The sequence below is a fragment of the Ascaphus truei genome, chromosome 16 (assembly GCF_040206685.1).
Source record: "Ascaphus truei isolate aAscTru1 chromosome 16, aAscTru1.hap1, whole genome shotgun sequence".
NCBI lineage: Eukaryota > Metazoa > Chordata > Amphibia > Anura > Ascaphidae > Ascaphus > Ascaphus truei.
The window spans coordinates 47,521,786-47,624,285 of NC_134498.1; the positions used below are offsets into that span (position 1 = coordinate 47,521,786).

Here is a 102,500-nt window from a genome sequence, read left to right on the forward strand (position 1 = left end):
AAAGGAGTGCTAGCGTTCAGGACAGTCGCTGCCCATGGGAAGTAGGGATGCAGCCTCTGGTGGATGGTTGAGGTTTATCCCATGTGCACGGGCCAACTTTCCTTATTTGTCTGTGAGATGCCCCTAATACTGATCTGCAAGATGGGGCCATGTTCTGCTTTCTCACTGCGAAACATTCCTTCATCCCAATGGAAAGCAATGGAAGATCACGTTATTTACACCCACATCAAATGAGTTTGTAGCCCACAATGTTGATGTGGTTACAGTTTTACAAGAACTTATAAAATAGCTCACGCAGCTTCTGTTAGACAGGGACCACCAAGACACGTCAACATTTTTTTCCATGATTCTTGGTTGTCCCGAACCATCTGGGATGTGCAGAATGATTCACATGTCTAGAAATGAGCCATGTTCCTTGGTCGGATCAGCTGGCTCTGAATTAGCTGACCACACCTCATCCCAACATCTGTATTATGGTGTGTAAACATGGGAAGGGGGATGTGGGAACAGCGTGGGAAACACTGTCCCATGGGTGAGAATTTCGTTTTGGAGTCTTCTTCTCTATCTTTGTATCACCGATGTATGTGCACTTCCAAGTAGAAACATGCAGACAATTCACAATACAGGGAGCTATGTATGCAATAAGATTGGGGGGCTCAACTCCAGTCCTCAAGCCCCCTCCTCCCCCCAACCGGCCAGGTTTTCAGAATATTCCTGCTTCCGTACAGGTGGCTCAATCAGATTGACCACCTGTGCTGAAGCTGGGATATCTTGAAAATCTGACCTGTTAGGGGAGGGGGCTTGAGAACTGGAGTTGAGCTACCCAGCGATAAGAGCACTAAACATAAACACACTGTCCCAAAGAGCTTACAATCTAATGGTATGATTGGAGGCAAATGTATTTATTAGTATCATGTCCATACTACGGAAATGCCTCAATCAAAGTTAGATTTACAACTGGGTCAAAGTTAGGAGGAGAGGGAATTTGAGGAATACATACAATATATAAGAGTCACATATAACATCTTATTATCGCTGTAATAAAACTCCCCATTTCAAAGGGGTAAAAAGTCTTACAGTTCACAAGCACACGTACAGTATCCGGAACGCTATTGCACAAATATGAAATGAAAGATTCACTGTGCGAAGCATGGAAAAGTTGGGCATATAAACCCCCAAAAATTACTCAATTAGTCATCTCCCATTCCGGTGATTGTTGTTATACAAAAAACACTCAGAACCAAAGTCCTGGCCGAAAAGAATCCCAAACGTTGCACTCTGTGGGGGGCAAAATTGGGTCGGACAATGTATAATCCGAAGTAATAACCTAATAAATGTCAATCAACTTGCCTACTACTAGCTAATATTCAGGTACACTGCAGCACATCAAGGTATTGGCTGATACATATGTAACACTTCTCTTTGTATCTGCAATTGGATATCTTGTATCTGTATTCCTCCCTGTGGCAGCCTGGGTTTACCCTTGTTAACAGGTTGCTGACTGTGTGAATAGGGAAATACTGTTATTTCACGGATAAGCTAGCAGGAGTATATTTCGAGTTGCCCGACATATGTGTGTAGACATATTGTACGTTATATGACTTATATCCAGGGGTCCTTTTCCCCATTTGTTCACAGGTTACTTAGCATAGGCTTAGGGGGAGCCTTATACCTCCATTATACAGCATCTCCACCACCAAGATTTTAACACACGTGTGTGTGTGTGTGTGTATGTATGTATGTATATATATATACACCCTACACCTTTTGTTGTATTTCTATTAATATTATGTTGAATAAAATTGTATTATTTTCATCGATTGACATTTATTAGGTTATTACTTCGGATTATACATTGTCCGACCCAATTTTGCCCCCACAGAGTGCAACGTTTGGGATTCTTTTCGGCCAGGACTTTGGTTCTGACCGTTTTTTTTGTCTCACAGTATACTTTATTCCCTTATGCACCATGGGAGATTATATTTCTCCATCTGTCATTGGAGAGCGATAGGCATTCTTTGTGTATATCGGTGATTGTTGTACCAGATGTTTGAGATATTAATAATCCATATTTCTTCCTCAAATATTTTTTATCTGGCTTGAGAATCTGTCAACAAGACCACATGCTTTTTGTTTTTGGGTAAAAAAAGAAAACTATGGTAAAAAAAAGTATATGAAGTACCTTCCTGTGTCCTGCGATTCTGTGTGGTGAGCAGTGTCAATCAATTCTGGTGTCTTACAGTACGTGGCACCTTATAATTAAAATTATTGTCACTTGTCAGTCACTGATAATTAGATTATGTAAATCGAATCAAGTGATCTTTACCAATCTAATAGTTTAATATCTAATTATATAAGTAAAGAGCACAACAATTAGAGTTTTCTCAACACAATATATTGATGAATAGAAATTTTGTGTTATTGCATTTATTCTGTTATTTGTTAGAGAGATATAATTGATATACTAGCATGCAGCAGCAGCAGCAAAAAAAAAAACACAATAGGGCTATAGCCAGTGGGGGACATTTACAAAAATCTCTAGGGTGCAAAACTGGAACATAAAAAGGACAAATGTATTAAAATTTCCATTGAAACCAGTGGCGTTTTCACGTTACATAAACATGGCACAGTATTTTTGCACCATTATTGTCCTGCTTTTGCAGCTGGCAGATTTTAATAAATTAATGTATCAATTTCCTGGATAGAAAACTGGGGCAAACATATTTATTGCATTTATGAGTACTTCAGTATTAGGGGGTACCTTTTGTTATTTGGGCTAACGCACGATATTATAGGACAAGCTTTCCAGAGTTCTGTCTCTTCCTCCGGACAAGATATGAATATACAGAGATTTACAGAGATTTACAGAGATTCTGGCAGTTTAACACAGAAGTAAAATCCAAGGCCACAATGCAAGGCAGATGAGATGGGGAAGGAATTGCAGAGGGAGGGAGCAGTGAATAAACAGACAGGGCAATAAATGGATGAAAGGGATAGTGAGAAATAGGACCAAGTCTCCGTCAGTAGCAAATGTATCAAAGGAAACTCAAAGCAAGGAAATAGTTTCATGAGTTTACCTTATTTCATTCTAGTCCTTCCTTAAAACACATTCCTGTCCCGACTGCCAGAGTCCCCACATTTCCATTTCTCTTAAACCTCCTAGAAATCTCGCTGCCTGCCATTGATTAAATGCTTTGTTTTCTGCAGTCTCCTGGCTGCAAAAATAGCTCCCCAGTTATTACGGAAGATTAATCTCCTAGGAAGCGTTTGGAATTGTTCCTCTGGTAAATCTGGTGCCGTTATTTTGCACTCATTTCACCCCCAATTGTGTATCAAAGTATCAAACTTTCCTGGCTGCAACACCAGAGAAACAGTGAAGCAAATAATTGCGTTACCGACTACGGATTCCTTTAGTAAATCAGTTCTCATGGTTTTGCTCTAATTCTGCAGCTTGGAGACTTTGATACATCTCAGCCTTCTACACCCCCCTCCCCCCCCCCCCCAAATAACTCATGTCTAGAAGTCCCTTCTCTCTCGGATGCACCTGCCCTACTGACTGACTTAGGCCTGTAACATAGTACGCATGCGTGCGCGCGTCAATTATAATTGGCTGTATTAGCCAGACGGTTATATACTAGGGACGCGCGCGCACGGCAGTGAGCGTTGAGCCGGCAGATCGGAGGAAAGACTTGAAAATGTATCTTTTCGCGCTGCTGCCGTTACACGTCGCGCTCTATTATCCAATCAGAGTGAGGCTGCAATTACTTTGTATTTAAAAAAGAGAGAACGCTGTTGGATTTATTGCTTTTAATCTTTATTGCTATAATGCCTGTGTGTGTGTGTTTGTGTGTGTGTGTTTGTGTGTGTGTGAGTGAGAGTGTGTGTGAGAGAGTGTGTGTGAGAGAGTGTGTGTGAGAGAGTGTGTGTGAGAGAGTGTGTGTGAGAGAGTGTGTGTGAGAGAGTGTGTGTGAGAGAGTGTGTGTGAGAGAGTGTGTGTGAGAGAGTGTGTGTGAGAGTGTGTGAGTGAGTGTGTGTGAATGAGTGTGAGTGTGTGAGTGAGTGTGTGAGTGTGTGTGTTTTATGTGTCACTGTAAATGAGGCCTGCACAACACGCGGCCCGACGGCACTCACTGTGCAGCCCGCGGCGGCGGCTGCTTTCCCCCCCTCCTCCCGAGCCCCCTCTCCCTCCCCCCGCGAGCCGAGCCCGCTCTCCCTCCCCCCGCGAGCCGAGCCCACTCTCCCCTTCCTCCCCGGGGGAGCAGATCCCGCTCTCAAGTGCGAGCGCGCGCAGTCCCGCCGTGATCGGAGGTGAAGGGGAGGTTAGGAGGTGATGTGAGGTGCAGGGGGATATGTGCAAGGGGGGGATATGTGCAAGGGGGGGGATATGTGCAGGGGGGGGTGAGGTGCAGGGGGGGGAGGTGATGTGAGGTGTAGGGGGGGTGAGGTGCAGGGGGGTGATGTGCAGGGGGGGGTGATGTGCAGGAGGGGTGATGTGAGGTGCAGGGGGTGAGGTGCAGGGGGTGAGGTGCAGGGGGGTGATGTGTGGTGCAGAGGGTGAGGTGCAGGGGGGTTGATTGGAGGTGCAGGGGGGTTGATTGGAGGTGCAGGGGGGTTGATTGGAGGTGCAGGGGGTCATTGGAGGTGCAGGGGGGGTCATTGGAGGTGCAGTGGAGGTCATTGGAGGTGCAAGGGGGGAGAATGATGTGAGGTGCAAGGGGGGAGAGTGATGTCAGGTGCAAGGGGGGAGAGTGATGTCAGGTGCAAGGGGGAGAGTGATGTGAGGTGCACGGGGGGAGAATGATGTGAGGTGTAAGGGGGGTGAATGATGTGAGGTACAGGGGGGGGGAGAATGATGTGAGGTGCACGGGGGAAGAATGATGTGAGGTGCACGGGGGAAGAAGGATGTGAGGTGCAGGGAGGGTGGGATGTGTGTGGTGTGCAGGGGGGTATTGTGTGTTTGATGTGGAGGGGGAGTATTATGTGTTTGGGTGAGGGGGAGAGATGGGGGTATGATAGATAGATGGGGAGTATCGCAAAGGTTGATAGTGAGGGTTTCTGGGGGAGATATGAGGATGATGATGAGGGGTGCTGGGGGAGATATCAGGATGATGAGGATAAGAGGTGCTAGAGGAGAGATGAGGATGATGATGATGATGATTTTACCCGTGCAGCCCAATTTTTTTTTCCTTGGAGCAGTTCGGCCCTTCTCGCTTTACGAGTTGTGCAGGCCTGCTGTAAATTATGGAATCCAATTCCTTCCTTTCAGCACAGGTAACAATGATCACGCTGCGCTGTGTCCCGACTATAGTATAAGTTCCAGAATATTATTTGCACAACCCGCCGCTTTCTGTACAGCTGTAATCATTTAATGACTGAAATATACATTAGCTGGTGTGAGTCTCAGCACTGTTTTTTTACGGGAGTCGGGTGTGACATCATAGCCACGCCCACCTGTCGCTCACAGCACGGACTGTACACACAAAAAGTGTGATTCTCGTGCACGAACATTCGCACACGCGCGAGCGCGCCACCTATCAAACAAGCCTTACACCTGGCCGCTTCCATTCCACTCTGCGCGGCGGCGCGCTGCTGTAGCACAGGGACTCGTCTGATGCTGGGAACTCCGGATCGTCAAACAGTTTCCCATTTTTGATGCAATCTTCTCTCAGCGCGTGGAAGTTCTGACTCCTCAAAGCTCTCGCCGCAGAATTCATGTTCTCTCCTTCTCCCCTGAAAACCCAAATACAGCTCAGTTCATTCAGTCCCATTGAGCAACATTTATCATGAGCTGGGAGGCATATGAAAGCACTCGGTCATGTAACGTCTTTTCATCGACGTTTAGCGTTGGTTTTGTTGTAATTCAACATATGCGGAATTATTAGTCAAACCAAAGTGTGAAAAGCAAACCCCAAATGACGTGAAGCATCGGACAAGGAGTACAAATTGTGGCTCCCTTCTTGGTGCTGATCCGGTTACCTGCAGCATGCAAAACTGTTATAGTTTGGATGTAGAATGTATTAAAATAAATTCCCCTTTCCCTGCAGATATATTCCCTCTGTGACGGATGTAGGACTTTCACTTCTATGTAAGGCAGGGTTTAAGGTATTTCCACTCAAACTGTTTACAAAGCTGGATTTATTGCGAAATAGCTGAGCACAGCCGCAAAGCAAACACCAAAAAACCGAACCCCTGTAAATACCTTGAATAAACTGTCTGTTATCAGTAACACGTTCCTGTATTATACGCTCAGTCGCTGCCTGTGGATTATTCAGTGGCAGAGACACCAGAGAACATTGCAGATTTGAGAGGGTGCATGTAGAAATCCCAAAGCCAAAATAGGGTCATTCTGTTTGGCATAAACCACTTTCTTTTACTGACTGCAGCCTGCCCTCTGATAGCACAAAGCATGATGTGTCCTCGAATTAATGGCAAACCCCTTAAATTGCACTCACTGACTTATTGCATTAGTACACAGTGAGGCTTTGTGCTCCTAGTACTTGGTAGAGGCCTGACTAATCAGAGGGTCTAGGGCTCAAGTGCTCATATACCCACAAAGTATATACTGTATCATGTATTCCTCTTTATCTGTCACACGCTTTCCCAGGCTGCTACCTTAGAGGTTCAGTCCCAATTAGGATTTGCCTAAAACCTAATGCTACCCTCTCTTCCTGCTGCAGAGGTTACAGGCAGCTGGACTCATTCTGACTACAATCACAGACAGAAGCGCCTGCTCACAGCCGGAGATGGCAGCTGCTGGGGCTGCTGTGATCAGCACTTCCCCACTGTGCTGATAGTCCTGGGTTTAATGCTCACAACTTGGAATCAAAAAGATATCTTTTTATGTTTCTCTACAGGTGGTAAAATGCCGCTGAAAAATCAGGGAAGGAAGCAAAATGTACATCTGGGTTTGATCAAAAAAGTTGTGGTAAACTGACCGACAGTTGTAAGGAGGGGCAGAGGAGGGTATAGTGAGAGATTAGGGTGAGAGGTAAGGAGGGGCAGAGGAGGGTATAGTGAGAGATTAGGGTGAGAGGTAAGGAGGGGCAGAGGAGGGTATAGTGAGATATTAGGGTGAGAGGTAAGGAGGGGCAGAGGAGGGTATAGTGAGAGATTAGGGTGAGAGGTAAGGAGGGGCAGAGGAGGGTATAGTGAGATATTAGGGTGAGATGTAAGGAGAGGCAGAGGAGGGTATAGTGAGATATTAGGGTGAGAGGTAAGGAGGGGCAGAGAGGGGAATAGTGAGATATTAGGGTGAGAGGTAAGGAGAGGCAGAGGAGGGTATAGTGAGATATTAGGGTGAGAGGTAAGGAGGGGCAGAGGAGGGTATAGTGAGATATTAGGGTGAGAGGTAAGGAGGGGCAGAGAGGGGAATAGTGAGATATTAGGGTGAGAGGTAAGGAGGGGCAGAGAGGGGAATAGTGAGATATTAGGGTGAGAGGTAAGGAGGGGCAGAGAGGGGAATAGTGAGATATTAGGGTGAGAGGTAAGGAGGGGCAGAGAGGGGAATAGTGAGATATTAAGGTGAGATGTAAGGAGGGGCAGAGGCGGGTATAGTGAGATATTAGGGTGAGATGTAAGGAGGGGCAGAGGAGTATATAGTGAGATATTAGGGTGAGATGTAAGGAGGGGCAGAGGCGGGTATAGTGAGATATTAGGGTGAGATGTAAGGAGGGGCAGATGTAAGGAGGGGCAGAGGAGTGTATAGTGAGATATTAGGGTGAGATGTAAGGAGGGTATAGCCTTAAAAGAAAGGAGGAGAATTTTGTGTGTAATACAGGATTTGATAGGAAGCCGGGAGAGGGATTTCAGCAGGAGAGATATATTCATATACAGGTGTTTTTGTGTGTATATAAAATTGGTGGATCTCAGTGTATAGCACAAGGAGTAAATAACAAGTCTGTATGGAGATAGGAGGGGATTTATCTACCGTAGGTTTTGCGGCTGCAAAACTGCCCCAAAAACAGCGCTGGATTTATTAGGGAAAACAAATCCCATTAAAAGTCAATGAAATTGTTTTCTTTGGCAAATCTGGTGCTGTTTGCCACGGATTTGCAGCCAGGAGGCCCCAGTTTCATCCAAACCATAAACACAGGTTTTTTCATTGAGCCTTGGAGTTGGGGGCCTGACACATTCATTGGTAGTACTCGAGTAAGGGGCTGGGAGTAACAGGATTATTACCATAGTAAAGAGATCTCAGGGGCTGTATTTTAATTCTGTACTAACGGATCCGCTCCTCCCATGTTCCTTCCTAGGGGAATATAGCGCTTTATTTTTTTCAATTACACATATTGTTCATCAGAATAGAATTATTACCTAAATTGAAATGTAATGAGTCTCTAAAACATCAAAGAATTAATTAAAATAGAGCTCCGGAGTTGATACACAGCAATAAACGTTAAAATAAAACCAAATTCTTTGAATGCACAAAACTGCATTGCCCCCGAGGAGAAATTACTGTCAGAGCTGAGCTGTGACAATCACCTGTTCCTAATGAGCAGAGCAGTTATTCTCCAGAACGAATCCAGATCAGAGGGATCTTAATATGCACGAACTGCGATGCGCTTACTCTGCAGAATTGCAATAATATCCGCATTATTGCACATTCACTGTTAGAGGTGCAGTCCCAGCTTCTGTTCTATACAAACTGCTTTTACTTCCCCTTTGCCATCCTGATCACATATCTGATTGGGAAATCCAGCAAAATATTTACCTATAGTCGGGGATTCCACCGACACTGAGAGGGTTAAAACTGACCGCTTTTGGGATTGTTATAAAACTGATCTAGAAGTAATTTATGGGATTGGAATAACTGCTGCATTTCAGACTCACTTAGATATGAGCAGATAAATGAGCACGTTTAGAGACAGTCACACAGCTCGAGTTACTAATGTTCATTGCAAATCCCAAAACAGGGAAATAGCAGGTCACAGTGGATATATGGATATTTTGCATCTTTCGCCAGAATTTTGTGGTTAATGGCAATATACACACACTATACATATATATATATACATATATACATATATACACACACACACACACACACACACACACACACACACACACACACACACACACACACACACACACACACACACAGCTCAACCCCCGTTATAACGTGATCCGTTACAACGCGAATCCGCTTATAACGCGATGCAAGGATGGCTCCCAATTTTCGTATTTATGAATACTTTACAACACGATTATTGGTATTTTAAATACTTTATTGTACAATGCAAACAATTGTACATTATTTCTAACGCGATCCGCTTATAACGCGGTGTGATTCTTTGGACCCCAAGCACCGCGTTATAAGGGGGGTTGAGCTGTATATTGTCATTTACCACAAAATTCTGGTGAAAATGTTCCACTTCTGAGCATTACAAAAACGCTAAATACAGATGAAAAGCACAACACATATCTTAGAAAACATGTTAAATGGCTGAGCGTTTAAACTTTACTGCACAAAACCCCCCAAAATACGCTGCTACATGAATTTGCGCCCGTAACCACTGCGGTTCTGCAGAATGTTCGAGCGATTCACACCCCAGAGATTTTCGGAACCTGCCGAGATTTGCTTCTCCCCATTTTCGAGTGAACTTTTCAAAAGTTCACCAACCCATCGATAAACTTCGCTCGACCTTTTTGCCGCCAAAAGTTGCAGCGAAATGGCCCAAATTGTTACAAATTTTCTATTCCCCCACCCCCCCCCCCCTTTTTTTTAAGTGACGGAATAGTAACCCTGGATGCTAATCTTTCTCTTTTTTTCTTTTTAAATGTAATCAAATTTCCAAAGAATAAGTAATAAAATGAATATAATATAACGTGCTTATTGACCTTTACAGTTAAGTGAAATTTTTTTGACTGAGCCACCTGTGCTGAAGCAGGGATATCCTTCAAGCCTGATCTGTTGGGAGGGGGGAGGGGTTTCTGCCCCCAAATTCGATTCCCTGCGAAACGTTTCGCTGAGCCTGGAAGAGTTAATAATGTCGCCAAATCAGTCAGTTTTCTGCCAAATATTGTCAGACAGCGAGGATAACATTATGTGTGCGCCCCACAAATAGTCTCAGCATTGAGCGGATCTCGCGATTTTAGAGAATTTCGCCAATTAGAATATTAACTGCGATTGCAATGCGCGCTGAATGAATGCGCGCTGAATGAATGCGCGCTGAATCGCTCGTCAACTTTGACTCGGGCACATCAAAAAGGGCACAATTTGCACGGTACGTGACCGCTGGAACTCTATTTTTATCACGTACTACGACGTGTCGCAACAGTTACGCACTTTTACGTTGCTGTAAATAAAATTGCTTCGATGCTGAAATAAAATCACTACGAGCCTCTTCTTTATCCATTTAAAACTGGAAGTTACCGTTACACTATTAACCACGGTGACATTTTTTGTAATAAGACACATTTCCTTTTCTCTTTTTATATACATTTAATGTAAAGCTAAATCTCTCACCAACAACACAAGGAACTCCAATCTTTGGGCCATATGCATAAAGGCAAAAAATACTCAAAAAACAATACAGTATGAATGGCCAAATGGATTTTTCATTGAAGCGTTTCTATTTTGCCATGAATATTGCAGCCTTTCTATCTGAAGGGGGTGGCGACTCCCTTGAATGAAATGGAAAAATCCAATTAAAAGTAATATATATATATATTATAAATATATATTAAAATCTGGGTGCCATTTGATTTCTCCTGAAATGCAGCACGTTTTCCCCTATATATATATATCCCTTCTTGTCTGTTTTCCACATGTAGAAAGGTTAGCCTGAGATATCCATAGGTGACAGAGCACCCATGCTTATGAAACATTAGGATAAATTGTTACTGTTAATACTGAGACTGCCTTGCAGGCTACTATTAATGAACATCATGGATTCCACACCAGCAGTGGCTGCATTATTGGAAGATTAAGTAGCGTATTGAAGCACTTAACCTCTTATTACAAAAACGGGCTATTGAGAAAACAACAAAAAATCAAAGCATCCTTAAACATAGTCAATGGCCTGTTCACCTTGTCACAGGGCTTCTTAATGTATACAGGATATCACGTAATATGCTTTTAATCAAGACATCAAGACCATGACTTATTGTTTCTATAACACTAACTTTATACGCAGCACTCCACAAAGTGGACATTATAATACAGAGCATCGTAGCACAAAAGACACAACAAACAAAACAGGTCGCAATAGGAAAAGGAATTCCTGATCTGAAGAGCTTACACTCTAACTGGCAAAAAGTAGGAGTCATTTACTAAAATCTTCCAGGGGGGAAATAACTGCACCCGGTTTATTAAAGGAAAAACTCCAGTTGCTTTTAAGGAGATTTCTTACCTTTGATAAATCTGGTGTTGTTTAAAAAAATAAAGGGGTTTTGACCCAGTTTTTCAGTTGAGTGACCTCGTTTTAGTATTCTCTAGTTCAGGGGTGACCAACTCCAGTCCTGAAAGGCCACCACCATGTCAGGTTTTCAGGATATCCCTGCTTCAGCACAGGTGGCTCAATCAGTGGCTCAGTTGAAAACTTCAAATGTGCCGCTTAAGAAACAAACAGAAACGGCAAAGAGACAAAACACAAGCAGCTATCTCTCAGCAGTGTGCAAAAAGGACAGAATCTCCGCGGAAAGCATGAAATGTGTGTGTGTGTGTGTGTGTGTGTGTGTGTGTGTGTGTGTGTGTGTGTGTGTGTGTGTGTGTGTGTGTGTGTGTGTGTGTGTGTGTGTGTGTGTGTGTGTGTGTGTGTGTGTGTGTGTGTGTGTGTGTGTGTGTGTGTGTGTGTGTGTGTGTGTGTGTACACCGTGTTAGCCGAGCTTTAATAATCAAGAATGAATAGATGATACCGTTCTGTGGCTAACGAAATGCTTTTATTTGTGCGAGCTTTCGAGATACATGATACTTGATGTAAATATATATATTTAAGTGTATCGCAGAAATAATAATAATAATAATAAAAGGTTCTTGTAGATTAGCACGCGCGGAATTCGCTGCTAGCTCTCGGCATGCTCTTACCTCTGCTTCGCACACACTGCCCCGACTGTCAAACAGTCCCATGGAACGCAATACCCCTAACTCATCCCAGCTGCTTAACCGGGAGACGGCGGCGGGCTGTACCACGAGGCTCCGGAGGGGGGAGTCCGGCAGGAAGATTGGGAATTCTTCCAGATCCAGCAGCTGATTGCCGGATTACAGAGCGATGCTGGGAGGGTGCGGGGCGTGGAGGGAAGGTGGGGAGATGTCCTGGGAAATGGGGGGTGTCTGGGGAACCTGTCTCAGGTGTGGCTCATGCAGGATGTAACCAGGACCCTGCTCTGTGCTGCCGGCTGGTGGCATTGACCTTTGGGGGGAGATATTGCCAGTGAACTGAGCACTTTGCACGTCCTCCCTGCTTTTCCAGATGGCAGAGGCTTAGCACCCACGTGTTAAAACCCAAGGGGCTGACCCCCCTCCCCCCAGGGTACCCTCACCCCCTCCCCCCAGGGTACCCTCACCCCCTCCCCCCATGGTACCCTCACTCACCCTACTTCCAGCCTCTATGAAAGTGAGTTAATGTACATAACAAAGACATGATATTTTAACCCATTGCTTTGTCATGCGCTGCAGGCTCCCCTGGCAGTGCAGGGGTTAATGGCAGCAGCTAATCTGCCTGTGCAATGGATTGTGTGAGGGAAACACTGACTCTGTGCTGTGCGTTTGTGTGATGTATGGTACTATGTGTGTGTGACGCTCCTGTGCTGTGTGTGTGTGTGTGTGACGCTCCTGTGCTGTGTGTTTGTGTGACGTATGGTACTGTGTGTGTGTGACGCTCCTGTGCTGTGTGTGTGTGACGCTCATGTGCTGTGTGTGTGTGTGACGCTCCTGCGCTGTGTGTGTGTGTGATGCTTCTGTGCTGTGTGTGTGTGTGATGCTTCTGTGCTGTGTGTCTGTGTGTGTGATGCTCCTGTGCTGTGTGTGTGTGTGACGCTCCTGTGCTGTGTGTGTGTGACGCTCCTGTGCTGTGTGTGTGACGCTCATGTGCTGTGTGTGTGTGTGAAGCTCATGTGCTGTAAGTGTGTGTGTGACGCTCGATGCTGTGTGTGTGTGTCTGGGTGACACTCGACGCTGTGTGTCAGTCTGTGTGATGCTCGATGCTGTGCGTGTGACGTTCAATGCTCTGTGTTAAAGACGCTCAATGCTGTGTGTGTGTGTGAGAGAGAGAGACGCTCGATGCTGTGTGTGTGATGCTCGAGGCTGTGTGTGTGTCGGCATGACGCTCGATGTTTTGTGTGTGTTTGCGTGATGCTTAATGCTGAATGTGTGTCTCTCGATGCTGTGTGTGTGTGTGTGATGCTCAATGCTGTATGTGTGATGCTCGATGCTGTCTGTGTGACGCTCGATGCTGTATGTGTGATGCTTGATGCTATGTGTGTGTGTGTGACGCTCGATGCTGTGTGTATCTGTGTGACGTTCCATGCTGTGTGTGTGTGATGCTCGATGCTATGTGTGTGTGTGTGTGACGCTCGATGCTGTGTGTGTCTGTGTGACGCTCCATGCTGTGTGTGTGTGATGCTCGATGCTGTGTGTGTGTGACGCTTGATGCTTTGTGTTTGTCTGTGTGACACTGGATGCTGTGTGTCTGTGTGATGCTCGATGCTGTGTGTGTCCATGTGACGCTCGATGCTGTGTGTGTGACGCTCGATGCTGTGTGTGTCCGTGTGACGCTCGATGCTGTGCGTGTGTGTGACGCTCGATGCTGTGTGTCTGTGTGACGCTCGATGCTGTATGTGTGCTGCTCGATGCTATTTGTGTGTGTGTGTGTGATGCTCAATGCTGTGTGTGTGTGACGCTCGATGCTTTGTGTGTGTCTGTGTTGACACTGGATGCTGTGTGTCTGTGTGATGCTCGATGCTGTGTGTGTCCATGTGACGCTCGATGCTGTGTGTGTGACGCTCGATGCTGCGTGTGTCCGTGTGACGCTCGATGCTGTGCGTGTGTGTGATGCTCGATGCTGTGTGTCTGTGTGACGCTCGATGCTGTATGTGTGCTGCTCGATGCTATTTGTGTGTGTGTGTGTGATGCTCAATGCTGTGTGTGTGTGACGCTCAATGCTGTGTGTGTGTCTGTGTGACGCTCGATGCGTTGTGTGACGCTCGATGCTGTGTGTGTCTGTGTGATGCTCGATGCTGTGTGTGTCTGTGTGACGCTTGATGCTGTGTGTGTCTGTGTGACTGTAGGCGGACGCTCACAGAGGTATGCAAGGGAGACTGATTATGGTGAAATTAAATAAGCCTTTTTATTGCGCCTTTTCCTTAACATCAGGAAACCATCCAAACAAGGGGTAAACAAAGCTTCTATTCACTTGGGAGTATTTCTAGTGAAATACTATGCAGTTCACAACTCCCTTAGATAAGCATGTCTCCCAGCCCCAAACATATAGCATGAAATGAACAGATATAAAAAGTCTTGTAAATAAAAGTCTTATCTGTTCCTTGTGGTTTGGAGGGAAAATCTTCTCTGTCCCTGGTTCAGCTCCCTTTTCCTCAGGGTGTGTCGGCATTCAGGTTTAGAAGTTTCCCTGTGTCTTGAAAGCAGCTCTGCTGTGTCTTATGGCAGAGCTCAAGACTGTTTATCTCCAAGGTCAGCTCAGGTGTGAGTAAGGAGTCTCACTTCCTGTCTCAAAAGACATACTTTTCTAAGCCATCTAATCAGGCAGGTGGTGTTTGTTAATTGACTACCAGCAGTTAACCACCACACTGCTGTATTAGAGGTACATTACCTAAACAGGGATAACTCCCCTGTTACAGTGACGCTCGATGCTGTGTGTGTCTGTGTGACGCTCGATGCTGTGTGTGTCTGTGTCGCTCGATGCTGTGTGTGTCCGTGTGACGCTTGATGCTGTGTGTGTGTGTGATGCTCGATGCTGTGTGTGTGTTTGTGTGATGCTCGATGCTGTGTGTCTGTGTGACGCTCGATGCTGTGTGTGTCTGTGTGACACTCGATGCTGTGTGTGTGTGTATGTGACGCTCGATGCTGTGTGTGTCTGTGTGACGCTCGATGCTGTGTGTGTGTGTGTGACGCTTGATGCTGTGTGTGTGTGATGCTCGATGCTGTGTGTGTCTGTGTGACGCTCGATGCTGTGTGTGTCTGTGTGACGCTCGATGCTGTGTGTGTGTGTATGTGACGCTCGACGCTGTGTGTGTCTGTGTGACGCTCAATGCTGTGTGTGTCTGTATGATGCTCGATGCTGTGTGTGTGTGAGTGACGCTCGATGCTGTGTGTGTCTGTGTGACGCTGGATGCTTTGTGTGTCTGTGTGACGCTGGATGCTTTGTGTGTCTGTGTGACGCTCGAGGCTGTGTGTCTGTGTGACGCTCGATGCTGTGTGTGTCTGTGTGACGCTCGAGGCTGTGTGTCTGTGTGACGCTCGATGCTTTGTGTCTGTGTGACACTCAATGCTGTGTGTCTGTGTGATGCTCGATGCTGTGGGTGTCCGTGTGACGCTTGATACTGTGTGTGTGTGTGTGACGCTCGATGCTGTGGGTGTGACTGTGTGACGCTCGATGCTGTGTGTGTCTGTGTGACGCTCGATACTGTGTGTGTCTGTGTGACGCTTGATGCTGTGTGTGTGTGATGCTCGATGCTGTGTGTGTCTGTGTGACGCTCGATGCTGTGTGTGTCTGTGTGACGCTCGATGCTGTGTGTGTGTGTATGTGACGCTCGACGCTGTGTGTGTCTGTGTGACGCTCAATGCTGTGTGTGTCTGTATGATGCTCGATGCTGTGTGTGTGTGAGTGACGCTCAATGCTGTGTGTGTCTGTGTGACGCTCGATGCTTTGTGTGTCTGTGTGACGCTAGATGCTTTGTGTGTCTGTGTGACGCTCGAGGCTGTGTGTCTGTGTGACGCTCGAGGCTGTGTGTCTGTGTGACGCTCGAGGCTGTGTGTCTGTGTGATGCTCGATGCTGTGTGTGTCTGTGTGTCGCCCAATGTTGTGTGTGTCTGTGTGACGCTCGAGGCTGTGTGTGTCTGTTTGTCGCTCAATGCTGTGTGTGTCTGTGTGACGCTCAATGTTGTGTGTGTCTGTGTGACGCTCAATGTTGTGTGTGTCTGGGGATTTTTGAAATACCTTCCCCATGTAACAGATTAGATGGCGATGTTTCATAACAGTCTGTTTTTTTAACCCTTTGAGTGCCATAGGTGTCAGACCCCATAAAGTAATTAGTAATAGCTACATCTAACGGCCCCCAAAATGTTAGAGGTGAGTAAAAACGTCTGTTTATATAACCTTGTGTTGTGTTCTTCAAGAAATTGGACATGCGATGGGAAGTTCAGAATCTCCAGATCCGCCCCTCCCCCAGGCAAACCCCCCGACAACAAAGTGGGGGAAACGGTCCCAGCTTCGAATAAAGATTAAATAACAGATTGAAACCCAAACCTTAACCACCACACCGCAATCAGATTGCCCCCTATCAGTCTCACCGAATAACACTTTTACTGAACATCAACCAACAACAATCACCTTAGCAGTGTGGCCTCCACGTACAGCCAATGAGAGGCGACGTCGCAGAGGGCCCGGCGACTGAGGCTGCCGCCTTGGCCAAACCTCCCCAAAGCCACCAGCGGGCCCATGCAACCATCAACCATTGCTCAGCCATTCTGATTGAGCCACCTGTGCTGAAGCAGGGATATCCCTAATACCTAGCCTGTTGGTGGCCCTTGAGGACTGCAGTTAGCCGGCCCTGTTCTACACAGTTGTTTTGATTGATCCACCTGTGCTGAAGCAGGGATAATCTTAATAACTTTCCTGTTGGTGGCCCTTGAGGACTGGAGTTGGCCACCCCTGGTTATGTAATGACTTAATCGTTCTTTTTGTGGGGGGATAGTGGGGGGGGGGGTTGCTGCTTTGAGTTGGAGTGTGTAAAACGTGTGATAATAAATAAATACATTCCAACATGTTATCACTAACATACAAAGCCCGCACAATGCTAAAATATTACAAATATTAATGCAACTGAGCAGAGATTAACTGTGCGAGCCAAGTATCCAAAACAAGCAGCTTCCAGCTCATGCGTTACTAGGAAATGTTTCAATATCAAAAATGTTTCTCTCTCCAAGACTCCTTCTGAGAGTTTACTTTGGATCACAGTTTTATTTGGCGAGAGTCACTTATCTAACCGAGAGAGACCTCATATATAGCTTAACATACGTTCTCTGGAATGCTGATAACCCTTAAAGGGGCAGCCCATCGTAGCAGGCCACAAATATTTCCATAAACAACTTACAGTATTAGTGTCATTAACTTCCTTAGTAAAAGGCAATCTCCCTGTTTCACTTATGGAGCCCCCTTTGGGGATTACTAGTCAGTTTAAAGGGTTAACAGCCTTAATGGGTTAAATATGTGGGATCAGGTTAATCCCCCCCCCCCCCATGTGATGGAGGGTGACTATGCAGAAAGGGATTGCTCCTTATTTGTATGTCTTGTGACTGGTGATGTCACTATAGTGAGATAGAAGGGTATATATAGCTCTACCCAATGTTCTGGAAGCAGGTTCCTTGCAGTTCTGGAAAGGGCCTCATTGTGAGTGCTGCATATAGTTATGTGTATTAAGGATGTCCTGTCACCGTTTATTGTTTTGAGAAGATGACAGGGGAACATATATGGGGGATTAAATAAAGAGAATTACATGTGAGAGAAGAGAAGAGGGAAAAAGACACAAGGGGGAAATAAGATAAAAATATGAGGGGAGAACAGAGAGAGAATGAGATGAGCAGTGTAAGAAGAGAAAGACATGGTGGGGGTGCGCAAGTAATGCTAGGGGAGAGGGGGAGACAGGGGGGGAGAGGGGGAGAGAGGGGGGGAGAGGGAGGGAGAGAGAGAGAGAGAGAGAGAGAGAGAGAGAGAGAGAGAGAGGACGAGAGGACATGTACATGCATATACATGCTGGGGGGGTAGAGGAGAGAGAGAGAAACATGATGTAGGGGGAGGAGAGAGAAAGACATGGGGGAGGGGAGAGGAGAGAAAAATGTGAGGGGGAGGAGGGGGACGATGATAATAAGGGGGAGGGATAAGGAGGGTTGATGAGAGAGAGGACCATGGAGAGAATGGGGAGGGAGAAAAAATAGCTGTCAGAATTAATATTAATGGGGTCCTGAAATGTTTTTGCCCGGGGGCCGTGCATGTCTTGCTACGCCCCTGGGGTTGCATTTTATGCAGAAACACGGGATTCCAGCATATCAGCTGCCTGCTTATATCTGTCTGACTAATGATGGCTTCTTAATAATTGTGCAAAAAAAAAGAAAGACAGCAAAGCTGGCGGTTTACCTGGAGCTTTGAGGACTGACTAAGGGCCTTATGCAGAGAGCATCGTTATTTCGAAATTCGCCATTTTTTGTACAATTTCGCGCAGAAACCGGCAGAAAATGGCGAGTTCCGAAAAACGCGCCATTTTGTTTTTTCAATTGCTAAAACTCGCCTCGCGGCTGGCGAGAACCTCCATCTCGCCATTTTTAAAACTCTCCGAATGCAGAGAGGTGCGAACGGCATAAAGCGGCTGTTCGCGCCAAAAAATGCCGCGATTCTCGCATTTTTGCCGCGCCAGGAAAAGATGGCAAGATGGCGCTCGCCGCCTATAGTAAAGGGGAAAAAAAGGCGCAAATTTGTTTTTACACGTTTCTGAAGCGCGCATCTCGCCAATTTAAACTCGCCACACGCATCCATGTTAAACATAGCAGAATTCGCACTTTTCTGCATATGGAGAATAAAACTCTCCAAAAAAGCTACTTTTTATGAAATTCGACAATTTTAAAATTCTATACTCTCTGCATAAGGCCCAAAGTCTTATATCTAAAAGGCATCCGATAATGATTGCCAAAATCTTCCAACGCTTTTGTTTAATGGGGAAATGTTACGTTTAAAAATAATCATTATTTTTTTTTTTTTTTAAAGTGTCAATCACCTGCATTTAACCTATTAACATGCCACTCAGTTCAAAAACATAGTTCTTTAGGAAACTGTCTTTTATTATTATTTTTTGTCCAAATCCCACTCCTTTCCCTTCCTCCAGTGGTTTTGAATTTCAGATGTCAAATCATTTTTGTGGTGTCTCTTAAATATGGCTGCTGTTGTGAGTCCACTAACACAGGGGTGGGTGCTCAACGGATGCCTCCAACAGGTCAGGTTTTCGGGATATCCCTGCTTCAGCATTTGACTGAGCCGCTGCTTGAGCCACCTGTGCTGAAGCTGGGCTATCATAAAAACCTGACCTGTTAGGAGGGCTTGAGGACTGGAGTTAAACACCACTGCATTTAGGGGCATCGGGTGGCTTCTCCAAAAATACTGGACTCAATGGTGAAAGGTGCGTCAGGTCACTATGTCCAGGGAGGTAATACCGGACACACACATGTCCAGTATTACAGTACCTCTCATTTTTTTACTGGACAGAGTGTCCAAATACTGGACAGTCCGGTTCAATACCGGACACCTGGCAAACCCTAACTGCATTAACAAATAGTCTCTGCCTCTCTGCAAACACTGGGTGGCAGTCTTGTTTAAGAGAACCCTTCAGAACCTCTGACGCGATGTCTCCACCCCACCAAATATTTGTCTTTTTTTGCTCCAGTCGATGACACTGTGGAATGCTATATATATATATATATATATACACACTGTACCCACATTCACTTTCCTCCCAAGTCTCCTCCAGTCAAGCTTATTATTTGCTGGCTAACCCAACTACAAGACCACAAACGGTGGCAGGCGTCGGTGGGATTAAGATGTTACGTGGAACCCACAATAACTCACAGTCTGATTTTGCTGCACTTATTGTATTATTATAATTCCCCGTACTGTATTCTTTGTGAAGCGCTGAGTACACGTTTGGCGCTATATAAATAAAGACATAAAATACAATCTCTCATACTGTTCTACTGAGTTCATTCATTCACTATTTATTTTTACCAAATCCTCTCCTCTTGTGACCTTAACTCCTTGGATGCCCCATGACGTAGTGGTTGCGTTATGGGGTTTTCCGCTGCTTTTGTAGGGTGAGAGGGCATTCTGTGCAGCCCGGGAAGAGGACGGCTCGTTTTCCGTTTCCGTACTCGGTGATTCGTCGGTCACTCTCCGGAGCGGTCACCTGCTGGCGATGTGCTGGAGGGGCTGGCGTTCAAACGGTCACACAAGTCACTATCTCCGTGCATCGAGCACCACATGATTACGATTGTACGGTCTTCGGGGGAAGGGATTCGCTGCCTGTAATATTTTGTGTACAGCACTGCGTACACTGCCAGCACTACATGGGGGGAGGGGGGATATTATTATTATGTGAAAATGACGTTTAGGTGTTTACTAAACAAGAGAATTGCAGCGAACGCAATGAAATCAGAGCGCTGGATATGTGTGGGGTTTTCCTTTATCTCATGTTATGTGCCACATTATAACAGTGTTAGCAGAGACTTCACACTCAGCATTATATCCCCTTGTAAGAGGACTCTCCTAATGACATTATAAGGATGAGTGGAGGGAAGCGTACCATATGCCCTCAGAGCTACACAAGTGGCCAGACACCCAGCGCCCTAAAGCGATAGTGGAGATACTGTTAGCCAAGATAATGATGCTATTGATTCCCCTGATCTGGCTCTGGCAGAGCTGCAAGAGCACAACAGGCCAGCAGCTCCGCTTGGATAGAGACTGAAGCTGACACCATTTTGTAAGCTCAGGATGTAATGTTTGTAGCAGGACAGAAAAACACCTTCCAATGCTCGCCATTTTCTGCAGCGTTACAATGTATTGGCTCAGGTCCATTTTGGGTTCTGATACCTTTTAATAGACCAACATCAGAGTTCTTTGTAGATAAAATTATACTGTACAGTGCTGTCCAAACACTGCAGTTTTTGAGGACTAGTGTCAGATTTTGGAACAGTCACCGCGAATATTCCCCAATTTTCACAATTTCAAGTATTCAAAAAAAAAATCTAACCCAGGGGCGGCTTTTTTTTTTTAACTAGCAAATATTCCAAAATGCAATTTTGACCACAATTGTTCCCATTTCTATTTGGGGACTGGTACGAGTTTAAAATATTTAAATGACTTCGCGGTTTCAATTTCAAGTCCTATAGCGTGAAGGAGCGTGGCTACTGCCATCTCCGATGGGTGTCCCCGCTTATTTTAAGAAGTGTTTCCACATTTGTTTCAGGGAGCATGTGTTAATCACAGCTGCTAGGGAGCATATTTATATCGTTTTCTCCCAACAACTGGGTCTGCGGGAAGTCTCAGATGGTAATGTACGTGACTTATGGAGGAGGCGGCAGTGTCAAACATTTTAGCAAGACACTTACTCCACTTGTCTCCCAAAAACTGACAGGTACGATGGTACGGACGTCCCAAATTAACCTAGAACAGGGGCGGCCAACTTCAGTCCTCAAGGGCCACCAAGAGGTCAGATTTGCAGGATATCCCTGCGTCAGCACAGTCAAAGACCGAGCCACTGATTAAGCCACCTGTGCTGAAGCAGGGATATCCTGAAACCTGACCTGTTGGTGGCCCTTGAGGACTGCAGTTGGGCGCACCTAGAAGATTGGAATGCTTGCGATGTGTGCATACCGTAGCATGCGTATACACTGTATCAGTGTCTTTATTAATCCCCATGCTATTGGTGGGGCTTTGCATACATTGCTTTGCCATACTCCCATCTGATCAGATTAACAGCCTGACAGGGCAATAAAACACATACTTTCTCACCCCGCATCAAGGCCCCGTTAGTACGCTGGTATTCCATACCTGGTTTGGGGATTATGTGGTCATCTTGTAAAATCGGGCAAATCCCAGTGAAATTCCAACGTTACCCAATGATATAGAGGATATTTAGCGCTGCGACACATTTGTTGGGCTTTCCTTCACCTCTTCTGTCCCAGAAAGTCTTCACGCACGGCTTGGCACTCTTCCCGTTCACCCCTTCACTGCCAGAGGTGCTTAGAACACGTTAAAGCACACAGGAACAGATTCACTAAGCTCCGTTTCCAGTTAGAGTACCCGATCCGGCATTCAAGTCCATGGCAGTGAACGCTGGATCGGGAGCAGTACCCCGCAACGGAGCTTAGTGACTCTCCCCCATGTAGCTTTAATGACTTCAAATGTCATATGGAACATGCGTCTTGTGTCCATTGGGGACATTGCTGCCAAACCTTGTTCAATGAGCAACACATGTATGTATGTATGTATGTATGTGTGTATGTGTGTATGTATGTGTGTATGTGTGTATGTGTGTATGTATGTATGTATGTGTGTATGTATGTGTGTATGTATGTGTGTATGTATGTATGTATGTGTGTATGTATGTGTGTATGTATGTGTGTATGTGTGTATGTATGTATGTATGTGTGTATGTATGTGTGTATGTATGTGTGTATGTGTGTATGTATGTATGTGTGTATGTATGTGTGTATGTATGTATGAATGTATTTATGTATGTATGTGTGTGTGTGTGTATGTATGTATGTGTGTATGTATGTGTGTATGTATGAATGAATGTATTTGTGTGTATGTATGAATGTATTTATGTATGTATGTATGTATGTATGTATGTATGTATGTATGTATGTGTGTATGTGTGTATGTATGTATGTGTGTATGTGTGTGTGTGTATATGTATGTATGTATGTATGAATGTATGTGTGTATGTATGTATGTATGTATGTATGTATGTATGTATGTATGTATGAATGAATGTATTTATGTATGTATGTATGTATGTATGTATGTGTGTATGTATGTATGTATGTGTGTATGTGTGTGTGTGTATATGTATGTATGTGTGTATGTATGTATGTGTGTATGTATGTGTGTATGTATGTATGTGTGTATATGTATGTATGTATGTATGTATGTATGTGTGTATGTATGTATGTATGTGTGTATGTGTGTGTGTGTATATGTATGTATGAATGTATGTATGTATGTATGTGTGTATACTCCCAGACTGTCACTTTTGTCTAGACCTTTTTTTGGCATTAAAGTTCCAGTGAACGTTTTGTGAATGTTCGAAGGAAACATTGGTAAGCCGAAATTTGGGCAAATTCCATGTATTCAAACAAAAAAACAAGCAAGAGGAAATGCTGGTTTACTGAAGTTTTAATTGGGCATGTACCAGAGATGTAAGCTTTCTAAATGAATTGCCGTTAAACTGCAATAGGAACGTCAGTTTAAACGCTAAACCAGTTGTGTCAAACTCAGTTCTCAAGGGCCATCAACAGGCCAGGTTTTATGGATACCCCTGCTTCAGCACAGGTGGCTCAGTCAATAACTGAGCACCCTGTGCTGAAGCAGGGATAACCATAAAACCTGGCCTGTTCATGGCCCTTGAGGACGGAGTTTGAGACCCCTGTGCTAAACTGTAGTGAACAACAGAAAAGGAATGTTTAATATATAAAACCCCATATGCCTGGGGGTTCTGAAATCCAATCCTCAAGAGCCCCCAACAGGCCTGGTTTTAAGGATATCTTTGCTTCTGCACAGGTGGCTCAGTGAGCCACCTCCACTGAAGCAGGGACTGATAGAGCCACCACTTGAGGGGGGTCTTGCGGACTGGGGTTCAGAACCCCTGACCTATGCCGCTCTTCATAGTGGACAAAAAGAAATGTGAGGAGCCAAGAGCTATTTAAACAAAGTTTTATTGTTTTTTTTGTGTAAATGAGATCACACACGTTTTGCAAATGTACATGGTGATGAGACAAAAATCCATAGAAAAAAACTATAAAAGGAGAAAATGACCTGCAGAGCCGCGCTGAGCGGCAAGAAATGTTTGATCAGAGGGCAGCAAGCGAACCACAATGGTGCATTGGTTAAAGGGCGGGTTTTAGCTGTAAGCAAAGCGCATGAAACACCATGAGCAGGAAAAATGGCCCTCAGGGGTTTTTCATCTAAGTCGCCCAGCTGAAAAAAACAGGCAATACTGCACAAGAGAACTACACCAGATTTACCAAGGGGGGGTGGGGGGGGGAACCTCTTTCAATCATTTTTTGCACCAGTTTTGCTGCAGGGATACATAACTCCCCAGGTGTTTCTAGAAAAACAATATTTCAACCAGGTTCCAGGTTAGTATATTAATCTCCTCAGGGGCTCTGGAATGCCATGCCTACCCCACAGGAGGAGATGTACACAGGGTCGCCCCAATTTCAATCCTTAATCACAACCCGTGCTGAAGCAGGGTGTCTTAGCTCCGGGGTTAATTGAAAAGCCTGACCTACTCGGTGCTCTCGAGGACTAGACTTTGGGAGACCTGGAACGCGGTAGGACAGGGGCGGCCAGCTCCAGTCCTCAAGGGCCACCAACAGGGCAGGTTTTCAGGATATCCCTGCTTCAGCACAGGTGGCTCAATCAGTTGGTCAGTCGTTGACTGGCCAACTCCAGTCCTCAGGGTTTACAGATATCCCTGCTTCAGCACAGGTGGCTCAATCAGTGGATCGGTCTTCGACTGAGCTACTGATTGAGCCACCTGTGCTGAAGCAGGGTGGCCCTTGAGGACTGCAGTTGGCCCCCCTTGCTTTAGTAGTTTTGAAGCAACCTTTGGGCCCAAACAAATGATTATTTTTTAACTGGTGTAACTCCTGGACAATTTGTTTTCATGAATTTGGGATTCTTCTGAAACAAGATGATCCCCCCACCTGCTTACTGAGACAATTCCCTACACCTGTGTCTGTAACCCCTTTGATGTTTGTAGTGTTAAATTAACTTTAAAAGTGAATACTGATTTAATATCATTAAAGATAAAGGGACCTGCTCACTAAATAGCCACCGGCATTATCACTGAATGTCTAATAACAATTACTAATAGACACCACACATTAGTGAGCAGCATCTGTGCTACATCTGCCCTTGTCATCCTATTGCAGATACAAAGATAACTGCAGTTCAAATAACAAAGTGTCAATTTCATCTTCATATTTGTCTAAATCATTTTAGTACCAGTATCATTTTATGTACCAGTCCCCTAGATATATCCCATCACTCCCATTGGTAGAATTGCCCCTTTCACAGGATCCCAAAGCATTTGCCCTAGCCGCACTAAAGGGACAAGGAACCCAAGCTTACTTGAAGCCCAATCCTTTCATGACAATCTTGGAGGAGAAATGAAACCCCTACCTGTTTTCAGTAGTAAAATACTTAGAAATGCCCTGCACATTTCCATGCATGCTCCCAAAAGTCTTGTTAAGAAACAAGCTAAATCTTCTAAACTTACAACCACTATTCCACAAAGTACTTGAATCCTAACTACAGCTATGAACCCTAACACCTTTTCCTTTAAACATCAATAAAAAGCTTTTCTGTACAGTTCGGATGGCACAAAAGTTGTTTAACCGCTTTGCAGACAGGGGGACCTTCTGGAATTTCGTTGAAGCCCCCCCATAACTCCAAAGGGGTTAAAAAAAAATGCTAAGGAACTCACCACAAATGAGGCATATTTATCAGACCATGCATATGCTGTATACAGTAATGCAAGAAATCATTGGCTTCAAGCTGCGATATATTACAAGATGATACCGTGAAGATATTTTGGCTCTAACCCTTCTGGCATTCACTATCTGTTCAAATATTCAGTCAGTACCATTAAAGGGTTAACAGATCGTGAAACCCCAATTGGTTCAGTAAGAAATATAACAATATACAATCAAGGAGAAAGAGAAGAATGGATAGGGGGGGGAGGGGAGCGGGGAGGGGCATATACAAACCCTAAAAAGTGCAAAGAAATGCCAAAATAGCTGGCACTGTATCCCCTCATTTTGTACATGGTTTCTGTTCTGTCCTTTGTGCCAAAATCTTCCGAAAAGAGGAGGTCATGGGTTTATGCCGATGTGGAAATCATATCCCAAATGGGTCAATTAAGAACAATTCGTAGTACAAAATATGGGGCAATTGTTTTGCCCAAGATAGGAATTTGGATACTTTTTAGCGCTAGATTTGAGCTGTTCTAAAACGCAGCAAAGACGTCTGATGGGGATTTAATTTATCATCAGGAAGGAGGAACAATTTAAAACAGGAAAAAAAACAATGAAGGAAGAAGGGGGAAAAGGATTTCATACTAGGCTCACTTATTCTGCCATGAAGCAAAGTTTCCGTACGCAGCCAAATAGTTATGCCAGCCGGTCATTGCTTTACCAAAAGTAAAAGTCGGATGTTACAGATTACAATATAAAAGTGTTTCTGTTAAAAACGGTCTTTACATATATGTAAAAAAGAGACCCCCTGCTTCAGCACCCAGTATTAATGGCGACTCCCCCTTTCCACGCGTCAATCCCATAGTGCATTTAACGCCTCGCGCTACAAGCCGATCTGGCAGCAAAAGTGGCATTTAAAAGATGCTCTTCCATTTAATTGGCAAATTATCTTAATTGTGGAGTTAAGTGGGGCAACATTTTGTGATTACAATTGATTTCATGCATTACAGGCAGTCCTCGGTTATCCAACGGAACTCGTTCTGGAAGTAGCGCTGGATAGTGAAACCGTTGTAAAGTGAGTCCCATGTTAATCAGTGGCGGTGAGCGTCGGATAACGCATTCTGGCGTCGGATAACGCATTCAGGCGTCGGATAACGCATTCCGGCATCGGATAACGCATTCAGGCGTCGGATAACGCATTCAGGCATCGGATAACGCATTCAGGCGTCGGATAACGCATTCTGGCATTGAAAAACAACCCACAGGGTTGCATTGTAAAGCGTTGGATATGCCATTCGTTGTAAAGTGAAACGTTGGATAGCGAGGACTACCTGTACCTGTCCACCAATCTCAACATGACCCGGGGTGTGACTCGAATTCTGCCGAGCCTGCGTTCTGTTTCAGTTTTGACTCCCTGGGTAAGGGTCCATATCAAACTGGTTCTATGCTTCTGTTACCACAGCAGGTTTTCCGTAGATGTAAAGCAGCAGACACAGCTGTCTTTATTAAAACCAGGGATTCCTCTGGAGCAGAAGCGTGTTGTTTTAAGCTGCAGGGGACACCTGGGCTTTCCGAGATCATTACAGGGGGAAGTTACCAAAATGCCTGTACCCTCCAGGAGAAACAAAATGGCCTTTTAAATCTCGCCTGTCCCGCAGGCCAATAGGAAGCTGCAACTTCATCCATTCTGGCTTCCTATTTGACGACCATTTAAATCCCCCCCGGAGAAGCCTGGAAATAATGCAGGTAACTTCACCAGTATCTCGGAAGCCAGGGGTCCCTGGAGCTGAATAAAAATAGGGTTCAGATCTGGAAGACCTCCCTGATTCATATACTGTCAAAATCAGTATTATATTTTGGAGGGATTGCTGCTTTAAACTTCTTGAGATTAGACATGTCTGGGACCCTGTAGGGCCCTATATGCACCAAGGGATGTATGTGCTCTTTGCAGGTAAATGAACATAACATGGTTATGGGAGAAAGTTTACCAGTGGAAATGTCCCCGTTATACAACATTTGTAGCCACAGAAGAATACTGATATTTTCCTAAACTCAAACTCTCACAGCTGCAAAAACTGCACCCGATTCATCAGAAAGGTAAAAGCATTGGGGGTAATGTTTGTGTCAACGAAAATCGCTTCTCAACCTCTCCTGGATGCAAAGCAGGGAAAAACCTGAGCGCAAACAGCCAAGTCAAACAAGAAAAGCCCATGGGCTGATATAGGAATGTTTTTCCTTGCTAAATCTGGGGCTGTTTTTTCTCCGCACTGTGGCAGGTGGGAACCTTTCATACACCGTTTCCATTTCTCAAAACTGGTGCAATTCTGCAGGCAAAAAACTGATGTATTGAAAAAATACAATTCAAAGCAAAGGATTTTTTTTCTTTGAAACATCTGGTGCATTTATTTGCTCCAGAATTGCACCAGTTTTGCCTTGGTCAACACCTCCCGTCCCTACTCAAGTGGCGAATCTTCTCAAGGTCACAATAGTAACAATATGTTAACTTCCTTCCGCCAAATAAATAGGGAAATGGGGCCAGATTTGAAACTTTAAAAGAGCATTCAGAGCTATGTGTTTTAATTAGCTCGGTATGAAGCAGGGGGTCAGCAGTAGAAGACTGAGTCACTGGTTGAGCCACCTGTGCTGAAGCAGGGATATCCTGAAAACCTGACCTGTTGGTGGCCCTTGAGGACTGGAGTTGGCCACCTCTGATGTATGACAAAATTAAAAACCAATCTGTAACAAAGGACAATAATGTTATTCAGAGTGACAATCTGTATAGAGCCCAAACAAACAAACCCCGACATCATTCCTGTTCCTGCACAACCACCAACATCTACCTGTCCATTAAACCAGAAGAGAAGCCGCGTAATAACATCCTGTAGCTGCAAGTGACACAGGGAGCAACCCGCGCGTATACAGCAGCTGTCCTTCACAACACGGGCAGCAGGCAGATAATTAGATCACTAGATCAGACATTCATTAATCAATCAACACACGCACCGCTGGGGGGACATGCTGCTGAATTGCTCTTTGCTGACAGCTATGCATAACCCCCTCTGGCAGCAAAGGGGTTAAAAAGAAAGATTAGAATCCTTTGGAATCCTCCAATCACACCGCGTGTTCAATAATCCCAAACGTAGTACCGAAAAGCATAAGAAAGAGTACTCACTGTCATACACAAGCCGTCCATCCATGTAACCACCATCCAACAACTATGTAACTCAGTAACGTGTTCTCTAACACACGCGCGTTCGGTGCATCAAGGCAAGTCTGGAGCAAAACTGATGCAGAGAGGCGTCTTCATCTTGCATCAATGTATCAAGGCACTTTGCTCCACTATTCCCCGGCATGTCGGTGTGATTTGGGAATTGTGAGTAGGAAGAGTTCCGGAGGAATAACATCCCACACACACTAAGGGGAAGCTATCCCAATCTGAGCCTCTTTCTGCTGCTATGTTTACCCCTTTAAACAATCTGTAAGTCTCTTCCAAGCAGAACATTCAGCAATGCAAAGTTTGCACTGGGAAGCAGATCCACACATCCGGATAACATCGGAATATACTGGGAAATATTGGTAATGCTGGTGTTCTATATTGAGCAGAACACATACACACTGATACACACCGATACACACCCATACACACACATACACACTGATACACACTGATACACACCCATACACACTGAAACACACCCATACACACCCATACACACTGAAACACACCCATACACACCCATACACACTGATACACACCCATACACACCCATACACACCGATACACACCCATACACACTGATACACACCCATACACACTGATACACACCCATACACACTGATACACACCCATACACCCTGATACACCCTGATACACCCTGATACACACTGATACACACTCATACAGACTGATACACACCCATACACACTGATACACACTAATACACACCCATACACACTGATACACACACATACACACCGATACACACCGATACACACCCATACACACTGATACACACCCATACACACTGATACACACCCATACACACCCATACACACTGATACACACCCATACACACCCATACACACTGATAAACACCCATACACACCCATACACACTGATACACACCCATACACACTGATACACACCGATACACACCCATACACACCCATACACACCCATACACACCCATACACACCCATACACACCCATACACACTGATACACACCCATACGCTTGTTAGGAAATGTAAGAATGCCGCAAGTAATTGGTTACACCCAGACTGACTAAAGCAGGGGTAGCCAGCACCAGCACTCAAGGGCCACTAACCGTGGCTTCGACTGAGTCGCTGATTGAGCTACCTGCGCTGAAGCACGGATATCCTGAAAACCTGAGCTATTGGTGGCCTTCGAGGATGCGTTGTAGAAAAGGTGTTTGTGACGTGAGAGCCAAAGCTAAGCGGTGTCTCGTAGCTTTATAATAATAGGTCACAAATTGAAATGGGTAGAGAAAGTACAAATAAATTATTCTAATATCTAAATCAGAAATATAACATTACAAAAAAAATATAGAAAACCTAAAAATAAAAAAAAATTCTCAGCCTTGGTCTGTGTTTGTGTGAATGTTTTTTTTCTGTTGTTTTTTCTGTTAGTAAAAGGTGTAAAAAGTTTTTTGTTTTTTCCCCCCCAAAAAAAACATTTTACAGTTTCTGAACATGCTTTTTTTAACAATTGAAAACAACCAGTTCATAAAAAAAGTACGTTCTTGAATATCTACTGTGAAAAACAGACAAAGGATTATAAAAAAAAAACCTGATCCTGGTATCTTAATATAAAATGCTGTGAAAGCTGAAAACAGCGTGTTTTCAGGACTGGCTTTTACAAGGCAAGTAGAACTGACTGCAGAAGGAAAAGATAGACAGGGGTAGCCAACTCTAGTCCTCAAGGGCCACCAACAGGTCTGGTTTTAAGGATATCCCTACTTCGACTGAGACTCTGATTGAGCCACCTGTGCTGAAGCAGGGATATCCTTAAAACTGGACCTCTTGGTGGCCTTTGAGGACTGGAATTGGCCACCCCTGAGATAGACAGATACTATATAACACAGTAAAGGCTTGGGCCTAAATGTTAACATCCCCTTCATTCCCTTAGGGAGGTCAGAGGTATTATTTAACCGTGATTTCAGGTGTTAATCCATTGTTTTTATGCTGCAACATTACACTTCACTAATGGGGCAATAAGGCACTCGGGGCCACACCCACTACACCCGCCATTGCTTCTAGCACTCAGTCTGCGGGTTTTGTGAGTAATACTCGGGCGTCTTGTTACAGCTATTTGCTATCAGACCGAGGCAGTGGTTTCCTGGTGATATTATTTCATGGTAACCCAGCTGCCTTCTCCGCTAATCTCGCGATACAGAATGGAGAGAGTGTATTTGACAAAGAAGAGGATTTTCAGAAAAGCGTCTGATTGAAAGAATACGCTCCTTACACCCCAATATTCAGTGTCCCGATACTGGGGGATACTACTTTTCATTTACAACCCCAGGGTACCACTATTTTGTCTTTTTTTTTTTTTTTATTGAGAAACGTATAGGTTTCTCTTTTTATTTACAGAACACATGATTTATTTGAATTAACATGTAACCCTTTGTTTTTCCAAGTAAAAATATGTTATGGTCAAATTAGAGTTTCCTCCCTGCTTAATAAATGTATAATCGTTTGGAGGCTATTCATTAATCTGCGATAGTGACAATCGGAAGCATCGTATGGTGATAATGCCCCCATCGGCACTATCGCAGTTTAATGAATACTACACTTTGACCACGGTTTACACATACGTGTTAAAGCTTAGTTACTGTATCTGATAAAACTAGGATTACCATCAAATATTACCACTTCAGCTGCAAGATATCTGGTATTATCTTCAAATATTTGATAAGCCCACAGACAAAGTACAAACGATATCACAAACTTGGCTTGAGAGTAGGAAGGGATTAATACTCTGGCTGCAGCACCTCCTCATAAAATACCCCAGCATATAAATCACCATCAATGTCTGTAAATACAAGAGTTGATTAATAACCCTCCGTTTTGTTTCAAATGACACAAACATGTTGGCCATCTGCTGTTAAAATGGGGTGTCATTATTCGCTTTGCATCATGATTAGTGCGAGAGTGAAATCAGACCAGCGACAAGCAGGACTGGGGCAGGAGTATCGGAGGGAGGAGACTTAAATTGTCGAGAGAATACGGTAGCCATTTGGCTCCACATCATCTGAATGGGCTCAGCCAGTCCTGGTTTGGCAAGATTTATAAACCTGGAATTTACAAGGGTTTCCTTTTATCTATGTAAAAATTCCTCCCAAAACAAATGTATTGATTTGCTAAGTATCTCTTTCTAATGTTAACAGCGGGGTGCCTGGATGTAATCACAGGAATACAAATTTTAAATGTTTTTTTTTTATATAAAGATTGCCCAGCTGCAGCCATTCTGCAAATTAGAATTAATAATGCATTGTAGTCGCCTTTCAACGGCACCGGTTTTAGTCCAGTTTTGGAGCTGAGCATTGGCTAGAACGGCCATCTTTAAATTGCCCCCCGTCTTGATGATTCAAGATAATAGAGCGTCCTGATCTCTCCTTCCAGTTGTAGCTAGAAGTAGAAACCCACAATCAACACAGCTTCATTGTGACCAGTTTACAATGTCCTTGATTAGTATCATCTCTGGCACCCCCAGAAGCACAGGGGTAGTTGTGAGAAGCGTAATCAAAAACAATCCCCCACTGCAGTTATTTGTTTGGCTGTGTATTTGACTGTTAAGTTACTTTTAAAATAATACCATGCACGCAAATGGCTATTGATGACTGTCAATTATCTGGTTTGTTTTATTGGCACCATCAACAGCCGATCAAAACTCCAGGTTGTGTATCAGAAACAACTCAGAAATCACACACTCGCATAACATAATTTTGAAGCCTGCTTCATTACCCCCCTATAAAACAGTATCAGTCTACCCCCCGTCAGGTCGGTACACGTGGATTCATGGCACAAACGATAAATCACAGAAATAAAAAAAGGTGACGGCTGTAAGTGTGTCCTTGGTTAAGAGAGCACCAGTGTGTCAGGTCTGCTTCTTTCTGCTGTGTGATCCGGGGACACACTATTTACAATGGAACTCTTTACATCGACTCGCCCAGGGAATCGGAGTCATCCAGAGACAGGGGCAGGTACAGATCCTATGTAAAGGAAAATGAAAGAGCAACGTGTTAACTCCAGGGAACACAATACATACAATGTACATATATGTTTCAGATTTCACAGTCTTTATTCACGCGGGGTTTACTTCAGTTCCATAGTGTTCTGCAACCACTAACTTTGGGAGAACGATGACGAGACACAGAGCTTGATACATCCTGTGCTAATAGTGTAAGTTCTCCTCTAACTCCTGCCATTGTTCTATATAACAACGTATAACAATCGCTCACTAATACAATGTAACAAGGTACTCTGTATTGTGTAAATCCTTTAGCATCAAGAGCAAGACTTCCATTAGAAAAGCTGGGTTCAGAGCCCCAAATAATTAGTATGCACCTTTACTAATGAAGTAATTAAGGAGTGGGTGGTGGATGGTTGGGGGCGTCTGAGGTGGATTGACTATCATCACCACCTCTGCCGAAGAATCCCAGGGAACCCTGGGTTGTGGGTCGTTGCACTTTAAAGCAGCAGGCTAAGCTGCAGTTTAAAAATAAATAAATGTTCTCTTTACATTTGGCTAGGGGGTTCACTAAATGGCTGTCAGTGCAGCAGAAGTGGACCAAAGATGCAACGTTCTGTGGGGAAGATCATGTGACCAGGCAGCCACTAGATACAATTGGTGCACTGCTAGAGAGAGGGCAGGGCTCCAACAGAGGTGTGCCAGAGCCTGTTTCAGAAGAGGAAAGGGTGTGACTTTGTAAATGGTTGCTATGGAAACAAGAAATGCTTGTTACATTACAATACAATAAAAAGGTTAATTGGAGTTGGTTTTAAAAAAAATGCTACAAGTATTTTCTCATAGTACTAAACTGATTTATTAAAAATAAAATACACATGTAGCATATTGCCGGGTCTGCCGCTTTAAAGGCTGCGCCATATACTTAAGTTTGCTTAAAGTAAGAAGCACTTCATACCAATTCAACACGCTGATAAAAGTGCCGGGCTTTCTTGCTTATTTAGGTATGGGTAGTTCTGCAATATTTTCCCACTACCTACAAACCATGGGGGTCTGCGGGACGTATATCATCCAACTAACTATTACAATTTTTTCACCACTGTCCTGCTGGTCAGATTCGCATGACTAATATGTACACTGTGTCAAGTTCTAACACCAATCTCATGTTAAAATCATCTGCTAATCAAAATGCTTATTGATCTCTATATATTGAACCATCCACATTTGTGGTCAGCTTTTATATGACCGTATGTACAAGACTCGCTGCTGATTCCCTTTTACTTGTTCTGGGGCCCGACTGCATTTTGGGGGGGTGGGGCGGGGGCGTGGTTACTCAGACCAATGTACTTTGAGTTTGCATCAATATATCATCATCATCACGCTTTGTGTCACTTGCGATGATTGTGACTGGGGGGTGATTGTAGGAGCAGTTAGAGGAGGTGTTAAAGTTTTCTGGGCGCACTCGCGCGTCCTGTCGTGTCTCGTTCAGTAGTCACAGAAAATTCACAATGCGATCGCCGCACCAGGGAAACGCAACCACATAGCCCCCCCTCTCCCCACCCGCCCCCCCTGCTTCTGCACCAACATACAAGACTCGGAAGCAAAATACAATCGCCACAGGGCCCCTTCTATTCTTCTTTTTGTGCAAAATTTCCGGCTAGACGAAATGTTGCTGTCCAATTCTGCGGAACATATATATGCTGCTGTTCTGCACGCTGCCTGGCGATATTTACTCATTTGTCGACATTATTAGTGCTTTAGGGCTTGGCGAAATGTTTTGTGAGGGTGCAGAATTTCTGCTGGCTCTTCTCTTACAGGTTAGAGAATGTTAAAACCGATGTGAATATGACATTGAGGCCGGAGCAGACACACGTGAAGAGCAGAGGTAAAAAGGCATGAAGGAAGACCATGTTTAAACGCCTTCTAAATATCCCTTCATTACCCAACTGAGTAAGAAAAAGGCACCTTCAAAAGCACAGACGGGTTTGTTTGGTGAAATACAGCTTGACGTTTTACAATAAACCCTGAGGGATCATTATTGCCAGATAACTAAGAAATAATGTTTGATATTAATATTGTGCCTATTTCTGTCTTCCTTTCTCCGAAGCCTCAGTTTTATTTACATGACATTGTAGGATGTATCGCTAGTTTTGTTCCTACCATTGATTAGGAGTTAACCGGACCCCACATAGAAGTTTGGTAGTAATAATAACATAATTTCATATATCGCTTTTCTCCCAATGGGACGCAAAGCGCGTCACAATGACAGTATAGCGCGCAGTACGCAACACATAGGATTGTTACAGACACAGATGAGCTTACAATCTGTTTTTTTTGGGGGGGGGGAGAGTCTGAGGCACAGGGAGATAAAGTGACTTGCCCAAGGTCACAAGGAGCCGACACCGGGAATTGTACCAGGATCCCATGAATCAAACTAAGTGCTATTGTTATCAGTCAGTGTCGTTACTCACTGAGCTGCTCCTTCACTGAGTCACTTTACTCACTGAGCCACGAGCCACTTTACACACTGAGCCACTTGACTCACTGAGCTGCTCCTTGTTGTGCACGGCAAACGTATACCAAGAAACCAGGTGTTTGAAGCCAAGAGTAAGGATAAGAAACATAATACCTTGTGCTTGCGGAGGCTCCCAGGGCTGGTCGGGGTGGAGATTGGAGATTGCTTGGATTTGGGTGTGGATAGCTGACTGCTGGATGTTCCATTAGCTGCCATACAACAGAAGGACACAAGATATTAATACACGAGCTTCTATTTAAAACCCATTCCTTTTAGGGGGGATTTCAATTAATTGCATGAACACTGGTGCTTTTCTAGTGCTTTCCCCTCGGGCACATAGGGACATGTGTTCTGTACAGTTCTACTCCCCAAGACTCCTTCAACTGCTGAAAGTGATTGAAGTGCATGGTCCAGAAGGTGTCTTCTGGAGTAGCACAGCTTAGAAAACATGGCCCATATTTGACTCTGATTGCTAGGGACAGAAGTAGCTTTTATATTCTATTGCAGACTCTCTATCCATGATGTTGTGAAGCTGCTTCCCTGTGCTTGAGAAGATGTAAGACCCCTTTGAGTAGAGCTGAACTCTCCTCCAGCGCTGGAAAGATGTCTTCACAACCTACTGAATAAGGGCCATAGACATGGTGCACATTCCCTCTACGTATGGGGACATATTTACTACGCAGCGCTAGTCCATAAAACGCCTCCCATGCTTAGGGTGACCATATCTGCCCCGGCAAAAAACAGGACAAATGTCACACATACGTGAACGGCGTTTGCCGGTCACACATGTGCGATCGGAGCATGCGCACGAGCAGCTGGCAAGTGTCAACAGCGCGTACCTGGTCGGCAAGTGCCGATGGCGCCTGGTCACCCTACCCATGCTGGAAGACCCCTTCCTGCCCATTCACTTGAACAGGCTTTATAGGGCCATATATACCAAGCCATGCAGGAAGGTGCCTTAGGGATTAGCGCTGCTTACTAAATAGTAACAGCCCAACCTCACGTGGGATAGGGTGTCAAAAACAGAACAAGCAACTAGCCACCCCAGGTCACCGCTAGTTTCTAGATAACTGCAACGTCACAGTTTGCATTGCGACTGCCCTGCCATTTATTTACTGCTGGGAGGTGAGAATGTTCCTTGAACGACTCAGAAGCTGGACACTGGAGTAAAATCTGGTGTAGTGGGTTTGTTTTAACTCGTGCTACAGTACCTTGGGACTCCTGGCAGGAGTTAAAGAGACGTCTGCCCCTTTGGCGTTTGTCACAACACATATTTCAGATGTTTAGGTTTTTGTGCTTCTGTAGTCTGCAATGCTTCAGCTTTCACAGCACGTTAAATCCCACGACAACGCCGAAATCTCTGACATTTCTTGGTATTTACATTGTGAGCTCTCCATGCACGGGGCTGCTGGGGGCCAGACTTAGGCAAGCTGGCGTTACAATGCCACGGACATGTACACAAATGGACAGGGCGAGAGACCTACAGAGCACCGCACATACATGGAATCTCTCCGTTAAATGCACCGCAGCTGCGGCATGATTACGGGGGAAGATTGTGACATTTAAGTAAAAGATCAGCGTAAAAAACACACACAGAAAAGAAGAGCAAAACTTTGGCCGCTCTAAAGGTTGAATACCCGCGCTCGTCATTTTAATCATCAGCCCACATTGTGCCTATTAACCATTATTAGCGTCATTTTGTATTTCTCCGTTCAGATTTTGGCCAAACAATGATATTAATAGTATAATAAATAATAATATTTTGTCTTGACTCCGATGCCAAACGAAACATTACTAAGCATTTTGCCAGACTATGATTAGAATTAAAAAAACAAACAGGTGTCTTCAACAAACAAAAGCAGTTAACCGTCTGCAGATAACGCTTGTGTGGCTCGCATCTGCCCATTCTCCCTTTGGACATTTTTTGGTACTTCAAACCTTGTGTCTATCCCAAACATTATTCCATTCTTTCAATGTATTTGCTCCCACCACCTCTGCTGGGAGCTCTTTCCACGTACCTACTACACCTTCGGTAAAGAACTTCCTCCCGTTTCCCTGCCATTGCCACACACCGGATTGGAGATATGACTCCTATCCCTGACATTTCATTCTTTCCGTAGCTTATTGATGCATTTCAGTTGTTTTTGGAGATCCTGATAGAGCCTCAGAAACTCTACCAGCCCCTCCTGTATACGGCGTTACAAGGAGACCCAGCACCATCTTTCCTTTTACCCTAATCCAGAGGTACTCAAGACCCCCCCCCCCCCCTCCCGAAAGGTCAGGTTTTAAAGTCAGATTGAGCCCCCTGTGCTGATGCAGGGGTTGATCGAGCCACCTATGCTGAAGCAGGGATATCCTGAAAACCTGACATATGTGGGGGGGCGGGGGGAGGACAGACTGGAGTGGAGCACCCCTGCACCTAATCAGAGCCCTGCAATGCTCCACATACAGCAATGAAATGAATGGTCATTATTCTGTCACTGGTGACCCTGAACCATCTGGTCACTGTACATCTTGGAGTGGTCAGCTGACAGCTCCTCTCTCCCTGTGACTGTTAATGAGCTTTCTGCAGCTCTTCTGGGAAAACAATTACTCGTGTGGCTGTAGGTCACTCATCACTGCTGATGATAAATGTGGCTTTTTGTCCTTTGGAGCGTCTGTTTTCATTAACCTCTCTGCTGCCAGAGCCGCTTGCAGTACTGTGCAGTGTAATGTTTTGCAGGGCCCTCTGGCTGTGACGGAGTTAAAACAGCCCAGACCCTTTATTTTGGAACAAGCACCATATTTGCAACATGTAAAAGGAACATCTTGTCCTGCGGCTTTAGTCGCTTCATGAGCAATGCAACATAGAACGAGATTAACCCCCTCCTAGCCAGAGCGCCCTGCAGAGCAATACACTGCAGTGAAGAGGTTAAACACCCACAGAACCCCCACTTTCCATTGTAAAAAAGGAAGACGAGAATGAGGCTACAAAACAAATGGCGTGTGTCTGGCGAGTGTGTAACCCCGCAAGTGCTGGACGAATAACCAACGCACTGCCTTCCCCCTCCAGCACTGGTAGGGTTAATGGCACACCATGGATATTATTGGTAGCGGATCACAAAGACGCAGCAGCATCTGCTGCCTCACAAGCACATCCATCTTTAAAACCCCCTGGGAGTGGAATCTGAGGTTGGGATTGGCATTCTGTATCGGCTTTGGATAATTGCCGCGGCCTTCGTGGAAATACTTTTGTCTCCTCCATTAAGGAGGCATGAAATTACAACCCCCGAAAAAACATCTCGCACTGATTACATCGTCTTGTTTCTGAGATTCATTTGTAACCCCTTCAGTGCTGGGAAGGGGGTGGGAGGGGATCCTGCCATGCTTCGGCTGGCCGTGTAACACAAGAATAAAAAGGGTTGCCATCGTTACACCGAGGCGTGATAAATAAATGCCAGGCCAGCGCCTATTTAAATCAGCCCCAGGAACCCCAGAGATAAAGAAGCGTTTCATTCATGGAATGAGAATGAGGTCGATGTGCTCTGTCTCATGTCTTCTGCCTTCTTCATGTAGGGTGGGGTTAGTGAAATGGAGAAAGGTTGAATTTATCCATGTCAGATCCCAACTCTCCCTAACAACCAACCTATCTATACCAGTTGTAGGCACGGAGCCCGTAGAACGGGCTGCGCATGACAGGTGCAGCGAGGCGTGCGGTCTCCGGAGTGTCACGCTGTGGGGGGTCCCTGCTTCCAGGCCCCCTGCAGCGCTAATCCTCCGGGACCGCCGTGGTCGCGTGACTGCAGCTCGCCCCGGAGCCACAAACAGCAAGTCTGACTACATCTGTACAGATAGATAGAGTCACCCGCCTCCTGCTCTCACCCCCTCCTGCTCTCGCCCCCTCCCTCTCTCGTCCCTCTCCTGGTCTCGCCCCTCACCCCCTCCTGCTCTCATCCCCTCCCTCTCTCGTCCCTCTCCTGGTCTCGCCCCTCACCCCCTCCTGCTCTCACACCCTCCCGCTCTCACCCCCCCGCTCTCGCCCCCTCCCTCTCTCGTTCCTCTCCTTGTCTCGCCCCTCACCCCCTCCTGCTCTCACCCCCTCCTACTCTCACCCCCTCCTGCTCTCGTCCCTCTCCGGCTCTCGCACCTCACCCCCTCCTGCTCTCGCCCCCTCCTGCTCTCGCCCCCTCCCTCTCTCGCCCCCTCCCTCGCTCGCTCGCCCCCTCCCTCGCTCGCCCCCTCCCTCGCTCGCCCCCTCCCTCTCTCGCCCCTCTCCTGCTCTCACCCGCCTCCTGCTCTCACCCCCTCCTGCTCTCACCTTCCTCCCTCTCTCGCCCCATCCTGCTCTCACCCCCTCTTTCTCTCACCTGCCTCCTGCTCTCACCCCCCTCCCGCTCTCACCCTCCTCCCGCTCTCACCCTCACTTACTTGGCTTCAGTGGAGCAGAGAAACAGAAGAGGAGGGCTGAAGACCACGGGAGCAGAGTGGCACAAGAGGAAGATAGCTGGCAGCGGGAGAAGAGGGCAGAGAACTGCCATGTCAGAAGAGCAGGGCAGCAGAGGCGTTAGACAGCGGGCAGCGGCTGGAGAAGGGCATTGACACAATGTGAGCGGCACAGGAGAATAGCCGCGGAGGAGCGCCCCCCAGTGGTCCGACCCGGAAGTCTTTACTGACTTCCGGTGTCTGCTGCTGCTACAGCGCAGCTCCTCCCCGGCTATTCTCCTGCCGCTGCCCAACGCCCCTGCTGCCCCGCTCCGCTGACATGGTGGCCCTCGGTCCTCTTCTCCTGCCGCCAGCTTTCTTTCTCCTGTACCGCTCCTGTGGTCTTCAGTTCTCCTCTTCTGCCACCGGCCGCCCTACTCGCCAGCTGCCAAAATAAAATCGCCACGGGCAATCAGGCGAGTGTATTTGTCGAGCTATATATTATATACTGAAAAGCTGTTTAATACGGCAGGCATATGCTTACATGGGAGTCCATATTAAAATGGATTTGAAGCAAAAGGTTAAATGGGTGCTCATTTGTTTGTCATTTCCCAGAATCCCTAACTGCAGAGGAAGCACTGTATGCTGGGAGATAATGGTGGAGAGCAGGGGTGCAGACCTGTCTGAGACATGTGAATGTGCTCACAAGTGGTATTTTTTTTTACTATATAAAAACACACACGTACATATATACTGTATACATACCGGCCCCATGAGTGGCCCCATATATTGCACAGCATGCACCTCTGGCCGCAGGTAGGTAAATGAGAACGTGCAGGGTGCCCCCCCCCCCCATGGTCATTATTTACCTGAATCAGCGGGAGACTTGCTGCGGCGCATTGGCGCGGGGCTCTTGGCCGAACTCTTCAGAGCGCTGGGGGTGGGCTTGGCGGTGGGGGCGGGACTGCCTTTCATTACACGGCACTCTGGGAAGAGAACACAAAGGACAGCGGAGTCAGAGCGGAGCGCCGCGGTCTGCAACCTTCTACCACAGTACGCCTTGCTGCGCTGGTGTAACTACGCCCCCCAGGTTAACGTGGCAGCATCGCGTTGTCATGGCAATGCATCGCCATGCCGACGCAGTGTCACATGACGCCTCGATGTCGATGAAGGGGGGCTGCACTGTTACTGCGGCCCCGCTCTCTGACGGCAATCAGTTTCATTGTTGTGGTGAAGAGCGCGGGGGCCTCTGTAACCGCTTGGGGGAGGTGCATCGAGTCTGGAGGGAGGGTCTTGACTCACTTCGGACCACCTCCCCCAAGCTGGGGCCCCATGCTCGAGCATCCCACTGCCTTCCAGCGCTGGGAGAGTACCCACTACAGTTTACTGGCTTGAAAGGGCTGCAAGGTGTATTCCAGGACCTGGAGCTGCTTTCGGGCAGAACACTGCTTAATTAACATGGGCCACAATATCCTTCTTGTAGTAAAACTGATGCTAAGAGACTGATTCTGAAAAACGCATCTCATAGTTAATGGGATCTTTAGGGCTAAGTTCCTAAAGTCTCCCACGGTGTAACTGGGGCAAAACCAGTGCAAAACCAGTGCAAATCTAGTGCAAAAGGTGCACCACATTTATCCAATGAAAAACTCTCTGCTTTCAATTTGATTCTTTGATAAATCAGGTGCTGTTTTCCTGCACTAGTGTTGCCAAAGATGTGCAGACTTAGATAAACAGCCCATTTAGAAAAGGGAGGAAAAAAAGCTTTGTGACTCACATGAAAACCAAAAGCAGAGTAAAAAGTGCACAGCAATCGGGCATCTGGTCAACTGAAAGTAAGCTGTCTGACCCAAATCTGCGAGTCATGTTTTACCATCAGACTGTGCATAAAAATGTAATTTCTCTGCTCTCCCCGCTGGCCTGAAATCTGCCAGGCAGCAGAATGGGCTGTGCTCTCACATTTCCTGGGGTGGAGTTGGTTGTGAGGTCAGGCAGAGTTTAGAATTATCCGCACAATGCCAGGTTCTCACACTGAACCTCAGGAAAGCTGCTTCTAGATAAGAGGTTTCCAACCTTTTTTGGTTAATGAACCCTATAATTATATTGTGAGATCCTATGGGACCCCGACCCTTCTATAATAGCGTGTCTGAGATCAGATGCATTGTAAGGATCCCCAACCCTCTCTAATATCGCGCGTCTGAGATCAGATGCATTGTAAGGAACCCCAACCCTCTCTAATAGCGTGTCTGAGATCAGATGCATTGTAAGGAACCCCAACCCTCTCTAATAGCGCGGCAGAGATCAGATGCATTGTAAGGAACCCCAACCCTCTCTAATAGCGTGTCTGAGATCAGATGCATTGTAAGGAACCTCAACCCTCTCTAATATCGTGTCTGAGATCAGATGCATTGTAAGGAACCCCAACCCTCTCTAATATCGCGCGTCTGAGATCAGATGCATTGTAAGGAACCCCAACTCTCTCTAATATCGTGTCTGAGATCAGATGCATTGTAAGGAACCCCAACCCTCTCTAATAGCGTGTCTGAGATCAGATGCATTGTAAGGAACCCCAACCCTCTCTAATAGCGTGTCTGAGATCAGATGCATTGTAACAAACCCCAACCCTCTCTAATAGCGTGTCTGACATCAGATGCATTGTAAGGAACCCCAACCCTCTCTAATAGCGTGTCTGACATCAGTTGCATTGTAAATTCTTCTGTATTTGATACCATTTTCAAATGACCTGAGAATTGCAGGGAACCCTTCTTGGGATGCCGTGGGAACCCATTCGTAGGAACCCCAGTTGAAAAACACTGTTCTAGTTTAAGGAATTTAGCAATATGACAATTTTCTCCACAATACTGTTCTGTATGTTTTGCTGCACACCTGTATGGTAACATACAGACAAACTAAAATAACCACCTTGCTACCAGATGGGGTTTTCAAAAGAGCTGGGAGGCAGAAGAGATTCATATTATACTCATTGCTGGACATTTGCTAAGACAAGTTACCGAATGAGTACATTCTACTGATATAAATGACCCTTCTGCAAAGTCCTTAATGTTTTGAGATAGAATTAAAAAACCCTCAAATTAGGCTCTTCCCATCAATCCAGTTGGGCCTGGGTAATTTCCGGGTAGCTGAAAAAGTGCCGGTAAAGCCGGGTACCGGGTAATTAATTACCCGGTGCTCGGTAAATCACTACCGTAAACCCTAATCTATTGGTGGCCTTTGAGGACTGGAGTTGGCCTGTCAAAGACTGACCAACTGATTGAGCCACTTGTGCTGAAGCAGGGATATCTATAAACCCTGGCCTGTTGGGGCACCTGGAGGACTGGAGTTTGCATCTGCATCCTAATGCAGTAATCTTGATATTTCATCCAAAAACACTTGAGACAACTGCAAAACAGCCTATAGCTGTATACTCCATACACCTATCTCCTTGGTTATTAGACCATTTTCAAGGAGCAGTTATAGAAAGAGTAAGAGGGGGAAGTTATTGGAGATGGTTAAAAGAGAAGTATGTATGTATGTATGTATGTATGTCTTTAGTTACATAGCGCCATTAATGTACATAGCGCTTCACAACAGTAATACACGTGACAATCATATAAATAACAAATAATACAAATAACACATAAATGTAAGAAGTGCTTCAGACATAAAAGTAACATTTAGGAAAAGGAGTCCCTGCTCCGAAGAGCTTACAATCTAATTGAAGTTAGGAAGGAGTTAAGGGAATGGTCATAGAATCAGTAAGCGGTGAAGTTGCTCAGGTGTCTAAACGTTTGTCTGAAACTGCTGCTGTTTTCCTTACTCTTTGGGGTAATTAAATCTGTGGGGTTGAAGTCGGAGAGGACCTGATTGCTCGAGGCTTCTGCACCAGATCTAAGAAACTTCCGCACCACGTTCCCTGCGTTTGCTGGTTCTCCACGTTGACACAAAACCCCATCTTTTCCCTTGGGATATATCTCACCTATGGACTTACCGTTTACATCCAGTGAAAAGTCGTCCTGCGCATAGCGGAATTTCTCTGGTCCACAGGCGATAAACACGTCATCCTCCCCGAAGAAATCATGCAAGCAAGCCACCTGCAGAATGAACAGAAACAGGTCACCTTCCGCTTCGCACACGTGGATGTTACACAGGACGAGCAGGAGGCGCCACGTCACGCAGCCTCGTATCTTGGTAATTGGAAGACTTATTCACGACTAATCGAGTCCTAAGGAAACAAGCCCTTTCGTGCCTTTAAACTAGAAGGTGGCAGACTCAGGTGGAAAACGTTTTCCAGAGTAGCAGATACATGGAACGGCCGTCCAGCAAAAGAGGTGGTTGAAATACAGTCAGGTGATTTATAAAGGCTTGAAACAGACACAAGGAAACTACAGTACAGAATAAAGGTCACATATCTGGGACAAATGTAGGATTTTACAATCCATACTGTAGCGAAATAGGATAACAGGGTCCATATTTCCCTTTCTATGTTTCATTGTTGCAAGGACAATGTACAGACATTAAGATGAGTATAAGAGTATTTTGGGGTCGTTGGGCTGAGACAATGCTTTTAACCTCTTCTGTACCATTTTACTGTGAAGCAGCACAATAACATGATAAAGATCTTTAAAACGCATCTAATATTCGAATTATTATTATTATTTTATAACTACATCGCTTCCCCCCCCCCCCCCCATGGGGAGATATGAGCACTTAAAACAGCAATACGGGTTAACTTACAAAAAAATATTTATTTTTATTACAGGATTGAAGATGGGGTTTCCGGAGCTGAACCCCGTTAATTTAAGCTCTGGGGGCACCCTGCTTGGAGAGTTATTTTCCTCCGTACTGTAGCTGTGCCGGTATCTGCAGGAAGAGAAGCGGCGTTCCTTATGCTAATGGCGGTTTAAATGTCCCGCGTCACACTGGCCAATAGGAAGCCGTGACGCCCTCCGGTGCGACGTCCTATTGGCCCACGTGACCCAGACCTTTAAACTCTGCAGGGATACCGGCACCACCTACAGAGGTGTCTCTGGAAGCAGGGGGGGCCCCGGAACTAAAATGAATGGGGTTCGGCTCCGGAGACCCCCTGCTTCAAACCTGTAATAAAAAATAAAGATATATTTTTGTTTTTTGACTCATATTGCGGCGTTAAGAAGAACACGCTGCATGCTGCATATTGGGCAGTATTTGTCCTTACAAAGAAATTAATCCTATCTTCAGAATGCCTGCATACCAACGTCAAGGTGTTAACCTATGTCTCTTTGGAGGCTGTGGCACCTCCCCCCAGAGCTCACTCCTCCTCCTTCACCCTTTTAACTTGGAAGGTCATTTCACTTGCTGCAGGAACAAGACCCATTATGGTTTTTTCCCCTCTCACAGAGGTAAAGGGAAGGGTTCACAGTGTAGTGTAGGACCTGCATTATTTTGGTTATACCTTGACGTTGGTATGCAGGCTTATGACGCCTTTGGCCAAAGGGTTAACTAAATAACCAATTATTATTATTGAAGTATTTTACTTAATATGTTTTGTCAATTGGATGCAGCATTGGGCACCCCCTGTCTCTTGTTATATGGAATTGCCACGCTCAGTAGCTCTCTGGTTGACATAAATATATATTCACTTTGTGGTGGGTGTGGGAGTTTGAGCTTGCTGGGTATCTGTGTTAACCTATATCTTCAGAATGTCAGTTCTCCGCGGTTCCTGGAGACGGGGTTTTGACACCTTGTGACACCTTCTCGTGGGCCAACAAGAGAGAGAATATTGTGCACAAGGCTCTCCTTACAGCGCGGTGTATTTACTAATGACAAAGAAGAGAAGAAGCTGCACGGTTACATTTGCTTTCGCTGCTGCTTGCCTGGATAATTAACCCTCCGGGTGCTGGAGAGCCGCATTTGCTTTGCACCCTCTCTAATCTGTTTCAACAATAAAAGTCTGTTTCCTGGTTGAGTTTTGTGACTGAGGCACAGGGAGATAGAGGCACCCACCCAGAGTCACAAAGCACTCGCAGAGGGAATCGAACTAGGGTCCCCTAGGCCCCTAGGCCTCAAACTCACAGCCTGTACTCACTGAGCCACTCTGTCAGCCACTGGTTCGTCTCTGTTTCGTCTCTGTTTCGTCTCTGTTTCGTCTCTGTTTCGTCTCTGTTTCGTCTCTGTTTCTGGCATTAAATCCCCAAGAACATCTGCATAAATATTCCCGGGAGAATCAGAGCAATTTTAACCCATTTAATACACGAGGGGGGGGGGGGGGGCTGCAAAATACATTTCCCTGCGCACTCTGGCACTGAAGGAGTTAATCGTCTTAAATGCTTCCTCGAGCTGCCATCTACACATGGCTGGAGGCGCAGGGACCAGAGCGGGTTATTACAGGGGGGAGCAAGCTGCTGATTTGATTCATATCTCGTCAGCTCATTATACTGTGTATTTATAGAAACGTCTCCTGGAGGCAAAAGGAAGATGGGAAATGAATCGCACATTTTGTCTGAGTTAGGAAAACAAAGACGGGATATTAGGGACCTCCCATCACAGCAGCCCTGTCACTAACAATGGCAGAGCAGTTATTAAGTGCCACGCTGCCACGCCCCCCCCATTGTGGCTCACGCCTCCCCCTCTACACTAGGAGCTGCCAGCGACCATGGGGAAGGTATAGGAACTAGAGCCCAGTGGCTACTAAGCTTTATTGGGTGGCTGTTTGAAAAGCCTGAGGATATTATCCGGTGCTGAGTACCACTTAATTTTTGTACACGTATATGTTCCCTTTCTTTAAAGAAAAGGTGATATATTGCGGTAACGGTTATCTGAGTGTAACTACGTTCCAGGTTCATCATCAAAAGGTTTGTATACTGTACAACGTGTAATAATAATCATGCATATAATTATAGTATTAATTATTATACATGATACTATCTTCTATATTCTCTGATGTGTTATTTTCTCACACCATGATTATCATGTTATAATGGATATGGTAGTACTGTAGTATTGTATTGTATGTCTTTATTTATATAGCGCCATTAATGTACATAGCGCTTCACAGCAGTAATACGCGACAATCATATAAATAACAAATAATATAAATAACAGGTCGTAGGAATAAGTGCTTCAGACATAAAAGTAACATTTAGGAAGAGGAGTCCCTGCTCCGAGGAGCTTACAGTCTAATTGGTAATTCTCAAGACACAGAGCCCCTGATTCAAGGACCTTACAGGTGACGTTTTAGTACTTATAGGGAGGTGAACAGCTGGCCCGGAGTCTGCAGAAGGATCTCCAGCCTCGGAGGCCAGTGCCCGGAATAAAGCCTTGCAGGTTTCGGATTTGCTACCAGTGTCATCCTTATCTGTTGCAGAATTACTAATTATACCCGCTGCTGCCCATCCTGCTGTCGGTAATTACCGGCTGCCAGCGAAACTGTCTGGGGAGGCTGATGTCACTGTTGGCGCTTTTGGCAGACCAATTTAACCCTTGCTTGGCAATATGTCGCTGGCTTCGTTCAAACAAATAACGCAGAACTTAGGCTGGGACTTCCAAGGTCGCGATGCACGTATTGCGACCACAAGATAACTATCCAGGTGGGGACCGAAATGCCGGTCCTGTTTTTGAATAAACACTGATGTGTGAGAGGATCACTTCTGTATTGCTTCTATATATACTGTATATCCAGATATATTTTATACACACACATACATGCGTGCATACATAGATAGAACACAGATTTAAGCAGCTGCCCTACATACAGTACACATCGATTAATTGAAAATGATTACACTCTTGGTATTTCGACCCCTGACAATTCCTGCCTAATTTATATTGTCTCCTTTTAATGCAATACAAACTTGGCACGCTAGATAATGGAAGGTCTGCACCTGCTCGTATGCAGTGGGAACAGTGTCAGAGTTATATGAACATCTCCAAATTCGGTTTCCCGAATGGTGTTTTGGGAAATATTTCTATGATTAATTTAATACAAATGGCAATCTCTCTCTGGGCCTCCACACAATGGTAAACAAAACAACAACTCAAATATATGGTGATGGTGAACATTGGTGGGTACTGATGGTGGTACGCCATGGGCAAGATGGCACAGGTAGCACTCAGTCAATCAGTAGCTGAGCTTGTAAGTCCCAGGTCCCCTCACTTCTCCTTCACTAGACCATGCTGCTGTAACCCACTAATCCAGCACCCGCATGGCTCAAGCCTGAAACAGGCTTGGTGGGAAAATATGCCCTACTGGGTATTTCCCAGCGAGCTTCAGGGCATCGGAGTCCTCTACAAAAGCTGAATAGCAAAATGTTGAGTGCAAGCATGTTGGCCAATTTGCCATTCATCATATAGACCTCATCGTGTGAGCGGCGGATCGTGTGCACCCTATGAAAAGCTCTGTGGGTTGGTGTAGAGCAGGGGTGGCCAACTCCAGTCCTCAGGGGCCACCAATTAGTCAGGTTTTAAGGATATCCCTGCTTCAGCACAGGTGGTTCAATCAGTGGTTCAGTCAGAATGAGTGGCCTGTTGGTGGCCCTTGAGGACTGTTGTTGGCCACAAGTTCAACCAACGACTGCGCCACTGATTGAGCCACCTTTGATGAAGCAGTGATATCCTTAAAACCTGACCTGTTGGACACCCTTGAAGACTGGAATTGGCCACTCCTGGTGTAGAGGATTAGACATAATTGGTCCATGTTTTTGTCTTGTACCAGAGGGCCCCTTTTCCTCATGCTGCTCACTACTCATCAGTTCTACAGCCTCACCATCATCATCATCATCATCACCACCACCACCACCACCACCACCATCATCATCATCACCACCACCACCACCACCATCATCATCATCATCATCATCATCATCACCAGTGTTCGACAAACCTATACATTTGCTCGCCCCGGGCGAGTGGATTTAACCCCCGGGTGAGTAAATATTGGCCCAAGCAGCACACGTTTGGTACTAGGTGGCGAGTAGATTTTTTTGTGTGGCGAGTAGATTTCTTGGTGATTTGTCAACCACTGATCATCACTATTACTACAAAGTACATCCATCATCCATACATCATCAATACATTATCAAGATGAGCTCCACCACCAAAGCCATATGTCACCTGACCAATACCTGCCATCCCTCCTCACAACAGTGCCCTTCTCACAGTTTATACGTCTTTGCCATATATTGAGGTCCATGTTCTGGGAGGTACCCAGATTAGTCACTGCTTCCCCCCACTCCCCACAATGGTACAACACAAACAACTGCACCATTACTTTCAGGGTGAGAGAATGGTGGATCTAAGTAACGCTGAGACTGGTATTGATGACGATGATGCCATGTTGATGTTGATAGTTCTCTTAGGACTGCTGGTAAGGCAGAAGTACACCTGTTGATTTGTTTCTAGTAGCAATATGGTTTCCTAGTATTTTCTCTCGCGTCCCACACCATATGACTGCTTTTCCTGCCCTGGTCACGGCCTTACCACTTCCCCCTCCCCCCGCCCTTTCTTTGCCAGGATCGCTGAACATATTTTTAATTTCACCGTCTACTGTGCGTGTGTGTCTGTGTATTACCAGTCCCAACGAATGGTGTGTGCGCCCGATCCTACTTATAGTATCTGCAGTAAGGTACAATAGAGGGAAATTTAAGAGAAACTGGAGAAATTTAGTGAGATTCTGATTCATTTGCAATGCACATAGACTTTTTATTCCTTGGCGAAATCTGATGTTTTGGAGAAACAATCGAAGACTGAGCCACTGATTGAGCCACCTGTGCTGAAGCAGGGATATGCTGAAAGTCTGACCTGTTGGGGGTCTTGAGGAGTGGAGTTGAGCTTCCCTGCTGTACACCATGCTTAGTGAGATTGCTGCTTGCTGTATGTGTCTCGGTAAAAATCAAAACCTTCTCTTCCATCAGATAAATTACCTGTACATGGTGAAGTGGCAACATTGTATCGACATGACAATGTGTTATCCGATGCTACAATAATTATATCAGCACAAGAGGAATGTTCAGTGTCCCTTCCCAAAAATGGAAATCTGTCCTTTCTTTTGTGTGTGAAAATGTCTGTTTTTTTTGTCGTTCTTTCTATCTGCCGCAACACCAAAGCCAGCACAGTGCACAATACAAGGCGAGCTTGTTCCATTTGCATTGAGTCTATCAGTATGCAGTATCCGGGTGCAGTCAGAGTGCGATGTGTAATGTGTAAAATGGCAAGCTGCATAATTGACTGCAGTGAATTAAAGCTCTTATGCTGTGAAAAATAGGGGATGTTGGCAGTCGCCTCACGTTCGCTGCCTGTTGTGCAGTAGGCTGATTTCATTTGGACAGGATCCCGTGCTCAGTAAAGCTACTCCGGGGATTTCTGTAAGCTCATCCACCTTATGATGGAGAAACACAGGGAATGTGGGAGTGAGAATCAGTGTTCAGCACAATACATTACAATACAACACATACTTTCCATTAAACCCCTTGGCTGTGACGATGGCCTGTCATGAATTGCAAGACCTCTGTCAGCATAGAGGATAGCCATACAGCAGCGGTTCTGAACCTGGGGGACCACGGACCCCCAGGGTGTATGTGAAACCTCCTCTGGCGGTACATGATATGAAAACGCGGGGAGGGGATTCCCATTCTAACCCAGCGAACTTATCAAGTTCTGGTCCCGTTTGTCACAACCTAGAACACGACGTGCGTGTGGAACATGATGTGTGCGTGGTAAACATGACGTGTGCATGTGGAACATGACGTGTGCGTGTGAAACTTTACGTGTGCATGGGAAACATGACGTGTGCATGTGGAACATGAAGTGTGAGCGTGGAACATGACGTGTGCATGTGGAACATGAAGTGTGAGCGTGGAACATGACGTGTGCGCGGGGAACACGACGTGCGCGTGGAACATGACGTGTAAATGTGTAACATGACGTGCGCGCAGGGAACATGACGTGCGCGTGGAACATGACGTGTGCGCGGGGAACATGATGTGTGCATGGGAAACATGACGTGCGCGTGTGGAACATGACGTGTGCGTGAGAAACATTACGTGTGCGTGGAAAACATGACGTGTGCGTGTGAAACATTACGTGTGCGTTTGGGACATGACGTGTGCGCGTGGAACATGGCGTATGCACGTAGAACATGACGTGTGTGTGTGTGGAACATGACGTGTGCGTGTGGATCATGACGTGTGCGTGTGGAACATTACGTGTGGCTCTCTTCGCACTGAGACACGTTTTGGCATTATGAGCTGTGCACCTGTTTCTGTGATGGACGTTTGTATCAAATGATCAATAAATCAATCTTTGTTTAGATTCTCAATAAAGGTTTTTGATTTGTTGAATCTCGTCTTTGTGATGAGACGCGTAGGAAACAAATAAAAATGTCAGTCACCATTGAGAGGGGGTACGTGGCTTCTCACACACAGAGGGGGTATGTGGCATCTCACATAGAGGGGGTACATGTCGTCTCACACATAGGGGGTCAGTGGCATCTCACATAGAGGGGTACATGCGTCTCACACAGAGGGGGTACGTGGCGTCTCACACAGAGGTGGTACGTGGCATCTCACACAGAGGGGGTACGTGGCATCTCACACAGAGGGGGTACGTGGCATCTCACACACAGAGGGGGTACGTGGCATCTCACACTGAGAGGGTACATGGTGTCTCACACATAGGGGGTACGTGGCATCTCACACAGAGGGGGTACGTGGTGTCTCACACAGAGGGGGTATATGTGGCGTCACACAGAGGGGGTACGTGGCGTCTCACACAAGAGGGGGTATTGTGTTGATTATCCATACACAATTTTGTGCGTCTGATTTGAAGCTGTCTCTTACAATACGAACATTAGTCGATCTGTTCTGCTTGTTGCTTTCATTAAGTATTATTTTGTGGTCTGTAAAATACATGTTCTATTAAACAGCTTTTGTAACACTTTGAAGCCTGTCACTAGTATTACTTTCTAATTCTGCATGTACTATCTCCCCATCCCCCCCCCCCCTTGCTTTAGTGTTATAAGGCACTCTGGAAGTGGGTTACCATCCAGTAAGTAAAAAACCCAGGTCCAAGTGTTTGGTAAAGCCGTACGCCCGATAAAATAACCATTTCAGAGATCACCACACAGGTGGAAGAAATAGAAGTGTAATTTTGTATTGTGAAACGAAGGATTGCTGAATTACATCGCTAGTCTCTGCTCTACTGCGTACATCGCCCAAACTATAATTACATACATGCATCAAATGCAGATCATTCCCTGTCTTCCAGGAATCTTCTCCTCTCCACGGAAATGGCAGAGATAAGAAAAAGCCAAACCGTGAAAAAATGACAAAACAAAATTAACCAGATAAAAACGTAACATCAGCCAGCAACACAAGAGGTCAAAACATAGAGACTTTCTCCTTCCTAATCATCCTAAATAGTGTCCCAATTCTCATCTTTATTGCATGTCTTGCTTGGCGGATGTCTTGACAAGTAAGGCTGTGTCCATAGAACCTCAGGCCGCGCTCCTCCGCGCTGACGCGGAGGCTCGCCTGCCCGGTCAGCAGCGATCCCATGGACTGGCAGACGAGCCAGCGTGCGCGATCGGGAGGCAGGGGGAGGTGGGGCAGTGACGTCGCTGGGCCAATAGCCTCTGACGCACCAACGTCAATGTCACGGCGCCAACGTCATGGCGCCGCGACGTTGACGCTGTTTTGCTGTGATTGGAGGTTTTCAGCTGACAGCGCGCTGAAAAACAGCATTGGCTGTCGGCTGAAAAACCCAACTCCTCAGCACGCCTGCGGACGCTCGCGTGAGCCCCCTCTCAAGACATCCTCATTGAGGATGCCGGGGCTCAGCGCGGAGCGTCCACGCGGCTCAGCGCTGCCTGTCCTTCCATGGAAACAGACAGGCGCTGTAAAAATTTCCATTTCAAAGCCCTGTTAAAGGCAGAATTTATCCTGGGATTAATATTTTAGCCACTTGGAAACAAACGTGCTGGATAGTACATTTATGCTGAGTATCTGAATACTCCCACCTTCTAATACCCCTTATCTTTAGAGAACAAAATGCAAAGCTACCCCCTACACCTTGCCATGTTTGGTAGCTTGCTGCTGGGGATGTTCAGCTCACAGAACTGCCTTTCTGAAGGCAAGTGGAATTTACCAACAAGGAGATATGGATCAAACCCGTCTGGATGCAAAAGTGGAGCAGATCTATCAAAGGAAGAAAAAATACAGAGGTTGATGTAACAGGGCAAGTCTGGGGTAACCGTGATGGATATAGTGCATTCTCATCTTCGGTCTCGGTGCATCAATGTACTCCACGTTTTGCTCTGTGTGTAAGTCTGCAATGTATGGCATGACAACAGCAGGAGTTCGGGAAGAGTTACACGAAGAACACATTATAATTAGATTGTGTTTTGTTGCAGTGGTAGAAGCAACATGATGCATTTCAACCCGCAAAAAAGAGCCGCACGTTACCCATACAAATATGGTGCACCGTGCATACTGTCCCACTCATCTTCTTACACAGGGAACTAGTGACTGGCACAGGGGAGGAGCGGGGAACTAGTGACTGGCGCAGGGGAGGAGCAGGGAACTAGTGACTCTCAAAGAGAAGGAGCGGGGAACTAGTGACTGGCACAGGGGAGGAGCGTGGAACTAGTGACTGGGGCAGGGGAGGGGCAGGGAACTAGTGACTGGCACAGGGGAGGAGCGGGAACTAGTGACTGGCACAGAGGAGGAGCGGGGAACTAATGACTGACACAGGGGAGGAGCGGGGAACTAGTGACTGGCGCAGGGGAGGGGCGGGGAACTAGTGACTAGTGCAGGGGAGGAGCGGGGAACTAGTGACTAGTGCAGGGGAGGAGCGGGGAACTAGTGACTGGCACAGGGGAGGAGCGGGGAACTAGTGACTGGCGCAGGGGAGGGGCGGGGAACTAGTGACTGGCGCAGGGGAGGAGCGGGGAACTAGTGACTAGTGCAGGGGAGGAGCGGGGAACTAGTGACTAGCGCAGGGGAGGAGCGGGGAACTAGTGACTGGCGCAGGGGAGGGGCGGGGAACTAGTGACTGGCGCAGGGGACGAGCGGGGAACTAGTGACTAGTGCAGGGGAGGAGCGGGGACTAGTGACTAGCGCAGGGGAGGAGCGGGGAACTAGTGACTGGCGCAGGGGAGGAGCGAGGAACTAGTGACTAGCGCGGGGAACTAGTGACTAGCGCAGGGGAGGAGCGGTGAACTAGTGACTAGCACAGGGGAGGAGCGGAGAACTAGTGACTAGCGCAGGGGAGGAGCAGGGAACTAGTGATTAGCGCAGGGAAGGAGCGGTGAACTAGTGACTAGCACAGGGGAGGAGCAGGGAACTAGTGACTAGCACAGAGGAGGAGCGGGGACTAGTGACTAGCGCAGGGGAGGAGCAGGGAACTAGTGACTAGCACAGGGGAGGAGCAGGGAACTAGTGACTAGCACAGAGGAGGAGCAGTGAACTAGTGACTAGCGCAGGGGAGGAGCAGGGAACTAGTGGGATGACGTCATAGCGACGCCGGCTGTACTGTAGCAGTGTCAAACTCATAGGAGTTTGTTCACGTCCTGTAGATTAGCTTTAAACTTTGATGTGGGCCACAGATGTGGATCCCACTAGCTAGACGCTAGGCATATGAGAGTCTCTGCTGGCACTGGCTAGCTCTAAAGCATACATACACAGTAGGGGTGTGATAACATCTCTCCCCCCCCTCTGGAAGGAGCTGACAAAGCGTGAGTCCTGGCTATCAGTCTGGAGTACTCTCACGAGGCTAATAACGGGGTATACTCACCTGCACCCACCTCCTAGCAAGGCTCCCATTGATTTGTCACCAGGGGGGTCTTTTCCCTATCTGGGTCTGCATTTGGCTCCCTGTGTATGCAGCAGTGTTATGCACCTCATTGCAGCCTTGATACACAGAGCTGCACCACCTATGCATTACTAATGCTCCCAGTGCCTGTGTATTACAACACCTGTGTAGAGTGCACATCAGTTGTTTCCCCCACAGGGTCATATACACTGTGCATCCACTAAATTTATACACTAGTGTTGTTAGAATCTACAGCCTCTTGCATCTACTGTGCATCACACGAGTTATGACACTATCTGGTCATTCAGAGTGAATGCACATTAGAACTGCACAGTACACTTGTTAGGTTTTAATATATTTGTTATGTTTGCATTTTTCAATAAATAAATAAAAGTTTATTATTTTTATTAGTAGGGCTGAGTGCATCACATAGGGTTCTTTCTCTCTCCTCCTATACGCCAAGTTTCACCCTGATAGCACCTCCCTAGAAAGTCTATTTTGAGCTGAGCAGGATTCTTCCCCCCCCCCCTTTTCCCCCACTGACCTCAACTAGTGACTAGCACAGAGGAGGAGCGGGGACTAGTGACTAGCGCAGGGGAGGAGCGGGGAACTAGTGACTGGCGCAGGGGAGGAGCGGGGAACTAGTGACTGGCGCAGGGGAGGAACGGGGAACTAGTGACTAGCGCGGGGAACTAGTGACTAGCGCAGGGGAGGAGCGGGGAACTAGTGATTAGTGCAGGAAGGAGCGGTGAACTAGTGACTAGTGCAGGGGAGGAGCGGTGAACTAGTGACTAGCACAGGGGAGGAGCGGAGAACTAGTGATTATTGTAGGGAAGGAGCGGTGAACTAGTGACTAGCGCAGGGGAGGAGCGGGGAACTAGTGATTAGCACAGGGGTGGAGCGGAGAACTAGTGACTAGCGCAGGGAAGGAGCGGGGAACTAGTGACTAGCACAGGGGAGGAGCGGAGAACTAGTTATTAGCGCAGAGGAGGAATGGTGAACTAGTGACTAGTGCAGGGGAGGATTGGAGAACTAGTGATTAGCACGGGGGAGGAGCGGTGAACTAGTGACTAGTGCAGGGAAGAAACGGGGAACTAGTGATTAGCGCAGGGGAGGAACGGTGAACTAGTGATTAGTGCAGGGGGGAGCGGTGAACTAGTGACTAGTGCAGGGGAGGAGCGGTGAACTAGTGATTAGCACAGGGGAGGAGCGGGGAACTAGTGACTGGCGCAGGGGAGGAGCGGGGAACTAGTGATTAGCGCAGGGGAGGAACGGGCAACTAGTGACTGGCACAGGGGAGGGGCGGGGAACTAGTGACTAGCACAGGGGAGGAGCGGGGAACTAGTGATTAGCGCAGGGGAGGAGCGGGGAACTAGTGACTAGTGCAGGGGAGGAGCGGGGAACTTGTGACTAGCGCAGGGGAGGAGCAGTGAACTAGTGACTAGTGCAGGGGAGGAGCGGGGAACTAGTGACTAGCGCAGGGGAGGAGCGGGAACTAGTGATTAGCACAGGGGAGGAGCGGGGAACTAGTGATTAGCACAGGGGAGGAGTGGGGAACTAGTGACTAGTGCAGGGGAGGAGCGGGGAACTAGTGACTAGCGCAGGGGAGGAGCGGGGAACTAGTGACTAGTGCAGGGGAGGAGCGGGGAACTAGTGATTAGCGCAGGGGAGGAGCGGTGAACTAGTGACTAGTGCAGGGGAGGAGCGGGGAACTAGTGATTAGCGCAGGGGAGGAGCGGTGAACTAGTGACTAGTGCAGGGGAGGAGCGGGGAACTAGTGACTAGCGCAGGGGAGGAGCGGGGAACTAGTGATTAGCGCAGGGGAGGAGCGGGAAACTAGTGACTAGCGCAGGGGAGGAGCGGGGAACTAGTGACTAGTGCAGGGGAGGAGCGGGGAACTAGTGACTAGCGCAGGGGAGGAGCGGGGAACTAGTGATTAGCACAGGGGAGGAGCGGGGAACTAGTGATTAGCGCAGGGGAGGCGCGGGGAACTAGTGACTAGTGCAGGGGAGGAGCAGGGAACTAGTGACTAGCGCAGGGGAGGAGCCGTGAACTAGTGATTAGTGCAGGGGGGAGCGGGGAACTAGTGACTAGCGCAGGGGAGGAGCGGGGAACTAGTGACTAGTGCAGGGAGGAGCGGTGAACTAGTGACTAGTGCAGGGGAGGAGCGGGGAACTAGTGACTAGCGCAGGGGAGGAGCGGTGAACTAGTGACTAGCGCAGAGGAGGAGCGGGGAACTAGTGACTAGCGCAGGGGAGGAGCGGGGAACTAGTGACTAGTGCAGGGAGGAGCGGTGAACTAGTGACTAGTGCAGGGGAGGAGCGGGGAACTAGTGACTAGCGCAGGGGAGGAGCGGTGAACTAGTGACTAGCGCAGAGGAGGAGCGGGGAATTAGTGATTAGCGCAGGGGAGGAGCGGGGAACTAGTGACTAGCGCAGGGGAGGAGCGGGGAACTAGTGACTAGTGCAGGGAGGAGCGGTGAACTAGTGACTAGTGCAGGGGAGGAGCGGGGAACTAGTGACTAGCGCAGGGGAGGAGCGGGGAACTAGTGACTAGTGCAGGGAGGAGCGGTGAACTAGTGACTAGTGCAGGGGAGGAGCGGGGAACTAGTGACTAGCGCAGGGAGGAGCGGTGAACTAGTGACTAGTGCAGGGGAGGAGCGGGGAACTAGTGACTAGTGCAGGGAGGAGCGGTGAACTAGTGACTAGTGCAGAGGAGGAGCGGGGAACTAGTGACTAGCGCAGGGGAGGAGCGGGGAACTAGTGACTAGTGCAGGGGAGGAGCGGGGAACTAGTGATTAGCGCAGGGGAGGAGCGGTGAACTAGTGACTAGTGCAGGGGAGGAGCGGGGAACTAGTGATTAGCGCAGGGGAGGAGCGGTGAACTAGTGACTAGTGCAGGGGAGGAGCGGGGAACTAGTGACTAGCGCAGGGGAGGAGCGGGGAACTAGTGATTAGCGCAGGGGAGGAGCGGGAAACTAGTGACTAGCGCAGGGGAGGAGCGGTGAACTAGTTATTAGTGCAGGGGAGGAGCGGGGAACTAGTTATTAGTGCAGGGGGGAGCGGGGAACTAGTTATTAGTGCAGGGGAGGAGCGGGGAACTAGTTGTTAGTGCAGGGGGGAGCGGGGAACTAGTGATTAGTGCAAGGGAGGAGCAGGGAACTAGTGATTAGAACAGGGGAGGAGCGAGACACTTGTGATTAGCGCAGGGGAGGAGCGGGGAACTAGTGACTAGTGCAGGGGAGGAGCGGGGAACTAGTGATTAGCACAGGGGAGGAGCGGGGAACTAGTGACTGGCGCAGGGGAGGAGCGGGGAACTAGTGACTAGCACAGGGGAGGAGCGGTGAACTAGTGACTAGTGCAGGGGAGGAGCGGGGAACTAGTGATTAGCGCAGGGGAGGAGCGGGGAACTAGTGATTAGCGCAGGGGAGGAGCGGGGAACTAGTGACTGGCGCAGGGGAGGAGCGGGGAACTAGTGATTAGCGCAGGGGAGGAGCGGGGAACTAGTGACTAGTGCAGGGGAGGAGCGGGGAACTAGTGACTAGTGCAGGGGAGGAACGGTGAACTAGTGATTAGCACAGGGGAGGAGTGGGGAACTAGTGACTAGTGCAGGGGAGGAGCGGTGAACTAGTGACTGGCGCAGGGGAGGAGCGGGGAACTAGTGACTGGCGCAGGGGAGGAGCGGGGAACTAGTGACTAGTGCAGGGGAGGAGCGGGGAACTAGTGACTAGTGCAGGGGAGGAGCGGGGAACTAGTGATTAGCACAGGGGAGGAACGGTGAACTAGTGACTAGCGCAGGGGAGGAGTGGGGAACTAGTGATTAGCACAGGGGAGGAGCAGGGACACTAGTGACTAGTGCAGGGGACGAGCGGGGAACTAGTGATTAGCGCAGGGGAGGAGTGGTGAACTAGTGATTAGCGCAGGGGAGGAGCAGTGAACTAGTGACTAGTGCAGGGGAGGTGCGGGGAACTAGTGACTAGCGCATAGGAGGAGCGGGGAACTAGTGATTAGCGCAGGGGAGGAGCGGGGAACTAGTGACTGGCACAGGGGAGGAGCGGGGAACTAGTGATTAGCGCAGGGGAGGAACGGGGAACTAGTGATTAGTGCAGGGGAGGGGCGAGACACTTGTGATTAGCGCAGAGGATAATAATAATAAAAATATTATTATAATATTATGCAATAATGATTGTGCTGCCTTATGATTAAATGGTTGTCATGGTTTTTATAAGGAGACTCTAATACAAGGGTAGCCAACTCCAGTCCTCAAGAGCTACCAACAGGTCAGGTTTTTAGGATATCGCTGCTGAAGCAGGGATATCCTGAAAATCTGTCCTGTTAGTGGCTCTTGAGGACTGGAGTTGGCTACCCTGCTGTAATACAACATGAACAGAATATTGGGGTATTTAAGTAATGTGCACTCATTTATTTTGCATCTGTAAGAGTCCTCTAAGAAGATTAGTTGTGCAATTATGCACCAATTTACATGTAGCCATTGTGCTGGAAATAACCTGGATGCTTTAATTACTTCTTTAAATGGACATAAATGCCACATACAAAGAAAAAACAGCTTCACGTTGGCCCTAATGAGTCTGTATAAAAGTGACGTTACAGCGCAGTTAACCCCACATTCAAGTGAATGGAAGTTGCTGCGCTGTTAACAGCACATTACCTGGATTCTCGGCATATGAAATAGGATAACTCTGATGTTAAAATCTGCTAACAAAGGAGGATGTCCCAGAGAGACAGCTTCCTCCGTGCAGAATGTTCATGGATTTTGACATATGGTGACACAGGAGTTCTTTCAACTTCTGGCACTTAATTTTCATAATCAGTGCTTTAAATCCATGAGATTTGAAGTACTGGCCATGCCGAGTGAAGCTTATCACAACAACTTCTGGGTCTACTGCTCTGAGCACTCGGATTATTCTGCAGCAGTTGTAGAATAAAGAGATGGGAACCAGTACTGATTCCTTGTACTGCACATTAAGAGGCACCGTTATGATCTTTGCAATTGCAGTGCATGCAGTAGCTCGACTCCTCTCTCACATCCGCCCCTCACATTCAAAACATTTCTAAAACCTGTCGCTTTTTCCTCCGCAATATAACAAAGATACGCCTTTTCCTCTGTTGCTTGACTGCTAAAACTCTGACTCAGGCCCTCATTCTCTCCCGTCTTGACTACTGTAAACTCCTGCTGTCCGGCCTTCCTGCCTCCCACCTGTCTCCTCTACAATCTATCCTAAACGCTGCTGCCAGAGTCACGCTACTCTTTCCTAGATCTGTCTCAGCATCTCCCCTCATGAAATCCCTCTCCTGGCTTCCGATCAAATCCCGCATCTCACACTCCATTCTTCTCCTCACTTTTAAAGCTTTACACTCTTCTGCCCCTCCTTACATCTCAGCCCTAATTTCTCGTTATGCACCATCCAGACTCTTGCGTTCTTCTCAAGGATGTCTTCTTTCTACCCCCTTTGTATCTAAAGCCCTCTCCCACCTTAAACCTATTTCACTGACTGCCCCACACCTCTGGAATGCCCTTCCCCTCAGTACCCAACTAGCACCCTCTCTTTCCACCTTTAAGACCCAACTTAAAACACACTTGCTTAAAGAAGCATATGAATAGCACTGTGGATATTCTGAACACAGGATACATAAAGCTTGGCCCCCTGCAGACACACTTACCAGAACTCCCTCCTACTGTCTCTGTACGTTCTCCCTACCTACCAATTAGATTGTGAGCTCCTCGGGGCAGGGACACCTCTTCCTTAATGTTAATTTTATGTCTAAAGCACTTATTCCCATGATCTGTTATTTATATTATCTGTTATTTATTTGATTACCACGTGTATTACTACTGTGAAGCGCTATGTACATTAATGGCACTATATCAATAAAGACATACAATACAATACAATACAATACTGTACCACATATAGCAGCAAACAGGGGTGTGAGTTAAAAGGCTCATTGCTGCTAAGAAAATGACACTGAAAATCTCTTTGCGTTTCCACTTACCAAACAGAGTTGTGCCAAATCTCCCCAAATTGTATGGGGGAGTTTTTTCACAAAATGTTCGAAAAAATCTGTTCACCAGATCACAGTGAAAGGTATTTTGCGAAAATGGCAATATATAGGGGACCATATGACCTGGTGCTTTTTGCTTCTGTGTTGGAATTTACATTGGCTTTTATTGTAAGGCGATTGTCCACTGCCAAAAGCTCCAATCTGCAGACCATCATAATGCGTGAAATGTGGCCAGATGTTTACAGGAGAAGATTCCCACATAGTCACTGATTAAAAGGACTTAAAGGGTAGTAAATGGGGCCCAGCAGTTATATCTTTTGTGACCCCAATAATAATTTAAAGTGGTCCATCATATGCAATATTCACTTATATTTGTCTTTATTTTCAGATGGTTACGATTTTACCATTTCTTACACGGGCTTCTGTGCATATTATTAGTTATTTGTAATATTTTTAGCATGTCTGTAGAAAGATACCACTTTTGCAATATGATAAGACATCTCCTATCATCATTTTGCTTGGCAGCTGTTGCTGTAGCACCTTTTTGTAACATTAAAGGAATTGAACTCTTTATTCGCCAGGGCTGTATTGCTGCATTTTGAGTTTATGAAAAGTTTAAGCAAAATAGGGTACATAAATAGTATCTATCTGTATATGACAAGAGTGTATTGTATTCTCAGGCAAACATACAACAGCATGATTGCAAAATACTACAGAACAGATTATGAATCCCAAATCCCAGCAGAATATATGGTGTTGAATAGCAAGTAAATCGCAAGTGTGAAAATCACATTAAATCACCCTTAGTAAGATGCTATTCTTAATGAAGATTAACTGAAATTAAGTACTTTTAATTACAATTGATACAGCCTTTGGCTACTGTGCGGACAGTGTTCTCTATTTACTGCGGTTCCGCTCCATCCCAAATCTGATTTATACGCCACTGTAGCAAATCTGTCTGTAATTATCTGCCTGCTGACGCTATAAAGGACCCACCAGTACAGCAAGTAACTGAGTTTAATAGAGAGTATTATCACATGTATTATTATTACTAGTATTTATAAGGTGCCAACATCTTTTGACAGCACAGGATAATGGGTGAGAAGGATCAGGATCGGCTTGATAGCGATTCCATTGATGCAGTCGCACCGAGCCCTGCGCTTACAGAGACCCCCGCGCTTACAGAGACCCCCGCTCTTACAGAGACCCCCGCGCTTATAGAGGCCCCACGCTTACAGAGACCCCCGCGCTTACAGAGACCCCCGCGCTTACAGAGACCCCGCGCTTACAGAGACCCCCGCGCTTACAGAGGCCCCGCGCTTACAGAGACCCCCGCGCTTATAGAGGCCCCGCGCTTACAGAGGCCCCACGCTTACAGAGACCCCCCGCGCTTACAGAGACCCCCGCGCTTACAGAGACCCCCGCGCTTACAGAGACCCCCCGCGCTTACAGAGGCCCCGCGCTTACAGAGACCCCCGCGCTTATAGAGGCCCCACGCTTACAGAGACCCCCCGCGCTTACAGAGACCCCGCGCTTACAGAGGCCCCCCGCGCTTACAGAGGCCCCGCGCTTACAGAGACCCCCCGCGCTTACAGAGGCCCCGCGCTTACAGAGGCCCCCCGCGCTTACAGAGGCCCCGCGCTTACAGAGGCCCCACGCTTACAGAGACCCCCCGCGCTTACAGAGATCCCCGCCCTCTTCCCCACAACATTTAAACTGATTGCCGGGGCAGAGCGCGGGGCCTCTGTAACTCTCTTAGGCTGCGCTTATGGTGACGGCAACAGCGCCGCAACGTCGCATCAAAACAAATGCACTGCAGCCATGGCGTGCGCTTATAGTAAGCACGACACAATGCCGTGATTGAGCGGCATCTTGGTCGCGATCGCTGGAAGTCATCTCTATTTGATTTTTTTCAGCGACCGCAGCCTGACGTCGCCGTCGCGTCGCCGGCACTATAAGCGCAGCCTTACCTTCTCCGGCAGCATCTCCTCCTGCATTTTCTGATTGCCATGACGTGCCGCCATGACAATGCGACCCCATGACGTCACGACGACGCAGAGATGAGGAGCAGGAGGTGATGCCGGAGAGAAAGAAAGAGGCCCTCTACCCCCGCCAAATTACAAGCCGGCCCTGAGAAGGATAAAATAGCAATATAACATACCCAAATATTTCACTGACATTAACAACGGCTTGTACAATATGTAGAGACGTCCCAACTGCAAAGAGTAGAAACATAAGGTACACTGCCGACATTGATGTTCTGCGGATGTTCAGCGTGAGACTTATATTTGACATGCTCTTCTTTAAGGCGTTAAGTGATGGTGGAGACTGGGGAAGGAGGTGTGATGACGATTGGGAAGATTTGGGGAAAAAAACAAATGAAAAAAGTCAGATGTTAAGGAACTTTTTAATAGAGTGAGGGAGAGTCTGGTGTAGCAGAGCAGGTAGGTCAGGAGCATCCCAGAAAAGGTCCTGGAGGTGGGAGAGGCAGTTTGGAGAGGGATCTGGATGGGATCATGGGGAGAGGAGGGAGGGCATAGCTGCATATCCATGCTCTGCACCTACATGAAATACTATTTCACATATATGCTATAAATCAATGCAGAAGCAGTGTGCAGAGCAAAGCCTATCTAAGCATCTCAATTATACCAGAGGCTTATACTGTATGTGGATTTTCTCACCCTACACAATTCCAGCTGCCCCAATGTATCTTCCAACAATAAATAGCACTGCACACCCTAATGACCTTAAACCCAACAACCGATAATGAAATCATCAGGTGAAAGGTGTGTGGGCCCAGTTTGTGTTAAATGTAAAGTGAAGGTTTTAACCAAGATACCAATAAAATCACAAAAAAATCTCTCTCATAATTATTCAACATTCTGTTTTTGTATTTCTTTTGAGAACACATTTAATCAAAACGCTTTATACAAACTACTTAAAAGAAAACAAAACAATACAGATATATTTTATAGACAATTAAAAATTACCGTTATAGGCAATTACGTGTACCTTGGTTTAATGTATTGTCTAAGGATAAAGCCAGGAAGGAGGCTGGAATTTTTTCTGCCCCACAACATGCTGCTTTTAGGCTAATAAAATGTATTATTATAATCTGAGATCAGATACACTAGTATTACCGCTAGACTGGAACATGGCATTTGCATTACTTAACCGCAGACATCTTGGCTGCTTTTCATGTCACTTTCACTCAGAATAAATTATATGAGTTGAAATAGATATTTAACATTACAGGCACATGATGAATTCATACCAGCTAGAATGCTCAATAAATATATATTTAAAAAAAGGTATTGTAGTGCATCAGAATCCTACAGATTTAAATCAGCAGCAAGAGCAAAATAAACCACACAACTTAAACCGATGTACTGTACAAGCGTGTGGGAAAAGCAGCTTTTATGTACCCCAATGTATATATTTAAATATAGGCAAGCATGAACAAAGTGGTATATTGAATTATCATACAAACATTGGTAGTATAATACAATATTGGAATTTGCTCATCAACCATAAAACACTCCTTCCCCAAAGAGCTTACAATCTTATTGACACATTGAAACTTAAAGCACAGAACTATGGGGTGTAATTGAACACTGCAGCATGTTTACTTTTACAAGGGTGGAGGAGGTTTTGCATTTTAAACTTCTGATCTTCCCAAAAGCATAAAATAATGCCTGTGCATTTCCTGTGAATCAACATATGTAATTGGTATCCACAGCCACACAGTACATCAGGGGGGCTCAACTCCAACCCCCCCAAGAGGTCAGGTCTTCAGGTTATCCCAGGTCCAGCACAGGCGGCTCAATCAGTCCCTGCTTCAGCACAGATGGCTCAATCAGTCCCTGCTTCAGCACAGGTGGCTCAATCAGAGGCTTTCATTGTGCCTCTGATTGAGGGACCTGTGCTGAAGCTGGGATATCCTGAAAACCCTGACCTGTTGGGTGTTGGTGGGGGCTTGAGGACAGGAGTTGAGCCCCCCTGCTGTACATTGACACTAATTCCATAAAATAACAAACACAGAGAGACTGCCAAGACACATCCTCAGTGCAATGGTCGCCCTAGCAAGATGACATAACAACCAAGAAAGCCTTCAAACCACACTGGGAAAAGCACAAATAGAACCTGTCTCATTCAATTTGCTTTCTTAATTGGTTCTCTGCTAATCCCAGTCATTGAGGTCAGAGACACAAACCTTTCAGGACCCTGGCCAGCTCCTCACACATGAGATCTTTACAAGGGACACGAATGTCTGTATGATTCCACTTCCTCTGTGCTAGAGAAGACTCATCCCATTCATTTAAATGGAGTTTATCTCTTCCCCCGCACTGGGAGGAGAGCTTCACAGCATATTAAATAGGAGGTCTAGGCTGAATATGATTTCCTACCTTTGATTTGTAAGGATAAGCCAGTCACGTCAGAAGTGTCTTTTGGCGTTAAAATAAAAGATTTAACCATCCAAATGATATGATGAAACGAGGATTTATTTTTTATTGTAAACAATTCCCTGCAATCATATATATAATATATAACCTCTGTTTATTTAATGTCACCGTGTATTGGCATCATAACTCTATGTCCAAGACACGCGTGAAAACGAGAGGTAACTCTCAGAGTATTACTCCCTGGTACAACATTTTATAAATAAATAGCAACACTGAAGGGTTACCAGAACCCAGCACTCAATATTGTAAAGTCTCCAAATGGTGTCATTCAATAAAAAATGCCTGGATCAAACAAATAGATACATCTTACTCAAAACATATTAAACTGATAACGGTCCCTTGTCAGACGGGCTGATAATGATACCAATTACTGCTTTCAATTGCTCTAAAAAATTGACGATCTTTCCTCTCAGTGTCATTCTGATCAGTGACTCATCTGCTGTGAGATTTCACTGGTGCGTCTGTCACCTCCCAGCGCCTGCCTGTCTCTTCCTTTGCAGATTTTGGTGGATTTTTGCACAGTTTCCAGCTGCATTACCATTATTGTCCCAACACTGTAAACCCCTTTGTTGCCATGGAGACTACTATATCTCTTGCAAAGCAGCAGCAAGGTTACTCAAATGAAAACCAGTTTGAGTTGTCTTTCAATATTTTTTTTGTTAATGTATCCCTTTTACAGCACAGGAACTCATTTGCAGCTGAAAAGCTAAACGTGTATGTCACAATGTATTATGACATAAACCCTGCAGTTATTTTTTTCTGCATTTCAAATGTCCACCGTTTCTTACACACAGATTTCCTGTCTGTGTTTGTTACAACCTTTCCAACCTCTCGGGGTGGGGGTAGGACCTGATGAAGGATCCTGAGAGGTTGGAAAGCTTGTAACGTATCATCTACTTGTTGGCCCAATAAACGGTATCACACCCCTTACTCCCTCCTCTGTTACCATGTGGAAGAAAGGACGAGCATGGTGACCCACCTTTCTTTCCTGTCCGTGTTTGGCATGCAAATCGCTGGTTACAATCTTCCGAACCCTGTTTTCTGGACCGCTGTGCAGAGTTTGATTCCTCACAGTAAGAACTTGTCCCTAAGTGTATTCTGAAGAAAATTGTTGTCTTACACTAAAAGTCAGTTCTTATTTTTTTTTAACTGAATGTAACCTAATATAGATAGGAGTCTGCTAGGAGATGTAAAGTGATATATATATACATATACATATATATATATATATATATATACATATATATATATATATCCCCTGCAGAATGTTTCCTCAGACTGAATATGTCCAACCCAAAGTGATATATTTACTGCAGGCACAGAAAAGCTGCCATATTCCTAGATTCTATTTTAGTCCATGATTAAAAACATGCATTCGACGATTTCCTTCGGCATAGCGGGAACGGGGAGGTGGGGAAAATGCTGCCCAGCTGTTTTGGGGCTGACAGATCTGACCCCCCCCCCCCCCAGCTGAGAGCCCTTTGTGCTGCTGAGGTTGTTTCCTAGCAACCAGAATTTGCAGCTGCTCGGGTACAAAAAGCGAAACCATGATGACTTCTAGGAAGAAAGCCACATGTGAGGCGTAGGAACTGCACCAAGGAAGCTTTGTGTGAAGGATATGCCCACGGAAAGGCATCAGGTCAGAGGTAGCCAACTCCAGTCCTCAAGGGCCACCAGCAAGTCAGGTGTTTAGGATATCCCTGGTTCAGCACAGGTGGCTTAATCAGTAGATCAGTCGTTGACTGTCCAACTCCAGTCCTCAAGGGCCACCAATAGATCAGTGTTGATGGTTGTCCCTGCTTCAACACAAGTGACTCAATCAGTGGCTCAGTCTTTGACTGTCTTCGACTGAGCTACTGATTGAGCCACCTGTGCTGAAGCAGGAATATCCTGAAAACCTGACCTGAGGACTTGAGTTGGCCACCCCTGCATTAGGTTGATTGCCACTCCTAGTGTGAAGTACCAAGAACCTCTTCTCCATTAGCATCATGATGCAGTCCGGAGGACCAAACAAGTGGGACAAAAGGAGTTGCCTGATACAATAAAATGCAATAGATTACATTCATAACATTGATAATGTAAAGTTTGGGAAGGCCAAGGTATAGAACAGATGATGTATTATCAGAATATCTTCTGATGTATCCAGGCACAGGATACAATACACACAATGGGGAGGGTGACGGGAGGTGTATCAACGTACACACAAGTGTGTTTTGACACACTTGCACCATCTGTGCTCAAAGCTGCATCATACAGGTATATAAAATGGTTGTTCATGGATCTGACATATAATGCAGTATTTTAAACTAGGCGATCTGTACCATTTGAGAACTGGTGCATTTGTGACACAGGTTGATACATCTCATTATAATCTGTATATCACATCACTCCTCCCTAACGCTTCAAACTAATACTCTTCAGATAGAACAAAGACCTGCCTCTCACCTGTGTCCCCTACAATCTATCCTAAACACTGCTACCAGAATCACTCTACTCTTTCCTAAATCTGTCTCAGCGTCTCCCCTGCTGAAATCCCTCTCCTGGCTTCCTATCAAATCTCGCATCTCGCACTCAATTCTCCTCCTCACTTTTAAAGCTTTACACTCTTCTGCCCCTCCTTACATCTCAGCCCTAATTTCTCGTTATGCACCATCCAGACTCTTGCGTTCTTCTCAAGGATGACTTCTTTCTAACCCCTTTGTATCTAAAGCCCTCACCCGTCTTAAACCTTTTTCACTGACTGCCCCACACCTCTGGAATGCCTTTCCCCTCAATACCCAACTAACACCCTCTCTATCCACCTTTAAGACCCACCTTAAGACACACTTGCTTAAAGAAGCATATGAGTAGCACCTTGGCTAATACTATACACATGATACATAAAGCTTAGCCCGCTGCAGACGCACTTAACAGAACTCCCTCCTACTGTATCTGTACGTTCTTCCACCTATCAATTAGATTGTAAGACTCCTCTTCCACAATGTTACATTTATGTCTGAAGCGCTTATTCCCATTATCTGTTATTTGTATTATTTCTTATTTATATGATTGTCACGTGTAGTACTGCTGTGAAGCGCAATGTACATTAATGGCGCTATATAAATAAAGACATACATACATACAAGACCTTCATACATTGATCAATTATGCACCAAAATTGCCTTAGGACATCGAGCCCAATATCTCAAGAATGTCTGTATATCGCAGGTGTCGCCTGGGATGTTTGCGGGGCTCGGTGCAGGGACATGTCGGGTCTAACCTTCTCCGGTGGCATATTCCGGCAGCATCTCCTCCTCCCGGCATCTGCCCCTGCATAGTCCATTATGTCAAATGGTGCTGCGTTGTCATGACAAAGGGATGTCACGGCGCCATGAGGTGTCACGTTGTCAGGGCAATGCAGCACCATTGGACATCGCAGAGCCATGATGATGGGCAATGCAGGAGGAGATGCCGCCGGAGAAGATAAGAGAGTTACAGAGGCCTGCGCTCTCTCCCAGGCAATCAGTTTCATTGTCGTCGGCGAGAGTGCGGGGGGCCTCTGTAACCGCATGGCTCGGTGCAGTGGCACCGACGGCACCGCCATCACGCCGGCCATGTAAACATATAGCATCCAGAGTGTACTCAGCGCTTTACAACCGAGACAGTACAGGTAATTATAATACAATTACTGCAACAAACAAAATCAGACAGTGGTAAAGGAAATCCCTGCCCCAGAGAGCTTACACTCAAAATAGAAATGAGTACATGGATTCGCAATGCTCTGTAAAACTTAAATACAGTTCACTTTTATCTAAGAGGAACTGTAAGAGCCTGGACATGTCGAGAGATAATCAGTATCCTTATACAGTATGTGCCATGTTCATTTCTGTCAAGGGCTGGAATGTTCCACTCAAACCATGCTGCACGGACTCCCATGATGCAGAGATCAATGCTTTTACAACAGTATTGATCCAAAACAATTTATTTTTCGTAAATAAAAAAACAAAAAAACACTACACCAATGGTGAGAAGCAATCACCAGAACTCATTAATAAATAAACTTCAATAAAGAAAGGAAAAAAGGTGAACTTCCCATGTCATATGATGTCACGGACATAACGTCATCTATACAAATCTGAATGCACACGTCTAGTCAATCATTTGCTAACAGAAAAGGAGCGATTACCCATGAAAGCTCCCTCTTCTCTCTCTCTGCCAGGCACAAACTTTCATTGCAAACCTGGCAGCAGAACCACCGGACACTACCACCAGAAAGCCATCAGTTTGATATGTGGTTACTCAGCACTTGACCATTCAGCAAATGTTATTTTTGTTCATTTTCTTGACCGAGCCAGTGGTCTCCTGATTCCTCCAATCACACAGACACTCCCACTTAAGTCAATTGAAGTGAATCGGGGTTGCTGTGGGATGGTTCTCCAATCTGCACTGTCACCGTTTAATGAATACCTCCCTATAACCTGCATCCTTTATTGACCGCACACATTTATTTACAGCCGAGACAATAAGCAAACCATGACGCGCCATCTTTGTGCTCCCAGTATTTACATTGACATTTATTATTCATCCAGCCGCCAGCAGATGCTGAGCACTCGCTCAAGCCTTAAACGGTGACCTTTGACATGCCATAAATCAATTTCCCCCAATGCTTCTCATCCTGGTTTAGTCTAACATGTACACAGCGTATTTTTATTGCATTTGCTAAATTCAGGTGCCCCTTCCTTCACTTTGCCCACAACTCTTGCATCACCAATATACCTGTATGTGGCACCTGGCACGGTCCTATGTTACATAGTCTCTTGTGCACTACCTTATTTTAAATAAGTATTATAATTAAAGAATATTTGTAATTTATCACATTACATATCATACAGTATGTTATTGAGTGCTAACTAGCTGAGTTCTTTCTCTCTTGGGAATGTAGGTTCTTGTTTCTAGCACACTGTGATGGGTGTCTCATTGGGCTAAGGTGCTATGCATAGATCCAATGTTTGCGGCCCCATAAAAGCCTTTTCTATGTCTAATTTACATGTAATCCTGCTGCCTGCCAGACATTGATAAGCCCCTAGATATGTGGAAATTCATGTGAAGGGGAGTTAATACAAAGCTTATTCTCGGTGTTTCGTTAACTCAGCTCCTTCAGGAAAGACTGATCATATTTAATCTTTTTAAACAAGTTTTTTCCGTTTCATGTGAGTATATGTCAGCTGTCACTGTCAATTTTCTATGGCTGACAAACCAACATCTTGCACATTGTGAACAGTCCTATAAACATCTTTCTTGGGTTTTGCCGTAAAAGTGGTGATTTCAACTTATTTGCCGTGGATTTTTAAAACCTTAATGGAGAGATTCCTAATTATTTTTCAAGTGTAAAACTTTCTTCTTCTAATTACCTTTCACGTGCATTTCTTCTTCTCAATATTATAAAGCAGCAATCCGTCCCGATATTATACTAATAATAATAACTTTATTTCATACACACTGTATAGCGCTTTTCCATAAAATGTATCTTTTATTGACCAACATTAGGTTGCTTCATACTGCAGATTAAATAATAGTCACATGAGCTCTCATAGGGTTCTTCTTCAAGTGAAGTCTAATGTTACACCCCTAAACAATATCACAACTTACAACGAATCTACAGATCCACCCTACAGGACATTACTAACATGGGAACAGTAGCAGGCTAATGACCGTTAGGCCTGTGCAAGCTAGAATGTCTAAAGCACAAGAATGCCACATATAATGCGGCTTCAGGGCAAAGCTTACCCAGCTGCCATATTGTGAGAGAGTTATTGGTGTCTCCAAAACGAGGGGGTTCTGGGGGTTTGGGCCACACGGTTCGACTCAGAGGAACCCCGAGTTCAGATCATAAGCAGTGGGGACTGATGTATTAAAGCAGTATGATATGATATGATCTGTAGGCTATGCTTTCCACCTAAAAAGTACTATGTTACAATGCACAATGTTATTGAGCGTGACCCCGCAGCGTCATTTGAAGCCGAAGACAAAGTAAGGCTGGGGCCATAGAGGGGTTAGCAGGGCTGAGGCTCGCCTGCTGAAATCTGGCGATTTCATGCCCATGCAGGCGAGCCAGCGGGCGCGATCAGGAGGCGGGGGGAGACTGAGGGAGGGGGGGCAGCGACGTCGCTGGGCCAATCGCCCACAACGCACCAACGTCACGGCGCCGACGTCACGGCGCCGTGACGTTGACGCTGCTCCGCGCTGATTGGATGTTTTCAGCTGACAGCACTCTGAAAAACAGTTTGGCTGTCGGCTGAAAAATCCAGCGCCTCAGCACGCCTGCGGACGCTCGCGTGAGCCCCCTCTAAAGACATCCTCATGGAGGATGCAGGGGCTCAGCGCGGAGCGTCCGCACGGCTCAGCACGGACGTGCCTTCTATGGACTCAGCCTAAGGAGGGGGGCGTGAGCAGGGGAGAGAGCAGGCAGTGGGGGGGGGGGGGTATATGCCCTCACGGCTGTATAGCCAGCAGTGATAATCACGGTCAGCTTCTCCAAGCTGGTTCTTAGCAGGATTAGGGAGAAACAGAGATTTTACATACTGTATAGGACACAATCCAGGTCGTTATCCTTAGTCGGAAACGGGAACCTGAGGTTTATAGAGATATACAATGCGTGGGCGTAATGCTCATCGTTAGCAAAAAGACATCTACAAATAAAAATGATGTTTAACGCATTCATCGATGCAAATACATCTATTTCCGTTACCTCGGGCAATGGAAGGGCTCGCACCTCCCCGACTCCGCGGACATCTTATATTAAATCTTCATTGCAGCGGCTGGTTTCACGTTGTGTTAGGATCCTCTGGCGCGTGACGGCATTAGAGGGAAATAACGGCAAGATCCCCTTGATTGATGAGGTCCTTCCAGTGGCCTCCCTAAATACATTACACACCCCCATCTCATCCATTCTCCTATTACAGGATGTCTGCTAGTCATCACAACGCTAATGTCACCATTTTTCCTGGTTGCACTATATTTAGCCCCTTCCTCACCGGTATAGACTACATTTGTGTGTATGTAGGTATCGAGTTTATGAATTTAGAACTACGGCTTTACTACCCTGATGTAGAAGGTTTACAGCAGAGAGTAAGAGGCCCAAGATGGTTACAACCTCAAACTCGTCTCACAAGGAGTGCCCAGCAACAGTGGTTCTCAACTCCAGTCCTCATGACACCCCCCCCCCCCAACAGGTCAGATTTTGAGGATATCCCTGCTTCAGCACAGATGGCTCAATCGTCGTTGACTGGCCAACTCCAGTCCTCAAGGGCCACCAACAGAACAGATTTCCCTGCTTTAGCACAGGTGGCTCAATCAGTGGCTCAGTCTTTGAGTGAGCTACCTGTGCTGAAGCAGGAATATCCGTAAACCCTGATCTGTTGGTGGCCCTTGAGGACTGGAGTTGAGCACCTTTGCCCAGGGAAAAACCCCTGTGAAGAAAATCTGAGCTGAATCGTGGCTGCAGTCCTGCCCTTCCTTCAGGCATTCTAAAGGATGTAATGTCCTGATTAGGGGACAGGAATTTAAGATGCCCAAAAGGACTGTGTTTCCCGGACGACCAAAAAGTGCTGATCGAGCAATGACGCGAGACGCCGAGAGACGCCGAAAGGCAGCGGAGGCGGCGAGATCACGGCGTGGCTGTCATTTAGGAGATTTTCTCCGCAATGTTTTTAAGGTTCTTTCTATGTTTATTCGCAGACCACATACCATGTGTGACGATATTGGGCCACTGGTTTTCCTGTTTTCTTCTCTCCCACATATCGGACGTCCACTCCTCCCCTTAAACGTTCAGATTCTACGTGTGTTTGGGACCACGCAGACGGTTCCTTTTTTGGGCTTGAGTCAGGGATTTTTTTGTCTGTTCACAGCGACCTATTACACTCCATTTGTCACTGCTTATATTTATTTATTGACTGTTTATTAGTGTGTTTGCACATTTATTTTCATGTGTTATATATATATATATATATAAAATTATTATTACAGTTATACTTATTTATGTCACTATACAATATAATCCCTTTAGTACTGTCACTGTAATATAATTATTATTGAAGCACTGGGAAGCGCCAACTGAGAGTCTTTTTTAGACCACATGAGAGCAAAGCTGGGCCGCCCAGGGGCGGAGGGGACAGGCTAGGCCAAGCATACCAGGGAGGGGAGAGGATGGCCAGGGGCTGCCCAGGGGAGTCGAGGAAGGGAGGAACTGGGAACCAAGCAACGTCTGGCAGCGCGGGAGAGGGCAGCTGAACCCAGTGAGCGGACGGCAAGACAGTCAGGTAAAGCTGCGTCCAAACCACGCCTGGGGAGAGAAGGCATAAGGGACCCGAGCTGAGCCCGGGATAAGTGCCGGGTGGCATTCTGAGGACCCGAGCTGAGCCCGGGATAAGTGCAGGGTGGCATTCTGAGGACCCGAGCTGAGCCCGGGATAAGTGCAAGGTGGCATTCTGAGGACCCGAGCTGAGCCCGGGATAAGTGCCGGGTGGCATTCTGAGGACCCGAGCTGAGCCCGGGATAAGTGCAGGGTGGCATTCTGAGGACCCGAGCTGAGCCCGGGATAAGTGCAGGGTGGCATTCTGAGGACCCGGAGCTGAGCCCGGGATAAGTGCCGGGTGGCATTCTGAGGACCCGAGCTGAGCCCGGGATAAGTGCCGGGTGGCATTCTGAGGACCCGAGCTGAGCCCGGGATAAGTGCCGGTGGCATTCTGAGGACCCGAGCTGAGCCCGGGATAAGTGCAGGGTGGCATTCTGAGGACCCGAGCTGAGCCCGGGATAAGTGCCGGGTGGCATTCTGTTGACCCGAGCTGAGCCCGGGATAAGTGCCGGTGGCATTCTGAGGACCCGAGCTGAGCCCGGGATAAGTGCCGGTGGCATTCTGAGGACCCGAGCTGAGCCCGGGATAAGTGCCGGGTGGCATTCTGAGGACCCGAGCTGAGCCCGGGATAAGTGCCGGGTGGCATTCTGAGGACCCGAGCTGAGCCCGGGATAAGTGCCGGGTGGCATTCTGAGGACCCGAGCTGAGCCCGGGATAAGTGCCGGGTGGCATTCTGAGGACCCGGAGCTGAGCCCGGGATAAGTGCCGGGTGGCATTCTGAGGACCCGAGCTGAGCCCGGGATAAGTGCAGGGTGGCATTCTGAGGACCCGAGCTGAGCCCGGGATAAGTGCCGGGTGGCATTCTGAGGACCCGAGCTGAGCCCGGGATAAGTGCAGGGTGGCATTCTGAGGACCCGAGCTGAGCCCGGGATAAGTGCCGGGTGGCATTCTGTTGACCCGAGCTGAGCCCGGGATAAGTGCCGGTGGCATTCTGAGGACCCGAGCTGAGCCCGGGATAAGTGCCGGGTGGCATTCTGAGGACCCGAGCTGAGCCCGGGATAAGTGCCGGGTGGCATTCTGAGGACCCGAGCTGAGCCCGGGATAAGTGCCGGTGGCATTCTGAGGACCCGAGCTGAGCCCGGGATAAGTGCCGGGTGGCATTCTGAGGACCCGAGCTGAGCCCGGGATAAGTGCCGGGTGGCATTCTGAGGACCCGAGCTGAGCCCGGGATAAGTGCCGGGTGGCATTCTGAGGACCCGAGCTGAGCCCGGGATAAGTGCCGGGTGGCATTCTGAGGACCCGGAGCTGAGCCCGGGATAAGTGCCGGGTGGCATTCTGAGGACCCGAGCTGAGCCCGGGATAAGTGCAGGGTGGCATTCTGAGTTTGCAGATAGCAAAGGAGACTGGGAAGTGTCTGATTTTTAAAGGCTTAAGCTCCGCTGGGATTAATCAGCCTGCTGCAGCGGAGAGAGACAGAAAGCCTGGGCCGGAGTTGCTATTCCCTCATACACGACAAATACAGAGTAACTTCCACACGTGGCCCATGTTACAATGTGTAACTATTTCCAACCAAAACCTCCGTGTTATCCTCTGCTATGCTTTGAGTTTACTTTGATCTGTGCACCAGGGGATGTGTACATTCTAGTAATATTCTAGTCACCATAATAACACCATCGTATAAATAATAATCATTGTATACTGTACATGTGAAGGGCACACCCAGAAACAGGACAGGCACTAGTACAACAGATTACGTCACACTGTCAATGCTCCTGTCACCTGCAGCATGTTAAGGATTCCATACTTTATGTATCATCGTAATATAATCCAGGATCTCCTGGGAAATAATATTTAATCCAATCTGTTTCCTGGTAAGAACTAATATTGCTAATAAATTAGTAAATATCAGTAACACTGCAGCGAGTACATCTAGTGTTGGCGTCTCTGAGACCTGTAACTCGGTCGCACTGGTGATGTCATACTATCTGACGTCACTTAAACCCCTAAGGGTCACAGGTCTCAGAGACGCCAACACGAGATAAACTCGCGGCAGTGTTACTGATATTTACCATACAGAGCATATTAGCAACATTAGTGTTTAGCCCAGCGTCCCCAGAAGCGCCCCCCAACATCGCTATTATAGGGTGGGAGAAGATATGACACTATTATACTCAGAGGCGTGATGCTGCTTTTTCGGGCAACTGCCACTGACAATATACCGTGGTCTGTGATCTTGTTTTAACTAGGTACGATATAAAGTCATACTGTTCCTTGGGGATCTTATAGTCACTTGACCCCACTGGTCTACTTTACATTTAAGCAGCACTAGTTTGATATGTATGTGTCTGTTTTATGCACAAGTTTACACAGTTTCAGTTTATTTCACTTACACGTGTTCAAGAGCCCAGACCCCTGCATCATCAGGGACTTACCGGCAACAATCCTCAGTCTCATGTGCGTCTCATATAGTCGCGGCTATAGATTTCATTTCTTTTTTATACCTATTAGTTCTCTCCTTGATATTCATTTTATTGCATCCAATAAAGGTTAGATTTTATTTCACATCAATCTGTGAGGTAGACTGCATCATAGGGGGATCCTTTTTGTAAATATACAGAGTTTAAACAATTCCCTTATAGCACCCCTCCAGTACCAGCCATTAAATACTATCAGCTGAGCAGGCACCCTCTTTGCCGCCGTCAAATAAATGCTTTGTTTCTACATTACTTGTTTAACATTCAAAAAACAGAGCTAACGGGTTGTACACCAGGTGGTAAGTCTATGCTTAGGGTGACCATATTTGTGCCGGCAAAAACTGGGACAAAGATCACACATGCGCAGTCGGCGCTTACCGGCTGCTCGTGTGCATCCGCGATCGGAGCTTGCCGGTTGCGCATGCGCATGAGCGACCGGCAAACGCAGATTGCGCAGGAGCAGCCAGCATGTGCCGATAGAGCATGCATGGCCAACGGAATAAAAACCCAGGAGAGCACCCCAAAAAGTCGGGACGGAGCCCTACATACCAGGACATCTGCTCACCCTATCTATGCTACAAAGGTAGCAAAGGGATTAAATACATTGTAATGAGAGATACAAATCTGCCCCTACCTGTTTTCCATCCAGGGTGTACAGCTTCTTGACCACTCCAGTCTCCAGTTTAATGGCTTCGGTGATATCGGCGAGGACCTGCTCAAAGGAATGGGCCGTCTTCTTGTTCAGGAGGACGCGCACTGCCTTGCGCGGCTTAACACCGCTGCGGATGATCGTTACCAGCTTGGGACGCACAAAGTCCTTGGTCTCCCGGGCCTGGGCGTTGTTGCAGGTCCCCAGGGACTGCGGGGCCTTCAGACTGGCTGATGTCTTCACGTTGACTGACCAGTTGGGATTCACGTTCTTGGTGTATTCCAGTTTCTTGAAAAAGTTGTCCGATGAGCAAACGTAACTTTCACCTTAAAGACATGACAGACACAAGCGTTGGGATCATCGCGTGAAATGAAACGGCGGTTCAAAGCAGAAAGCTTGCTTTATCCGAGTCTAGCAATTGGCAAACTATGGTTTCGGGGCCACTGGTGGTGATCACTTACTGAGGATCCCAGACATTCCTCTCAATACACATCAGACATCTCTCTCCTGCAGTCTGTTGGCTTTTCTATCCATATTGGAGGCTGATTTCTATATATAAGTCAAATGCCTTTGAAAGCCATGTAGATGTTGTGCAGAGGAACAGAGCTAAGTCTAAGTAGGATAGCCCCCCCAAATTATTATTAACTTTGCAATGTTCCGCAATAAGGCAAAGTTTGGGAACCCCTGACTTCGGCTATTCTCTTCCCTTTTATAGGAAATGCAGTTGCCATGCTGTATAAACCCACCAGCAGGAGGAGGGAATTTGTGGGTTTATAAAAGCTAAACTGAGGTCTTCTGGTGGTCGTCAGAGAAGATGTGTCCACCCTTTCACATTAGTACAAAATAAAGAAAGAAAACAGCAATCAGGGGAGAGTTGAGACCTGCTGCTTCAAGTAACAGCGAGAGACTGTAGAAATGATTTAGTATTTATAGACTGAAACAGGATCACTGCTGTGGTTAATAATTAATAGTGTTTAAGTGTTAAACAGGCAGATAATGTATTTCCTGTGTAACTGCTTTTGTTGTATTGCAACTTTAGTATATCGCAGAGGTCCCCAACTCCATGTGCTCAAGTACCAGCATCCGTCCAGACCATAAGGATATTCATGCTTGGGCACAGGTGGTTCAGTCAAAATGGTTACGCCACCTGGAATATCTTTGAAACTTGGGCTGGTAGCGGTTCTGGAGTTGTCAACCTCTGCACACCTGTGATATGGCACCAGGTCACATTTTGATCCAATCCTGGTTTTGTATTCCCATTTTGCTGATCTGTTACCAACCTATTCTGTTATACCAAGTAATACACCAGTTTAAGATCTCACTGGATCATTATCTCTGAGCTGTGGTGAGTTGGCAGGTATAGTATATGACTATGAGGCTTAGGCCGTATTTGAATCTTCAAAGGAGATTTAGAGTGTCATGCACTTGAATAACCAACGATAGTCCCTAATGGCGATCCTCGTTTATTGAAAAGACCTTAAAGCACTATGTGGTTAATGACTACGGTTGGCACCTACCCCAGGTCTCTTAATGCTTAAAAACGTTCCTGCAACTGGAACAACTGAGCTGTAAGAGACAACCATTGTATTAAGACAGTGTAAGGTAGGCCTCAACTGGTTGCCATGGAAATAATGCAATCTGAAAGCAGCAGTTCACAATAGATGGCCTTCTACATGAGCCTGCAGCTGCAAATCAGGGTTAAAAGCGCCCTACGGTTGTATTTTTCCGCAAAATCCGTGTTTTTATTAAAAAAAAACGAAAGCCCTAAAACAATGAAACAATTGCCCTATTTAGTTTTCCTGGTGCTGTTGCTTTAAAGCCAGGGATGTAGGGATGGGACCTGGACAGGTGATATTAACCCGTTGTTAAGGCCCCAGCAATGAACATTAGGCCATTATTGAGGGCGGGCTGGTAAAAAAAAAGCTTAAAAATTAATGACACAACCCACAAAATGTATCAAAGACAAAAAATCCCTTTCAAATACAAATAATGAGATTCTCCAGTAAAGTTGGTGCTGTTTTTTTGCATCAACTTTGCGTAGTTTTGCAGCCCTGGAGACCGTGATAAATGTGTTCACTAATCTATCAGTTCGATATATTCAGCTGAAGAGAAACGGTGCCTTAAAATATCCATTTTGATCCAGGGTCCACAGCACTCACTCATATGGGTCTCTTGGCAGCTATAATCTGTGGGTCACATTTAATATACCCATCTCCATGATGTGTCCCTTATAAACACCCCAAAATAACATCATGATCGCAGTGGTCCCTTCTATGGTCATTAGAAGTATCTCTACTGTTGCACTTTTCTGGAGGCCAGGAAGGATTTGGGAGTACTTATGGGATTTACATTGCTTGCCAATCCCTCTGAACACATCTCCTGCCCATCCAGTTTAATTTCCTTGAGCTCCTGGGCAATGGGATTTGCAAATTAATTGGAGCAGGTTTTTTTTTTTTGCTGCGGCTGAAAAAGAGCAGAAGATTATCTGGAATCTGGATCCCTTCATTCCGGCGTCCTGGTCATGAAATCTGTTCTGTGTGTCTGTCATGAAATTTCAACCCAGAATTTCTGTTCTAATTTACATTTGTATGCTACAAAATGCAGTGTTAAACCTTTTACCACCGGAAGATCCGGCAATGCTTTGCCATTTAATCATTTTTTAACTAGGTTGTGTCGCAACTGATCTGTGTCATTCAGATATGACAGCTATCTGTCAGTAGGTTTTACTAGTGTAACCCCCTTCTAAAGGGTTACTAGTATGGTTTGTGTGTACTGGACCCCATCCTGTGTTGTCATGGACTCACGACATCACAGAGAGTATATAAGGGGAGGGAATAATTCGAGAAGGTTAAGTTCCAGGAGGACAATAGAAGAGGAGCCTCGGGGAGAGAAGATTCTATAAGTAATGTTTATAAAGTAATAGCACAGACCAGGCCCCCTGTTTATTATGTTGTAGATATGGACAGTACCCTTTAAGTAAGGATCCTGAAAAGAACTAGTCCTGAATATTACAGGAAAGGGAATACGGTACGTCACGGAGGGCCTCGGGAAAAGAGGGCTCCCGAGTGTCGGCGGATCAGCTCTAACCGCGGATCTGAGGCTAATATTCCACATCAGTCCGAATGGAAGTGGCAGTTCCCAAACAGGCAAAAGGTATTGGGTCACGTAAGAAAGACTCACCAGTACTCCCTTGGGAATGAAATCAGAATAATACCGATGATATCACGAAGAAACAAGCGGGGCCGGGTCCCACACCTACGCAGAGCAACTAAGTAACTGTACCTCCATTCGAGGGTTAAGAGTGGGCACTAATGGAGGAATTCATGTATCTCTGATATAAAATACAGTGTAACGTTGTGAATATGTATCTCCCTGTGCTGGGGACACGAATAAATGACACTTGTATGACAAAAGTTCCTGGCGCCCATTATTATACAACCTTGCTACCTCATCGCCTGGCTGCCTGTATCCCGCAGATCGGGACCTCACAGAGCAGCAAGGACAAGTACTAGCAGGAGAATGTGTGTGGTGTCTGAGGCAAGAACAACAAGCAGAGAAGTGTATGTACACATTATGAACAGGGCATATAGTGGGACTATATGATAAGCAGTATTAACATTGGCACAAAGGTGGTTAAACAGATTGACCATTTCCTGCCCACTAATATAAGCTGCGATCCTAAAAATGGCACCCGACGTTACAGCTTCACCACCTGCCCTTACAATGCGAGATCTGCCTTTCTGTAGTAGGCAGGGCTGCCTTCCAAGGACAGACAGGAGGGGAATTGCCAAATCCGCACAGAATCGGACAGATGGCCCAATGGTAATAGCAGCATCTAAAACTTAGAGAGACTTTGCAGGAAAAAGAGTGATTTGGGAATGATGCTGTTTGGCTAGTAAGGCGAGCCTTGGTTACCCAGCTCCTGTAGTGCAGTCACACAATACACTACATGTCATGATTGGAATAATAGATCAAATCTTCATAATATATTCCTGCCAAATCTCACGTTATGTGCATTCTCTAATTGGCCACTAAATTATTCCTTGCTTCCCCCAGCTACAGAAGCTTTGATATTTAACTGCTCAAATAGGTTTAAGTGGTATTATGGGGGTTTATATTTATTTAATCTCTGAGTGCGGTGTGCGGATCTGTTTCACAACGGCACTCCTCGAGGAATGGGGAAACCAAGAGCCATTGCGGAACACGTAGGGCAATTCTGGACAACGGAAACGCGTGCCCACGGGATCCTGGAAACCTACTGCATTTATCGCCATAACAACAGAGGGTCACTCGGTGCAACCCCCGAAGCGCGCGGGGAAACACAGCTCTGCGTCTACACTGCAGGGCGAGGAGACCCTACCACAGAGGACAGTGGCAGCAGGAGAGGAGATATCCCTTTGTGTGATATACAGCGCTTTATCTGTGCTCAGTTACAGCGCTCTACTTGTGAGTGGAATTTATCCCCTTATACTGCAACCGGTACCACAGAGTGGGGTATTGAGCTTTTATTTCTTCTTGATTTTTTCCAGCGCGATTTTGCTTTGAAGAGCGAGCTTCCACTGGAGCTCAGTCGCCTGCGACTGTTCTCGCTGGCGCCAGACCGGAAGTCGCGTTGTGCTTTTCTAACCCACAACAGCGATCCTTATTTTATAAGGATGTCACTTCTTGCATAACTGTTGCTACCCAGGGACATTGAGATACAACATACCTTTCAGTCCTAACCCAGGCTTATCAGACCCCACTCATAAGTGATGAGCCTGTACAAGGAGTCCTGGCAGCATGGTACCCTGCAGAGCTCAGTGGGATCTGCCTGGAGGTTTTTCTCTTTCAGATCCTTCATCCTTGTCAGATATGCTTATTTTTTTCTTACCCATTGACCAATCCCAGGCAAAGACATGACCCTAAAGTCATTAATCGAGACAAATGAAAGTGTCTCTCATCACTCAACTTCCCTTTTTAGGGGATTTGTAAAGAGGAAAAATGTCAATTCGCAAAGGGACAAAAAAAAAAGTATATTTCTTTATTTTCTTTTAATAACGTGCAAAAACATGCACAATTTCAACATTTTTGAAATTTTGACAATATTGGCAAAATTGTATATATCTGCAAGTTTTTCCCCAGATATCCAAACTGAATGTGTGCAAATCTTTACCACGTCTGTAGTAATGCACCGTGCACACATCAGCCATCAGGGTGCAGTGCATGCGTGTGAGCCCATTAAGGATCATATGAGCCACATGGCATTGCAAATAGGTGCTCAGTAGGGGTTAAACCCATTCAAAATAAGAATGCACTGCCGCCCACAGTAGCTTAAACTACAGAGGTTTATATAAATCTATATCAGTAAAAGAACTGGCCTGAGGGAGTCTTATCTGTGTCGGTCAGAACATAAAGTGCCCTCAATACTGTGAGAATTGCAAGTGATTTAAAGACTGATACAGCACAACACAAATAAATGCAAGCGATTTAGCGTGTGTGTTTTATTTTGTAATGAGGAATACGTGTCACATTCAATCCAAAGAAGCAGTGGAGAAGGGAGCAGGTGAATCCAGAAACTGCCCTGTCTCTGAATGAACACGATTACCATATTTTGAGCATATTTGACACTTCCAAGTCTCCAATGCGTCTTCGCTATAGGGAAATGATAACGTCAAGTAGCCTCAACACACCATATACTGTATGGTGGTGAGCGATGGTGCCTCTTTCTACTGGCCATTAATACAGACGAGAGCCAAGAGAAACCTTGACAAGGGAGGTGCCTCTATTAGCATGGGCGGTACCGGTGGAGGGCTCTTTATGCCGGAAGCTTTAATTGTTGTGAGTGGGAAATAAGGCCTTCTTTCTGTAAGTAGATATGTATTTAGATGGCTGGCAGTGTGTTGCCATACTCAGTGTGGCTTTATATTGTAACATCAATCTTTAGCAGTGAAAGATCAACATCAACTTCTACGTTAACCCTCTTACTGTGAAAGGGAACAATATGTTATATAAGAGTTAGGCTAGAACAGGGGTGGCCAACTTCAGTCCTCAGTAGCCACCAACAGGTTAAATTTTAAGGATGTCCCTACTTCAGCCCACGTGGCTCAATCAGTGGCTCAGTCACTTGTGCTGAAACAGGGATATCCTAAACGTCTGATCTGCTGGTGGCCATTGAGGACTGGAGTTGGCCACTCCTGGGATGGAAGATATAGCTGAAATAATAATCGATAAGGATGGGGCACACTCAATCTTCCTCAAACACAAAGTAAAGGTTAAATCAGCCACCATCTTTGGTCAACAACCTTGAGACAAGAAGTTAAGTAAATACAAATGAGTTTATGTATTACACATGTGCTATTCCAAACTTGCAGTATACAAGATGTTGGAGTATTGGTGCCAAGGACCCAGTCTGTAGCCAAACACATTGGATCCACTAAACAAGGTAGCAGCAACAAAACCAGACTGCCATATGCAAAGCTTCCTGTTCAGCCATTCATCTTAAATTGGACAACCCAATGACACTGCTGAACAACATCACTGGTGCTACAGTGGCTCTATAAGACCAATTCTACTGGTTGTAAACCTGTCATAGGAAAACTACTGGATGTACAAGAAAAATAGGTAATGGGTGCCCAAAATAGCTCTAACACAAAAGTATTCAATGATAACAAATAGGCAGGAAATAGAGGTGCTCTTTTATGGGGTGGGTAATGGGGTATGATAAGTGAGATGTTCTGTATTTATTAATGTTTTTTTAGCCTCCCTGGAGGAAACAGTGCATGGAGGTGTCCCACACCGCTGTTGCCTCATGGGAAGTGCAAATATATCCACATAAATCTTCAGTTGACAAAATAACTCACAATACCTTCTTGCTTGACTCCTTCTTCTGATTGCTTGAAATATGTATCCTTACCCACTCCTTGAGCCTCTACTTGTCCTTGTTGAGCGTGATCAGCTGCAAGTCAGCAAAGTCCAGATAAACAAAAAGGGAAACAGCAGCGCACAGCCACGGGAGCCAGGTTAGAGAAAGTAAAAAAAATCTTTATTTAATAATTAACAATATCACCCAAAGGAGGTGAGAAAACTTCCTACGCGTTTCGCTCCCCCACAGTGATTTATCCTTGATAAAGCACTGTGGGGGTGCGAAACGCGTAGGAGGTTTTCACACCTCCTTTGGGTGATGTTGTTAATTATTAAATAAAGATTTTTTTAAATAATTTGCTGTATCCCTTTTTTTGTTTATCCGGATGTACACAAATATCTTATAATATGCTACACCCCACTCCTATGGCTCATAAGCCTCACCTTGCTGAGACAAATACATGCACTGTACACTAAAATGTACAGAGAGTTTTTGCCGGCACAGGTCCTAGCCTTGGTGACAAAGATACTAGTTCAAAGTCACCACTAGGGGTTTGTACTAGGTTCACCCACCTCAAACTCAGTAATGGTCCCACTGGACAACAACGTCTCAGAGTTAAATAGCCATTGTGTGCGGCCTACAGTAAATTGAGGATGAATGAGATGACTTGGAATGGGAACAGACTTTGGCCTTGGCACATGTACAGGTCAGCCTGAGAGAAGGCCCACCCCAGATCTGGAGTTTTGTTGAATGGAGGAGGGGAAGGTGGAAGACTGAGCTGAGTAGTAGGAGGTTTTTTAAAGCGACTGCTGGAGGGGCCTAAATATAGACAAGTGATACTTTGTTATGGTGGCACCAAACAAAATGACGTTAGTAACTGCTGGTCTATGCAATTGATTGAATTTACCTTCTTCTAGTTCATCCATGCTGCAGATCTTGTTGATTCCATCGATGGTGTAGATGTAGCGAACGCCTTGGGGCAGGTTAATGTTATCAGAGAGTGACCTGGTCAGGTCAGCCAACAGGGCATCAAAACTTCTGAAACGGTCAGAATTCACCGCGTACACTATCCCCTTGAAGTAACGGTCTCCATTGCGGTAGAACCGGACCTTTTTGGCTTTCTTCTCATTGCTCAACGCCTGCAAAGTACGGGTCCGGTAGAAACTGCAGTGGGCGCTGTGAGTCGGACTGGGCAACCCATTCATGCGCGCTGCCCGTGCATTCCGGAAGGTTTGATCCCTCTCATCAAAGTGACCGAAGTCGAGCTCCATTTCTCGCTACCTCCGAAGACCTGGAAGAGGGAGTCAAGCAGAGATGAGGACGTTTCTCGGCAGTCCCACTCAGAGAAAATGACAAAGAAATTGTTTCCCTTGTAACATTAATAATTCCTTCAGTTGTTACCAACACATTCTCATGTTACTCCAAGTTTGTGAATAATTAATACTGCAAAGTGACTGAATTGAGGCATGGTTAAGTGCACAGATTGCTAATTAAGCCAAACAGCATACAATACCATAATGGAGACCCCAACACCTGAGCCCATATAAATCCATGATATCCAGACTTTAAAGATTGATGAGCTAAGCTCATTGAAGCAGAAGTGTCCCCCTTATCTAAGAGTTTGCTGTCTAGTGACCAAAGGACTTTAGGGGGTTACAAAACCTCTACTGAAGGGAATTACAAATTTAGGGTAATGGGCTACAATTATTCTGCACCTAGCATGACCTCATTTCAATATTTGCAGTGCGGTAGGTTAATTAAATCGGTAAAAACCACACCTACTTTCTTTCACTTGTACAGACCAGACGATAACTCAGTGTACCAGTATGTGTGTGTCTATGGGTGAGTACACCAAATGTCTTCAGGTAACTCACACAGGCTGACAGTCCTGTTTTCTCAATAAGAAATCAAGACTTCTAATACCAGAAATCTTGAAGGAGGGGGGGAGTAAAGAAGAAAGCAGAACTGGCTGAAGCTGTTCACTGAACCATTAAGTCCCTCCAAAATTGTAGATGTCCTACCTGACCTGTTCCTAGGTATCAATCAGAGGCTTCCTGGGTACCCGCAGTCAGGAATGGTGGGAGCTGGGAAACCTCAGTAACCCCCTTTTAAGAAAACATATTCAGAGATCCTGTCTCTGGTCCCAAGATAAAACACAGATGATTCATAAAGCCAGATTTGGTGCTGCTTTCTCCCCACCTAATCTAAACATGGACAGGCAAGTGTGCCCCAGCTGCTATGAACATGCTCTCCTCCTGTTCCAACACTCCAAAGCATTGCATAGGCGTGATACTGCTGAGCAGTATCCCTGATTTTTACGTACAACCTCAAATGTCTACTTATTATAAAAGAAAAAGGATAAATATCGCAGAAAACCCAGCCCAACGTTGGGGAAAATTGTTTAAAAAAAAAAAGAAGCTATTTCTACAATGAAGCAAAGCATCACTCCTTTTAAATAGCCACGCAACCACAGAGCCACGTGGCCACTGTGTTATCATGCTCTTAGCAAATGCAATTTATTCATATAACATTATGTTTACGAGATAATCGTGTTATTTTGCAAGCCCCCAGAGTTCCTAGATATAAAGAATAAGATAGCCCCAGTACATGTGGTATGATGTCATCGAGTTGATTCTGCCGCAGCCTCAGTAGACACAAAGGAATCAGTTCCCAGGGGTGCACGATGCAACAAGGAAAGCGATTATCACATGGCGCTTATCACATGGCGCTTATCACATGACGCTTATCACATGGCGCTTATCACATGGCGCTTATCATATGGCATGTCCAGCAAAATTATTTCACCAAAGCAACCAGCGTGAATCTTCTGGGACAGGAGTTTCAAATGGGAAAAGGCGGACTTCTCCCGAAAAAGGTGCTGGGGGAAAAGACGGCCATTGAGATGAATCTGAGTTCAATTACAAATTATCTCATAGAAAAGGGCAGCAGGCAATACGAATAACGTACCATTGGGGAGAAAATGTACTGATAAATGGGTTTAGAACCGGTAGGTAGAAAGTGGTTTAAAGGTGGTCTTAATACTTAATAGTAAATAAATAAACATCTCCAGTATAAACACACATATATATATACATATGTGCGTATATATACATATATATTTTGTCCATGTGTAAAATATATATATATATATATATATATATATATATATATATATATATATTTCAAGCATTCATACTGTATATTCATGTCATACAGTACATCTCCATCATCCAATGAATGATTGTAACTGTGGTACTGTATATGGAAATGACACCTTGAGCAATCTCACTAATTTAGGCACAATATGCACTGCGTGCTAATAACAAAGGAGATTACAGAGCAATAAACTACAGCACCAATCCTTGCTCACATGCACACACCCACTGCACACTCACTACACACACCCACTGCACACGCTCACACATGCACTGCACACACTCACTGCACAAACTCACTGCACAAACTCACTGCACACACTCACACCCCAAAAAACAAAGGGGATTAGCAAGACAGATGTGAAGAAGTGCTTTCCCCATGCCAGCACATTTTACACAATGGCACCATTAAGTCCCTATGGAAATACACACACTAATATTAAAACGAGTACCAGGAACATGCCACGGTAACACGTCCTTCTCTGCGTGTCCTGGCAGGGCTGCGTGTACTTTAACCCTTTCGCTGCTTTGCAATGCGTCACAGGCCTCTCTTTCAGCGGATGGTAAGAACAGGTCACACACACGTATTGCACAGCCGCAGTGCTATGCCCACGCACAGCAGCAAAGAGGTTAAATCCCCATAGCAACGGACCCCTCCCATTTCTCCATCCTCTGCCAGTGTTCCACGAGCACCCTTCACCTCCTATTGTACTGCGCTGCAGGTTATGTTGCTACATTGTAGAGAAACGGTAACAATAGATTCCCACACCTCCTGAGAGTGACGCTAGTATAGACCATTGCAGCATTTGTTATACGAGAATGGGCTGTGCGCTTTGCAAGACGCATCCACAAATACTGCAAGCTCTCTTCATCTAGAATTCTCCTTTTCCTTTTTTTTTGCATGAGAATTTTCTTAGTGTTTTTTTTTTATAACACTGGACCTTTATGTCCACCCCCTGTATGGCAATGGGCACTGACAAATGTTGACACTTTACAAATAAATGATAATAATATGCTTTACGCATGCACTATCTATCTATCTATCTATCTATCTATCTATCTATCTATCTATCTATCTATCTATCTATCTACTGTATATATAAAATAATTCCACTTATTTTTTCATGACATTCCCCTACATTTTCATCCATCGAAAAAAAAGCTCATCCTTTTCTTTGAATGAGATCCCATTATTTGCCAGATGTTAATGTAGCTGACATTAAGCGAGGCATCCCAGATATTGGAAGGATTACCTCCCCTCTCCCGTGTTACCTGCAGAATTGTCGCTGAAATCCAGGAATTAAGCCGCTGATCCCTTATACGCCGCGTCTCTGAGACCTGCTGTGAACGGCGAATCTTGTGAGATTACCGCACCGATTTCTTCGTTGTCTCTCACCTCCCCCCGCCCCGAACAATAAAACTCATTTGCCACCCCACCAATTAACCGTTTCCCTGCCTGAGAAGCCAGCAATACATTAGCATTCCTAGAGTGCAGATATTCCTAGCGTTCCCGGCTACGTCTGGCGTATCACTCCCTGGATGCAATCTATTTTGCAAAGCGCCGAGTACAGAGCTGGCACAATATAGGGAAAAGCAGCCATGCAAGTGTTAAAGTCCGCTTCAGATTGACATCAAATAAAAGCAGGTATATCTTGGGCAGTGTTTTTCAACCAGGGTTCTTAGGAACCCTTGGGTTCCCTGGGCACCCCTAAAGGGTTCCCCGGGCACCCCTAAAGGGTTCCCTGTCATTTTCTGGTCATTTGAAAATTGTATCAAATGCAGAAGAATTTACATCCGATCTCAGACGCGCTATTAGAGAGGGTTGGGGATCCTTACAATGTATCTGATCTCAGACGCGCTATTAGAGAGGGTTGGGGTTCCTTACAATGCATCTGATCTCAGGCGCGCTATTAGAGAGGGTTGGGGTTCCTTACAATGGATCTGATCTCAGACGCGCTATTAGAGAGGGTTGGGGGTTCCTCAGAATTTCACATAGGGTTCCTTAACCAAAAAAAAAGGTTGGAAACCCCTGTCCCAGGGAAATAAAGAACATTAAAAGAGATGTTGGCGCATATTCCAAGTAACAAAAGGTGCGTCTGTTTGCCCCGTGGCGCGGGCCCCTCTGGAAGTGCCAGGGGTATAATGTGAGAGCAGTGGCACTGAGAGTGGGACGCGGATACTCACGCTGCTGCTGCTGCTGCTGCTGCTGCTGCTGCTGCTGCTGCTGCTGCTGCTGGTGCTGGTACACGCGGAGGATGCTCGCAGAATGATCGCTGCTCTCACTCTGCCTTTGTTATCCCAGCTCCAAAGCCAAAGGGATTCCTGCCAGGCTGGGCGAGCCGCCTCCCAGGTCCTAGTGCCGCATGGAAGCAGGCTCCTCCCGCCAAGAGTTAACCGCTTCCCCGCCGGAGGTGCCAAGGTGGGGTCGCTTTGGAAGATAACGACGCTGCTTTCGGAAAGTCGGGCTTTCCCGCGCGTCGGTGGCAGTAACTCGGGGGCGAGAGTCTGTGTCTCCCTATGCTCTCTGGGGGGGGGGGGGGTGAGAATTAGATTAGGGGTGCTCAACTCCAGTCCTTAAGAACCCCCCAACAGGTGAGGTTTTAAGGATATCTCAGCTTCAGCACGGGTAGCTCAATCTGTCTCTGCTTCAGCACAGGTGGATCAATCAGTCCGTGCTTCAGTACAGGTGGCTCAAGTAGTCCCAGTTTCAGCACAGGTGGATCAATCAGTCCCTGCTTCAGCACAGGTGGCTCAATCAGTCACTGCTTCAGCACAGATCGCTCAATCAGTCCCTGCTTCAGAACAGGTGGCTCAATCAGTCCCAGAATCAGCACAGGTGACTCAATCAGTCCCTGCTTCAGCATAGGTGGCTCAATTAGTGGCTCAGTCTTTAACTGAGCCACTGATTGAGCCACCAGTGCTGAAGCTGGGATATCCTGAAAACCTGACCTGTTTGGGGGTCTGGAGGACTGGAGCGCCACTGAATTAGATTGACAGCTCTGCGGGGCAGGGATTGGAACATTTTGTAGATGGCGCAGCGCTATACATAGAAAAATATCAAGTCGTAAAGTCATAGAAACAACGTTTCCCGTTGGAAATGATCCCGGCTCAGGATGCGCTGGTGGCGTTTGCCGCATGATACTCGCCCCCGCCATGTCCTGCGCATCCACTCAGAGATAAAATCTTCCAGCTCTAAAGCAGGGACCGTGACAAAGCGCTTGCCGCGCGAAACATGGTGGCACGTTTTTTATGGTCAAATAAACTAATTTTGGAGTTACCCTCTCTGCCTGGTTTATATTTCGGCGTTTGCCACGCAAACGTTACCCACTTTCAGCTCGAAAGCAGAATTTCAATCAAAATCCTCTGTGTTTTTTTTAATGGATCAGCTCAGTAGTACTGTGTTAGATAATACTTACTGCATTTCACACCTAATGGCATTTTTAATGAGTTTTCATGTATTAAGCTTTCTTGGGTTGCTATAGCAACCATGCGCAAAGCGACACCACTTCCCCTTTTGAAACAGGCGGCCATGTTGCGTGCCCGGGAAGCTGGATCTTCGCCCATCGATCCCAGAAGAACAGATGCATCGTCGGTTCAGATAATTGAATTGCCGTCAAGGCAAGGAACTGCGGCCTGTATTAACCCTTAGAGCAGAGGTGCACAAACTGGGGGGGCGCGGGATTTTTTGGGGGGGAGGGGGCGGCGGTGGCAGAGACCCCGCGCTCTTCCCCAACGCATTTAAAGTAAATGCTGGGGGATCACGCGAGGCGTCTGTAACCTACTTACCCGGATTCAGACGCCTTGTTTTGCCGCGTTGCAACGCGGCATCAAATGATGCCCGTCGCCATGGCAATGGGGACATGTGACGTCACCCACAGAGTCATTTGACGCCGGTAAAAAAGTAAGGAGCAGGCACCTGGGGGAAGCACGCAAGGGGGGGCGCAGCTCCAAACTGGGGTTCACAACATTTTCTGGGGTAGGCGCGGCGCTTACAGAGGCCCCGCACGCTTCCCCACAACATTGAAATAAATTGCCGGGTGCGCAGCGAGGCCTCAGTATGTCGCTTGAAAAGGGATAATGTGAAAAATCTACAATTGTGATATAAAAGTTATATATAAGTTCTTTTAACTTCAAAGTGAATAAATGTTGGGTGGCGTTCTGCAGCCGAGGTAAAGAGGTGCTGAAGCAGTGAGCCACCTGTGCCGATGCTGGGACTGATTGAGCCACCTGTGCTGAAGCAGGGACTGATTGAGCAATCTGTGCTGAAGCAGAGCCTGATTGAGCCACCTGTGCTGAAGCAGGGACTAGTTGAGCCACCTGTGCTGAAGCAGGGACTAATTGATCCTCCTTTGCTGAAACTGGGACTAATTAAGCCACCTGTGCCAAAGCAGGGACTGATTGATCCACCTGTGCTGAAGCAGGGACTGATCTAGCCCCCTAGAGAGAGATATGTGAAAAGGAAGAACGTGCCTAAATGTACAAATAACCCTGTCGTGCACATTGCTTACAGGACGCCGTGCGCAGTATTAAGCCTCAAGTGAAAACGAACACATTATCAAACAGATCCACTATCCTAAAGGGATTTCATGTACTTCCGTCTACAATTGATAAATATCTCTCAATGTACCCTAAACAGAAGTGAAATTCTGCTAAGAGTCCCACACACCCGGCTACTATTGTCCAAATTTCCAAATTCACAAAAAGTGAGGAACTGCCACCTGTGGCTTTATTTCCGTTCAGCTGCTACACAATAATTTGTGGACATTACTATCCGCGGGAAATCATCTCACTTTTGCAAAGTCTTCTTGGAATATGACTTTCAAAATCTAGTCAGAACAGGTATTGATTAAGCTTAATCAAGACTCAAGTTCAGTTAAATATATGTGTGACTATTGATTTAATATATTTTCATTTGTTTTACTGTATTTGAATAAATGTCAATTTGTATGCATGTGTAAGTTTCACTGTTTTGTCCTTGGGAATCTCGGTTCCTCCAACTTGATGAAATAATCACCGCTGCTGGTGTTTAAGTTCATGCGCTAAGGTTTTTTCCTCTTCACATATCTCTGTATGGCTCTTACCTTCTCTCCGGCGGCTTGTGGCGATGCCGCGGGGTCAAATGGCGGTGCAACGTCACAGGACGTCGTGTTGCCAAATGACGCTGCAGATGCTGGAGGAAAGGTAAGGGGGGGGAAAGCAGGCAGAGGGACGCAAACATAAAAGTTTGCGCACCCCTGCCTTGGAATGAGCATTAGACCCCATGACAGTGACTACGTTTTGGGGGTATCTAAAGGGTTAAAACAGCAACAACAAGAAATGGGTACCAGGAAATACCCCCAATCCATTGTAATGAAAACCACAGAGAACAAATACTAATATTCTATTGTTACTGTCAAAGGTTTAATAGGCAGAAGTGGCAACACCTTGTGGGGCTGAAAGCTGGTTCATATAAAGTTATTTTTATACCCTAGCACAGGGGTGGGAAACTCCAGTTCTCTGGGGCTGCCAACAGGTCAGGTTTTCAGGATATCCCTGCTTCAGCACCAATCAGTTGGTCAGTCGTTGACTGGCCAACTCCAGTCCTCAAGGGCCACCAACAGATGAGGGTTTACAGATATCTCTGCTTCAGCACTGGTGGCTCAATCAGTGGCTCGTCATCGGCTGAGCCACTGATTGAGCCACCTGTGCTGAAGCAGGGGTATCCTGAAAACCTGACATGTTGGTAGCTCTTGAGGACTGGCGTTGCCTACCCCTGAGTTAACATCACACTCTTTAATAGCTTCAGTGAATAAAAAGAAAACAAGCATTTCAACTGTACTGTCTTTAAGTTACAAATTACACTTGTGTTGTCACACACAATGGAAAATAGTTTAATAGTGACATAATGTCACTTTAATTCTAGCTATGTTTTACTCCTCATAATTAAAATCCCTTTCGTGCCATTGCAGAATGCGGCATTACTCAGAAGGTGCTGTGACTCGGACTCAGTCCAATGATTTTATCAATTTATTTGTTTTAAGCAAATCCAATCTGTTGCTTCTTATCCCAATAATAGTGTCCAATCTTGTTTCCCTATCAGAATATATTTATATCAAGAGAACTGCCACATACTGTCCTGTCTTCCTCATTTAGAGCAGAACTGCTCTCCAACGCGTGTTAAAAATACATTGTTTATCTACTATATATTTCTCAAAGTGTCCTATGTGTCGTTGCCTGTCTGTCTGTCTGTATGTGTCTCCCTGTGTCCCTCCCTGTGTCCCTAGCGGCAATCAGATTGGACCTTGGGCCAGGCCAATGAGATTGCTCCCTTGGGCCGCCCGCCCCCGCACACCTCTCATTGGCCTGAGGCGGAGTGACGACACACACACACACACACACACACCGCGGCGCTCATCGGGACACGCGCGCACCTCCTCCTCTCCCCGGGTCTCCCGCTTTCCCGCGCTTTTTCCTCACTCCCCCCCGGTGCCGCTACAGTCAGCGGGGGAGCGGAGCGAGCGCCCGGGACACAGCGGGGGACTCTCACCTCCCCACGGCTCTCACCACCCATAGGCCACTCCCTCACCCGGCGTTCACCCCCCCCCCGCTCACCTCCCCCCCGCTCACCCCTCCCCCGCTCATCCCCCCCCGCTCACCACCCCCCCCCCGCTCACCCCCCCCCGCTCACCCACCCCCGCTCACCCCCCCCGCTCACCCCCCCCACGCACGTGGCTCTCCCCTCACCCGGCGCTCCCCCCCCCACACACAGAGCACGGGCTCTCCCCTCACACAGGCCGCTCCTCCTCCGGCTGTCTCGGCCTCTCCCGCGAGAGGCACAGCACCTCCTCACCGGAGCGTCTCAGCCTCTCCGCGGAGAAGCCCGAGGCGGAGGAGGAGCGCGGCCGTGTGCAAGCTGAGGAAACGCAGGGGAATGGGTTATTTACCGCGTCCCTGACTCACCCTGCCCTTTGCCCCCCTGCCCTTTGCCCCCCCTGCCCTCCCTCCCCCTGCCCTTTGCCCCCCCTGCCCTCCCTCCCCCTGCCCTTTGCCCCCCCTGCCCTCCCTCCCCCTGCCCTTTGCCCCCTGCCCTCCCTCCTCCTGCCCTTTGCCCCCTGCCCTCCCTCCCCTGTCCTTTGCCCCCTGCCCTCCCTCCCAATGCCCTTTGCCCCCCTGCCCTCCCTCCTAATGCCCTTTGCCCCCCCTGCCCTCCCTCCTAATGCCCTTTGCCCCCCTACCCTCCCTCCTTATGCCCTTTGCCCCCCCTGCCCTCCCTCCCCCTGCCCTTTGCCCCCTGCCCTTTGCCCCCCTGCCCCCCTCCCCCTGCCCTTTTCCCCTTTGCCCCCCTGCCCTTTGCCCCTCTGCCCTTTGCCACCCTGCCCTTTGCCCGCCTGCCCTTTGGCCTCTTGACCCCCTCCCTGCCCTCTTGCCCCCTCCCTCCCTGCCCTCTTGCCCCCCTCCCTCCTTGCCCTCTTGCCCCCTCCCTCCTTGCCCTCTTGCCCCCCCTGCCCTCTTGCCCCCCCTGCCCTTTGCCCCCCTCCCTCCCTGCCCTCTTGCCTCCCCTGCCCTCTTGCCCCCCTCCCTCCCTGCCCCCCTCCCACCCTGCCCTCTTGCCCCCCTGCCCTCTTGCCCCCCTGCCCTCCCTGCCCTCTTGCCCTCCCTGCCCTCTTGCCCCTCCCTGCCCTTTGCCCCCCTGCCCCTACCTGCCCTTAGCCCCCACGCCCCTCCCTGCCCTTAGCCCCCCCGCCCCTCCCTGCACTTTGGCCCCGCCCCTCCCTGCCCTTAGCCCCCCCACCCCTCCCTGCCCTTTGCCCCCCCACCCCTCCCTGCCCTTTGGCTCCCCCGCCCCTCCCTGCCCTTTGGCCTCCCTGCCCCTCCCTGCCCTTTGCCCCCCCCCCACCCCTCCCTGCCCTTTGCAACCTGCCCTCCCTCCCCCTGCCCTTTGCCCCCTCCCCTCCCTCCCCTGCCCTTTGCCCCCTGCCCTTCCTCCCAATGCCCTTTTCCCCCCTGCCCTCCCTCCTAATGCCCTTTGCCCCCCCTGCCCTCCCTCCTAATGCCCTTTGCCCCCCCTGCCCTCCCTCCCCCTGCCCTTTGCCCCCCTGCCCTCCCTCCCCCTGCCATTTTCCCCTTTGCCCCCTTGCCCTTTGCCCCTCTGCCCTTTGCCACCCTGCCCTTTGCCCCCCTGCCCTTTGGCCTCTTGCCCCCCTCCCTGCCCTCTTGCCCCCCTCCCTGCCCTCTTGCCCCCTCCCTCCCTGCCCTCTTGCCCCCTCCCTCCCTGCCCTCCCTGCCCTCTTGCCCCCCTCCCTCCCTGCCCTCTTGCCCCCCTCCCTCCTTGCCCTCTTGCCCCCCTGCCCTCTTGCCCCCCCTGCCCTTTGCCCCCCTCCCTCCCTGCCCTTTTGCCCCCCTCCCTCCCTGCCCTCTTGCCTCCCCTGCCCTCTTGCCCCCCTCCCTCCCTGCCCCCCCTCCCTCCCTGCCCTCTTGCCCCCCTGCCCTCCCTGCCCTCTTGCCCCTCCCTGCCCTTAGCCCCCTGCCCCTACCTGCCCTTAGCCCCCACGCCCCTCCCTGCCCTTAGCCCCCCCGCCCCTCCCTGCACTTTGGCCCCCCCACCCCTCCCTGCCCTTAGCCCCCCTCCCCTTCCTGCCCTTTGGCCCCCCCGCCCCTCCCTGCCCTTTGGCCTCCCTGCCCCTCCCTGCCCTTTGGCCTCCCTGCCCCTCCCTGCCCTTTGCCCCCCCCACCCCTCCCTGCCCTTTGGCCCCCCCCCCCCCCCCGCCCCTCCCTGCCCTTAGGCCCCCCCGCCACTCCCTGCCCTTTGGCCTCCCTGCCCCTCCCTGCCCTTTGGCCTCCCCGCCCCTCCCTGCCCTTTGGCCTATTGCCCCCCTCCCTCCCTGCCCTCATGCCCCCCTCCCTGCCCTCTTGCCCCCCTCCCTGCCCTCTTGCCCCCCCTGCCCTTTGCCCCCTCCCTCCCTGCCCTCTTGCCCCCTCCCTCCCTGCCCTCTTGCCCCCCTGCCCTTTGCCCCCCTCCCTCCATCCCTGCCCCCCTCCCTCCCTCCCTGTCGCCCTCCCTCCCTGCCCCCCTCCCCCCCTGCACTTTTGCCCCCCTGCCCTCCCTGCCCCCCTGCCCTCTTGCCCCTCCCTGCCCTTAGCCCCCCCACCCCTCCCTGCCCTTAAACCCCCCCGCCCCTCCCTGCCCTTTGGCCCCCCCGCCCCTCCCTGCCCTTTGGGCCCCCCACCCCTCCCTGCCTTTTGGCCCCCCCGCCCCTCCCTGCCCTTTGGTCCCCCGCCCCTCCATGCCCTTTGGCCCCCCCGCCCTCCCTGCCCTTTGGCCCTCCCACCCCTCGCTGCCCTTTGGCCCCCCCGCCCTCCCTGCCCTTTGGCCCCCCCACCCCTCCCTGCCCTTTGCCCCCCCCCCGCCCCTCCCTGCCCTTTGGTCCCCCCACCCATCCCTGCCCTTTGGCCCCCCCGCCCCTCCCTGCCCTTTGGCCCCCCCCACCCCTCCCTGCCCTTTGGCACCCCCGCCCCTCCCTGCCCTTTGGCACCCCCGCCCCTCCCTGCCCTTTGGCACCCCGCCCCTCCCTGCCCTTTGGCCCCCTGCCCCTCCCTGCCCTTTGCCCCCCGCCCCTCCGTGCCCTTTGCCCCCCTGCCCTTTGCCCTCCCCGCCATTCCACGCCCCTTGGCCCCCCGCCCTTCCACTCCATGCCCCCTGCCCTTCCACGCCCGGGCAACGCCGGGTATATCAGCTAGTCTTTAAATAAAATATACCTAGAGATGGAGGCAGACTTATTGTTCACGTGGCGGGGAGTGAGCATGGTCCCCGTGACCCCCTGAATGGATTAACGCCCAGACGATTAACCTTGGGGTGACGTCCCATTGAAAAGAAAGGGCCCACTGCAGTGCCATCGTGGCAGCCCCCTACCCCAGCGCTCGTGTTCTCCAGCGTTCCACCCGTGGCACGGTAATGTGGCTACATGTGTACTACTTGCTTATTCTTGCGGATGTGTAAATGTACTAATACTACTCCCCGGGCAGGCTGGCGCACGCACCCTCGGCGTGCTTTTGCGGCATGGCGTGGAAGGAGCTGTACTCTCTCGTGCGCCATATACTGTAGTACGCTACCTCGCCCTCATCACTCGCCTGATACCATCTGACGGTGAACGCTGCCAACCTGGTTCCTCTCCTGAGCGGGGATCTAGGTAGGAGCGTGTTCCACCGCGCACTGAGCATGGGAGAGCACCCAGCTCACGCCACCCACATTTATTTTATATGCGCCAGAATGCAGCCCCTCTATTCTCTCTTCCTTCTGCACTTCTGGTTGCCTTTCTCCCCTCACCTTTTTGGCTGCCCAATGTACCAGAACAATAGGGCCAGGGACCCCTTCACCAACCTGCTCCTGGCACTAGCCATGCTGGCTTCGTTATATGAGTCCAGGAAGCAGTGTTTGGTTGGGGAGGCTTCCCTTAACTGTCCCTCTCTGTTCCCGGGTTTGGTTTATGCCTGTAGCTGGCCAAAGTTCAACCACGCTGTGCCACAGGGCAGGTACCTGCATTCACCTCCCAGTGGGTCTTAAGTGGGGTGTTCTGCTCAGCACCCCCCACACCCCCATCAGGTGTGTCTTGAGCCCCACCTCCTCTGGTGCACTTGACTTTTATTTGACGGGAGCACTGATCTGTTTTTTGTTGTAATCAGTTTTCAGACTGTATTTTTTCTGGTTGGTGTCTCCAAAAGGTAGCCAACCAGATGCTGTTTTTGATTGGCTGGCTTTGTCAGCCAACCAGATTTGCAGTCCGGTAACTAGAAGTTACACGGTTCCCAGAGACGTCATTGTCACATCACTCGGTTGTTTTCCATTTAAAAAAGAAATGTCTCCGAATCCGCTTTGCACAACGCTGCTGTGAGTTTCTCTTAAATGTAACCGTTTCCCCATTTTTACCATTATTTAGTGAAAGGGTGAGTATACAGTATAAGGCAGGGCTGGACAATTCCAGTCCTCAAGGGCCAACAACAGGTCAGGATATCCCTGCTTCAGCACAGGTGGCTCACTCTTCGACTGCGCCACCTGTGCTGAAGCAGGGATGTCCTGAAAACCTGACCTGTTGGTGGCCCTGGGGGACTGGAGTTGGCCGCCCCTGAAGGAGTCATGTGACCCGCATTTATGTAAACTTTCGCTACATTTTGTATTTTGAAAAAAAAAGGCGCGTTTTGTCTGGTTCCGGAACGTCCCGTGCGGGAATGCTGCGCGGTTGACTTTAAAAATGAAAATATTGATCCTCTGGTTGTTTTCTTATTGCGTTTAGTTCTGCTACCCCGGAAAAAAAGGAAAAGGTGATGTATAATAGCGCTAAAGGGAATTTACCAGTATGTCCTACTCGGAGGGTGAGCCCTAACGGTGAAAATAAGGCAGCCTGATGGAAACTGACAGTACAATCAGAAAAGACAGCATATAACAAAAAGAGATACCGGCGCCTAGTGAGTCCAAATGATGGAATCCTGGATCTCCAGTAGAAATAGTTCCAGTCCCAAGATGATCAACAGTCTCTAAATCTTTGGGTGCTCAGATGGGACGTCATGCAGGGGAAGTGGAACATGAAATGAAAAAAAGAGATACTTAGTGCAACACAGTTAAAACAAATTATACAGACATAAAATTGCAAACTGGCTGACACTAGGTGACAGGACAAACAGACACACCAAGACAGACAACACAAAGCAAAGCTAATGATAAAAGTTAATTTAATAAAACTAAATGAATAAAATAGTTGGACAGAAATCTGGAACGCCGCTCCGGTCGGTAAAAATCTAGATAACACTCACAGGACGGCAGATAATAAATCGCAGTAGACTGGTATAAGCTGTTGGCCACGTGTAGAGGGTCCGCAGAGTGTCCTGGAAGCCGTGTATTCCTCCGTGACTCCTAGCTGGCAGGAACCGGAAATGATGCCTCTGTCGTGTGCCGGAACCGGCAGTGACGTCACCGGATGTGGCGTCAAGGCCTGGCAATCGCCAACGAAGCCACAGGAAATGGCAATGCGCGCCTCCTTGCCCCTCTAACTTTCAGCCACAGCACTCAGCGCTTGTACTGCTTGTCCACTGTTTATGTCCAATTCACAATTAAATGGCCCTACGCGTTTCATGTGTCTAAACACACTTCTTCAGGGGAATGAAGAAGTGTGTTTAGACACATGAAACGCGTAGGGCCATTTTTGTCTGTCTTGGTGTGTCTGTTTGTCCTGTCACCTAGTGTCAGCCAGTTTGCAATTTTATGTCTGTATAATTTGTTTTAACTGTGTTGCACTAAGTATCTCTTTTTTTCATTTCATGTTCCACTTCCCCTGCATGAAGTCCCATCTGAGCACCCAAAGATTTAGAGACTGTTGATCATCTTGGGACTTGAACTATTTCTACTGGATATCCAGGATTCCATCATTTGGACTCACTAGGCGCTGGTATCTCTTTTTGTTATCTGCTACCCCGGAGCAACACAGCGTCTCTCTCCTGATTAAACAAAGGTTCGGCGCTGCTGTCAGGAGTCCTCTACCACTTTAAACCCGGCACACTGAGATTCAGATATTAGTGATGTCTAGAGGCTGCGTCACGCAGAGATTCTCACCCCAGGAGCTTACAGTTTAAATAGTCATTCAACAAATGGCATAAAATGCAGCGGACCCAGGCACATGTGAGACTGAGAGGATGCTTCTCGAAGACTCTCCCTTAGATCAGCGGGGCTCAACTCCACTCCTTAAGACCCCCCAACATGTCAGGTTTTCAGAATATCCCTGCTACAGCCCAGGTGGCTCAATCAGTCCCTGCTTCAGCACAGGTGGCTCAATCAGTGACTCAGACACCTGTGCTGAAGATGGGATATCCTTAAAACCTGACCTGTTGGGGGGACTTGAGGACTGGAGTTGAGCCCCCCTGCATTAGATCACTGTGACCCAGAGCTATTAACAGCTTGCCTGCCTCCGAGTGATCGCATTTCTTTTGTCTGTCTGTCTCTCTCTCCCTCCCTCTCCCTCTCCCTCTCCCTCTCTCTCTCCCTCTCTCTCTCCCTCTCTCTCTCTCTCTCTCTCTCTCTCTCTCTCTCCCTCTCCCTCTCCCTCTCCCTCTCCCTCTCCCTCTCCCTCTCCCTCTCCCTCTCCCTCTCCCTCTCATGTTTTGCTCGTTTTCTGTGCTATTAATCAGGATTTTCTTAAGTGTTAGTGTCCGAAGTTGCCATGGTAACCTTTAGGTTGCACTGGGCTCCGGGGAGTGCTCCATTTTAACCTGCGGAACAGCTACTATTTCAAAAGACTTTATTGTCTGAACGGGTCATCGGATTTTAAAAACAAAGACAGCGTTAGAAAGGGCAGGAAGAGAAAAATAAAAAAACAGAAATCCGAAGAAAACACCCATGAGGTCTCGAACGCTTGTGTACAAGTATATGTGTGAATAACTACATGATAGTTTCTGAAAGGTATCCAGCCCAGTTCTATTTCACATCATTTTGTTTCCTTAATTGATTGAATCCTTGTTGTACTCTTGTTTTCTTTAAAAACGTGTATCTATTTTTCTCTTCGTGTATTGTCTGCCTCCTTCCTGGGCGGAACGCCCTGTGAAATACTGGACGTGCGTCAGATCTTTATTACCGCAAAATATAAAATTATAAAGAGCTTAAACGGTTATCCCAAGTCAGCAGCAAATCTAAAGTGAGGGGGATACGATTTAGGGCCAGATCTGCCAAGCTCCGCTACGCCAGGGCCCCGAATGTGACGTTAGCTAAATTAAGAATGGATGTTCTTTGCTTCGAGGTTAAGGTGTCTCCTCCAATCTAGTTATACAGATGTAGCAGATGTTATCGCACCAGCTGGCGCGTCAGCCGGTAGCCTCGTCCATAATTTTTACCCGCGGTTAATGCCATAACAATGGCGTCTGCTCCTGCTGGTGCGGTGCGTCCCGCTGCAACTCATCACAGAGCGCAACAACATCTGCCGTTCTATATCTCATAAACATCATGTTATTGCGCCATAGAATTGCGCTGCCTTCCAATAACGTCGCGCTATGCCTGCCTTGGTGTTTCTCCGATCCCGGACCCTGAAATAGGTGTTTAGCTCAATTTGAGAGAGCGCGAGGAGAGGGAAATAACGCTATGTTACTTCAATCATTTCTAACTGTGACATTACACACGTCCACACCCTATAAAACTCCTTTTCAGGGTCTGGATATGAGTAACGTCAAGTTTAGGGGTGACCTAACTAAGGTGACATTAAGTCCCTGCGTTGAACTTAATGCATTTTTGCATTATACAATGTTAATGTAATGCCACATTTAAGTATCATTTGCATATAATTTGCATATCATTATCAGCGGGGAAAGACTTAAAGCAGCAACTACCTGTTTTTAAATGATTATTTTTATATGTACAGCATGTATATTTCTTCATTCTTACCTAAGATGGCAATCGTTTGGTGCTCCTGTTATAGATGTGTCAAAATCCTGATTGTGTGCCTAACATAATGATCGCCTTTCAGTTTCAATTCCTTCTGTAACTCAGCAGCTACAACGTATCCTGATATTACTAAGGTAACATTATCTATTGTTCTATTGTTACAGTTTGCAGCTCAAACTGCTGGGAACATTGGCAACAACTTATTACAAATAGGAAAGTGTTGCAAAGATCTTGCACTGCTTGGGAGGTGGGATAAACCTGCTGTAGAAATCAAAGGATGCTTTAAAACTCATTCAAATTGCATTAAGAGTTGAATAAAAACAAAAAATAAGTCGCTATTCAATACAACAGAACTGATTTTTTTTATTTTTAAACATAAGATTTTATGTTTTGCTGCTTTAACATGATGTTATTGTCCTTTGAAGATACGTGGCTAGGGTTTACGTGGCATTAAGTTAGGTTAGGGAACTAAGCACAGAATCGCCATTTCCAGGCGGGTGAAGATCAGAATCCCAAATACCGAATTTTCGGGTCTCACCAGAAAACGTTTTGCAGAGACCGACATTATTTAATAGCCCAGTAAAGCTACAGCAACCCTGCATTTCTCCGGGACCAACGCGGGTACCAGAACTTTGAGTCCTGATGTATTTTTTTATAACTCTGTCCCCAGGACATACTTGAAAACGAGAGGTATCTCTCAATGTATTACTTCCTGGTAACACATGTTATAAATAAATAAATAACTGATGTAAACCCACTCGCTAAAAAGGAACTCCGCTGCCATGCAACACTAAGGTGAGGCCGGAGGAATCCTCGCCGGCCGCAGAATCAGTGGGTCAGTGTTCACCAGCAGCATTCTCTGTGGGCCGCACAGCTCAGCTGTTGTTCAGGGGGCACTGGTCTATCAGCCGCATAGTAGAAATAATTGTAATTCAGCTGGGCCGACTTCCTGTTACCAGCACTGACAGCTGAGAGGCCGAGACTGTTTAAAGAGCCACACCGCGTCTGCAGCAAATCTACTCCCCAGTCGGATGCACCAGCAAGCTATTAAAGGTGCTGTCCCATTAGCTACATCATGTCCAAGTGCTCGCCCATGTACCACCTGCTCCTCCACGGATAACTTTCATTAAGATGCAGCACGTTTAATGGATTAGGATTTATGGCATTTTACAACAATGGGTAGCCAAATTAGGAATATTTTGAATGTAAAATACTTAGGGTTCTACGTATTAAAGTCGTGTATCAAGTGGGTATTAATGTATACCTGCATGAAACATAAAAAGCATGTTAATCAGGCGTCTGACATGCGGCACAGATTTGAGGTTTATGACACTTTAAGGCAGGCAGCCCAGATGCAGCATTTCGACATCTCATCGTAATCTGTGGGACATTTCATTCCCCTCTAATGCCTCATACGGACAATCCCTAAATTGCAAGATAATGCTCATGGTTAGTGCAAAATAGGTGTAACACTATCTTGATTCATTGACACTTGGATGAGTGTGCGATACATACAGCCTCTAATGCTTGTCTATGGACTAGATGTGAGTAGAGATGAGCTAACCCAGGGGAGAGCAAACTTTTGGAGCTGCGCCCCCCTTCCTTGCCTCCCCCGGTGTTCGTGCCCTCCCCCCTTACCTTGGTACGGCGTGAAATGTAATGTCACATGACCCCGCGGCGTCATTTGATGCCGCGTTGCCATGGAGACGGGTCCTGAAGCCGGTAGAATCAATGTAAGTTGAGTTGCAGAGGCCTGACGCGATCCCCAAGGCATTTAAAATAAATGCTGGGGGAAGAGCGTGGGGCCTCTGCAACCGCTGCGCCCCATACCCAGAAAAATCTCGCA

General features: G+C 47.1%; 2 protein-coding genes across 6 annotated transcripts in view; both read right to left on the reverse strand.

The window, feature by feature from the left end:
• The window catches only part of CAPN6 (calpain 6), a 52,989-nt gene extending 40,673 nt beyond the window's left edge, over positions 1 to 12,316 (reverse strand). Inside the window, exons 1-2 of one of the 4 annotated variants that reach the window (XM_075573468.1) lie at positions 12,026 to 12,316; positions 5,550 to 5,730 (exon numbers count right to left, since the gene is read on the reverse strand). In XM_075573468.1, coding sequence (XP_075429583.1) covers positions 5,550 to 5,714 — 165 coding nt within the window. In that variant the 5' untranslated portion in view covers positions 5,715 to 5,730; positions 12,026 to 12,316. Of the gene's footprint in view, positions 1 to 5,549; positions 5,731 to 8,178; positions 8,209 to 12,025 lie in introns of those variants that run through there. The other 3 variants (XM_075573470.1, XM_075573471.1, XM_075573472.1) reach the window with 3 other exon arrangements.
• Positions 12,317 to 30,468: 18,152 nt separating this feature from the next.
• On the reverse strand, positions 30,469 to 88,534 carry DCX (doublecortin). 2 transcript variants are annotated; one of them, XM_075573477.1, is made up of 7 exons: positions 88,444 to 88,534; positions 84,012 to 84,395; positions 76,249 to 76,589; positions 43,531 to 43,633; positions 40,415 to 40,531; positions 35,259 to 35,353; positions 30,469 to 32,654 (listed from the first exon to the last, which is right to left on the reverse strand). In XM_075573477.1, exons 2-7 carry the CDS (start codon positions 84,373 to 84,375, stop codon positions 32,598 to 32,600), a joined length of 1,077 nt encoding a protein of 358 aa, XP_075429592.1. In that variant the 5' UTR covers positions 84,376 to 84,395; positions 88,444 to 88,534; the 3' UTR covers positions 30,469 to 32,597. The 2 variants fall into 2 exon arrangements, with proteins under 2 accessions (XP_075429592.1, XP_075429591.1); XM_075573476.1 differs by lacking the exon at positions 88,444 to 88,534 and adding an exon at positions 87,532 to 87,677.
• Between the last annotated feature and the right edge of the window lie 13,966 nt (positions 88,535 to 102,500).

Excerpts from the sequence above, each read along its gene's own strand:
- DCX (XM_075573477.1), bottom strand. The coding sequence starts at position 84,375 with ATGGAGCTCGACTTCGGTCACTTTGATGAGAGGGATCAAACCTTCCGG. Across the intron at positions 43,634-76,248 it reads ACACCCTGGATGGAAAACAG|GTGGCTTGCTTGCATGATTT; the intron begins GTAGGGGCAGAT and ends TTCATTCTGCAG. Across the intron at positions 35,354-40,414 it reads CAAGTCTCCCGCTGATTCAG|CTAATGGAACATCCAGCAGT; the intron begins GTAAATAATGAC and ends GTTGTATGGCAG.